The 102,659-nt window shown below is 43.4% G+C and overlaps 3 protein-coding genes across 8 annotated transcripts; 2 read left to right on the plus strand and 1 right to left on the minus strand.

Annotated features, from left to right (window-relative positions):
- Nucleotides 1–4,916: 4,916 nt before the first annotated feature.
- On the plus strand, nt 4,917–6,916 carry LOC118373311 (transcription initiation factor TFIID subunit 10-like). 2 transcript variants are annotated; one of them, XM_035759416.2, is made up of 5 exons: nt 4,917–5,278; nt 5,584–5,738; nt 5,998–6,062; nt 6,194–6,308; nt 6,656–6,916. In XM_035759416.2, exons 1-5 carry the CDS (start codon nt 5,149–5,151, stop codon nt 6,746–6,748), a joined length of 558 nt encoding a protein of 185 aa, XP_035615309.1. In that variant the 5' UTR covers nt 4,917–5,148; the 3' UTR covers nt 6,749–6,916. The 2 variants fall into 2 exon arrangements, with proteins under 2 accessions (XP_035615309.1, XP_035615310.1); XM_035759417.2 differs by having other exon boundaries at nt 4,922–5,278; nt 6,659–6,916.
- A 761-nt stretch (nt 6,917–7,677) lies between these two features.
- Nucleotides 7,678–47,865, minus strand: LOC118373312 (probable G-protein coupled receptor 160). Of its 2 annotated transcripts, XM_052500494.1 has the most exons (3): nt 47,675–47,865; nt 26,250–27,310; nt 7,678–10,115 (listed from the first exon to the last, which is right to left on the minus strand). In XM_052500494.1, exon 2 carries the CDS (start codon nt 27,259–27,261, stop codon nt 26,293–26,295), a length of 969 nt encoding a protein of 322 aa, XP_052356454.1. In that variant the 5' UTR covers nt 27,262–27,310; nt 47,675–47,865; the 3' UTR covers nt 7,678–10,115; nt 26,250–26,292. The 2 variants fall into 2 exon arrangements, with proteins under 2 accessions (XP_052356454.1, XP_035615311.1); XM_035759418.2 differs by lacking the exon at nt 7,678–10,115 and having other exon boundaries at nt 25,920–27,310.
- Nucleotides 47,866–74,467: 26,602 nt separating this feature from the next.
- On the plus strand, nt 74,468–83,694 carry LOC118373313 (Y-box-binding protein 1-like). 4 transcript variants are annotated; one of them, XM_035759420.2, is made up of 8 exons: nt 74,468–74,733; nt 78,624–78,687; nt 78,966–78,999; nt 79,157–79,246; nt 79,555–79,893; nt 81,125–81,222; nt 82,414–82,694; nt 83,348–83,694. In XM_035759420.2, the coding sequence occupies exons 1-7, from the start codon at nt 74,625–74,627 to the stop codon at nt 82,658–82,660; spliced, it is 981 nt and encodes a 326-aa protein (XP_035615313.1). In that variant the 5' UTR covers nt 74,468–74,624; the 3' UTR covers nt 82,661–82,694; nt 83,348–83,694. The 4 variants fall into 4 exon arrangements, with proteins under 4 accessions (XP_035615313.1, XP_035615314.1, XP_035615315.1 ...); XM_035759421.2 differs by having other exon boundaries at nt 81,125–81,210; XM_035759422.2 differs by having other exon boundaries at nt 79,555–79,830.
- Nucleotides 83,695–102,659: the final 18,965 nt, after the last annotated feature.

The raw sequence follows: 102,659 nt of genomic DNA on the forward strand, positions 1-102,659 counted from the left end.
CTTTTTGTTAGTTGAGAACGACAGGGTGTTGTCCAGGATCACGCCAAGGTTCTTAGCGCTCTGGGAGGAGGACACAATGGAGTTGTCAACCGTGATGGCGAGATCATGGAACGGGCAGTCCTTCCCCGGGAGGAAGAGCAGCTCCTCTTGCCGAGGTTCAGCTTGAGGTGGTGATCCGTCATCCACACTGATATGTCTGCCAGACATGCAGAGATGCGATTCGCCACCTGGTCATCAGAAGGGGGAAAGGAGAAGATTAATTGTGTGTCGTCTGCATAGCAATGATAGGAGAGACCATGTGAGGTTATGACAGAGCCAAGTGACTTGGTGTATAGCGAGAATAGGAGAGGGCCTAGAACAGAGCCCTGGGGGACACCAGTGGTGAGAGCGCGTGGTGAGGAGTCAGATTCTCGCCACGCCACCTGGTAGGAGTGACCTGTCAGGTAGGACGCAATCCAAGCGTGGGCCGCGCCGGAGATGCCCAACTCGGAGAGGGTGGAGAGGAGGATCTGATGGTTCACAGTATCGAAGGCAGCCGATAGGTCTAGAAGGATGAGAGCAGAGGAGAGAGAGTTAGCTTTAGCAGTGCGGAGCGCCTCCGTGATACAGAGAAGAGCAGTCTCAGTTGAATGACTAGTCTTGAAACCTGACTGATTTGGATCAAGAAGGTCATTCTGAGAGAGATAGCGGGAGAGCTGGCCAAGGACGGCACGTTCAAGAGTTTTGGAGAGAAAAGAAAGAAGGGATACTGGTCTGTAGTTGTTGACATCGGAGGGATCGAGTGTAGGTTTTTTCAGAAGGGGTGCAACTCTCGCTCTCTTGAAGACGGAAGGGACGTAGCCAGCGGTCAGGGATGAGTTGATGAGCGAGGTGAGGTAAGGGAGAAGGTCTCCGGAAATGGTCTGGAAAAGAGAGGAGGGGACAGGGTCAAGCGGGCAGGTTGTTGGTCGGCCGGCCGTCACAAGACGCGAGATTTCATCTGGAGAGAGAGGGGAGAAAGAGGTCAGAGCACAGGGTAGGGCAGTGTGAGCAGAACCAGCGGTGTCGTTTGACTTAGCAAACGAGGATCGGATGTCGTCGACCTTCTTTTCAAAATGGTTGACGAAGTCATCTGCAGAGAGGGAGGAGGGGGGAGGGGGAGGAGGATTCAGGAGGGAGGAGAAGGTGGCAAAGAGCTTCCTAGGGTTAGAGGCAGATGCTTGGAATTTAGAGTGGTAGAAAGTGGCTTTAGCAGCAGAGACAGAGGAGGAAAATGTAGAGAGGAGGGAGTGAAAGGATGCCAGGTCCGCAGGGAGGCGAGTTTTCCTCCATTTCCGCTCGGCTGCCCGGAGCCCTGTTCTGTGAGCTCGCAATGAGTCATCGAGCCACGGAGCGGGAGGGGAGGACCGAGCCGGCCTGGAGGATAGGGGACATAGAGAGTCAAAGGATGCAGAAAGGGAGGAGAGGAGGGTTGAGGAGGCAGAATCAGGAGATAGGTTGGAGAAGGTTTGAGCAGAGGGAAGAGATGATAGGATGGAAGAGGAGAGAGTAGCGGGGGAGAGAGAGCGAAGGTTGGGACGGCGCGATACCATCCGAGTAGGGGCAGTGTGGGAAGTGTTGGATGAGAGCGAGAGGGAAAAGGATACAAGGTAGTGGTCCGGAGACTTGGAGGGGAGTTGCAATGAGGTTAGTGGAAGAACAGCATCTAGTAAAGATGAGGTCGAGCGTATTGCCTGCCTTGTGAGTAGGGGGGGAAGGTGAGAGGGTGAGGTCAAAAGAGGAGAGGAGTGGAAAGAAGGAGGCAGAGAGGAATGAGTCAAAGGTAGACGTGGGGAGGTTAAAGTCGCCCAGAACTGTGAGAGGTGAGCCGTCCTCAGGAAAGGAGCTTATCAAGGCATCAAGCTCATTGATGAACTCTTCGAGGGGACCTGGAGGGCGATAAATGATAAGGATGTTAAGCTTGAAAGGGCTGGTAACTGTGACAGCATGAAATTCAAAGGAGGCGATAGACAGATGGGTAAGGGGAGAAAGAGAGAATGACCACTTGGGAGAGATGAGGATCCCGGTGCCACCACCCCGCTGACCAGAAGCTCTCGGGGTGTGCGAGAACACGTGGGCGGACGAAGAGAGAGCAGTAGGAGTAGCAGTGTTATCTGTGGTGATCCATGTTTCCGTCAGTGCCAAGAAGTCGAGGGACTGGAGGGAGGCATAGGCTGAGATGAACTCTGCCTTGTTGGCCGCAGATCGGCAGTTCCAGAGGCTACTGGAGACCTGGAACTCCACGTGGGTCGTGCGCGCTGGGACCACCAGATTAGGGATTAGTCTTTGATACATGGAACTCGGAAGGACTGAATTGAGTGACATGTGTGTCATCATTTCAGTAAATAGGGGTGCTACTTTGTCCCAGACTGTCAAATAAAATTTTATGGGAAAGCCATCCATACATGGTGCTTTTCTCCACGCAAATGTTATAACAGTGTACAATATTCTATTTCTATTTTGTGTGATTCTTTTTTGTCTGCTGAAAGTTGTTTTAGGGTTATTGAGTCTTAGAAGGCTGTAGGATCAGTACAACTGTTTAATTCTGATGTATATACATTTTCATAGAAGCTTTTAAAAATGGTATTAATTGTTTCTAATTAAAGCATTTGTAACCTTTTAAAATAAACTGGTTTGGCGTTATTGAGTCTATTCATTTTGTGAGGGTTGCAAGCTATCAGGTGTATTTTATATTGAATAGTATCCTTTATTTGAGTTTAATCTGTTGGCTCTCTTCAAAAGTAAAATACAATATCCTTGCTTAAGTTCAGACATTGATTTTCTTCTTTACTTTGTAAAGATGTATTATGGGCTTTTTCCAAAATAGGAATTTATATACATTTCAAATTCAGATTTGACGTTTGCCGAGTATGAGATTATCATTCCTCTAAAACAATCCTGTATACGCAAACTGGGATCTGTGTTTTGGGAGGGGAATATTGATGTGACTGTGAATCTCTGTCCCAGCTCTCTTGAGAGAATGTACTTAAGCCAAGTTATCCATCCAAGTTATGTGTTGGAGACCTAGGTTGTAGTGAGTATTGATCCCTGGGCTGGCCGTACATCATAGGTTGCAGTCCACCTCTTCCGTGTAGAGCACTGAAGAGCCATGGTGGAGGTTGTGGCAGAGGTGTTGTCTGCTGGTCATCCCACTTTACAATCAATGATAGTAGTTGCACCTTCAGACATCCCTTGTTTCATCCTATTTTCTTCAGCCCTGGTACAAGGCTGTGCACAAATGCCTCGTCTTGAGCCGTGTCTGTAGTGGTTGGTCTTGACTGTTGTTCAGGCATCTGAAGCACAGGGTCATGGCTCGGGGAGCCCACGTGGTCCTCAGTGTCATCAGGCTCCACAAGTTGGGACTGAGGCGAATCAGCATTTGCAAGACCGTGGTTGCCTCGAGTGGAAAATAGGTCGGCATAAAAAGTAAAATGTGTTTACGTAAACTTTAGAACCCTCTGACCAGGCTCAATTAATCATATTTCTCAAATCTGGGCCACAAAGCCTAACACTGCATGTTTTCATAATTCTTCCATAATAAGGAACTGATTCATAATCTATAGGCCTATATAATCACTAATTCAGAAATGGGACACCAGTTGATATTAATCAATCAAGTAGTTACTTGTAGGTAATTTTAGTAGTTACTTTAGGCTGGGTTTCTGTACAGCACTTTGAGATATCAGCTGATGTACGAAGGGCTATATAAATACATTTTATTTGATTTGAGGTAGGAAATAAGGCCAGCAATACTGCAAACCTTTAGGTTTGGAATTCAGTGCAATCAATTCAAAGGTATATTATAACGTACCTTCTTGGCTGGACGTAAGGTATCACGAATGATAACATTTTCATTTATCTCCATTCTTTCTGATTGGTTCCCCAGGTCCGATAAGTTGGCCCTTACAAAAAAAGATTGCCGTTTTGAAACAGCAGTAAAAGTGCAGTAACTGCAGTCGACTGCTATTTTGGACAAAGCAATTGCAGAATAACTACAGTGAACTGCAGTTATACTGCAGCTACACTGCAAAATTACTGTATTAAAAAAAGTATTTGCAGCATACTGCAGTTATATTGCAGTGTATTGCTGTTATACTACACTCTGACTGCAATCTTTTTAAATAAATGGGGCCTTCCGTAGATGCCTTAAAGTGTCACAGAGGGACTTCCATCTGGTTTTGCGCAATTCAACATCTATGAAGAGTCAAATATACATGAATGCTAACCAATAGCAAAACATTTATTTTGTCATTACAGGTACTTGGCATCTGGAGACTCTATTTGCAACCTGGCCTTTACCTATCGTCTTGGATTCCAGACAGTGTCTCAGTGTATTATGGAGACCTGTGAGGCCATATAAAGGAGGATGCTGGCAACCTATCTGCCACGACCCACTGAGGAAACCTGTATCACATCCGACCGTCCATAGGGCCGGGGTAGGCAGTCAGTGTAAATAACAATGTGTTCTTAACTGACTTGTTAAATGAAGGTTAAATAGACAAACTTCTCAAGCGTTTAGTATTTACTTTATTGCTACTATTCTAACTCACAAGTAAGCATTTAACGGCAATGTCTACACCTGTTGGATTCGGCGCATGTACATAATTTTAAAGGACTAGTAACTCTCGAGCTCTAGGTCGTTTCATCGTACGACTCAATATCGCCACCTACCGGCCTTTGGGCTATACATGACTGTGTTCATAAAACGTGAAAATCAGAAACATCTTAATCTATATATTTATTCTAGAAACGTTTGCATACAATATAAGCTACAGTAGATAAACTAAACCACCTCACACATGTGGTGGTGTCTTCTTCAGTGTGTCCAATCGATTCGCCATGGTGGATGAAAATCTGCGCATATTTTCCTGGGGGGAACCATTAGAAGCACAAGAGATGTTTACGCCGGACTTTGAAATCGAAGCACACGGAACGCGAAAAAAACAAGACAAACAGTTTCGCAGGCTAGGTAATAGTGGATGAAGGATCTTACTTTTCTTTATTTGCCCATAAACTATCGTAAAATGTTATTTTTGGCACTCAATTGAATCCTTTCACTTCAGCAAGCAAACTTAATTTTGTTACTTTGGCCATTTTACCAAGCGAACTGCGGTGCAGCCAGTGACAAACATGAACGTTGATACTCCACAGCCAGTCATGACAGGGGGCTCTTCAAATTCCTCGACATCCAATAATTGCCTCACTAACAACAATGCAGCAATTAACGTCAGCAGCATACCCTCGGTTGCCATAAGTAATTGTAAGTATTCAGACGAGTTTTGAGGTTATGAACAGCTTTATGAGCTGGCTTAATACATGGTTACACCAATTACTGGTCTGCTGTCTACTGTAGCTAGGTTAGAACTTTTTGTCGAAATTGTTTAAGTACAGTGGCCCACACCATATAGCACTGTGCAGAACTGGAGAACCACCTTAGAGCTAGTCCTGTTCATTGCTTGCTGCTTTGTGAAACACTGTCTTAGACCACTGCTGGACCTTGGCTATCAACATCTTAACTACATTTAGAAAGATATTAAACCATGCATTTCTCTTTATTTGTTTCAGCCCCAACCACCGCTGCCATGGCCACACCATCTGGCACATCCGTGTCCAACGGCGTGTATGTGCCTACTGGCATTGCCAACGGCGACGTGAAGCCTGTAATCACAACCACACCACTAGCTGACTTTCTTATGCAATTGGAGGACTACACTCCTACAGTGAGTCAAACCCCCTTAATTGGAGTAATCTTTGTTTAAAAAAAATACAAATGTACATTACTTTTTTCACATACCTAGGCTGACGTCAACAGTCGCTTGGTCCATATACATAATGCATATTTGGGTTATGTAGTTAACAGGTGCCTCTGATTCACTTAGCATGTAAATGTCCTCTGGTGTCTATTGTGAGATGCTAGTGTACCAAAAAAACCAACTAATTGCAATGACTTCAGTTCAACCTCTACCATGTTTTTGCCAGATCCCTGATGCAGTGACAGGCTACTATCTCAACCGGGCCGGCTTTGAGGCATCTGATCCGCGAATGTAAGCATGCTTCTTAGCTCCTTAACTGCCAAGAGTCCTCTCCCATCTATTTCAGCTTTTACACCAGTTCAATTCAATATTTACTCACGTGCGCGCCAAACGTGAACATTATTTATGTCCATCATTTTCAGAATCCGTCTCGTCTCCCTCGCGGCTCAGAAGTTCATCTCGGACATTGCTAACGATGCCCTGCAGCACTGTAAAATGAAGGGAACTGCCTCGGGGAGCTCCAGGAACAAGACAAAGGTTAGTACATTTCTAACCTAACGTTGCAGGCGTAAAAGAAACACATGAGCAGCGTTTCTTTCTTACTGGTCCAGACGAGAGAGAAAAACGGTCGGGGGAGGTTCTCTTCTGCCCTGTTCAGCCAATCCAGTAAATGTAAAGAAGTTAAGATGGAGTGTCGCCTTGGTTAACGTCTTCCCCCAAAAAAGTCTCACCACAGGCTCTTTTTCCATTTCCCATGAAATTAACACATGAACGAACTGTTGTTAATGTGAGATGCACAGAATGATTCATGCACAAGTATGAATGCGGTTTTTATCTTTTTGATTGGTTTCTCACTCTGTCCTCCCACCTCTTTCCTCCCAAAGCAGGACAAGAAGTACACACTGACCATGGAGGACCTCTCCCCTGCCCTTTCTGAGTATGGCATCAACGTAAAGAAACCTCATTACTTCACATAGGAAATTGGTCTTGCACTGTCGCAACCCCCTATGATCATGGTTCAGATGTCAGTAGAATATTAATTGCAGTCACTGTTCTGTTTTTTTTTTAAGTAGGGCATACTTTGCTTCATGTGGAATTTTGATCTTGTACTATTTTATCGATACAAATAAAATGTTAAACAATGACTTATTTCTGACTTTGTGCTTTGTTGCCTTTTTGTTTATGTAGTCTGGTGATAACAAGGGGAAGAGTTGTTGGTAAACTATTTATCAGGATGGTGTAACAGTACTAAAAATAGTATTTAACCATAGGTTGAGTGGGGGCAGTCGGTAAGAGAGAAAGTGTCTTTGTAGGCACTAACTCCCCCATGGTTCGTTGGACAAAGCCTATGAAGAAAATAAATGGTGTTTTTGGACAAATGCTGAAAATAAGGTATGTGGTATACACAGGCTTAGGAGATTTTATACATTTTGTTTAATGAGAATCTTAATTGGCTAACATCACATTTTGTGAATTGGAATCATTTATGTAATAATAAAAAAATGACATAAAGCCTTCATAATTCATGAAGGTCATGTTAACTGACTGCTATTATATCATAGCACAACTTATAAGATCTATGCCTGTAACTTCAGACATTATTATAAAGAATGTGTTCTTAACTGACTTGCCTAGTCAAATAAAGGATAAATAAAAAATGTGGTTGGTAGTTATGTTTTTAATTTTTATATACACTGTGTGTGTGTATATATATACACACACACACACAGTGGGGCATAAAAGTATTTAGTCAGCCACCAATTGTGGCTGACTCACTTAAAAAGATGAGAGGGCTGTAATTTTCATCATAGGTACACTTAAACTATGACAGACAATGAGAAAAAGAAAATCAGAAAATCACATTGTAGGATTTTTAATGAATTTATTTGCAGATTATACCCCATAATGACTAAGCGAAAACAGTTTTTTAAAATGTTTGCAAATAAATAAAAAAGAGATCTTATTTGCATAAGTATTCAGACCCTTTGCTATGAGACTCGAAATTGAGCACAGGTGCATCCTGTTTCTATTGATCATCTTTGATGTTTCTACAACTTGATTGGAGTCCACCTGTGGTCTATTCAATTGATTGGACATGATTTGGAAAGGCTCACAACTGTCTATATAAGGTCCCACAGTTGGCAGCGCATGTCAGAGCCAAAACTAAGCCATGAGGTCAAAGGAATTGACCGTAGAGCTCCGAGACAGGATTGTGTCGAGGCACCAATCTGGGGAAGTGTACCAAAACATTTCTGCAGCATTGAAAGTCCCCAAGAACACAGTGGCCTCCATCATTCTTAAATGGAGGAAGTTCCTAGAGCTGGACGCCTGGCCAAACTGAGCAATCGGGTGAGAAGGGCCTTGGTCAGGGAGGTCACAAAGAACCCAATGGTCACTCTGACAGAGCTCCAGAGTTCCTCTGTGGAGATGGAAGAACCTTCCAGAAGGGGAAGGAAATGGGGTTACCTAGTCAGTTGTACAACTGAATGCCTTCAAATGAATTGCGTCTTTCGCATTTAACCCAACCCCTCTGAATCAGAGAGGTGCGGGGGGCTGCCTTAATCGACATACACGTTCAGAAGGACAACCATCTCTGCAGCACTACACCAATCAGGCCTTTATGGTAGAGTGGCCAGACGGAAGCCACTCCTCAGTAAAAGGTACACGACAGTCCACTTGGAGTTTGCCAAAAGGCACTTAAAGAACTCAGACCATGAGGAACAAGATTCTCCGGTCTGATAATGCCAAGCATCACGTCTGGAGGAAACCTGGCACCATCCCTACAGTGAAGCATGGTGGTAGCAGCATCATGCTGTGGGGATGTTTTTCAGCGGCAGGGACTGGGAGACCCGTCAGGGTTGAGGGAAAGATGAACAGAGCAAAGGACAGAGAGATCCTTGATGAAAACCTGCTTCAGATCTCTCAGGACCTCAGAGTGGGGCGAAGGGTACCTTCCAACAGGACAACGACCCTAAGCACACAGCCAAGACAATGCGGTAGCGGCTTTGGGGCATGTCTCTGAATGTCCTTGAGTGGCTCAGCCAGAGCACGGACTTGAACCCGATCGAACATATCTGGAGAGACCTGAAAATATCTGTGCAGCGACACTCCCCATCCAACCTGACAGAGCTTGAGAGGATCTGCAGAGAAGAATTTGAGAACCCCCAAATACAGGTGTGCCAAGCTTGTCGCACCATACCAAAAAAAACTCACGGCTGTAATCACTGCCAAAGGTGCTTCAACAAAGTACTGAGTAAATGGTCTGAATACTTATGTAAATGTGATATTTACGTTTTTTTTAAATGTGCAAATATTTATGAAATTCTATTTTTGCTTTGCCGTTATGGGGTATTGTGTGTTGATTAATGAGGGGGGGAAACTATTTAATCAATTTAACAATAAGGCTGTAACAAAATGTGGAATAAGTCAAATGGTCTGAATACTTTCCCGAATACATCGTATATACTGATGCAATTTGACAGTGACAAACACTTTCACGATATGGCCGAGCCTAAACGAACCACAACTGATTTGCAAGGAAACGTGCCTTTGTGCACTACATTTGGTTACATTCGGCCATTATTGTTGACATATTGTGCATCACCTGCAACGCTTGAAAGGCTTGAAAATACAAGTGACAACCTACTAGCGCCACAAAAAGTTGGGTAAACAACCCTTTCCTGTGGATCCCATCTCATACTGACAAAAGAACAAACAGTATGTACAACTGGTAAAACAAATGTAAACATTCTGGATGGTGAAGACTATGACGTCTTTTTTAGGGCGACTGATAATCCATGGAGTAACCATGGTAACAGTCTGATGTTTAGACGAAGTCGACTTTAAAGTTCGCTAACGTTAGCTATCTATACCCTATGTAAACATCTGTTCTAACAATTTACCTGTACCCCCACATATTGACTGGGTACCGTTACCCCCTGTATATAGCCTCATTGTTATTTTGTGTTATTTCATTTACTTAGTCAATCTTTTCTTAACTCTATTTTCTTAAAACTGCATTGTTGGTTAAGGACTTGTAAGTGTTGTATTGTATTCGGCGCATGTGACAAATAAAATGTGATTTGACAATCAATTTTTAAAAAAAAGCCATAACGTTACTGCATGAATGGACCAGAATTTGCATGCATACCTAGTTATCTCCTTGCACATTTCCCGCAGACACGGGAGGCAGATGGTTTGAGTCTCTGATATGTATTAGTATCCAAGGGACAGGCAAAAAGTTCATAACAAGGTCAGAGTCCAGGAGGTACAGAGTGGCAGGCAGAATAGTCAAGCAGGTGGGTACAGAGTCAGGGCAAGCCAGGGTCAAAACCAGGAGGACTACTGTAGAAAAATAAAGATAAGAAAAAGCAGGAGCATGAGAAAACCATGCTGGTTGACTTAACAGGACAAGACAAAGTGGCACGGGGACAGGAAACACAGGGATAAATACACTGGGGAAAATAAGAGACATCTGGAAGGGGTGGAGACAATCACAAGGACAAGTGAAACAGATCAAGGTGTGTAGCAGTGCCGGTTGGTGCCATTTAAAATTACCATTAGGGAGGACAATTTTTTTTATGAGTATGGCCTTATTTCTATTACAGCATATTCGAAGACTGTCATTCATATTCATATTCCATTCACACAGCTCAATGTAACATCGATAGGTTTAGGCTACTACATGATACTTCAATTTCCCCTATACCCATGATGAGGTTGCTATAACCTCGCCTACAATTGGAAGTTTACAACGTAGATGCACAGGTTGAGGGAGAAATTTGTGTAATCAAGGTGACAGACAGTGACACATTCAATACCACCTTACACACTCTTGCAGTTTCTATTGGACAAATTCAGGTATGTTTCTCCCAGTTCCATTTGCTTCCATTTAAGAAACATTTTTCAACAGAATCAGAGGAATGAATACACCCTTGATCACCCGCAAACACAGTTCACTTTCACATACAAAGAGCATGATCACTTTGCTCGTTGTAACGGTGTTCGTCTGTTGAAAGAGAGTTGGACCAAAATGCGGCGTGGTGGTTACTCATGTTCTTTAATAAAAAATTAACGATACATGAAATAACTTAATAAACAAAACAACAAACGAAACGTGAAAACCTATACAGCCTATCTTGTGAACACAAACACAGAGACAGGAACAATCACCCACAAACACACAGTGAAACCCAGTCTACCTAAATATGGTTCCCGATCAGAGTCAACGAGAATCACCTGACGCTGATTGAGAACCACCTCAGGCAGCCATAGACTATGCTAGACAACCCTACTCAACCACAATCCCAATACCTACTAAACCCCAATACAAAAACACACCACAAAATAAACCCATGTCACACCCTGGCCTGACCAAATAAATAAAGAAAACACAAAATACTAAGACCAAGGCGTGACAGAACCCCCCCCCAAGGTGCGGACTCCCGGCCGCACACCTAAACCCATAGGGGAGGGTCCGGGTGGGCGTCTGTCCACGGTGGCGGCTCCGGCTCGGGACGTGGACCCCACTCCAACCAAGTCTTAGTCCCCTGTAACGCGTCCTTTGATTGGCGACCCTCGCCGCCAACCTTGGCCTAATAACCCTCACCAAGGACCCCACTAGACTGAGGTGGAAGCTCGGGACTGAGGGAAGCTCGGGACTGTTGGGAAGCTCGGGACTGTTGGGAAGCTCGGGACTGAGGGGGAAGCTCGGGACTGAGGGAAGCCCAGTAATGAGAGGAAGCCCAGTACTGAGAGGAAGTTCAGTACTGAGAGGAAGCTCAGGCAGGTAGTTGGCTCTGGCAGATCCTGGCTGGCTGGCGGATCTGGAAGAGTCTGGTTGACTGGCAGATCTGGAAGAGTCTGGTTGACTGGCAGATCTGGAAGAGTCTGGTTGACTGGCAGATCTGGAAGAGTCTGGTTGACTGGCATATCTGGAAGATCATGGCTGACTGGCAGATCTGGAAGATCATGGCTGACTGGCAGATCTGGAAGATCATGGCTGACTGGCGGATCTAGCTGCTCTGGCTGCTCCATGCAGACTGGCAGCTCTAAGCAGACTGGCAGCTCTGGCTGCTCCATGCAGACTGGCAGCTCTGGCTGCTCCATGCAGACTGGCAGCTCTGGCTGCTCCATGCAGACTGGCAGCTCTGGCTGCTCCATGCAGACTGGCAGTTCTGTCTGCTCCATGCAGACTGGCAGTTCTGGCTGCTTCATGCAGGCTGGCAGCTCTGGCTGCGCTAAACAGGCAGGAGACTCCAGCAGCGCAGGAGAGGAGGAAAGTGCTGGCTGCGCTGAACAGGCAGGAGGCTCCGACAGCGCTAGAGAGAAGGAAGGCTCTGATAGCGCTAGACAGGCGGGAGACTCCGGCAGCGCTGGAGAGGCGAGGCACACTGTAGGCCTGATGCGTGGTGCTGGCACTGGTGGAACTGGACCGAGGACACGCACAGGAAGACTGGTGTGGGGAGCTACCACCGGAGGACTGGTGTGTAAAGGTGGCACAGGATGGATCGGACCGTGAAGGTGTACTGGAGAGCCTGAGAGCAAGGCTGGCACAGGACGTGCAAGGCTAGGTAGGTACACAGGAGGCCTAGTGCGTGAGGCTGGCACAATTTTCACCAGCCGACTAACACGCACCTCAGGACGAGTATGGAGCGCTGACCCAGGTGCCATCAAATCCCCGACACACTCCGTGGGACGAATATCGTACCTAAAGCACCAAACTAGCAACTCCCTCATTACTCTCTCCTCCACTTTCCCCATTAACTCCTTCACAGTCTCTGCTTCGCTCACCTCTAACACCGGCTCTGGTTCTGGTCTCCTCCTTGGCTCCTCACGATAAACAAGGAGAGTTGGCTCAGGTCTGACTCTTGACTCTGCCACACTCTCCCTGAGCCCCCCAATACATTTTTGGGGCTGACTCTCGGGCTTCCATCTGCGCCGCCGTGCTTGTCTCTCCAACTCCATTCTCCTATAACCTGCTTCGCACTGCTCCAGCGAATCCCAGGCGGGCTCCGGCACTCTGTCTGGGTCGACCACCCACCTGTCTATTTCCTCCCAAGTAGTGTAGTCCCTATATTGTTGCTCCTGCTGCCGCTGTTGCTTCTCCTCATACCAGTGCCTCTCAGCTCTCGCCGCCTCCAGTTCTTCTTTGGGGCGGCGATATTCTCAGGCTGATCCCAGGGTCCTTCTCCGAACAATTCATCCTCCCATGTCCGTTCCTCCTTTCGCTGCTTCTGCTGTCGCTGTTGCCTGTTACCATGCCACTCGGTCCGGGTGTGGTGGGTGATTCTGTAAGGGCGTTCGTCTGTTGAAAGAGAGTCGGACCAAAATGCGGCGTGGTGGTTACTCATGTTCTTTAATAAAAAATGAACAATACATGAAATAACTTAATAAACAAAACAACAAACGAAACGTGAAAACCTATACAGCCTATCTTGTGAACACAAACACAGAGACAGGAACAATCACCCACAAACACACAGTGAAACCCAGTCTACCTAAATATGGTTCCCGATCAGAGTCAACGAGAATCACCTGACGCTGATTGAGAACCACCTCAGGCAGCCATAGACTATGCTAGACAACCCTACTCAACCACAATCCCAATACCTACTAAACCCCAATACAAAAACACACCACAAAATAAACCCATGTCACACCCTGGCCTGACCAAATAAATAACGAAAACACAAAATACTAAGACCAAGGCGTGACACTCGTTGTATAATTCTGTCTCCCATCTACGCGCTATCCTCCTCACACCTTTTTCCTTCGCTTGTGGACTTCAGTGACAACTTCACACAACAACTGTCTGTGACCAGGTAAAAAAAAAACTTTCCAAGCCAAACCTTCATATCATTACCGCTACACACATCCTACGTCGTTGTCACCATATTAGCTAACATCATAGTCAACATAGCTATTAACTTGACTTGGAAGAATTCCAGTGTTGGATAGCCATAGCCAGCTAGCTAACCGAGCATCACTCTCTGTTTGAGCGAGGTGCTTGTGTAGGCTTAACTATAGCTACATTTGCTAACTGAAAGTGAGTCAACTTTGAGTCAACTGCTCACCACATTTTAAGCACCGCAATGCTAGCTAGCTGTAGCTTAGGCTTTCAGTACTAGATTCATTCACTGATCATTTGATTGGGTGGACAACATGTCAGTTCATGCTGCAAGTTCATGCTACACCATGGTGCTACCCCAGAGAGTGCTGTTGAGGCTACTGTAGACCTTCATTGCAAAACTGTGTTTTAAACAATTATTTGGTGACGTAAATATGCAGTTGAAGTCAGAAGTTTAAATACACTTATGTTGGAGTCATTAAAACTCGTATTTCAACCACTCCACAAATGTCGTGTTAACAAACTATAGTTTTGGCAAGTCGGTTAGGACATCTACTTTGTGCATGACACAAATAATTTTTCCAACAATTGTTTACAGACAGATTATTTCACTTATAATTCACTGTATCACAATTCCAGCGGGTCAGACGTTTTACATACACTAAGTTGACTGTGCTTTTAAACAGCTTGGAAAATTCCAGAAAATTATGTCATGGCTTTAGAAGCTTCTGCTAATTTACATAATTTGAGTCAATTGGAGATGTACCTGTGGATGTATTTCAAGGCCTACCTTCCAACTCAGTGCCTCTGTGCTTGACATCATCTCAAGACATCAGTCAGGAAGCTTGGTCGCAAATGAGTCTTCCAAATGGACAATGACCCCAAGCCTACTTCCAAAGTTGTGGCAAAATGGCTTAAGGACAACTTAGTCAAGGTATTGGAGTGGCCATCACAAATCCCTGACATTTGTGGGCAGATCTGAAAAAGTGTGTGCGAGCAAGGAGGCCTACAAACCTGATTCAGTTACATCAGCTCTGTCAGGAGGAATGGGCCAAAATTCACCCAACTTATTGTGGGAAGCTTGTGGAACGCAACCCGAAATGTTCAACCCAAGTTAAACAATTTAAAGGCAATACTATCAAATACTAATTGAGTGTATGTAAACTTCTGACCCACTGGGAATGTGATGAAAGAAATAAAATCTGAAATAAATCATTCTCTCTACTATTATTCTGACATTTCACTTTCTTAAAATAAAGTGGTGATCCTAACTGACCTAAGACAGGGAATATTTACTAGGATTAAATGTCAGGAATTGTGAAAAACTGAGTTTAAATGGATTTGGCTAAGTTGTATGTGAACTTCCAACTTCAACTGTGTATTTAGTATAGTTTTATCTAAAACTTTTTTAAATGAAATTCACTGAGGAGGATGGCCCTCCCCTTCCCCCTCTGAGGAGGTGGTGTTTATGTACCACTGGTGTTTAGTAATGGCTTGAAACAAATGTACATACTAAGGGTCTCCTAAGTCAGCATTAGGGCTGTGATGGTGTAACTCTCCTAGCCTAGTCAGCGTCAGGGCTGTGATGGTGTAACTCTCCTAGCCTAGTCAGCGTCAGGGCTGTGACGGTGTAACTCTCCTAGCCTAGTCAGCGTCAGGGCTGTGACGGTGTAACTCTCCTAGCCTCATCAACGTCAGGGCTGTGACGGTGTAACTCTCCTAGTCTGCTCAGCGTCAGGGCTGTGACGGTGTAACTCTCCTAGCCTCGTCAGCGTCAGGGCTGTGACCGTGTAACTCTCCTAGCCTAGTCAGCGTCAGGGCTGTGACGTGTAACTCTCCTAGTCTAGTCAATATTATTATTATTATATCAGCGTCAGGGCTGTGACGGTGTAACTCTCCTAGCCTCATCAACGTCAGGGCTGTGACGGTGTAACTCTCCTAGCCTGCTCAGCGTCAGGGCTGTGACGGTGTAACTCACCTAGCCTCGTCAACGTCAGGGCTGTGATGGTGTAACTCTCTAGCCTGCTCAGCGTCAGGGCTGTGACAGTGTAACTCTCCTAGCCTCGTCAGCATCAGGGCTGTGATGGTGTAACTCTCCTAGCCTCGTCAGCGTCAGGGCTGTGACGTGTAACTCTCCTAGCCTAGTCAGCGTCAGGGCTGTGACGGTGTAACTCTCCTAGCCTAGTCAGCGTCAGGGCGGTGACGGTGTAACTCTCCTAGCCTCGTCAGCGTCAGGGCTGTAACGTGTAACTCTCCTAGCCTAGTCAGCGTCAGGGCTGTGACGGTGTAACTCTCCTAGCCTAGTCAGCGTCAGGGCTGTGACGGTGTAACTCTCCTAGCCTAGTCAGTCAGGGCTGTGATGGTGTAACTCTCCTAGCCTAGTCAGCATCAGGGCTGTGACGGTGTAACTCTCCTAGCCTGCTCAGCGTCAGGGCTGTGACGGTGTAACTCTCCTAGCCTCGTCAGCGTCAGGGCTGTGATGGTGTAACTCTCCTAGCCTAGTCAGCGTCAGGGCTGTGACGGTGTAACTCTCCTAGCCTGCTCAGCGTCAGGGCTGTGATGGTGTAACTCTCCTAGCATGCTCAGCGTCAGGGCTGTGACGGTGTAACTTTCCTAGTCTAGTCAGCGTCAGGGCTGTGACGGTGTAACTCTCCTAGTCTAGTCAGCGTCAGGGCTGTGACGGTGTAACTCTCCTAGCCTCGTCAACATCAGGGCTGTGACGGTGTAACTCTCCTAGCCTAGTCAGCGTCAGGGCTGTGACGGTGTAACTCTCCTAGCCTAGTCAGCGTCAGGGCTGTGACGGTGTAACTCTCCTAGCCTAGTCAGCGTCAGGGCTGTGACGGTGTAACTCTCCTAGCCTAGTCAGCGTCAGGGCTGTGATGGTGTAACTCTCCTAGCCTAGTCAGCGTCAGGGCTGTGACGGTGTAACTCTCCTAGCCTAGTCAGCGTCAGGGCTGTGACGGTGTAACTCTCCTAGCCTAGTCAGCGTCAGGGCTGTGACAGTGTAACTCTCTAGCCTAGTCAGCGTCAGGGCTGTGACGGTGTAACTAATGGTTATGGATGAAAATAAAATAACCATTAAACCGTTTACATATAGGCCTACATTCGTTTGAGGATTTATTAACTTTCATTCCTCTTCTATCCAACTGTCCTTTGCTCAAGCAGCTAATCTGCTAGATGCGCAGGGGTGTAGAGCACTATAAGCTAACCTCAGCAAAAAAAAAAGAAACGTCCCTTTTTCAGGACCCTGTCTTTCAAAAGATAACTCGTAAAAATCCAAATAACTTCACAGATCTTCATTGTAAAGGGTTTCAACACTGTTTCCCATGCTTGTTCAATGAACCATAAACAATGAATCAACATGCACCTGTGGAACGGTCGTTAAGACACTAACAGCTTACAGACAGTAGGCAATTAAGGTCACAGTTATGAAAACTTAGGACACTAAAGAGGCCTTTCTACTGACTCTGAAAAACACCAAAAGAAAGATGCCCAGGGTCTCTACTCATCTGTGAAAATGTGCCTTAGGCATGCTGCAAGATGGCATGAGGACTGCAGATGTGGCCAGGGCAATAAATTCCAATGACCGTACTGTGAGACGCCTAAGACAGCGTTACAGGGAGACAGGACGGACAGCTGATCGTCCTCGAAGTGGCAGACCACGTGTAACAACACCTGCACAGGATCAGTACATCCAAACATCACACCTGCGGGACAGGTACAGGATGGCAACAACAACTGCCTGAGTTACACCAGGAACGCACATCAGTGCTCAGACTGTCCCTCCATCGTGCACAGACTGTCCGCAATAGACTGAGAGAGGCTGGACTGAGGGCTTGTAGGCCTGTTGTAAGGCAGGCCCACACCAGACATCACCGGCAACAGCGTCTCTTACGGGCACAAACCCACTGTCGCTGGACCAGACAGGACTGGCAAAAAGTGCTCTTCACTGACGAGTCACGGTTTTGTCTCACCAGGGGTGATGGTCGGATTCGCGTTTATCGTCGAAGGAATAAGTGTTACACCGAGGCCTGTACTCTGGAGCTGGATCAATTTGGAGGTGGAGGGTCTGTCATAGTCTGGTGTGGTGTGACACAACGTCATCTTACTGAGCTTGTTGTCATTGCAGGAAATTCAACGCTGTGCGTTACAGGGAAGACATCCTCCTCCCTCATGTGGTACCCTTCCTGCAGGCTCATCCTGACATGACCCTCCAGCATGACAATGCCACTAGCCATACTGCTTGTTCTGTGCGTGATTTCCTGCAAGACAGGAATATCAGTGTCCTGCCATGGCCAGCGAAGAACCCGGATCTCAATCCCATTGAGCACGTCTGGGACCTGTTGGATCGGAGGGTGAGGGCTAGTGCCATTCCCCCCAGAAATGTCCAGGAACTTGCAGGTGCCTTGGTGGAAGAGTGAGGTAACATCTCACAGCAAGAACGGACAAATCTGGTGCAGTCTTTGAGGAGGAGATGCACTGCAGTACTTAATGCAGCTGGTGGCCACACCAGATAATGACTGTTACTTTTAATTATGACCCCCCTTTGTTTAGGGACACATTATTCAATTTCTGTTAGTCACGTCTGTGGAACTTGTTCAGTTTATGTCTCAGTTGTTGAGTCTTGTTATGTTAATACAAATATTTACACATGTTAAGTTTGCTGAAAATAAACGCAGTTGACATTGAGAGGATGTTTCTTTTTTTGCTGAGTTTATATGGCACTAAAGTAAAAACAATAATTTGTGTGGACTTTTTTATACAATGCACATTTTCATTGCTTGCTAATAAATAAATAAATTGGTCTAATTAAAAAGAAAAGAAGTTTGATTTATCGGACTTTTCAATAATTATTCAACTGCAGTGGACAAGGTTGTTTTGCCTCTGATGCCTATAAAGCACTAATGTTGTCTCAAATGGACAATGCACCCATCCTCTCCAACCTGGCTTTTTCTTAATTCATAGAAGAATCATTGCTGATCATGTCCGTTCCTGGCTGATATGCCATCCTAGACAAGACCCCCCCAAAATTACAGCACTCATATCCCCTCGAAGTAGAATAGTAGCTTAGGCTATAGTGTTGGCCCGCATTGCACTTTTATGAATGCCCATGTGGTACCCTACCATTTGTAAAACAGGCAATTTACCATTAATCCCCCTCATTTGGTTATATTAATTTCTGTTAATGCATGTATTAAGGAAGGTAATTTACTGTTTTCATTCTCGGAGTGGAAACGTAGTTTGCAGATTTCACAACCTGCTACACTTCTGAGAAACAAGTTTTGATTTATTTTTATGAGCACTCACAGAAGTAAGTACCTGGCCTGCTTTCACTTAATGTCAAAAGAAGGAAAGTGCCCAGCTGGGCTTCTGTAATTTTCTTCTTCACCTCACACAGTAAGTCAACAGAGTATTATTATGTTTTTTCATCTGTCCAAATAATAACAGTTCCTCACAATATTTGAAGAAACTTTCCAACACACTCCCTTTCGATAATCAGCGTTGCTGATAAAAAGGTTATGGACACGTGTGTATTTGTTTCTATTTTAATGATTGTTAATTTCATCTTCATATTATAGCATAGCTGTCCCCTTCATACTTTCCTTGTCAGTTCATTATTTTATATCATACTTTCGTGACATTTCGGTAGGACTAGGTTTTGTAATACATTTTAAGGAAAGGAGAAATATTTGCTTGTGTCTGAAATATGCTGGTGGCTTTGATTGACGGGTGCTTTTACAGGGACGTGCGTATGTGTGTTTGCTGATTCTCTCTATAGGCCTATATGTCCTTTCAGAACGGGAAATGTAGGAAATTGAGGATTGCCTCATCTTAGAGGTTAAGGGGAAATGTAGGAAACTGAGGATTGCCTAATCTTAGAGGTTAAGGGGAAATGTAGGAAACTGAGGATTACCTAATCTTAGAGGTTAAGGGGAAATGCTGTTTTATGAAAAAAATGGTAACAGATGGAGGTAGTGTTTATCATGACACCAGAATTTGGCTTCGATAACAGATTTACTATGACAATACTCGATACCACAATGATACCACTGCAAACAAATGAGGCATATTAGCCAAAGTCGCGGCAGGGTAGTCTAGTGGTTAGAGCGTTGGACTAGTAACCGCAAGGTTGCAAGTTCAAACCCCGAGCTGACAAGGTACAAATCTGTCGTTCTGCTCCTGAACAGGCAGTTAACCCAGAGTGTTGGACTAGTAACCGCAAGGTTGCAAGTTCAAACCCAGATTGACAAGGTACAAATCTGTCGTTCTGCTCCTGAACAAGGCAGTTACCCCACTGTTGAAAATAAGAATTTGTTCTTAACTGACTTGCCTGGTTAAATAAAGGTAAAATAAAAAACAGATAAACTCAGCTACTGCTCTGTTCAATCGTTGGGCATCTTTTGAGTTCAATATCATTACATGTGAACATTTGAATGTAATACATTTGAGACAGCCATGTATGCATTAATGAATCAATTAATTATACAATCAATTTGACTTGGTTTTTACCAATCTAACTACAAAACGACAATAGTAATAATTTATTTAAATGGTAAATGTTCACTGATAAACTGGGTGAATCAAGATGTAGCCTAGGTCTATTCACAATACAGGTGAATGCATATTCTTCAATAGGAGTGTGTGCATGCATTGAGGTTGTTTTAGCTGATTTCACGGGGCTACAGATGACAAACAATCCCTTCCATTAATGACTTATTTTATTGGCAACTGCTAGGATAACATATTGTATTGTACTGAACAACATTTGCATAGAAGAAGCGCACTTATTTTATAAAAGTGTGCACTGTCTCTTTAAGAAAGTAATGCTGTCATTCACAAGGCAGAATGTGGCTGTAGAATCTGACTTTGTGGCTATGGAAACCAGACTGGAGCACCTGGAAACCATGTGTTTGATACCATTCCACAGATTCCACATTCCACTCATTACCACAAGCCCGTTCTCCCCGATTAAGGTTCCACCAACCTCCTGTGGTAGGCTTACATTGCAATGAATTAATTCAACTATCACACATGTGCATATTATATTAAATGACACTGATGTTCAGGATAACATGGCTTTATATTAATTGATAACTAATATTGAAAAGGTGATATGATGCAATCTAACTAGATAAGGCCTAGGCTACTTCATCCTAATTTAAGATAAACACATTGGATACAAATACTGGCATGTGATAAAGGATAACATGTCCAATATAATTATATAAATGAGGTCAGTGTTTGAGACAGAATGTTTACATGAGGCTGTTAAGTGGGATGGAATGTGACTGGGGTGGAGATCTGTGGGGGCTCATGACTACGGCGCAAATGAGGGATTTTGAGGTATGCGTCATGGGCAGTGTCAGTAGTTGTAGGGATTACTTTAGTATCATTGATGGGGTATACTTTTATGAGGATTCATGCCAAATGGCTTGGTAGCTGGTAACTGGGAGACCAATGGGAGTACCGGGGGCTATTATTCACATGTCACAAATTAGTGATCTGGCCATAATGGGAGAGTCTATGTTGTCAGGAAATGCCCATGAATTGCAGTGTGTATATTCCCAGGTGAAAGCGGCACATGAGGAGCAGGAGATAACCGAGAGCACAGGGCTGAATTCTGGAGATTGAGTTTACGTAATGATACAGCAGGCGGGGTTGTTGGTCCACACAGTACTCCTTACAGCACCTCCAGTCGGTAAAGATCGTCATGTCTCTCCTCGATGGGTTCATACTTCTCACGTGAAGTGAGATCCAGCTGCATAATGGGTGAGCTTGAAGACGCCATGAAGAGTGAAAAAGACTAGATTCCACTGTAGACATACCGATGGGTTGGGTCTGGGAGCTACATTTAACCGCCATAGTTGGGTTGGGTTAGTTGCTTTACTGGTTAATGCATCAGAACAAAGGATAGATGTTGGGGTAATTGTACACTGGACTGAAGTGAAAGCATATACAGTTCTGAGTTACCTCAAGGAGATGTAGCGTTGATAAGATATACACACTTCAAATCAAACTTTATTTGTCACATACGCCAAATACATCAAAGATAGACCTTACCGTGAAATGCTTACTTACAAGCCCTTAACCAACAGTGCAGTTCAATTTGAGTAAAGAAAATATTGACGTAAAAATAAAGTAACACAATAACCTAACAATAACGAAGCTATATACATAGAGTACCGGTACCGAGTCAGTGTGCGTGGGTACAGGTTAGTTGAGATCATTTGTACATGTACAGTTGAAGTCGGAAGTTTACATACACCTTAGCCAAATACATTTAAACTCAGTTTTTCACAATTCCTGACATTTAATCCTAGTAAAAATTCCCTGTCTTAGGTCAGTTAGGATCACCACTTTATTTTAAGAATGTGAAATGTCAGAATAATAGTTGAGAGAATGATTTATTTCAGATTTTATTTCTTTCATCACATTCCCAGTGGGCCAGAAGTTTATATACACTCAATTAGTATTTGGTAGCATTGCCTTTAAATTGCCTTTAAATTGTTTTGTAACTTGTGTCAAATGTTTAGGGTAGCCTTCCACAAGCTTCCAAATTAAGTTGGTTGAATATTGGCCCATTCCTCATGACAGAGCTGGTATACCTGAGTCAGATATGTAGGCCTCCTTGCTCGCACACACATTTTCAGTTCTGCCCACAAATGTTTGATAGGATTGAGGTCAGGGCTTTGTGATGGCCACTTCAATACCTTGACTTTGTCCTTAAGCCATTTTACCACAACGTTGGAAGAATGCTTGGGGTCATTGTCTATTTGGGAGACCCATTTGAGATGTTGCTTCAATATATCCACGTAATTTTCCTACCTTCCTACCTGTTTCCTCCAACATCTTCACAATGTCTTTTGCTGTTGTTCTCTGATTGATTTGCACTTTTCGCACCAAAGTACGTTCATCTCTAGGAGACAGAACGCATCTCCTTCCTGAGTGGTTTACGGCCATGGTGTTTATACTTGCGTACTATTGTTTGTACAGATGAACGTGGTACCTTCAGGTGTTTGGAAATTGCTCCCAAGGATGAAGCAGCCTTGTTGGAGGTCTACAATTTATTTTCTGAAGTATTGCATGATTTCTTTTGATTTTCCCATGATGTCAAGCAAAGAGGCCCTGAGTTTGAAGGGAAGCCTTGAAATACATCCACAGGTACACCTCCGATTGACTCAAATGATGTCAATTAGCCTATCAGAAGCTTCTAAAGCCATGACATCATTTTCTGGAATTTTCCAAGCTGTTTAAAGGCACAGTCAACTTAGTGTATGTCAACTTCTGACCCACTGGAATTGTGATACAGTGAGTTATAAGTGAAATAATCTGTCTGTAAACAATTGTTGGAAAAATTACTTGTGTCATGCACAAAGTAGATGTCCTAACGAACTTGACAAAACTATATTTTGTTAACAAGAAATTTGTGGAGGGGTTGCAAAACTAGTTTTAATGACTCCAACCTAAGTGTATGTAAACTTCCGACTTAAACTGTAGGTAGGGGTGAAGTGACGATGCATTGATAAGAAACAGCGAGTAGCAGCAGTGTGCAAAACAAATGGGTGGCCATTTGATTATTTGTTCAGCAGTGTTATGGCTTGAGAGTTGAAGCCTTTTGGTCCTAGACTTGGTGCTCCCTTCCCGCTTGCTGTGTGGTAGCATAGAAAACAATCTACGACTTGGGTGACTGGAGTCTCTGACAATTTTATGGGCTTTCCTCTGTCCCCGCCTATTATATAGGTCCTGGGTTGCCGGAAGCTTGGCCCCAGTGATGTATCGGGCCATACGCACTACCCTCTGTAGTGCCTTACAGATGCCGAGCATTTGCCATACCAGGCAGTGTGATGCAACCGGTCAGGATGGTGCAGCAATGGTGCAGCTGTTGAACTTTTTGAGGATCTGGGGACCCATGCTAAATCTTCTCAGTCTTCTGAGGGGGAAAAGTTGTTGTCGTGCCCTCTTCACTACTGTCTTGGTATGTTTGGACCATGATAGTTTGTTGGTGATGTGGACCCCAAGGAACTTGAAACTCTCAACCCACTCCACTTCAGCCCCGTTGATGTTAATGGGGGCCTGTTCGGCCCGCCTTTTCCTAGTCCACGATCAGCTCCTTTGTCTGGCTCACATTGAGGGAGAGTTTGTTGTCCTGGCACCACTTTGCCAGACCTCTGACCTCCTCCCTATAGGCTGTCTCGTCATCGTGTAAGGACCGACGCCAGAGATGAGAAGCAGGCATGGGGAGTTGACAATTAATTATGAACAGACAAAGAGCAAGACAGAAACAACGTCAGAACACAGATACACAATGACAAACAACAATCAATGCAGCAGCGGGGGACAGAGCTGGGGAACTGACAGATAGAGGGGAGGTAATAAACAGGTGATTGAGTGAGTCCAGGTGAGTCCAAAATAACTGAAGCGCGTAACGAGGGAAGGCAGGTGTGCGTAATGCTGGGCAGCCTGGGGCCCTCGAGCGCCAGGGGGAAGAGCGGGAGCAGGCGTGACACATTGTCGGTGATCAGGCCTACCACTGTTGTGTCGTCAGCAAACTCAATGATGGTGTTGGAGTCGTGTTTGGCCACGCAGTTGTGGGTGATCAAGGAGTACAGGAGGGGACTAAGTACACACCCCTGAGGGGCCCCAGTGTTGAGGATCAGCGTGGCAGACATGTTGTTGCCTACCCTTACCACCTGGGGCTTCTTGTCAGGAAGTCCAGAATCCAGTTGCAGAGGGAGGGGTTTAGTCCCAGGGTCCTTAGCTTAGTGATGAGCTTCGTGGGCACTATGGTGTTGAACACTGAGCTGTAGTCTATGAACAGCATTCTCACATAGGTGTTCCTTTTGTCCATGTGGGAAAGGGCAGCACTTGCCTATCAGGTGACGTGCCTATCAAGTTAAAATGACATGGCTTGGGAACACCTCTTATACCCTGTGGCCTGATAGGGAAGACTGGATGAAAGCATGAGGAGGTTTTATAGGGCCTTCATTTTTGTGGAATCCAGCAGAATCCAGAATCAGCATAGAATCGGGCGAAGAGAGAGTGGAAATTGTCATGTTATCAAACTTTGGGATTTCTTTGCATTTATAATTATGAAAAGCTTACCACATTGTTAATACTGTTATGTTTTGTGTTTCTCGTTGATTTTCAAGTCTTGTGCTATCACTCACTTAGGAACCCTAAGGAGAAAGTTGAAATGGAAAGGGTCAACAACTCCAGCGGACACGTTACTATCAGTTTCTATGAGAAATGGTGTGATCATAGGACAGAGGCATGTCAACATACTGTAAGTCTCGGAGTTTGTAAACCTCACGGTGAATCATGTTTATTTTTTGTTTTTGTTTTATTATTATTGTTTGTCCATCTATAAGTAATTCCCAAGTTTATGTCATGTTGAACAGTATGGAGTTAAATGTTCAAAACAGGGGACTGATGGATTCTGGGTTCTAACTCCTAAACTTGGGATAGGGTTAATTATCAGGTATCCTTTTGAAATATTGAGTGCTTAGGGTTAGAGGGTCTACACCAAAAGTTCATGGTTATCTGTAGGAGGAAGGTATATGGTGGGTGCAATTAAGCTTGGAATGTGCTGAGTGCAGGGTAAATGATCACGTGGCAGCACTGATAAGAGGAGAGAGCCGTGGATTAGTGATGAAGGGGGTTGAGGTCATGTTAAGGGAGAAGGCACAGTTCATTGCCACTTCATTTCCTGCTTAGCCACAGAGATTTAGTGTTTGAAGAGAAGGAGAAGATTGGGGTACATACACCACTATTGGAAATGTATTTTGGTCGGTTCAGCTGTTCAACCCTCTGGGATAAATAAACATGGTTTAAGCTTTCATAGCGTCCGTTGAGTTCTTACTCTGATAATTAGAACCTAACGAGATGTAGTAATATTTTTGTACATGTCTTACCTCCAAACGAGTCACCTACCAAGCCAATGCAATGGAGTGCAACGCGATCACGTGCCCACTTTAGACCCTGAAAACTGACGTGTATGATAGGCATTTTCATAATCTAAAAGTCCTATTAACTTCCAGTGTTGAGAGTGGCTTTATCTCAATGCTACGTCATAGCTCAGTTGGTAGAGCATGGCGCTTGTAACGCCAGGGTAGTGGGTTCGATCCCCGGGACCACCCATACGTAGAATGTATGCACACATGACTGTAAGTCGCTTTGGATAAAAGCGTCTGCTAAATGGCATATATTATACAGGCAGAATTTCTGCCTGCTTGAACAGCAATATCTCAGCTACACATGAAAACATAAATTAACCCAGGGAATCGATAAAACTTTGTTCAGAGATTTTATTTATTTTTATTTTACTAGGCAAGTCAGTTAAGAACAAATTCTTATTTTCATTGATGGCCTAGAAACAGTGGGTTAACTGTCTTGTTCAGGGGCAGAAGGACAGATTTGTACCTTGTCAGCTCGGGGATCTTGCAACCATTCGATTACTAGTCCAACGCTCTAACCACGAGGCTACCCTGCCGCCCGGCGTAGCCTACATGCACAAACACAATATAATAATATATATATACATATCATTTTATGTGTGTTATTATTATTTTTGACTGTATGGAAAATTTAAAAATAAAATATATATTTTTAAAAAATGGTTGAATCTTTACTTTAAGTGCCAGTAAACATGCCACTGGCGGTGTAAGGCCTCAGTCAGTCGCTCTTGAGCCAAAACACCAGCCCCACCAATACGCTGTTGGCACACTCCAACCATAGGAGGTTGATGCTGATGTAGGCAGGGACTGCAAGGCCCAAAAGCTCACAGGCGATGCACATGACCAGGTAAGATGCCCACGTTGTGCCAAAGTCCAAAGTCAGGCTGAGGTAAAGGGGGGGCCTCTGCCTTTCAGTCTCCACTGACAGTGCTTTCTGCTCGTCCTCGTCACCCCCTAGCTGCTGTAACTTGGCATACCTGAATCTCAAGTGGCTCTGCAACATTGGGTTAACTTTATCCCTCTGCTCTGACAGCCTGTTGGCCTCCTTCAGCCACAAAGGCATCTGTTTGTAGTGGAGCAGCATTACACAGCAGATGGCCACGGAGATCCCCACTGAGAAATGTACCACAAACACAGACTCCTGCACAGTGCACCCTAAAGCGTTCCTCCCTCCCTCGTACTCAACCTCTAGGAGGATGGTGACTGCTGAGCAGCAGGAGTGCACACCGGCAAGCACCCACACCAGCAGCGTCAGGGCATAGTTCCATAGGTCCCTACAGGGAGCGTCGTGGCACGTGGTGTAGCGTGGCTCGGAGGCGTAGTCCAGCAGCCCCAGGCCCAGCATGGGCAGAGGCAGCGCGTTGAATACGGCTGAGGCATGAGCCAAGAGGAAGCAGATGGACACCGGGGAGCGGGCGGATCCGAGGAACCACACAGCCGCCACAGCGCACAACAACAACACATCAACCAGGAAGACGGAGAGGCCACAGACGCCCATGAAGGAGGTGTGCAGCCAGCGCAAGCACATCGACAGGACCAGACAGTCCAGGCCCACCTTTAACAGCAAGATGAACAGAAACTGACCGGTGCTGTCCTCGTAGTAGCTTCCCTCCTCTTCCCAGGACTCAATGATGGCCAGCATGTTGAAGCTTTTGCCGTGAGGACTGAGCCCAACTCCAGAAGTCATCTACTGGGTCTGTAACGTTCCACTCGATGTCACCATGCTCAGGGAAAAGCTGTTGAAGAGAGAGTGACATATGGAACAGTTAGCAGCAATCTACAAACAGCTTCTACCAAGCAATGAAACATTTTTGTTGTGTTATCAGTACTAGTACAGTACTCTTGTGACTTGTTTACAGAAACAACTACAAAAATAAGAAACTTAAACTCGCCCTGTAAAGGGATGGTTCACCCAAATTACAAAATGACACAGGCTTCCTTACCCTGCTAATATTGTACTATGACTTGATTGGGATTTGTGCCACAAATGCTAAAACATTTGGAAACGGTGCCAGGAAACTAAACCAAAGCATGGATTGCTGTCATATATTGTCCATGGACTGCTTACAGGGTAAGGAAACCAATATGTAATTTAGTATTTTGGGTGAACTTTCCCTTTAATGGATGTATCATGCCTCAACACTCTTTGTTTGGATTCCACCAAAATCAAGTGTTATTGCATTTATAGCTCCATCTATGAATTTGAGCATGATTGAATTTCAAACCAGGCACAGGGCTGCCTTTGATTTATTCAATTTTTTTTAAATAATAGTTGTTTTACAATAACAAGGTTTCCATCCAACCTTTTTATTGCAAGTAAAATATGTTGGATAAACAAATGTCACAACAGGCCTGATGGAAACTGATTTGGAAGCTGATTTGTCAGTAAGCTTTCCAGATGTCGACAAAACAAAGCATGCGAGACAAGGTGGGATCTTTTTGTGTCTGTAAAATGTATTATACCTGAAATGGCGGTGGAAGTGCTTTTATGCATAAATATTGATATAATAACCATCATATCGAAGTAAACTTGGTCACGCGATCTAGTCGAAAGAGGAGGAATGGAAGCGCCATTAAGGTACACAATAGTACATTTTGGTAGACAGAAGGTGCTCTTTGGTAAAAGGGGTAAATTGGTCATCAAAAAGAAAGGAGGACCAAGCCACTCTTAATTTAATTAATTAAAATGCCTGTAGTATGGCATGTTCAATAGAAACAAAGTTTTTTTTAAACGATGCGTTTCGGCTGCAGGGTCTTCCTCAGGGAGAAAACGATGTTTCTATTGAACATGCCATACTAATAAAGGCATTTTAATTAATTATATGAAGAGTGCCTTGGTCCTCCTTTCTTTTTGTTGGTCACGTGATATGTTATACGATCGTCCCACTACAACTCAGGAAAGCATGCAGTTTATTAGGCTTTTCCCATTTCTCTGTTTTTGCTAGTCCTCCCGGTTTTGACCCTTGCCTGCCTCGCCTGCCTGACCATACTGCCTGCCCTGACCTCGAGCCTGCCTGACCATACTGCCTGCCAGACCTCGAGCCTGCCTGACCATACTGCCTGCCCTGACCTCGAGCCTGCCTGCCACTCAGTACTGACATTTTTGCCTGTCCACGACCATTCTCTTGCCTGCCCCTTGGATTAGAATAAATATCAGAGACTCGAACCATCTGCCTCCCGTGTCTGCATCTGGGTCTCGCCCTGTGCCCTTATGACCAGAGACTTTCTGTCGACTCTCTCCAGCAGACGGACCGGCGACCACAGAGAGACAACAAGACATATACTCGTAAATATGTCAATTGCAATTTATTTTCGAATGAGCGGTCGTTAATGTAAACTATTAGCATTTTCTATGAGTGTAGTTATCAGCTATGAGTTTCCCGCTGTTGAGCAGTCCACACCCCCTTTCCGTTGTCTACCAAGCAATCATATTGGTTTCGTCCGCTAGGGACTTTTTCTTTGTATCACGTCATATGTCATTAGTTCGTATGAACTAATTGTGTGTGTTTTCACGTGTTTCTGTGATTTGGTTAGTTAGTTAGTAAATAAATAATTAAGCCGATTTGTACATCACTGATTCATAATTTATGCTAGGGTTCGTGCTGATATCCAAGGGTTTGTGACATTCAGTCATGAGAACTGATGAGGTAATTATAATACATTAATAAGCACTGTTTTGAAAATATCTGTGGAGTTATATTTGGGAAATTGACACTCTTATACACATATTTTCTGTGGTGCCCCGTCTTCCTAATTAATTAAAGTTACATGATTAGTTTAATCGCATAATTAAATTACACATAGAGAATTGATTTGATAATATACAGTTGTCAGCTTTAATGATAGTCACAGACACGACAATGCCCATATGGGGCATACTTCCTTGACTTACACCCTTTCACAAACTTCCTCAAGTGGGCTCGGCGTTGGGTGGTTTTGTCTGCCTCTTTCAAGGATAATCCTGCATCTTTAGGTTCTGTCTCCACATACCTTCTTAGGTTGTTTCTGGGTGTTCCTGGTTTCCTTTTTCCCTGTGGGTTCAAGGTTAGAGCTTGTCTGGTCGTGGTTTCCTCAAGGTGTTCCCGACACAGCCCCATTTCCTGCATTTTATTTGTGACAATTTGTTCTTGCTGTGTAATTTCCGAGAGATCTTCATTCCGTATGGCCACTGTATTCTCAGGATGTGTTTTAGGCATTTGTTTATGAATGTTTGTAGTTTGTTGCTTGTGACTTGTGGTTTTCCATATAGTAAAACTGATTTTCCTGTTGGTATTGAAGATGCATAGATTGTTTAGTGTTCATTTGTTTTGAGATTCATATTAGCTTAAGCATTAGAAATGCAGTTCTTGCCTTTCCTATTCTTGTTTGTAGATCTTTGTCACTTCCTCCATCTTTCCTGATGACACTTCCCAGATAAGTGAATGTGTCACTTCCTCCAGTACATCTTGTTCTGCAAATGTTTTATGTGTACTGTGTTGTCAACAAAGTATAGGTCTGCTAGTTGGGACCAGAGGGTCCAAGGTTTTCTCCTGTGGTGGTGTCCTTCATTATCCAGTTGACTGCCATTGGAAAGAGAAGGGGGAACCACAGGTAGCCATGTCAATCTTCTGTGTTTACGGGGAAGCTATCAGTTTATTCCATGTGTAACTAAACTCTGTGTTGTTGTTTCTGTCGCACTACTTTGCTTTATCTTGGCCAGGTTGCAGTTATAAATGAGAACTTGTTCTCAAATAGCTTACCTGGTTAAATAAAGGTGAAATAAAAAAATAAAAATCAGTGAATTGTCCATTGTGTATTACTCTGCAGGATGACTGTAGGTATAACTGTTGGGTGATGTTGATGATCGTCTTTGTAGTGTAGTCACGATACCAAAATTCTGACTTCGATACCAGGTTTAATATCATGATACTCAATACCATCATGATACTCGATATCAAAATGTTACCACAACATTTAAATAAAGCCGTATTAGCCAATCGTTGGGCATCTTTCGTTTGCATATTAGAAGCAATCTCTTATTTTATAAAAGTGGGTGCTGTTGTGGAAAATGACATAATTAGTCATGCTATCCCGTGTTTTACCACTTAAAGAGTAGTCTCTTGTTATATGCTAGTGTTTTTTCAAACCTGATACAAACTTGTCTTGGTGTCACTTAGTCATAAGAGCTAAGAGATGTTTGGGTGCAACCGCAGCATGTGAAATGCAGTGGTTTTACTTTCTACAGAAAGTCACATGTATGGAACCTTGCAGAAAGGAGTACAATATAGTGTTTATTGTTGTGAATGCAGTTAGACGGTTTGGACCTGTTTACACAGAAAGTGTCTATCTTCTGTGAGTAGATATATCATTCCGGACAGATGAAAGAAATTCAGGGTGAGACTGATTTTCTTATAAACATAATAGAAAATCCTGTTCTAAGAACAGGTTGTGCACATTATGTATTTGTTGTAGCACCCCGAGTTAGAAACTTTGTTGTAGCAGAGTTATTGCTGAATAGGGAAAGTCCTAGAAGTAATTATAGGGCAAACATCCTGTTGGCATCTTTTTGTTGAAGCAGAAGTATCCTGTTTAGAGACAGGGGTTTGTGTTTCTCTGTTGAAGCAGAGCCATGGGATGATATGACACAGTTACAAGCTATGTGATTCCAGGGCACAATCCTGAGAAAAAATACAAATATTCCTACAGGTACATTTAAAAAATATATTTAAAAAAATAACGGAAAAAATAACATAGTAATAACATGAACATAATAAAAGAGTAATTATGTCACGCCATGACCATAGAGAGCCTTTTTATTCTCTGTTTTGGTTAGGTCGGGGTGTGACTAGGGTGGTTAATATAGGTTGTTTTATTTCTATGTTGGCCTAGTGTGTGTAGCCACCTGTGCCGGCTACACACACTAGGCCTCCCAGTTCGGTACGTCCTGTGCCTGCTCCTCGAACGCGCCCTGAAGTGCATGCCGGCGACGGTCCCCAGTCCAGAGCTTCCAGCAACGGTCCCCAGTCCAGAGCTTCCGGCAACGATCCCCAGACCAGAGCTTCCGGCGACGGTTCACAGTCCAGAGCTTCCGGCGACGATCCCCAGTCCAGAGCTTCCGGCGACAGTTCCCAGTCCAGAGCTTCCGGCGACGATCCCCAGTCCAGAGCTTCTGGCGACAGTTCCCAGTCCAGAGCTTCCGGCGACAGTTCCCCAGTCCAGAGCTTCCGGCAAAAGTTCCCCAGTCCAGAGCTTCCGGCGACAGTTCCCAGTCCAGAGCTTCCGGCGACGATCCCCGGTCCAGAGCTTCCGGCGACGATCCGCGGTCCGGAGTTTCCGGCGACGGTTCACAGTCCGTAGCTTCCGGCGACGGTTCACGGTACGGAACCTCCTGCGAAGTCCCGTAGAACCTCCTTCCAGCGAACCCGGTCCACGGTACGGAACCTCCTGCGACGGTCCACGGTACGGAACCTCCTGCGACGGTCCACGGTACGGAACCTCCTGCGACGGTCCGGAACCTCTTGAGACGGTCCACGGTCCGGAACCTCCTGAGACGGTCCACGGTCCGGAACCTCCTGAGACGGTCCACGGTCCGGAACCTCCTGAGACGGTCCACGGTCCGGAACCTCCTGAGACAGTTCACGTTCCGGAAAATAATAATAATAATAATATATGCCATTTAGCAGACGCTTTTATCCAAAGCGACTTACAGTCATGTGTGCATACATTCTACGTATGGGTGGTCCCGGGAATTGAACCCACTACCCTGGCGTTACAAGCGCCATGCTCTACCAACTGTGCTACAGAAGGACCACTAGGTTCCGGAACCTCCAGCAAGGGGCAACAGTCCGGAGCTTCCAGTCCAGGCACGGTGTCCAGTCCCGCTCCATGGCAGGAGCCTTCCTCTACGCCGGTGCCCATTCCAGGCATGACGTCCAGTCCCATTCCATGGCACGAAGCCTCCAGTGATGATCCATGGCACGAAGCCTCCAGTGATGATCCATGGCAAGAAGCCTCCAGTGATGATCCATGGCAAGAAGCCTCCAGTGATGATCCATGGCATGAAGCCTCTAGTGAGGAGTCATGGCACGAAGCCTCCAACAACGGCCTCCAGTCTCCAGCGACGGTCTCCAGTGATGATCCATGGCATGAAGCCTCCAGTGAGGAGTCATGGCACGAAGCCTCCAACAACGGCCTCCAGCCTCCAGCGACGGTCTCCAGTCTGGAGCCTCCAGCGACGGTCTCCAGTCCGGAGCCTCCAGCGATGGTCTCCAGTCTGGGCCCGCAACAAGGGTGCCCAGTTCGGGGCCCGCAACGAGGGTGCCCTGTCTGGGGCCCGCAGCGAGGGTCCCAGTCCGTGGCCCGCAACTAGGGTCCGGGGTCAGCGGCGAGGGTCCCCACACCAGAGGCGCCACCAAAGTGGGGTGAGCCAGAGGTGGAGCGGGGTCTACGTCCCGCACCAGAGCCGCCACCGCGGATAGATGCCCACCCGGACCCTCCCCTATAGGATCAGGTTTTGCGGCCGGAGTCCGCACCTTTGGGAGGGGGTACTGTCAAACCCTGACCTTAGACGTTTTATTTCTCTATTTGGTTAGGTCAGGGTGTGATATGGGGTGGCTTTCTATGTTTTGTTTACTATGTTTATTTATTTCATTGTTTTGGCCGGGTATCGTTCTCAATCAGGGATAGCTCTCTATCGTTGTCTCTGATTGGGAATCATACTTAGGTAGCCCTTTTTCCCTCCTTTTAGTGTGGGTAGTTGACTATAGTCACTATAGCCCTGTAAGCTTCACGGTTGTTTCTTCGTTTGTTGTTTTGTTGGCAACATTTTAAATAAAAGGAAAATGTACGCTTAATACGCTGCACTTTGGTCCACTTCTTTGGACGGCCGTGACAAAGGCTAGCTTTTTCAAGCAGAAATTTGCTTCCTGCAACACAAACTCAAAGTTCTGGGACACTGTAAAGTCCATGGAGAATAAGAACACCTCCTCCCAGCTGCCCACTGCACTGAGGATAGGAAACTCTGTCACCACCGATAAATCCACTATAATTGAGAATAAGCATTTTTCTACGGCTGGCCATGCTTTCCACCTGGCTACCCCTACCCCGATCAACTGCACTGTACCCCCACAGCAACTAGCCCAAGAATTCCCATTTCTCCTTCTCCCAAATCCAGTCAGCTGATGTTCTGAAAGAGCTGCAAAATCTGGACCCCTACAAATCAGCCGGGCTAGACAATCTGGACCCTTTCTTTCTAAAAGTATCTGCCGAAATTGTTGCATCCCCTATTACTAGCCTGTTCAACCTCTCTTTTGTGTCGTCTGAGATTCCCAAAGATTGGAAAGCAGCTGCGGTCATCCCCCTCTTCAAACGGGGGTACAATCTTGACCCAAACTGCTACACACCGATATCTATCCTACCCTGCCTTTCTAAGGTATTCGAAAGCAAAGACAACAAACAGATTACCGACCATTTCGAATCCCACCGCACCTTCTCCGCTATGCAATCTGGTTTCAGAGCTGGCCATGGGTGCACCTCAGCCACGCTCAAGGTCCTAAACAATATCTTAACCGCCATCAATAACAAACAATACTGTGCAGCCGTATTCATTGACCTGGCTAAGGCTTTCGCCTCTGACAATCACCACATCCTCATCGGCAGACTCGACAGCATTGGTTTCTCAAAAGACTGCCTCACCTGGTTCACCAACTTCTTCTCTGACAGAGTTCAGTGTGTCAAATCTGAGGGCCTGTTGTCCGGGCCTCTGGCAGTCTCTATGGGGGTGCCACAGGGTTCAATTATTGGGCCCACTCTCTTCCACTCTCTTCTCTGTATACATCAATGATGTTGCTCTTGCTGCTGGTGAGTCTCAGATCAACCTCTACGCAGAGGACACCATTCTGTATACTTCTGGCCCTTCTTTGGACACTGTGTTAACAACCCTCCAGACGAGCTTCAATGCCACACAACTCTCCTTCCGTGGCCTCCAACTGCTCTTAACCTGTTGATCCTACCCCCTACTTTTTCGAACATTCTGTTAAAAATCGCGCAACATTTCAGCGCCCTGTTACTCAGGCCAGGAATATAGTACATGCATATGATTAGTATGTGTGGATAGAAAACACTCAGACGTTTATAAAACTGGTTCAATCATGGCTGTGACTATAACAGAACGTGCGTTTCATTGAAAAGTGCAGGAAAATCTGATCACTGAAAATGGAAAAATATATCCATCCGCCACTTCAACCCATTGTTATAGGCGAATGACATTAAATGGGGCTGAGGATGCAGTACCTACAGCTTCCACACGATGTCAACACTCTTGTCATTTGCCTAGTCTTTGTTTCTTGGTCAAACAAACAAGGGACAGGCTTTTTCTTCAGGTCTACGACCGGATATTTTGGTTGAGATTTCACCGGACAGTATTTCCAGACGGACCCCTATAGAATACACTTTGTCTCGTGATTAATTTGATCGCTTATTAACGTTTACTAATACCTAAAGTTGCATTACAAAAGTATTTCGAAGTGTTTTGTGAAAGTTTATCATCGACTTTTTTAATTTTAAAAAATTACGTTACGTTATAAGACGCTATTTTTTTCGTTTATCACACAGTCTTCATAGATCGATATCTAGGCTATATATGGACCGATTTAATTGAAAACAAGACCCAATAGTGATTATGGGACATCTAGGAGTGCCAACAAAGAATATGGTCAAAGGTAATGAATGTTTTATATTTTATTTGTGTGGTTTGTGTAGCGACGACTATGCTAATTATTTTGTTTACGTCCCCTGCGGGTCTTTTGGGGTGTTACATGCTATCAGATAATAGCTTCTCATGCTTTCGCCGAAAAGCATTTTAAAAATCTGACTTGTTGCCTGGATTCACAACGAGTGTAGCTTTAATTCAATACCCTGAATGTGTATTTTAATGAACGTTTGAGTTTTAACTAGTACTATTAGCATTTAGCGTAGCGCATTTGCATTTCTAGATCTCTAGATGGGACGCCTGCGTGCCAGGTAGGATCAAGAGGTTAAATGAAAGTAAAACTAAATGCATGCTCTTCAACCGATCGCTGCCTGCACCTGCCTGCCCATCCAGCATCACTTCTCTGGACGGTTCTGACTTAGAATATATGGACGACTACAAATACCTAGGTGTCTGGTTAGACTGTAAACTCTCCTTCCAGACTCACATCAATCCAAAGTTAAATCTAGAATTGGCTTCCTATTTCGCAACAAAGCATGCTTCACTCATGCTGCCAAACATACCCTCTTAAAACTGACCATCCTACCTCTCCTCGACTTCGGCGATGTAATTTACAAAATAGCCTCCAACACCCTACTCAATGAATTGGATGCAATCTATCACAGTGCCATCCGTTTTGTCACCAAAGCCCCATATACTACCCACAACTGCGACCTGTACGCTCTCGTTGGCTGGCCCTTGCTTCATACTCGTCGCAAACCCACTGGCTTCAGGTCATCTACAAGACCCTGCTAGGTAAATTCCCCCCTTATCTCAGCTCGCTGGTCACCATAGCAGCACCAACCTGTAGCACGCGCTCCAGCGGGTATATCTCTCTGGTCACCCCCAAAACCAATTCTTCCTTTGGTATATCTCTCCTTCCAGTTCTCTGCTGCCAATGACTGGAACGAACTACAAAAATCTCTGAAACTGGAAACACTTATCTACCTCACTAGCTTTAAGCACCAGCTGTCAGAGCAGCTCACAGATTACTGCACCTGTACATAGCCCATCTATAATTTAGCCCAAACAACTACCTCTTCCCCTACTGTATTTATTTATGTTGCTCCTTTGCACCCCATTATTTTTATTTCTACTTTGCACATTCTTCCACTGCAAATCTACCATTCCAGTGTTTTACTTGCTATATTGGTGATGACTCCTTGCTGTCCCCAGTCCACCTGGCCGTGCTGCTGCTCCAGTTTCAACTGTTCTGCCTTATTATTATTCGACCATGCTGGTAATTTATGAACATGTTAACATCTGTTGGATTCATTATGAATAAATGAATAAACAATATCCCCATTTTAAATAGAATTGTAACTAAGTAAACTTATACTCTGTTTTATAAGTTATTAACAATATGAGTTCATAAGAAGGGATTGTGTGACACGGACAAGGAGTAAAACAAAGTTAATCTTAGAACTCTTGCTCGAAACTGCCCCTGTTGGAGAAAGTGCGTGCCCATAGTAAACTGAAAATATTTTTCCCCAAAATTGCTAATATATGCATATAAAAAATATTATCGAATAGAAAACACTCTAAAGCTTCTAAAACCGTTTAAATTGTGTCTCTATGTAAAGCAGAACCCTCAGGGCATGCATTCTCCCAAATGCTCTCTTGTCATGGTAAAAGTTGGCCCAACTTTGACGTCATCTCACACGCACTTCCCAAACAGCTACCGCTCTGTACGTGTTCAGCACGAAGCCTGCTTTCAATGGGGCTTGGGAGTTTGAGTGACCCGAAACCTCTCGGCCAAGCGGAAAAAAAAGGTGACTGTTACGCGCGCTCTGGCCGGGTGATGTATTTTCTTCAGGATCGATTAAACGACGTGTGTGTTTCTGTTCGTCCCCAAGATTTCTGTGCACCTTTATAACATGTTAAAGCTTAATTATGAACATAGTTTGACAAGTTTACTCGACATATAATATGTAATTTCGACGTTTTGGTGCTTAATTTTGCCTACATTTCGACCGAAATGTGGCTATTTTGAGAACCGAAAGACGCAGACTTGAAAACTAAACGCTGGTTTGGTAAGTATAATCCCTTCCAGGTCTTTTGATGGAAGAACAGCAAAGGTAAGGAAATATTTATGTGGTAAATTTGGGTTTCTGTCGACTCCAAGATAGAGGAGCGATAATGCTAATTTTGGAGCGCCGACTCCTAGTATAGCCTAGTGAACGCAACCTGTAACGTTAAAAATAAATGTAACACAGCGATTGCATTTAGAAGAAGTGTATCTTCCTATACATATGTAAAACATGCATATTTAGTCAAAGTTTATGATGTGTATTCCTTGTTAGCTGACGTTATCTGCCGGAGCTATCGGCATTTCTCCTGACATTTTAGTAGCATTTTTTGAACGATGCATCATTGTAAACAGAGATTTATGGATATATATTGCAGATTATTGAAAAAAAAATGAATGTACTGTGTAACATGTTATATTACTGTCATCTGATGAAGATTTCAAAAGGTTAGTGAAATTATTTTTCTTTTAATCCTGCGTTTGTTGATTGCATATTTTTTCCTACTTGGCTATGCAAATGAGCTATGTCTGTGGTGGTGGTTTGACATAAATATGTGCTATGTTTTCACCGTAAAACATTTTAGAAATCTGACTTGCTGGGTAGATAAACAACTTGTTTATTTTTCATTTGAGCTATTTTACTTGTTAATGTGTGGAGGTTAAATATTTTTAGGAATATTTTTTCGCATTGTGCGTTATGCTAATGAGCTTGAGCCGTAGTCACGAACCCGGATCCGGTATTGGTAGACTATGAGGTTAATGAACACCATCCCAACTAGGAATAAAACTAATGGGTTGTGGGGTCGTTAGCCTATTGTTGACCCTACAGAAACTTAGCTCTGGGTTTTTTAGATAAAGCAGTGAGTGCATTCCTAGGTTTTCTGTTAATTAAAACTGTCAGTTCAGTGGTGATCGATAATGTTGAGGGGTCAAAAGTTATCTGGGAGTGTGTTAGTAAGTTAGAATGAACTTTTCACCTTACTTTGTCCCGGTCGAGAGGAGGGGATTCTGTTAAAGCAATGAAATGACGTCATGATCTGTATATAAACTGCTGCACGTGATTAAGTGGGAGCGCGCTCCGAGAATAAATTCTATTACCTATTATTGAAAGACTGGTCTGCGTCTATTTTATGCAAACAAGAAATCTTACAAATTCTCATAAAATAGATTAAGGGCTTTCAATTGTTGAAAGCACATTGGCATAATTAAATTACAGTAACAACATCTTGGCCATGTTCTGTTATAATCTCCACCCGGCACAGCCAGAAGAGGACTGGCCACCCCACATGTGCTCTCTCTAATTCTCTCTTTCTTTCTCTCTCTCTGAGGACCTGAGCCCTAGGACCATGCCCCAGGACTACCTGACACGATGACTCCTTGCTGTCCCCAGTCCACCTGGCCGTGCTGCTGCTCCAGTTTCAACTGTTCTGCCTTATTATTATTCGACCATGCTGGTCATTTAAGAACATTTGAACATCTTGGCCATGTTCTTTTATAATCTCCACCCGGCACAGCCAGAAGAGGACTGGCCGCCCCACATAGCCTGGTTCCTCTCTAGGTTTCTTCCTAGGTTTTGGCCTTTCGAGGGAGTTTTTCCTAGCCACCGTGCTTCTACACCTGCATTGCTTGCTGTTTTGGGTTTTAGGCTGGGTTTCTGTACAGCACTTTGAGATATCAGCTGATGTACGAAGGGCTATATAAATAAGTTTGATTAGATATATTGTATTTACTTCGCCACCGTGGCCTTTTTTTTGCCTTTACCTCCCTTATCTCACCTCATTTGCTCTCATCGTATTTAGACTTATTTTTCTACTGTATTATTGACTGTATGTTTGTTTTACTCCATGTGTAACTCTGTGTTGTTGTATGTGTCGAACTGCTTTGCTTTATCTTGACCAGGTCGCAATTGTAAATGAGAACTTGTTCTCAACTTGCCTACCTGGTTAAATAAAGGTTAAATAAAAAATATTTGTTTTTTCTATGGTAGAGTAGGTCAGGGTGTGACTAGGAGTTTTACTCTAGTTTATTATTTCTATGTGGGTTTCAAAGTTTTATTTTCTATGTTGGGGTTTGTGTATGATTCCCAATTAGAGGCAGCTGGTAATCGTTGTCTCTGATTGGGGATCATACTTAAGTAGCATTTTTTCCACCTGTGGTGTCAGGATTTGGCCAGGGTTGTTCCGGTTTTTGGTCACTAGATGCCCCCATTGTGCCTTTTGACCTTTTGTTTTCCCTTGATCCCCATTATTATTTGCACCTGTGCCTCGTTTCCCCTGATTGTATTTAAACCCTTTGTTTTACTCAGTTCTTTGCTCTGTGCTTGTATGTTAGCACCCAGCCCTAGTACTCTGTGAGCTCTTGTTGATCCCGGTGGACTCTCTTGTGGAGTTCTGTTTTTTGTTCTTGTTTGTTTGTTTTTTGAGTATCTTTTGAGGCTTTTTGTGCTGTGCCTTCCTCCTTGTGGATTTGACTTTTTGTCTTGGAGGATTGCCTTTGTTCTTGTGGAATTCCTTTTGAGGTTGTGGAGTTACATGTTTTCCTGAAGAACTTCACTTTTTACTTAATTAAATACACCGTCTCAAGTACTGCTGTGTCTGCCTCATCTTCTGGGTTCTGCTGACTATTCGTGGCTCAGTTGGTTTAGTGACTGTTTCTCACTCCGGAGACCCGGGTTCGTAACCGGGTCCTGACAGAAACACAGAGCCAGAAATGAACCCAGAGGCAGCCAGTTCCCAGGACCTTGTTGCCATGCTGTCCCACCACCAGGAGACTGTCCAACGCCATGAAGCCGCTCTGGTTCAGCAAGAGGCCTTAATGGCTAGACATTCTCATCTTCTGTCGGAGATGCTGACTTCCATAAAGCAGATATCTGATCGACTTACCCCGGCAACAGTTCCCGTCCCAGTACCTCAGATTCATGTACCCATGGCAGTTAACCCTCTGGCTGAACCTCGTCTTCCACCTCCCCAACGGTTCTCAGGTGATCCAAGTGCTTGTAAAGGGTTTCTCACCCAATGTTCTCTCTCCTTCGAGCTGCAACCCTCGTCGTTCCCCAGCGACCGGTCTAAGATCGCATATATCATCACCCTGCTGTCGGAAAAAGCCCTGGCCTGGGCTACTGCTGTGTGGGATGCCCATAGTTCCTGCTGTGCCAGCTACTCTGCCTCTGCTGAGGAATTCAAACGAGTGTTTCAAGGCCCAAGCAGTGGTCCTGACTCAGCCAAACAGCTCCTGACTCTCCACCAAGGTCGGCGCAGCGTGACGGACTATGCTATCCAGTTCCGCATGGTGGCAGCAGCGAGTGGCTGGAACAACGAGGCGCTCACGGTGTGCTTTCTGAAAGGCCTTTCCAACACTATCCAAGATGAACTGGCCACTCGGGAACCACCGGACAATCTCGAGTCCCTGATCAAGTTGGCCTCACGCATTGACCAGCGTCTGAGAGAGAGAGAACTCAACCGTAGACCTCTAGCCCCTATCAGTCCCAGCTCCGAGTCCCCACCTTTATCCTCGCTGGCTCCACCGGAACCCATGCAGATTGGACGCATCTCCCAGGCTGAGAGAGACCGCCGGATGAGGGAGCGACGCTGTCTATATTGCGGCAAACCGGGCCATTTCCGTTCGACGTGTCCCGGGCTCCAGGGAAACTCTCTGTCCCGTACAGACCGGGGGGAACTGTAACGGGAAACATAACCTCCTCCCATCCGTCCAACTCCCGTCTGCTCATTCCAGTCACCGTTTCCTGGGACAACCACAAGCTTCACCTTCAAGCCTGGTAGACTCTGGAGCCGCAGGTAACTTCATGGATGGTGTCTGGGCGAAGGAGAATGGCGTTCCCTCTGAACCTCTAAGTGACCCCATGAGGGTTACTACATTGGATGGAAGCCCTTTGGGATCTGGACTTGTCACTCATGTCACTACCTCCTTGCGACTTTCAGTTTCACAACACCAGGAATTGATGAACTTTCATTTGATCTCCTGTTCTGAGTTCCCTCTCGTCCTTGGATACCCCTGGCTTCACAGCCATAACCCTCACATCGACTGGTCTGTGGGCACTATCAAGCAGTGGGGTCCTACGTGCCAAGCTACTTGTATTTTCCCGAATTCCCCGAGTTCTACTCCCGAGTCTTTAGAATCCATCGACCTGACCCGAGTTCCCGAGTGTTACCATGACCTCAAACTGGTATTTAGCAAACAGAGGGCCACCATGCTACCACCCCATAGACCTTATGATTGCCCCATCGAACTGTTTCCGGGCACTTGCCCCCCCAGGGGTCGGATCTTTTCCCTATCTCCACCCGAACGAGCTGCGATGGATACCTACATCAAGGACGCTCTGGAAGCAGGCCTCATGCGTCCATACACCTCCCCGGCGGGAGCAGGGTTTTTCTTTGTGGCCAAGAAAGACGGTGGATTACGTCCTTGCATCGACTACCGGGGACTTAATGCCATAACCGTCCGTAACCGTTACCCGCTAACCCTTATGGCCACAGCCTTCGAGCTGCTCCAGGAAGCAGTTGTTTTCACTAAGCTTGACCTGCGGAACGCATACCATCTTGTGCGGATCAGACCTGGTGACGAGTGGAAGACCGCTTTCAACACGCCTACTGGTCACTATGAATACTTGGTGATGCCCTTCGGCCTGACCAACGCCCCAGCGGTGTTCCAAGCGCTCATAAACGATGTTCTTAGGGATATGCTTAACATATTTGCGTTCGTTTACTTGGATGACATCCTCATCTTTTCGAGCTCTCTTCAAGAACACACAAAGCATGTCAGACAAGTACTCAAATGCCTCCTAGACAGCCATCTGTACGTTAAGCCGGAAAAATGTGAATTCCATTCATCCCAGTACAATTCCTGGGGTTTTTAGTGGAACCCGGTCGAGTCCAAATGGACCCCAGGAAGGTAGGGCGGTAGCGGATTGGCCCACCCCCAAATCCGTTAAGGAAGTTCAGCGTTTCCTGGGCTTCACTAACTTTTACCGCAAGTTCATCAAGAACTTCAGCTTGGTGGCAGCCCCTCTCTCAGCTTTAACCAAGGGTGGCAATGCAAGGTTTTTGTGGGGAAGAGAAGCTGAGACGGCCTTCCAAGGACTCAAGCAGCGCGTCCTCTCTGCTCCCATCCTGATACTACAGACTACGGATGAACCGTTTGTGGTGGAGGTAGACGCCTCAGAGGTTGGTGTTGGAGCTGTCCTGTCTCAGAGGGGTGAAGACAAGAAGCTTCATCCGTGCGCTTTCTTCTCACACCGGCTTACCCCGGCTGAGAGGAACTACGATGTGGGGGATCGTGAACTCCTAGCGGTTAAGATGGCATTGAAGGAATGGAGACACTGGCTCGAGGGGGCTTCTCACCCGTTTCAAGTGCTTACGGACCACAAAAATCTGGAGTATATCCAGCAGGTGAAGCGGTTGAACTCTAGACAAGCTAGATGGTCTCTTTTCTTCAATCGATTCCAGGATAAACATCCTCACCTATCGGCCCGGCCCGGGTCGAAGAATCTCAAACCGGATGCCCTGTCCCGAGTCTACGCTCCTGCCATTCGAGATGACACGGACATGCCTGTCCTTCCTGCTGCTAAGATCGTGGCTCCGATCTCGTGGCAAGTTGAGGATACCGTGAGACGAGCTCAAGCTATTGAACCGGACCCGAAAGGAAGTCCTGCCAATCGGTTGTTTGTCCCCAAGGCAGTGAGGACTCAGGTCCTTCTGTGGGGGCACTCCTCTCGCCTCACCTGTCACCCGGGCGTAGGTCGCACCTTGGAGTTCATCCAGCGTAAGTTCTGGTGGCCTACCATAAGAGAAGACGTTGCCACTTTCGTCAATGCTTGCCCCGTGTGCTGCCAGGGCAAATCTTCTCACCTCCGCCCGCAAGGACTCCTTCACCCTTTACCTGTTCCCCACAGACCCTGGTCCCATATCTCGTTGGACTTTATTACTGGCCTTCCTCCATCCCATGGCAATACTACTATCCTAGTCATAATCGACAGGTTTTCAAATGCGGCCAGGTTTCGTCCCTCTGACTAAGTTACCTTCTGCCAAGGAAACTGCTGAGTTGGTAATTAATCATGTGTTCCGAGTCTTCGGCATTCCTCAAGATATGGTTTCTGACAGAGGTCCCCAGTTCGCCTCAAGGTTTTGGAAGGCCTTCTGCCAACTCATGGGGGCTTCTGCCAGTCTATCTTCAGGGTACCATCCGGAGTCCAACGGCCAAACAGAGGATGAATCAAGAGCTGGAAACCACCCTCCGATGTATGACTCGTAACAACCCGTCCACATGGTCGTCCTTCATTGTTTGGGCCGAATACGCGCACAACACCTTGCGCTCCTCCTCCACTGGTATGTCCCCGCACGAGTGTCAGTTTGGCTATGCCCCTCCATTGTTCCCGGACCAGGAGGCAGAAGTCAGAGTGCCTTCAGCCTTGAAGTTCGTCAGACGCTGTCGGCTTATGTGGAGGAAGACCCGTCTTAATCTTATGCGTTCCTCACAGAGGTACCAACAACAAGCCAACAGACGTCGCCATCCCGGGCCTACCCTGCGCCCCGGAAAGAGAGTCTGGCTCTCCCCAAGAGACTTACCACTACGGGTGGAGTCTCGCAAGCTGTCCCAAAAATACATCGGTCCCTTTAAGGTTGCCAGGAGAGTTAACCCTGTTTCTTATCGCCTACACTTACCCAGATCCCTTAAGATTAATCCCACGTTTCACATTTCCTTATTAAAACCTGTTGTTTTTTCTCCCCTTGTCCCGGCAGACAGACCTCCCCCTGCACCTCGTGTCATTGGAGGCCAGCCGGCTTATACCGTCCATCGGATACTGGATTCCCGCCGGGTGCAGCGGTCCTGGCAGTATCTGGTGGACTGGGAAGGCTACGGTCCCGAGGAGCGCTCCTGGGTTCCTGCCAAAGACATACTGGACCCTGACCTCATTCGTCAGTTCAGGGCCCTCCACCCTGAGAGAGCTGGTAGGAACGTCAGGAGCCGTTCCTAGGGGGGGGATTCTGTCAGGATTTGCCCAGGGTTGTTCCGGTTTTTGGTCACTAGATGCCCCCATTGTGCCTTTTGACCTTTTGTTTTCCCTTGATCCCCATTATTATTTGCACCTGTGCCTCTTTTCCCCTGATTGTATTTAAACCCTTTGTTTTACTCAGTTCTTTGCTCTGTGTTTGTATGTTAGCACCCAGCCCTAGTACTCTGTGAGCTCTTGTTGATCCCGGTGGACTCTCTTGTGGAGTTCTGTTTTTTGTTCTTGTTTGTTTGTTTTTTGAGTATCTTTTGAGGCTTTTTGTGCTGTGCCTTCCACCTTGTGGATTTGACTTTTTGTCTTGGAGGATTGCCTTTGTTCTTGTGGAATTCCTTTTGAGGTTGTGGAGTTACATGTTTTCCTGAAGAACTTCACTTTTTACTTAATTAAATACACCGTCTCAAGTACTGCTGTGTCTGCCTCATCTTCTGGGTTTAATAAATTATGTGGAACTCAACTCAACGTATGCTGTGCTTTGGTCCGTTTCTACGAACGAACGTGATACTAAGAATGCATTGAGATATCGATCTGTCACACTCACGACAGTGTAAGACCGGGATAAACGTGAGCTGTAATGATAAAAAGTTAATAGTGGTAATAAGTAGTACAAACTGTCTATATCATCCCGTTTGTAAATGTATATTCTAACTGTATTGGTGTGTGCTAATTTGAGTGTCTTGAATTTGAGTGATAGACTCAACGTGAGGCACTAAATTTGTGTTGAATATTATTGATAGTTGGGGTTTTATTTGACCATGTTATTAGAATTCTAATGTTAAAGCACATCAATATATGGCTTTCTGGATGATACAATACAATTGACTTGAGCATGTTTTAGTATGTTTATAACTATGTACATATTTGTGATTCTTCAAATAGCCACCCTTTGCCTTGATGACAGCTTTGCAAACGTTTGGCATTCTCTCAACCAGCTTCACCTGGAATGATGTTCCAACAGTCTTGAAGCTATTCCCACATATGCTGAGCACTTGTTGACTGCTTTTCTTTCACTCTGACTCATCCCAAACCATCTCAATTTGGTTGAGGTCGGGGGATTATGGAGGCCAGGTCATCTGTTCAATGTGGAATTGTTATTCCATTTTGAAAATTTGAAAGAAAAGGCAGAATAAACTAAATAAAACGTTTGTTTATCAAAAAGAAAACAGATTTTGTTTTGTAACCCTGAATAATTTGTCTTTCAATTCACCAAACTGAGCTCTGTTTCAAATAATCCCTCTTTGAGAACAACTGTTCCAGATGCGATATGCGCATCACAACTCTTTTCATTTGGAAATATTTTCTGTTCTATTTATTCTGTTATATTACATGTTTTTTTACATATAAAATATCAAATAGGTGTGTCTTTGAAAATGGAGTCGCAAAAACTCTGAAAAAAAAAATCCACTTGGTTCATAGAACCGGGGTTACATCAGTAAGCTCTGGTAGCCGTTAGATGCGGCAGTAATAAAAATAGTGGTTTCTGTTTTCTTCCTACAAATATGACTAACTTTTGAACAGTTTAAGCAAAAAAATATTATGACCCCATCACTGAAAGATATGACTCCCAGGAATGTTCACATGCCACGCAGGATTCATTAGAACAGGTCAGGCACTAAATCCGCAACAAACACATTGACTGTTGTGGATAAAAGGCTGTGCGTGATGATGTAGTGCACATACAAATACCTTTTGCTGTTAAATTCCCATGTACCGAATAATAAATACTGTTAAATTAGTATAACATTTCTCACATTAAAATGTTATATATCGAGTGTACACACTGGTATTGGCATGTGAGCCAACAGCTCGCAGATACAGTGCAGGTATAGCCAACATTATGAAACTATTATGGACAAAAGAGCAAGATTGTTTTTGTCAGACAGCAGCCAAACATTGATGATCATGTCACCAGAATAAGGCCCTCGATATTTATTGGAAAGGAGCATCAAGCTCATCACCCTGCAGTTTCATCACCCTGTGAAGTTCATCATAATTTAGCCTAATAAACTGCATGCTTTCCAGACGAGTTGTAGTGGGACGACCATACAAAGTCATCGCGTGACTCCAAGTTAACAGTGGTGGAAAAGTACTCAAGTGAAAGTCAAGATACCTTAAAATATAAAATGACTCAAGAAAAAGTGAAAGTCACCCAGTAAAATACTACTTGAGTAAAAGTCTAAAAGTATTTGGTTTTAAATATACTTAAAGTATAAAAGTAAATGTAATTGCTAAAATATACTTAAGTGTCAAAGTAAAAGTATAATTTCAAATTCCTTATTTTAAGAAAACCAGACGGCACCATTTTCCTGTCTTTTTTAAATATTTTTTACGGATAGCCAGGGCCACACTCCAACACTCAGACATAATTTACAAAGGAAGCATGTGTGTTTAGTGAGTCCACCAGATCAGAGGTAGTAGGATGACCAGGGATGTTCTCTTGATAAGTACATGAACTGTTGTCCTGCTAAGCATTCAAAAGGTAATGAGTACTTTTGGGTGTCAGGGAAAATGAATGGAGTAAAAAGTACATTATTTTCTTTAGGAATGTAGTGAAGTAAAAGTAGTTACAATTGAAATAGTAAAGTAAAGTACAGATACCACCAAAAACTACTTAAGTAGTACTTTAAAGTATTTTTTACTTAGGTACCACTGCAAGTCAACTTTCATATCATGGTTATTATATCAATATTTGCACATAAAAGCGTTTCCACCAACATTACTCGCACAATTAGCTTCACTAACACAAAAACATTGCACCTTGTCTAGCGTATTTGTTTGGGTCGACATATGGAAAGGTTACTGATAAATGTTGTTTCCATTGAGCCTGACTTGACATTTTTTATTCGACATGTACTTTACTCACATATAAAGGTTGGGTGGAAACCTGGTTAATGATGATTTTATTTTCTACACACAGAATATCATATAAAATTATTGTCTATGACCTTGTGAACTTCCCAATACATTAATTTCAGTCACTTCAAACCATAATTCCTTTAGATTGAAGTACTGTCAGACTGATTTGTAATAGACTGTCATAGCCCCAATTGAAAAAGTTAACATTGGCTATTGATTACACCACTTTTAAAACATGGTAGAGTGGCAATTAAAAAAAATATCAAAACAGGGTCGCAGGCCCCAAAAAATTGGGAACCCCTATACTAGCATAAGCCCTATGTACGTATCACTGGAAACATAATGTATCTTTAAAATGACAGTCAATCTCAAAGCACTGTCCTGACTGCATGTCTCATCATTTTGTTTATCATTGACATTATTAATCATGTTATTTTCAAGCAAGTTTAATGCAGTAATCTTACCTGTGGTTGGACACAATTCTGGACCTTAACTTGTGCTTCTCAGTATTGAAGCAGGAGCTCTCAACCAGATCACAATGAGCTGTGGTTGTGTGGCCATAACAAGCTTTCTTTTCTTCCCCCCTCAAAGATGGGCAGCGTGTTTACTGCCCACACACAGGAGACTCTGGACATACATGGGGTGGACTGACTCTGATGGCCAGTACTATTGGGTGGGTGAAGGAGTTTCTCCAGGGATGCCTTGGGTACAAACAGCTCTTTCAGAGGGTCTGAATGTCCTCCCTCTCCACCCCCCCATCCTCCACAGCGCCGTGACAGTCCGGTATGTGTACGTTTCATCCACCAGCACCACACTGAGGCGTGTCAGCAGATAGAGACCTAGCCCAGCACAATCCACACACACTCATGAAATTATGCGATAGATTACCATGAATTACAGTACGACAATGATTCTCCTCACGTCTCCATACCGGTTAGGCTAGATGCTATATATGGTATTTGAATAAGTTCCTGTAGGTAGGGAAATGTAGGCCCATTTGTTTTACCCCCATATACCAGCTGGTAAGTGGTAACTTCAAGGTCTGACCAGAAACAAGGGCGTAGGAGCTTGGGGGGAAAGGGTAGACATGCCCCCTCCCCAATGTTAAAACCAGGTAAAATGGTTCCCCCCCCAATAATAAAAATAATAATCTGCAAGAATGTTATTTAGAAAAATGAATCTCCAGATTCGTTGAGGGACTTTTATTTTGAAAAGGCCTCCGCTGCTGGAATGTGTCACTTTCCCCGCCCCCACTGAATGCTTCATTGTCACTCTCAGTTGTTACAAGCAGTCTGGCAGTGTGTGTAGCACCACCATTATTACTCACTGCACCGGGTAAAGTAATTGTTGTTGGTAACAACAAAGTAAGTTTAAGTAAAACCTGTATGAATGAGAATAAACTTTGATATGTTAGAACGAACGTGAGCAACTAAAACTTTCTCTTGGCTAGTTGCTAGCTTCTTTGGGATAGAGGGCAGCATTTTCAAATCAAATCACATTAATTTATATAGCCCTTCGTACATCAGCTGATATCTCAAAGTGCTGTACAGAAACCCAGCCTAAAACCCCAAACATCAAGCAATGCAGGTGTAGACGCACGGTGGCTAGGAAAAACTCCATAGAAAGGCCAAAACCTAGGAAGAAATCTAGAGAGGAACCAGGCTATGAGGGGTGGCCAGTCCTCTTCTGGCTGTGTCGGGTGGAGATTATAACAGAACATGGCCAAGATGTTCAAATGTTCATAAATGACCAGCATGGTCAAACAATAATAATCACAGGCAGAACAGTTGAAACTGGAGCAGCAGCACGGCCAGGTGGACTGGGGACAGCAAGGAGTCATCATGCCCGGTAGTCCTGAGGCATGGTCCTAGGGCTCAGGTCCTCAGTGAGAGAGAAAGAAAGAGAGAAAGAGAGAATTAAAGAGAGCATACTTAAATTCACACAGGACACCGGATAGGACAGGAGAAGTACTCCAGATATAACAAACTGACCCTAGCCCCCGACACATACACTACTGCAGCATAAATACTAGAGGCTGAGACAGGAGGGGTCAGGAGACACTGTGGCCCCATCCGATGACACCCCCGGACAGGGTCAAACAGGAAGGATATAACCCCACCCACTTTGCCAAAGCACAGCCCCCACACCACTAGAGGGATATCTTCAACCACCAACTTACCATCCTGAGACAAGGCCGAGTATAGCTAACAAAGATCTCCACCACGGCACAACCCAGGGGGGGCGCCAACTCACTTTTGGATGAAAGCGTGCCCAGAGTAAACGGCCTCCTACTCAGTCCCAGATGCTAATATATGCATGTTATTATTAGTATCGGATAGAAAACACTCGGAAGTTTCTAAAACTGTTTGACTGATGTCTGTAAGTATAACATAACTAATTTCGCAGGTGAAAACCTGAGAAAAAAATCCAACCAGGAAGTGGGAAATCTGAGGTTTGTTGTTTGTTTTTGAACTCAGCCCCTATCAAATACACAGTGGGATATTGGTTATGTTGCACTACCTATGGTTTCCACTAGATGTCAACAGTCTTTAGAACGTTGTTTGAGGCTTCTACTATGAAGGGGGGCTGAAAGAGGGGAATGATGTATGCCAGCAGTCATGCGCTGGTCACGAGCATTTCACATGAGAGGTAGCTCTCGTTCCATTGCTTTTCTACAGACAATGGAATTCTCCGGTTGGAACATTATTGAACATTTATGATAAAAACATCCTAAAGATTGATTCTATACATAGTTTGATATGTTTTTACGACCAGTAATATAACTTTTGGGAATTTTCGTCCGACCTTTCCGCTGGACTTGCACGCGCGTTTGGATTTGTTTACCAAACGCCCTAACAAAAGGAGGTATATGGACATAAATGATGATTAACTTTATCGAACAAATCAAACATTTATTGTGGAACTGGGATTCCAGGGAGTGCATTCTCATGAAGATCATCTAAGGTAAGTGTATATTTATAATACTATTTCTGACTAATGTTGACTGCGCAACATGGCAGATATTTCTTTTGGCTGTTGGCTCTGAGCGCCGTACTCAGATTATTATGCTTTTTCCGTAAACAAATTTTGAAATCTGACACAGCGGTTGCATTAAGGAGAAGTTTATCTAAAGTTCTTGTATTTTAATCAACATTTATAATGAGTATTTCTGTGAATTGATGTGGCTCTCTGCAAAATCATCACATGTTTTGGAACTACTGAACATAACACGCCAATGTAAAATTAGATTTTTGGATAAAAATATGCACTTTATCGAACAAAACATACATGTATTGTGTAACATGAAGTCCTATGAGTGTCATCTTATGAAGATCATCAAAGGTTAGTGATTAATTGTATCTCTATTTGTGCTTTTTGTGACTCCTCTCTTTGGCTGGAAAAATGGCTGGGTTTTTCTGTGACTTGGTGGTGACCTAACAATCGTTTGTGGAGCTTTCGCTGTAAAGCATTTTTGAAATCAGACACTGTGGCTGGATTAACAAGAATTGTATCTTTAAAAAAGGGTGCCTAATACTTGTATGTTTGAGTAGTTTGATTTAGGAGATTTCAGTTGATTTGTATTTGGCACCCTGCAACTTCATTGGCTGTTTTATCCGCTAGCGGAACCCCGTTCCCAGACAGGCTAGTTGGCTTTACAGGTTTTATCTAACTAGCTAACGCTGGGTAGTTCTGGCTGTGTGAAAAACTAATAGTGAATGTTTTGACGCCAAGAATACTTGCTAGCATCAGAATTACTTGCACAATCACTGTCTTAGTCTTCATCATAGGGGCAGCAAGTTGGCAATGGATGTGCCTCCAGTCAAGAAGAGAGAAAATAAAATAGACAGTTTTTTCAAAGTAGTGTAAAGGACTTTGAAAGCTTAGATGTCTCTAAAAATGTATGACATTGATTTTATCTGTAGGGCTAAGGACTGTACGTAGGTTCTCTGCAACTGCCTGCACACCACCCCTGGCAAACTAGCTGTCTTTAAATTCATCACAGTTAAAATGTTTTTAATTTTTTGTATAATTTTTTTGTGTGGCGTGCATTTGCATTTGCTGGACGTTTATTATCTCACTTCTTTTTGCCAATAATTATACTTTTTTTTAAACTGGAGAAAATAATTGAAATTGCATGCATTGTTTTCGAAATTGCATTGGTATTCACTGCAATGTTGTAGTTCCCAAGGTATATCAGTCCTGATTAGCCAATGGGCTTTCATGATTTTGCAGGAGTTTCATATTATTAGTTCAGCGCAAGACAACCCCCACCTCGCCTCTCCCGCCAAATTCAAAACCAAGGCAGCACTGAAGATGAGAGATTCATTTTCACATGGCTAACAGCTAGTAAGCCTTCTAAATCAAATCAAATCAAATTTTATTTGTCACATACACATGGTTAGCAGATGTTAATGCGAGTGTAGCGAAATGCTTGTGCTTCTAGTTCCGACAATGCAGTGATAATCAACAAGTAATCTAACTAACAATTCCAAAACTACTGTCTTATACACAGTGTAAGGGGATAAGGAATATGTACATAAGGATATATGAATGAGTGATGGTACAGAGCAGCATACAGTAGATGGTATCGAGTACAGTATATACATATGAGATGAGTGTGTAGACAAAGTAAACAAAGTGGCATAGTTAAAGTGGCTAGTGATACATGTATTACATAAGGATGCAGTCGATGATGTAGAGTACAGTATATACATATGCATATGAGATGAATAATGTAGGGTAAGTAACTATTCTTTTGTTATTTAAAAAAGTTCAGGGAGCAAAATGTAATCGGCAAAGAAAAATAAGGCAGGTGTCCGCTCATTTATTGCCTCTTGGACAAAGGAATATGGGTTTGTTTTGCTGAAGGACTGGTCTGTTTGCACTCTCTGTTGTACAACTGTTGTTTGTCAGACATGAAGTGTACAGCATTATTTTGAAACGAGACATGAGAAAAACTTCAAGGATGAGGACAAGGCTGAAGGAATCAATAAGGCAGTGTCCAGGTATGATAAAAGCCGCAGAGGTTTTTATTTTATTTTATTTTATTTAACCTTTTTTTAACTAGGCAAGTGAGTTAAGAACAAATTCTTATTTACAATGACAGCCTACCCCGGACAAACCCTAACAACGCTGGGCCAATTGTGCGCCGCGCTATGGGACTCCCAATCACGGCCGATTGTGATACAGCTTGGAATTGAACCAGGGTCTGTAGTGACGCCTCTAGCACTGAGATGCAGTGCCGTAGACTGCTGCACCACTCAGGAGCCCACCCCTATAGGTGAGCTACAAAGTTGCACAGTGCATTGCTAAACATGGAAAACCATTTGCTGATGGGGAATATATGAAGGAGGCTTTCCTCAGTAGTTTGCAGGCCTTATTAGATGGATTGTCTAACAGACACAATCATCTCAAAGATAAAAGACATGCCTGTGTCTGCCAGAACTGTTGAAAGGTGCGTTACCGAGATGGTTGAAAATGTGAAGGAGCAGCAAACTGTAGTCAATACACAGCAGCAGACTATGACCGCACTGAAGTCTAACAAAACAGCCCCCACAATCTTTTTATCATCAATTTCTCTCAGCCAATCATCAGTCATTTGTGTAAGTGCTGTGCTTGTTGAATGTCCTTCCCTATAAGTATGCTGAAAGTTTGTCAATTTGTTTACTGTAAAATAGCATTGTATCTGGTCAAACACAATTTTTTCCAAAACGTAACTATGGGTTGGTAAAAGGCTGATTGGTCGGCTATTTGAGACAGTGAAGGGGACAATACTATTCTTAGGTAGTGGAATTAATTTTGCCTCCAGGCCTGAGGGCACACACTTTCTAGTATCCTTAAATATATGTTATGACATATAGGAGTGGCAATATCGTCCGCTATTATCCTCAGTAATTTTCCATCCAAGTTGTCAGACCCAGGTGGCTTGTCATTGTTGATAGACAACCATTTTTTCACCTCTTCCAAACTCACTTTACTGATTTCGAATGCTGATGACAATGCTTGTCTTTCATAATTTGGTCAGATATACTTGGATGTGTAGTGTCAGCATTTGTTGCTGGCATGCCTAAGTTTGCTAATCATGCCAATGTACAAAATAATTAAAGTAGTTGGCAATATCAGTTTGCCCATATATCAATTTAACTTTGCCCATATGTAAGTTCAAATTGGTTTGTAATCCTTTAAAAAAAAATCATTAGAAATTTGCATTTTTCAACAACATTAAATCTGGATCCCTGTAGCAAAATGTCAGTCGCTCCTACACCCCTGACTGGAACTAAAGGGGACTTGGTACTAGGGTTGTAATTAAAAGTAATTTTCTTATTAATTATTTTTTTTGTTTTACACTATGAGGTCAAAATAACACTGGAATTGTGGAAATGATGGTAATGCCCTTTTTGTGTAAGAGCTGTTTTTTTTTAATGCCTGGAATTTCAGCCTGTTAAAGTGGGATGGAACTTTTGGCCCACATCATGATATGATCTGATTAAAATAGACCAATAAATGACCATCTGGGTAAGAAGTTGTGCTCTAGACCATCCTATCAGCGAATCAGGGCTTTGCATGTAAATCTCCATATTTTTTTCCCTAAAGCCCACACGATCCAACTGAGCATTTCAATGGCCAAAGTAGGCTCAGGGAAATAAATGATACAGAATATATTTTGGAGTTATTTTCATCAAATAAACACTCATTTATTAGACATTGATGATTTTGAAAATGAAATTACAAACACTGCTTGGGGGCTTTAGTTATTCAAGGGAACCCACGTCTATTCATTAAAAACTTCTCCAAATGTAGGGTTCCCTAAATAGGGGACTTTGATATGCATTTTTTTATTCATTGTCGCCAAAGTGAGAACAGTAGCCCCTATCCATGAATACAGGGTGTTTCCTGAAAGCTGGGGATCTTAGATTTCTAGATAAACCATACAATCTTTGGTGCGACTTAGTACCATATATGGGCATACAACCATAAAAGGGCAAGCCACACTCACGAGCGCATTTCAAGATGGCTGAGACTGATAGTCTGTTGGTGTGGAGAAGCTAAAACTATACAGCTAAAATTATACAAATCTTGAACAACGTTGGTATGTGGTGAAAGTGTAGACTCCACAGATGATAAGGATATGTTATCTGTTGGCCTGTGACTTATCATTATCGATTCACGGCCCAGAGAGTCAATGAGTTCATGTTATATTTTGTTTTCACTAAACCACAACCATTTGACAAGGTAAGTTTCAATTTGCTCTGTGTTTAAACTAGAGCGACATGAATCGTTCGGTTCTTACGAACAAAAGTAGCCTATTGTCAATGTTCTCCAATGATGTATGGCTGAATTAGAACATCATATGTCCACTCAGTGACTACATCTTTGCACATCAACAGTGTGTTGTTTTTGTCATTTTTTTAAACCAGGTATTCTGAGAAAGAGGCTTTGAAGGAAATTATTAGTGAGTCAGACACAGATGGGCTCTCGAGTGGCGGAGTGGTCTAAAATGCTGCATCTCAGGGCAAGAGGCGTCACCACAGTACCTGGTTAGAATCCAGGCTGCATCACATCCGGCTGTGATTGGGAGTCCCATAGGGCGGCGCACAATTGGCCCAGCGTCGTCCGGGTTTGGCCGTCATTGTAAATAAGAATTTGTTTTTAACTTGCCTAGTTAAATACAGTTAAATAAATAAATTTAAAACATTTTGGGAGCGACCTATGACATGGGCAGAGAAAAATGTTTTCTAGAAGGATTGGATTCCAGAGAGAAATAGGATACGGCACGGGTCAAAATGATTGATTGATGACCATACGTCATGATGACGTGTACATGTCTGAATATGGGCCTCCGGCCCATCCCCTGTTCATGTGTTCACGTGTTAGAAGGTGTGTGTTATTTTATAGCTCTATGGTATGCTTTGAAGTAGGCCTGTTGCTTGATGTCTAGGGGGGCTGGTTGAACTGGGAAGGGTGGTGTTTGAGTGTTTGAACTTTTGGGACAGTGTATGTCCCCCCCCCACCCCCCAGTTTTTATCTCCCTTATGGTTGTTATCTATGAAGCAGGAATGTCCAGGGTTATGTATCTGGGGCCTAGGCTTTATAAATGTCCAGAACAAGCCATTTTTTAAGACCTGAATATTAAACATCTAAAATATGTCTACAAGGGGAATTATCGGAGTGCTCTGTAGCTCAAGTCATGAATCCAATGCCAAAAGCCTGGAGGATATTTTGCTTGAGGCTCCCGAATGTTTTAAAGGATTTGTGTGTACAAGCGAGGGACATATTTCGTACATATTCAACCCGGAGGAATCTACGGTTAAGATATTCACAGACAGCGTGTCCCAACCTTTTTATCGTGCAGAACCCGAGCCTTGTAACCCGAGCAATGAAAGCCCTGTAGACTTTCATTGTAAAAATGTGCAAAACAGTGCATTATAATCAACATATTTTAATCAATTATTTGGTGACGTGAATATATTTAGTATAGTTCTATCTAACAAGGATAACTTTTTATGAAATTCACTGAGGAGGATGATCCTCCCCTTCCTCCTCTGAGTATCTTCCACTGGTCTACTCTGACACTTCTATCTGCAAAGTTTAGTACTTGTGATTGAGCCCTCCTGAACACAACACAGATGAAATAAGTGATTATCAATGATTTGGTAGAGGCGATCTTGCCACTCCAATTAATAATAATTCCCTTTTGTCTTTTTTTCTTCTTCGCATTTATCTGCTTTCACAAATAACTGGTTCTCCAGGAGGCGCTGAAGGACTTGTCGAACATCGAGAACGTGTTCTTGGGCAGAACGGGGAAAAAACAGGATGTTATTGAGGTAGACAAACACAAAATGATTTAACATGTCCCGGAGCACATCGTTTCCCAGGGCCTGGAAAACCGCGGGGGCGGTGGTGAGTCCAAACAGCATGACCAGGTACTCATAATGTCCACTGGCAGTGTTGAAGGCTGTCTTCCACTCATCCCCTTCCTTTATCCGAACCAGGTGGTTGTCATTCTGAAGGTCCAGCTTGAAGATGATGGTAGCCCCATGGAGAGGTTTGAAAGCTAAGGAGAGGAGTGGTAGGGGGTAACGAGTCTTGGTCATTATGTCATTAAGGCCCCGGTAGTCAATGCACGGATGCAGGGTCTCGTCCTTTTCCACAAAAAAAAAACCCTGCGCCGGCAGGGGATGCAGAAGGACGGATGCCTCCAGCAGCCAGAGAGTCCTCAATGTACTCTTCCATGGCCTTGGTCTCTGGGCCAGATAGGGAATATAGCCAACCACGAGGCGGCGTGGTGCCTGGGAGAAGGTCAATGGCACAATCGTAGGGACGATGCGGGGGAAGAGAAGTAGACCACGCCTTGCTGAAGACCTCCAGGAGGTCATGGTACTCTGTGGGGATGGCAGAGAAATCCAAGGCTTGACTTAAGCCCTAAGGAGGCCGTCTCGGGGAAGGCTGCGCTGCTTTGGGGCAATGGGAATGGCAGAACAGACTCCAACCCAGGAATGAACTCGTGGTCCAGTCAATAACGGGGTTGGGCTTTTGGAGCTAAGAAAAAACAGGAACATGGGGGAATTCAATGAGGAGAACCTAATATATAATATAATAATATATAATATATATGCCATAATATAATATATGCCATTTAGCAGACGCTTTTATCCAAAGCGACTTACAGTCATGTGTGCATACATTCTATGTATGGGTGGTCCCGGGAATCGAACCCACTACCCAGGCGTTACAAGCGCCATGCTCTACCAACTGAGCTACAGAAGGACCATAACCTGTATAGTCTGTATAGCCTCACTGATTTCCTGAAACCTGCAGATTAACAGGAGCAGTGCTGTGGGTAACTCTACCAATAGAGCGGCCGTCCAGTGCTCTAGCGTCCATGGGAACAGAGAGGAATTGCGATGGGATACCTAATTAAGAAACTAGGGTAGCGTCCGTAAAACTCTCATCCTCTCCAGAGTCAATGGGCACCCGGAGAGATTTAGACTGGTCTCCCCACAGCAGTATCATGAAAAAAGGGAGTGCGGTTGATGGGAATTAGAGGAATCCCAGTCTGGCTCACCAGAGTGCTTGTACCTACTAAAGAAAGAGGTCTCTTAACCAGGCAGGTGGCTATATAATGTCCCACAGCCCCACAGTACAGACAACTGTTGGAACGTAGCCTATGTGAACGTTCCCTAGGCGATAATCTAGCTCTGTCCAATTACATAGGTTCCGGTGTATCTGACTCACCATTCACTGATGATGGTGTCGTCGGGTCTTCTCGGAAATACAGCCTTCGGGGACATCTGGATTCCTTCGGAGATGAACGAGCAGCAGCGGATGAATGAGTGTGCCCAAGTCCAGACCTCTCACTCCTGCGTTCCCGTAGACGCTCATCAATTTTAAGAGTAAGGGCAAATAGGGAATCAATGTACAACGGTTACTCCCGGGCTGCTAGCTCGTATTTGATCTCCTCTGGTGTTGTTAGGGTGATGAGAGGTGTTGGGTTTGTGCAAGACATAGTGTTTTCCTTGATGGCCCAAAAGCTCCATTTTAGTCTCATCTGACCAGAGTACCTTCTTCCATATGTTTTGGGGAGTCTCCTACATGCTTTTTGGCGAACACAAAGTGTTTACTTATTTTTTTCTTTCAGCAATGGTAATGGCAATGGCTGGAGTGTATGGCTTAAAGTGGTCCTATGGACAGATACTACAATCTCCGCTGTGGAGCTTTGCAGCTCCCAGGGTTATCTTTGGTCTCTCTGTTGCCTCTCTGATTAATGCCCTCCTTGCCTGGTATGTGAGTTTTGGTGAGTGGCCCTCTCTTGGCAGGTTTGTTATGGTGCCATATTTTTTCCATTTTTTAAATAATGGATTTAACTTCCGGCGCCGACAGAGATGGCCGCCTCGCTTCGCGTTCCTAGGAAACTATGCAGTATTTAGTTTTTTTTACATGTTATTTCTTTCATTGGTACCCAAGGTAATCTTAGGTTTCATTACATACAGTCTGGAGGAACTACTGAATATAAGAGTAACGTCAACTCACCATCATTACGACCAGGAATATGACTTTCCCGAAGCGGATCCTGTGTTCTGCCTTCCACCCAGCCAGCATCGACTACAGCTCAGCATTTAACACCATAGTACCCTCCAAACTCATCATCAAGCTCGAGACCCTGGGTCTCGACCCCACCCTGTGCAACTGGGTACTGGACTTCCTGACGGGCCGCCCCCAGGTGGTGAGGGTAGGTAACAACATCTCCACCACGCTGGTCCTCAACACTGGGGCCCAACAAGGGTGCGTTCTGAGCCCTCTCCTGTACTCCCTGTTCACCCACTACTGCGTGGCCATGTACACCTCCAACTCAATCATCAAGTTTGCAGACGACACTACAGTGGTAGGCTTGATTACAAACAACGAGGAAGTGAGGGCCCTCGGAGTATGGTGTCAGGAAAATAACCTCACACTAAACGTCAACAAAACAAAGGAGATGATTGTGGACTTCAGGAAAAAGCAGAGGGAGCACCCCCCTATCCACATCGACGGGACAGTAGTGGAGATGTTCTATGCCAGGCGAACTCGCGCCTTATTAGCTCATTGTTATGGATGTATCCAAATAATTGTCACTTGAAAACAGCTTAAACAAATGCAGCTGCTTTGCTGTTATTCTGGCTGCACTTTTTGACTTGGCTCTAAGTTAGCCGTTGTTGGATATCTAGCTAGCAAGGGATAAGAAGGTTGCCAGACAGTATGTGTGACGTAGAAGTCCGTCACTGGCCGCGGGCAGCATTTGGTTCTTTAACGCACACACATATTCATCACTCCTCCCTGCGCCATTATAAGATAAGTTAACACTTTGACACTTGTCAATGTTCATATTTGAGAGATACAATAATTATTATACTTATCAATGTTGTGGATGAGCGCATTGTTTGTTTGTCTGTTCCTCTCTCTCCATCTCTGTAGCTTCCGGGTATGCTGGAAAAGGACCCGAGCTAAGGGAATTGGGTTGGCTTTATAGTGCCTGTCCCAAATGGCTCATTAATGCATATGGGCATATTGAAAGATATTGTCAGTAGTGATGTAATGTTGTAAATGTTATGTTGTGATATTGTTTAAAACCGTGTTGCAATGTATATCCTTTAGTATGTTTAGTTCATGGAAAATGTAGGTTTGTATTGTTAATTGATTAATTAATTAGGGTTAATTGTTCTGAGGGGAGGGGCTAGCCCTACAAAAGGAGCCTCTCTTTCAGTCATGGAGAGGAATTTTGGATTGAGCTGTGGATGGGGCAGCATTGTTTTTAAGCTGTCCCATAAGGTAGACGTTGATGGCAGTACTGTTGTTTTTTTGTTCTGGAATCACTTGTAAATAAACACCTTTGCACAGAAGAACTTTTGCGGCTCCGCCATCTTTTTATTCTGATAGAGGTTAGGTTATCCAGTTTAGCCTTCTGGCCTACTCTACGTGGCAACGGAACGTTTAGAAAGAACGACTGGGTTGCGTCCAAAGATACAGAAGACTGGGTCGCGTCTCTAGCAACTGGACCGATCGAAGGAACGACCAGCCAGCTTGGCAACCCTACATTTGGGTCGGGACTATATCTTGTGGAAGAATGAAATAGTATTAATAAATTCATCAAAATAAAATGTATAAAAATATGTCAATCATTATTTGAATATGTTGATAACCCGTTGTATTAAAGTGATAATGCCCTTAATGATAATGCATTATCACTTAATTAGTTGTGATACAAACGTTGGGCTATGTTTTGATTTTTAATACATTCTAAGGCTGCGTGATGGGACTCTAACGATGATTTGAAAAAAGGTTGCAAGCTGCACACACTTCTTCAGTCTCATTCACAATCTGACGAGCACTTGATAATATTCTTACCAGGCATTGAATTTCCCGGTGTCATCCCCCTTGTGTGGCCGTAATGCCCCCTAAAAAATCCATAACGTTTGGGCCAAAGTGGCCGTTGTGCCCTTGGGCTGAATATAATAGGCTAATTATAATTCCCTTCTCCCTGCTGCCGTGCTCTGTAGCACCTCTACCTCACATGGCTCAGACGTAGCCAATGCCTTCAAGTGATCGGGTCCTTCTCACAGGCATTTCAGCTAAGAAGTAGGCTACAAGTGAATGAAGACAGACACATCGGGGAAGCAACTGTGCCATCCCTCTTATTGAATTCCAAGGCACATATCGGAGATGTAAGAACTGTCCACTAGCCTACTTTTTGTCAGCCAATAAGATGAGTAGGCCTAACGAACAGCAAAAGCACTAGCTTATGTCATTCTCCCCATAATACAAAAATTTACCAATTCTAGGATAGATGAGGTGTGCGACTATGATTTGCATTGATGTCAGAGTGATTAGAGAGAAAATAGAGTGCTGAGTACCAGGCAGTTGGCAGGTTGGTAGGCTACTAATGACTAGCAGCATCAGAGCTTGGAGAAGCCTAATTACTGTCATGACTAAACGGTCACATGGAATTTGACTGCCGTCATGACTCTGTGACCACCTCTGTGGCGGTAATACGGTCACCGTAACAGCCCTAGACAGAGCAAAGTACAGAGAGATCCTTGATGAAAACCTGCTCCAGAGCACTCAGGACCTCAGACTGGGGCGAAGGTTCACCTTCCAACAGGACAACGACCCTAAGCACACAGCCAAGACAACGCAGGAGTGGCTTCGGGACAACATTTCAGCTATACTTCAATACATTTCCAATGTGTATTCCATAATTCACATGTAAATGTATAGGTTAGTTCAGCCTATTTGTGTAGTTCCTCAGTGCCTAGCTATAAATAAAAGTTTGTTTTGATTTGTATGGAAATTATTGCCTTTTTATGAATTGATAATGTACAGTAAATGTGCTTTTTGGTGCAGCTCTATTTTACTTAGTAGTTGTTAGCCATGGCAGGTTTTCAACAATTACTTAGTATCCTCAACCAACAATGTATGTCAGTCGCAAGACATTGATGAACTGTCTTATCGCCTAATTAGAATAGATGTGGCATATGGACAATATTTATGTTTCTCAATGTGTCATGTATAATTAATTGTTTAACTTTTTTATTAACTACTGCAGGTATTCTAATGGATCAAGACATCCAACCATGTTATATGTTAGGGTTACAAAAGAATACTCTACTCTCTCATGTGTTTTTGGGGGGCTTGGTGGAGGCTTCTGGGGTCAATGTTAAAGACGTCCTCCAGCTATTCATTAAAAAAAAACTTTTAAAAATAGTGTTTTTTAGACACAACTGCAGACTTCAAGGATTAGGGTATTCAAGGAGTTGGTCTGTTGGGAATCCGTGAGCTCATTGGCCTCCCCCTTGCTTAATTAACAATTGAGGCACAATAGAGAACAAAAGAGGAAAGGCCCACACCCCACTTGTGCTATGTCATGACTTACCTGGACCACCTATTGAGATGTGCCTTTGCTAAGTAAATCAGATTTTAAATTAGGTGAAAATGAGACTGGAGTGTCACTTTAAAGCCTTTCTTTGTGTGGGACAACAGGGCCTGGCCATTAACAACAAGCTCTTCACATATCAACCAGTACTCAAACAGTGCCAGCAGGGCATTAACATGACAAAGGATTGAGGTAGTTTGGGGCTCTCGCGCTCAGGCTTCATCCGATGGCATTGAGGAGTTTACCACATTAGTCACCGGCTTCATTAATAAGTGCGTCGACGACGTCATCCCAACAATGACTGTATGTACATATCCCAGCCAGAAGCCATGGATTACAGGCAACATCTGCACTGATATACTGTAGGTAAGAGCTGCCGCTTTCAAGGAGTGGGACACTAATCCGGACGCTTATAAGAAATCCCGCTACAACTTTCGAGACATCAAACAGGCAAAGCGCCAATACAGGACTAAGACTGAATTCTACTACGCCGGCTCTGACACTCAACGGATGTGGTAGGGCTTGCAAACAATCATGGATAACAAAAAGGGAAACCCATCCGCGAGCTGCCCAGTGACATGAACCTATCAGACGAGCTAAATGGCAAGCAACACTGAACCATGCATGAGAGCTGTTCTGGATGACTGTATAATCACGTTCTCCGTAGCCGATATGAGTAAGACCTTTAAATAGGTTAACATTCACAAGGCCGCAGACGGATTACCAGGACGCATACTGTGAGCATGCGCAGACCAGCTGGCAAGTGTCTTCACTGACATTTTCACCCTCTCCCTGACCCAGTCTGTAATACCTAAATCTTTCAAGCAGACCACCATAATCCCAAGAATGCCAAGGTGACCTGTTTAAATGACTATCACCCCGTAGCATTCAGATCTGTAGCCATGAAATGTTTTGAAAGGCTGGTCATATCAACGCCATCATCCCAGACACCCTGGGCCCATTTCAATTCGTATACCGCCCCAACAAATGATGCAATCTCTATTGCACTCCACACTTCCATCTCCCACCTGGACAAAAGAGCAGGGGCGGTGGTAGCTTCAAGGTTAAGGAAGCAGGCCAGTATCCTGAGGGTTGCAGGTTCAAATCCCACTGCCGAAGGTGGCAAAAATCTTGGTGAATGTCCAGGGTGCCACCTACTGCCGATGCTCCCTTAAGCAAGGAACTTAACCCCAAATCGGCTCATTGGGCACTGCAGGTGCTCTCTGCTCCAGCCTCTCCTACCTAATTTTTAATGAATTTATTTGCAAATTATGGTGGGAAATAAGTATTTGGTCAATAACAAAAGTTTATCTCAATACTTTGTTAAATACCCTTTGTCGGCAATGACAGAGGTCAAACGTTTTCTGTAAGTCTTCACAAGGTTTTCACACGCTGTTGCTGGTATTTTGGCCCATTCCTCCAATGCAGATCTCCTCTAGAGCAGTGATGTTTTGGGGCTGTTGCTGGACAACACGGACTTTCAACTCCCTCCAAAGATTTTCTATGGGGTTGAGATCTGAGAGACTCCAGGACCAAGGCCACTGCCCAGGCAGGATCATTGTCATGCTGAAAGACCCAGCCATGAAATGCCCTTGCTGATGGAAGGAGGTTTTTCAAAACAAAGCCACATTCTTTCCTTTACACGGTCCTGGTCCCCAGAAAAACAGCAGTGTGTTTGGGATCATTGTCATGCTTTGTCCTCCAAAAGACCCAGCCATGTTTCATCTTCAATGCCCTTGCTGATGGTAGGCTTTGTTGCTTTGGTCCCAACGTAGTGTGTTACTGATGGTAGGCTTTGTTCTGCAGGTCCCCCGTGTGGTTCTGGGATTTTTGCTCACCGTTCTTGTGATCATTGTGACCCCACCGGGTGAGATCTTGCGTGGAGCCCCAGATCGAGGGAGATTATCAGTGGTCTTGTATGTCTTCCATTTCATAATAATTGCTCCCACAGTTGATTTCTTCAAACCAAGCTGCTTACCTATTGCAGATTCAGTCTTCCCAGCCTGGTGCAGGTCTACAATTTTGTTTCTGGTGTCCTTTGACAGCTCTTTGTTCTTGGCCGTAGTGGAGTTTGGAGTGTGACTGTTTGAGGTTGTGGACAGGTGTCTTTTATACTGATAACAAGTTCAAACAGGTGCCATTAATACAGGTAACGAGTGGAGGACAGAAGAGCCTCTTAAAGAAGAAGTTACAGGTCTGTGAGAGCCAGAAATCTTTCTTGTTTGTCGGTGACCAAATACTTATTTTCCACCATAATTTGCAAATAAATTCATAAAAAATCCTACAATGTGATTTTCTGGATTTTTTTCCCCCTCATTTTGTCTGTCATAGTTGAAGTGTACCTATGATGAAAATGACAGGCCTCTCTCATCTTTTTAAGTGGGATTGGTGGCTGACTAAATACTTTTTTGCCCCACTGTATATCTTATCTCAGGCATGCGTGCTTACTCCCCTCCTGTTCACCCTACGACTGCTTGGCCATTTTTGACTCCAACACAATCGTAAAGTTTGCTGACGACACGACGCTGGGGCCAAGCTCCCTGCCATCCAGGACCTCTATACCAGGCGGTATCAGTGGAAGGCCCTACAAATTCTCAAAGACAACTCAAGGCATAGATTGTTCTCTTTGCTACCGCACAACACGAGATACTGATTCACCAAGTCTGGAACCAACAGGAGCCTGAACTTCTTCTACCCCCATAAGACTAGCGATTTGGTTTCTGCCTTGACCCTTTTTGCACTAACTGTGACTCCTCACACACTGCTGCTACTGTTTATTATCTATCCTGTTGTCTAGTCACTTTATTATTAGTTATAAGTACATATCTACCTCAATTACCCCGTACCCCTGTACATGGACTCGGTACTAGTACACTGTGTATATAGCCAAGTTACCAATACTCATTGTGTATTTATTATTACTTTTGTGTTATTACTTTTTTATTTATCTACTTTCTTTCTCTCTACATTGTTGGAGAGGGTCTGTAAGGAAGCATTTCACTGTTAGTCTACACCTGTTGTTTCTCTCTACATTGTTGGAGAGGGTCTGTAAGGAAGCATTTCACTGTTAGTCTACACCTGTTGTTTCTCTCTACATTGTTGGGGAGGGTCTGTAAGGAAGCATTTCACTGTTAGTCTACACCTGTTGTTTCTCTCTACATTGTTGGAAGCATTTCACTGGGTCTGTTTCTCTCTACAGGAGGGTCTGTAAGGAAGCATTTCACTGTTAGTCTACACCTGTTGTTTCTCTCTACATTGTTGGGGAGGGCCCATAAGGAAGCATTTCACTGTTAGTCTACACCTGTTGTTTCTCTCTACATTGTTGGAGAGGGTCTGTAAGGAAGCATTTCACTGTTAGTCTACACCTGTTGTTTCTCTCTACATTGTTGGGGAGGGTCTGTAAGGAAGCATTTCACTGTTAGTCTACACCTGTTGTTTCTCTCTACATTGTTGGAGAGGGTCTGTAAGGAAGCATTTCACTGTTAGTCTACACCTGTTGTTTCTCTCTACATTGTTGGGGAGGGCCCGTAAGGAAGCATTTCACTGTTAGTCTACACCTGTTGTTTCTCTCTACATTGTTGGGGAGGGCCCGTAAGGAAGCATTTCACTGTTAGTCTACACCTGTTGTTTCTCTCTACATTGTTGGGGAGAGGGTCTGTAAGGAAGCATTTCACTGTTAGTCTACACCTGTTTTTTCTCTCTGCATTGTTGGAGAGGGCCCATAAGGAAGCATTTCACTGTTAGTCTACACCTGTTGTTTCTCTCTACATTGTTGGGGAGGGCCCATATAAGGAAGCATTTCACTGTTAGTCTACACCTGTTGTTTCTCTCTACATTGTTGGGGAGGGCCTGTAAGGAAGCATTTCACTGTTAGTCTACACCTGTTTCTCTCTACATTGTTTCTCATTTCACTGTTACATTGTTGGAGAGGGTCTGTAAGGAAGCATTTCACTGTTAGTCTACACCTGTTGTTTCTCTCTACATTGTTGGGGAGAGCCCGTAAGGAAGCATTTCACTGTTAGTCTACACCTGTTGTTTCTCTCTACATTGTTGGGGAGAGCCCGTAAGGAAGCATTTCACTGTTAGTCTACACCTGTTGTTTCTCTCTACATTGTTGGGTAGAAACGCCTCTTGGTGCTGCTACAGACTAAAGATAAAACAATTGACATACACATCAGCCAAAAGAGATATAGAAAAGCTTGAATATGATAGAGATGTGCCTTAACGTACATTTGCTATTGAATAATACACTTTATTTGTAAAGTGTCATACAGACCACAACTATTATTATAAATAGTTATAAGAATATATAAAATGTCAAATAAATGTCAAACAAAAGCAGCATAGAATGACAAAAATGAACACAAACACATAGGAATAAGACTATGCAGACAGTTTCGAAGTAACAAAAGTGTATTACAAAAACAGGGGGGCAGGCAAACAACAGGTCAAAGGGCAGGCAGAGGTCAGTAAATCCAGATCAGAGTCCAAAGGTACAGAACGGCAGGCAGGCTCAGGGTCAAGGCAGGTAGAATGGATAACGGGGAAGATGGGCGACAGCTGTAGAGGGGTGGAGACAAGCACAAACACGGGAGTGACAAAGATGTTAAAAAGAAAGACAAAAGCTAGCCAGACTAATTACAAGCCAAACTAAAAAGGTGAATCTTCACTTTGTGTGTAAAAAGGTCCCTGATATGGCGTGGTACTGCAAATGAGGACGATAAAGATGAGTTTGCGGAGGTACTGGATCAGTTTGATGCATATTGTTCACCTAAGAAGAACGAGACATATGAACGGTCTGTGTTTTGCTGTCGTATTCAACAGCAAGGTGAAAAGTTGATTTGAAATGACCTATGCTTCGAGATCAGATTGTGTTTGGTATAAATGACTCCAGAGTTAGAGAAAGATGGCTGCGGGGAAAGGGAGTTACATTTGGACACTGCAGTAAAAATATGTCAGGCGAATGAGCTGGGATAACGGCATATTAGGCATATTTAGCTCCACACCAGCAAGTACTGCTATGGAGGTGGAAAGAGCAGCAGTGTATTTTGTAGAGAAGGACACAAGGGGGCGCTATGGGCAAAGGAGCCCCAAGCAATATGACTTTCATCAAAGGATTCACAAGCAACATGATTGTATCAGGTGTGGCACCAGACCAGGAAGTGTACTGGTACATTTTGGAAAAATGTGTTTTGCAGAGGACAAGTATTGGAGACAAATTGTTCACATCATTGAAATGGAGGAGAATGAACAAACTGATTTGTTTGTGTACACTGTGGATTGCATGGAGGACGGGCAAGAACCATCACAGGTCCATACTGTAGCTAGTGACCACTGGGTTGTACCACAAGGAGCTAAAGCCAACCTAATGAATATGAGGGATTTTCATGAGTTAAAGCACAAATCAGTCATCATGCAAAAGGCTGTGGCTCTCAATGCGTACAACGGCCAAGCAACTGAGACTGAAGGTTTGTGTCGGCTTACTGTAAAGGGGAAATATATATATATTTATATTTCACCCAATTTTTTTGTTAATACATCCATCATAAAATGTGTCGCTCCCCCAACCAGATACTGGTTTGTTGCCTCAAGGCAACAATGTCTGAAACACCAAGGTTTTCTAGAGTACATTATGATGAGTGGAATAAGGAAAACTAGCAATATATGCATTAGAAAAAGTTTTATTTTGAACAAACATCAACCACAAATAGTTCCAACCAATCACAATTAGAAGCTTTAAAGTCAAAACAGCAAACAATCAAATAAACAAACTACTACTAATTACAACTAACACCTCATGTATAAATGTTTCTCACATTTCATATCAACATATAAACTAACATCCAAATGACTGTGTTTGTGTGTGTGTGTGTGTGTGTGTGTGTGTGTGTGTGTGTGTGTGTGTGTGTGTGTGTGTGTGTGTGTGTGTGTGTGTGTGTGTGTGTGTGTGTTTGTGGAGGGGTTAACCTGTGTGTTTATATGTTTATATGTGTGAGTTTCCGCGTGTCTGAACGTGTGTTTGTGTGGGTTGTTGTTTGAATCAGTGTTTCTCTTTTTGACAAAGCAAACTCCGATTTCCTATTCTGTGTAGAACCTCAGGAAGCAGTTGCTGGTGGATGTGAAACAGAGGTGGACATTTCCGGCACTTGGCTTTTGGTGTACCTGTGCACCCTGGTACCTTGCAACTCCCCTTTGCTTCAGCCATAATGATCCAGTGGGCTGTGGCATCCAGGCGCACATCAGGGACTGGCATTGGAGCAGCGGGCCCTTTTCTCCTCTTCTCCTCATACTCACCAGCAATTGTGGAACTGGGGCGATCTTTCTTGCTCTCCAGACTCTTTCCAGTTTGCTCCAGTTTCAACTGTTCTGCCTTACTATTATTCAACCATGCTGGTCATTTATGAACATTTGAACATCTTGGCCACGTTCTGTTATAATCTCCACCCGGCACAGCCAGAAGAGGACTGGCCACCCCACATATGCTCTCTCTAATTCTCTCTTTCTTTCTCTCTCTCGGAGGACCTGAGCCCTAGGACCGTGCCCCAGGACTACCTGACATGATGGCTCCTTGCTGTCCCCAGTCCACCTGACTGTGCTGCTGCTCCAGTTTAAACTGTTCTGCCTTATTATTATTCGACCATGCTGGTCATTTATGAACATTTGAACATCTTGGTCATGTTCTGTTATAATCTCTACCCGGCACAGCCAGAAGAGGACTGGCCACCCCACATAGCCCGGTTCCTCTCTAGGTTTCTTCCTAGGTTTTGGCCTTTCTAGGGAGTTTTTCCTAGCCACCGTGCTTTTACACCTGCATTGTTTGCTGTTTGGGGTTTTAGGCTGGGTTTCTGTACAGCACTTTGAGATATCAGCTGATGTACGAAGGGCTATATAAATACATTTGATTTGATTTGATTTGATTTCCACTTTTGCATAGGTCTTCAGCGATGTATGACTTGAAGGTAAACATTTGTTCCTTCTTTCTCATGCCAGTGCCTTCACAATCTCTTCGGTAGAGCAGCCAGGTGGTCACAATGATCCTATCCAGGAAGTGGAACAACAGCCGGTGGTGCCACTTCTTTGATCTGCTTTTGTTCTGGTACAGTGCAATCAGTAAGTCAAGCAGATCCACCCCACCCATATACAGCAGGGCAGGGGACTTTGGTGATCATCTTTCGCTTGCGATCCCACCTGTCAACCTGACTGGGTGGGCTCCAGTGTAATCACTCAGAAGGGTCACTGAGCGGTTATCGTACCACTTCACAATGTGGAAGGTGGTTTTTTCAACCATGGCCATCTTCTGTTGAAAAGATCCACGTGCTGCTCTCTTCAGCTCAGCATCGTACATCAAGTTGACGCCTGGTAGTCTGTTGCCACGAACAGTACCAGTGCAGTCAATTCCCTGCTGAGCCAGTGTGAACACAATATGGACACTCGTAAACCAGTTGTTGAAGAAGAGGTTGTAGTTCTCTTGCTTGGGTATAGGCTGGGCCAGGTGGAGTACACGTTGCCACTTGCTCCCACATCTGCTAGCTCAGGGGGTTGTACAACTCTCCCTGTATAGATTTCTAAGTTGTGCGGGACACTATCAGAGCCAGCCAAGACGAGTATCTTGTAGCCCCATTTCTTTGGTTTTGATGGCAGGTATTGCTTCAATCTATTTCTTCCCTTGAATGGGGCCATCCGCTCATCAACAGCCAGCTTCTCACCCATTGGGATTGATGTCAGTTTTGAGGTTAGATGAGTGACCAGTGGTCGGATCTTGTGGAGTGGATACTCATTTTCCACCTGTCTCTCTTCATTGTTACTGAAGAGCAGGGATTTTTTGATGGCCTCCCATCTATTCAGTATTATGGTGTCAGCTACTTGGACACTCGGCAGGATATGTTCCAAAACATGCGGGTGCCTGGTAAACCACTCCTGGCCACTCCTGACCAACGTCTCTGTCCCGAAGCAAGAACCAACTAGCCTTTGCTAAGCCCATCTCCCGGCTAGCCGAAGAGGACCATCAGCCACTCATTGGGCTACAATACCTATTTTGCCAATTGGCCTGGATCCCCGCCGACCCATCACGACTGGACTACTGACATAATTCGCCCGAGGGGTTTTTTCAACTGGCTTCTCCGTTGCGATGTCCCCTGAATGCCCATCTGCTAGCCTGCTAGCCATGGCCCGCTAGCTGTCTAGAGCATATCGGACTGTTAGCTTAAGAAGCCCATCAGACAAATTCTTTGGCCACTATACCTATTTTGCCAATTGGCCTGGACCCTTTTACCACACGGAGCCCTGCTGATCCACGACGACTGGTCTGCCGACGTAACAGCATGAGGGGGCTACAACTGACTTCTTCCGTCGCGACGTCCCTCTAAGGCCCTTCAGCTAGCTTGCTAGCCCCGGCCCCCTAGCTGCCTGAATTGCCTGGTCTCCGGCCCGCCTGAGCCACTCACTGGACCTCTATGATCACTCGGCTATGCATGCCTCTCCCTAATGTCAATATACCTTGTCCATTGCTGTTTTGGTTAGTAACTATTAACTTATTTCAGAAAACACTCTGAAGTTTCTAAATCTGTTTGAATCATGTCTGTGAGTATAATAGAACTTACGTAGCAGGCAAAACCCCGAGGACTAAGTATTCAGAATTATTTATTTAGAAGTTGCTGTCTGTTCAATGGTTCTCATGGGGAGACGATATATCTTAGGCACTTGTTTGCAGTTCCTACCGCTTCCACTGGATGTCACCAGTCTTTGGAATTTGGTTGAGGATTTCCTTTGTGCAATGAAGAAGTATGGCCATCCTGGAAAAGGGTAACGCTGTTGAGAGTTGGCCAGAAGGCGAGGTCAGTACAGGTGCATCAAAGCTGGGACCGAGAGACTGAAAAACAGCTTCTATCTCAAGGCCATCAGACTGTTAAACAGCCACTCTCGTCCTCTATTGAAAACAGAAGCACCGTGCAACCTTGGTTAGCGCATACTGCGCCCGGGCCTGCCACAGGAGTCGCTGGTGCGCGATGAGACCAGTGGAAATCTGTCCTTCGGTCTGATTAGTCCAAATGTGAGATTTTTGGTTGAGAGAATGCCAAGAGTGTGCAAAGCTGTCATGAAGGCAAAGGGAACTTTGAAGAATCTCAAATATAAAATATATTTTGATTTGTTTAACACTGTTTTGGTTACTGGGTCAAATAAGTATAAGGTTTTCAAAGTTTTTGAAATTTTACGCATTGACTGGCCTTCATGTCTTAAAGTAATGATGCACTGTCATTTCTCTTTGCTTATTTGAGCTGTTCTTGCCATAATATGGACTTGGTATTTTACCAAATAGGCCATCTTCTGTATACCCACCCCTACATTGTCACAACACAACTGATTGGCTCAAATGCATTAAGAAGGAAAGAAATTCCACAAATTAACTTTTAAAGCACACCTGTTAATTGAAATGCATTCCAGGTGACTACCTTCATGAAGCTGGTTGAGAGAATGCCAAGAGTGTGCAAAGCTGTCATCAAGGCATAGGGTGGATACTTTGAAGAATCTCATATAAAATATATTTTGACCATACGTACATATCCCAACCAGAAGCCATGGATTACAGGCAACATACGCATAGAGCATTGTTTAACACTTTTTTGGTTACTACATGATTCCATGTGTTATTTCATAGCTGTGATGCCTTCTCTATTATTCTACAATGTAGAAAATAGTAAAAATAAAGAAAACCTCTGGAATGAGTAGGTGTGTCCAAACGTTTGATTGCTCCTGTTTGTAAATACAGTGTTATTCATTTTTTTTATACATTTGCAAAAAAAAAAAAAATGTTTTTGCTTTCTCATTATGGGGTATTTATTGTGTAGATTGCTAGGTAAAAAAAAAAATAGAATAAGGCCATTACGCTACAAAATGTGGAAAAAGTCAGGGTGTCAGGGTGAATACTTTCTGAAGGCACTGTATACTGCAGCTATTAAAGTAATTCTAAGTGTATATTGTGTAATAAGCTGTTAGTAGCCCATGTGCCTAACCCTAATAATTTGGTCCCTTTTCCTCTCATAACTTAGCCTACTGTTCTGACTTGGTGGTGCACATGTAGCCTATAGCCTGTTCCAGACAAATATCATCATCGAATATTGTAAGAGCTTTTATTGTCTGTTTATATGCCCCCTTTATTTATCCTACGGTTCTGACTTGGTGTACAGGGAGAACACTGTAAAGAATGGCCCATGTTCTGAATTATGCCGTTGCCTTCTGTAGCTCAGTTGGTAGAGCATGGCGCTTGTAACGCCAGGGTAGTGGGTTCGATTCCCGGGACCACCCATACGTAGAATGTATGCACACATGACTGTAAGTCGCTTTGGATAAAAGCGTCCGCTAAATGGCATATATTATTATTATTATTATTATTAATCGGTCGACCTCTAATATGTAGGCCCTAACAGTTTGTGGGCACTGTTTGTCACCGTTATAGTGCTGTTAATGTAAGGGAAAGGGGGATACCTAGTCAGTTGTACAACTGAATGCCTTCAACTGAAATGTGTCTTCCGCATTTAACCTAACTCCTCTGAATCAGAGAGGTGCAGGGGGCTGCCGTAATCGACATCATTGTTTAGTGTTGTGGCTTTACTGGCATGCATCTAAAAAACATTTTTTTTTGCCCCACAAAGATATACATGCTAAAATCACCACTGGCTAGGTTGTAGAAAACTCATGATTGGTATAGGGAAAATTCAAATTCAAAATTCAAGTGGTAAGAAAACCTATCGATGTTACATTGAGCTGGGTGAATGGAACATGAATGAGTCATCAAATATGCTGTAATAGAAATAAAGCAACGCTCATAAAATATTTTCTCGTCCTCCCTCATCTTAAACGGCATCGACCTCCACTGTGCTGCACATTGCAGTATGAATGTTCAATATTCACAATAGACTGACTGAGGAGGTGATTTCCCACAGTCAAAGTCCTACAAAATGAGCTACAATGGTAATATTTATGTACACTTCACAATTGTGTTCTGTGGGTGTCACCGAGTAGGTAACCGAGTAAGCTGATACCTATGGATCTTGGGTCCATGATATGGGGTTAGGCTGTACATTACAATATGAATGTTCAATATGCACAAGTCTGAATAGTGAGGTGAGTCAAAGTCATGCAATATGAGCTACGACGCTAATGTGTAAACTCTTCACAGCTGTGTTCTGTGGGTGTCACTGCAAAGGCCGATACCCCATTTCATTGATTCACAATCCATAGGTAAGGCTGTACCGTGAAATATAAGTATGCCACTGTAATATTCATATGTGTAAACATACTGAATTGTAATTGGATGCATTTTACCGCCATATCATACTGTGCTATGATTGGTTAAGACCACCCAAATGGTTAGGTCATGGGCAGTTTGATCCTGGTTGGCGATACGTGAACATGCCATTTATAGCTAGCTAATAAAGAGCTACGTTAAGAAATATCCTGGTAGTACTGCATTGTATTATTTTGTACAAAGTGTGCAAAACAAGACAGCCCCCAATGCAGTTATGACGTGTAATACATCCACAGTGCGATTTCAACTGATATGTCCTTTTTTTTTCAAATGTTTGTATTTTGTTGAATGTATATAACATTCCAAACTTATTAACCATTATCTAGTGCAAATATGTCATGATTCCGCTGTGTCCGTTTCAGTGCGAGACCTTCATTTTGAAGGCGAACCGCAAATTTCACTATTGTGGCTAATCTTAGTGGTTCGCTTCTCATACAGTGCTGGCCGATAATGAAAATTACAGTTCCCCAGATTATCTGCTGTTCCGTGTGGAGGCATACCAGAAGCAAAGGCTTTACCTGGAAGTAAAGCCATTCAGTCAACATGCATTGTATGTAACTACTCAAATTCATAAAAACTGCTACGGACACAATTACTGACTTATATTCACTTTACTTGTCCCATTCTTCAATCCTGTCTGGGATATATATATATTTTCGTTGAGATCTGTGTGATATACATTAATACAATGTATTCACCCTTTACATGAGACGTTCATATACTTTAGACCTCTTCTTCTAGGTTGAAAACAATACGACTGTAGTCCGGTGCCTTGTTGTCAAAGGCAACCCACGTGTAACACAGACCTGGTACAGTGATCCAAAACTGTTCACCTGTTTCTACGTCAAGCTAGGAAAATGTGCCGTGAGTTTTTATTGTGCACGTGCAGCAAAGCAGCAAAATGTTAATTAATTATATATTATTGTGAAACATGACCAAAAAGCTTTGGACACTTTGTCATCACTTTGTCATACCGAACGCAGCCCAGGCAAATGCAATCGATCAACGCGCTGTGGAATTGATCAACCAATGGTGTGTTAAGACACCACCCACATACCTTTGCTTGACACCCCCTCATTATCATTATTGGAGGAAGAAATACACAAATCGGGAGATTATATATATGAATAAAATAAAAGTGGGATTAATTATTTAAATATTAATATATTTGTATGCAATCATTCATCCGGCTATGCATTTATGTATACATTTATATGGATATATTAATGTATGTATCTATTTGTGTGAATTTATTAATTAATTTAATTCTAATTACGGCAGTTCTGGTCCGCCATAATGTACTGTACAATGTAACAAAATGGGTTAGCTAGCTACAATGTGTCGTGATCGTCTGTGTGGCTCTGTCGTGTAGTCGGTATTGGTTTTCGACATTTCTCTTCCACCAAGTATTTTTTTTTAATAATTGGCAACCAATATAACCAATAGTAACGAAAATGATTAGTGACGGTTATGGAGAGGAGAGAATTCGACCAATTATATTACAGACTGGGAGGGACTATGGATAGGGATATTCCTTTGCGTTGTTTGTCATTCCTCCCAGTTCGATCGGCAACGGGAGCGGAGAGGAAAGTTGAGAGCCCGAAGGCAGCAGCCCCTACCACCGCCGGCCCAGGTTACCATCTAGAACCGGGAAACACACTAGAGAGCCACCGCCGGCAAAAGCCATAACCAACCAGAAAACATGAGCAGCGAGGCCGAGACACAACCGCCGGAGCCTGCTGTCGTCGACGCGGAGAGCCCATCCAGCCCGGCGGCAGCCGCCGTTTCCGCGGGGGATAAGAAGGTCATCGGTAAGCAAGCTGGCCAGGTGATCCATTCAATGCAAATGTGGGTTTATTGGCACGGTAACGTTACTCACAAAACGCTTACTAATTTACCTACAATTGGATTAGCTATAAACTATGTTCGTTAGCTAGTTCACAACGTCAGCTGATTACTAAAACGGGGAACGTGAGTTACCTAACTAGCTGCCTAAATCTAGGTAATATTGTAATTGGCTAACTAGTTAGATAGCAACCGCTAAATAGTGTTCCGTGTCCTTAGTTTGCTAGCATGATGGCTAGTTTGAAACCGTTTAACGTTAGATATCGTTGATAGTTCGTCTCAACTGTAACGGTACATTGGCCAATTCAAATGTCAGTAGTTCTACAACAGTTTTCTACCTTATTTCACCTTTACCTAGCCTCACTGGTTTCTACCTTTTTTAAATTTCACCTTTGCCTAGCCTCACTGGTAACGCATCCTTAGTCTGACCACACACCTGACCTGTGAGACAAGGTTAGAGCTTTGCAAACGTTAATTAATACTGAAATGCATGTGGTTTGGCACATGTTGTAATTGTTACCAACGTTAGACAGACCTTCTTGTCCGCAGTCTCCTGCATCTAGCAGTGATTTAGCCAGCAGTTAACGTTAGCCTGTCAAAACAGTAGAAGTGGATATTGGCCTTGGTTCCCGGTTCCGTAACGCACTGGTTACACATAAAGAACACTGTTTTCAATACATTGGTAGTGTATACGACAGTTTTGCTTGCATTTTATTTTCTAAAGTTATAATAGGGACGGACTTGTAACAAACAATTCATTGATGCCCATGACTGACTGACTGCAGAGGCTCGATTGCGTTCGTATCCCTTTGTTCGCAGCTATGGCACATACTGATTAACTTGCTTGCTAGCGATCATGCTAAATAGCTCGCTAATACATTGCTAACGTTCGATAACTATATAACCAAGTGTATGATGAAGAAGCATAGCCCCCAAATGATTATTTCGTGTAAAATTGCAGATGGCTAAGCTAGTCAGCTCGCTAGCTCTTCGTTCGGTCGAGGTGATAGCTATAGGGACCCCCAAAATGTCCGCTTTGATATTCGGATTCTACGAATTTCTTTTGTCCCGCTTTGGCAAACAATTGTACTTTTATTAAGCATGAAACCGTACCCAATACTCGATTTCTACCTCTGTGCACATGAGTATTAATTTGACGTTATGAACGACATCCTGGCTCATGTCCAACCACACGGTTGAGACCAAATATAATATGCTAACGTTAGCTAGCAAAATAGCAAGCTATCATCATGGGGCGCGACGCCACGTGCGAAGATTCAAGACTTGCTCTTTTGAACTGGATAAATGGTTGTCTAGCTAGTTACCTAGTATTCATAAATGATGCCCAGACAGTTCCGCTCGGAAAATAATTAGCAGTCCAGCTTACACACGATATTAGCTAGCTATGCTACCTCCAGGGCAGGCACTCGTTCTGATCAGTTTGGTGGAATGCTGGTAGGCCACATTGAATGTCTAGTCTAGTACTGTTATGTTCTGGTCTCATAACACGTAGGATGAGTGTTTTTGGAGCTAATGATGCAGAGGTGCAACTTTGGTTTTAGCCATCCACCTGCACGCCTGACCCCCACCAGTCTAGTCAATAACACAACTCTCCTATCCAATTTCCTTCCCATCTTAAAAAAACAACATCTATTCCCAAGAGTAATGTTTGGAAACAAGTAATATAAACCAAAAATAACATACATTTACACAAACAGCACATCCTCCAAATAATTGATCTCTAATAGTACACTGTAGAGGCATTTTTACTTGCACACTGTAGAGCTGGGTCGTCCTGTCCCAAGGGGTCCACCACCTTGCAGCGCCCCCCACAATATATCCTTAATCTTGAAATCAAAATATAGTGACACCTAAATTGACATTTTGTCCATCCTTTGTGGCATTGTTGAAGGATAACAAACCTTCCAATTAATGGTTATAGTTTCTTGTGATAAGTCTCCAGTGTCAACATTTCCAAGCAACCAAAAACTGGGAGAATGGAGAATCTGTAGACATGCTGAGACAAAATAACTTACTCTTTGCCAGGATTCAGCTAGCCTTCACAAGACCATAACACATGCAAATGGATCCCCTTTTGTTAATTTACCTCCAGCAGAGGACTGACTTTTGATTCCATGTTATTGATTCGCTGGCATATGACTTTCTATGGGTGGTTTTACACGGCAGCAATTTGTCTGAGCATATATGAACACGACTGGGCATTCAAACATATCTGTATCAATTCATCAACAGCTTCTACCAGGTTTCCCCCTTAAAATAGTTTCAATCTTTGATGCATCTGGCTTGTCCATCTTATTGCACAGAGAGAATAGTGTTATCTGCAAGAACTTACCTCTGCTCTGTCAGACTGTTTTTTTCCCCTGGATGCTTGACCCTGCTGAAACCCTGTCACCATCTGATCCTCCTAAGATGAGGGATGACAAAGAATGACATCTGTCCATTTATACATTATATTAACCAAGAATACAATCAATTGTTCAATAATTACAATTACCGTTATTCCCAGGTCCCAGATTGTTTCTTTAAACTGCTGTCCTGTAGCTACTGTAGGTCTACCCATCAACTCAAGATGGAACTTTGTATCATTCACCGATATGAATATACTGCAAGATTCACCTGAGCTCTGTAGACTGGTCTTTCCTGGCTGTCTGACCCTGCTGGGACACCTGTCACCATCTGATCCTGTTAACTTGATGAGCATAATGTTGTGTACTGACTGTACGATGACAGTAAAGCCCGTAGAGCTGTTTATTACTGTCAGTGTGAAAAGTAGGGAATTGGTTAGGGAAACTGACTGATGTTTCACGTTACAATGCTATACCGACTCTAATTATAATTCACATTGCACTGAAAATGTCAAACCATTGACCTTCAATCGTTTGGCTGCTGATTTCATCGTTTGATTTAGGTCTGGTGTGAAGCAAAACAAATCGGTAACGCTAGCCAACTCGAATGGTACATCAACTGGCAAAAGCTAGCAAAGTTAATTTACTTCTGTTGAAATGGGAAAAAACAAAGGCTTACAAAACATTTCGTACAAAAAGCTGTTGGATATCGATATGCAGTGGCTATTATTACCATCTGAGTAATAGCTAGAGCTAAACACTTTTTTTCTTCTTTTTATCAGTCACCTTGCCAGCTACATCAGTCAACTAAAGAGTAGCCAGTTTCTGCTCTGCTTTTACAATTCGGCGAAAGATTGCAACACATACACTGACAGCAGCTGCCTCTGGCCTGCACCAAAGGCTTGAACAGTCTTTCATAAGCTTTCCCTTCAAACAGCCTGTTAGCCTGCTCGGACAGGTCCTAAATCCAGCCGGCTAACCTCCCAACAGCCTACCCGACCGCTCTGAGGTGTCCGCATGGTCCTCAAGCACACTGCTGCCGTTTTTATTTATCACAGAGCAATGATAAATCTGGGAGGGACAAAATAAAATTTCAGAATGGGGGTCATGACCACCCTGTCCCCAGTGAAAGTTGCGCCACTGTAATGTTGATATGCATAGGACCATGCCATGGCGGGTGGAAGCAAACACCAAGGGTTTAGCATCAGAATCTATAAAAAGCCCAACAGTTGGGGGATAATTATAGCTTGCTTCCCTAGTATCTTCTCTGGTCCTGGTCTGTGGTCTTAATCAGTCTTGCCATTAGATTACCCTCTTGAAGTGCACTTCACAATTTCCCCCCTTTGATGTGCAATATGTCAATGAGAAACTGCTAATGTGCATGTAATTTTGTGGGGGTGCCACGTTATTAATTTGAATGCAAAAAAATATAGGGGATAAAAACAAGTGAATCACACCTAAATTGTGTGTACGTATTTTTTCTTTTTCAGCAACTAAGGTCTTGGGTACAGTCAAATGGTTCAACGTCAGAAATGGCTACGGTTTCATCAACAGGCAAGTTGCCCCACTCCCGGACTTCTCCTAAAGACACTAATATGATGAGGGTGTTTGTGAGGGAACATTCCCAATCCTAATATGGCTTGGATTTGCTAACAAAGCTGGGAAGTGTATTTGGCTGGCCACGGCATGCTCTTGTGTAAAGACTCAATGAATGCACAATTAAGCCAGTTCTGTTAAAATCTGTTAGCCTCAATGTTACAATAGACATTTTTAATCCAATGGCTTTTATTGTCTGATATTTAACTACACCTTTTTCTCCCTTCACCCACAAGGAATGACACAAAAGATGACGTCTTTGTCCACCAGGTAAAAACTCCCCAGTTCTCCAATGGTCAAGTCGTTTATTGCCCAACATGGAACTTTTTCCAGTTATCACAATTGGATTGTAGTTGACACAACAAAGACAAGTTTGTAATGAAAGGTTCTATACATAAAAAAAAAAAAGTTTTATTTTATTTTTTAGACTGCCATAAAGAAAAACAACCCAAGGAAATACCTTCGCAGTGTTGGAGATGGAGAAATTGTGGAGTTTGATGTGGTTGAAGGGGAGAAGGTAGTTACCACTTTTATTTACACAACAGAGAGCTTTATTATTAACTGTCATTGGCACCAGTCTTGCAGGCTCACAAATTATTTCATACCACTTGTTTAATATGTTTAGCAATATTTAAGGCAACCAAATCTAGACTTTAACTTCACGTACCTCAAAGTTATGATTATCGGTGATTCTAATGTGCCCAATTTTGGATTTGACCAGTCAACACAATATCATGCAACGATGCACAGCTAAAACAACTTCATACTCCAGAAGGGTAGTGTGCACCCCAGTGGTTATGTATGTATGTATGTATCTCTTCCCAGGGAGCAGAGGCAGCCAATGTCACCGGCCCAGCGGGTGTCCCAGTCCAGGGGAGCAAGTATGCCGCTGACCGGAACCGCTATAGGCGGTACCCCCGCAGGAGGGGCCCTGCCCGTGACGGCGAATACCCAGACAACTACCAGAGCGACGGTGAGGGCGAAGGAGATCGGCCCCCCCGCAAGAGCCGTGAGGGCGCCGAGAGCGCCCCAGAGGGAGAGATGCAGACCCAGCAGCGCAGGCCCTCCTTCCCTGGGAGACGGCGCTACCCCCCATACTTTGTACGTAGACGCTACGGCCGTCGGCCCCCGTACACCAACGCACCTCGCGGAGAGATGACTGAGGTACGCTGTCACAGGCACTCCTGAAGCAGTCCGGCCCCGTTCCAGTGATGTCATACACACTCTCGTCAAACATTCGTGCCACAATTGGTTATGGCCGGACAAATCAAAACCTTGTTAACAGACCAATACAGGTTGACCAAAATAGGTCTACATAAAGGTCTATATATTGACAGTACTTAAAGTTGGCTCCAAACCACTGGTCAACAGACCAAAATTATACCTCAGTTTGCCCAAAATAGGTGAATCAAAACTTTCACACAAACCCAAGATGTTACACCTACTGCTGATTGCCACCCGCGCAGTGCTTCAATCTATATATAGCTATGTTTTCCACAGTCACATGGAGTGGCCAGCTAGGCTCTCCTGGTCTGGGGTCTGGAGTGGCTTGTCCCCCAGGGTTAAGCCATTTTTGCAGGTAAATGTTGAACTGGAATGCAAGAATGTGCTGAAAAGTTGCTGACAAGATCCACTGGGCTGGCACATGTTTTTACTCTTCCTGGGCCATCTTTAATGTCGGACCCTGCATGCGAAAGGATATGTATGTGCTAGAAAACAATAGGCTAATTGGATTTCGACTCAACGTTACCACATATGGGATGTGCAAATTCATGCTCTCACCCTCCGTGTAAAGAAATGTGGCTGCAACCACAGCGCACACAACACACCCAGGTCATGAGAGGTGGGACGGACTGTCAAACCAGCATTGTTTCCCTGTCATCGCTGATGTTGTGACTGACAGGCGCCTGTCCTATCAATAGATCGCTAGAAGATGAATAATGTTCATTCTAACAGAAGAGGGCTCAGCAGAATTATTTTATGACTAGCTCATTAGTAGCTTTGATCATTTAAGTGGGAAAAGTGTCCGGCTGAAAAATTAGTAGTTGGTGCTCGTGGAAAACACGTAGGTTCATATAATATACTGACAGCACCTGAATTTGGCTGCAAACAGAGAAATACTGATTTTGAAGAAACTAGTTACTGATTTCCTCACTGAATCAGTGGCTGGTAATTACTGTAGGTGCTGGAGGCAAAATGCAAAACAGGAAAAAGTATCTGCACACCTGCGCATTAATTTTAATAGTAACTAAACTTTTGGTCAGTTGACCTTCATCAAAGTATATCTTTTCCTGTTTTTCAAGACTCGTTCTATCCAAAAGGTGAGTTTCAGAGCTGGATCTAGGGTATTGAGTCAGTGATTGAATGTGTGTGACTAACTCTCGTTTGTTTTTAGGGTGGAGAAGGCGACGAGAACCAGGGCGGTCCAGACCAGGGCAACAAACCAATGAGGCAGAACTACTACAGAGGCTTCCGACCAAGGTTCAGACCAAGGTTTGCGTGTTGAGTTCATTGACACAAGGCTGCAAAAAGGGGTTATATAACAGCAGAAAACCATAGCTAATTTGTCTGTCAACTAAAGGTTAGGTGAATTTGTCACACAGGTATGTGATTCGGAATCTATTTATCTGCGACGTTACCATTGGGCAGTTTGCTGACTGCATGTTCCCCTTATTGCAGCCTAACATTGAATGGCAACTGCTTTCCGAAAGTATATTTTACTTTTAATTTAAATGTACTCTATGGGTACTCCTTCAGAAATGACAACGACTTCATGTCTCTTTAGTCCTGATTCTTTTTATTAGTGGAAGTATTATGAAATGTGTGAAAATGGCAAATTGGCCAAACTATCTGGACTATTATCTTGAATAACTCCTGAACTAAACGGTCTATGAATATCAATGCTGTTGAAGTGATGAGTTTAATGTCTCTTCTCTGACAATAATAATGGCGAGAGCATAAATACCTCTGATCTCAGCATATACATAGTTAACCTCTACTCTCATTCCCCCTCAACCACCCTGTATATGGCCCATTACTTTCTCAGGTTATTCTTGTTCCTATTTTGGCTGTACTTTCGGAATGGTCCATCAAACCTGTGGTTATGGCACTGCTTTTACTCTCTTCTGGTAGGCACCGATGAGCTTGTATTGGGGGGCATGGTATTTACATTGGCACTTGATCAGAAGTAGTTGAGGGCACAGACACAGGTTCATACACATGACAGGAGTGAGCGCCCCCACACTGTTAGGCCACGGTCAATTCTTAGCTTGTTTGAGTATATGGCAGAATTGATTGAAGCCCATTCATGAAATATAAGGACAAGGCAGCACATTGCATACTGTACATGGCACATATTACACACACATGGTGCACAAGATGCTTGGGCCATGTGTCCTTGCAGCCATGGGATGCACAACTACCCCTAAGCCCATTAGAAGGCTGGGTGGATCAAATCCCCGTAATTGCTTTTGAACACTTCCAATTCCATCGAATCTGCAAACCCGGGGGTTTAGGTCGATTCCATTTCAATTTAGGTTATCTGAAATGTGACTCGATGTTTCTGAGTTCGGATTTCAGTAAGATTTTTTTTAGATGGAATTCACTGTCCTAATTTGAAGTTGTATGGGTGCCATGGGCTGTTTTTAAGATTACTCGGGTGTTAAAGTGTGTCCCGTCCTACAGCAGAGGTGGTGGTCCACCCCGTCCCAGACCGGTACGGGACGGCGAGGGGGAAAACAAGGAGAACCAGGGTGGTGACGGCGAGAACCAGGAGCCCCGCCAGCGCCGCTACCGCCGAAACTTCAACTACCGCCGCAGACGCCCACAGACCGGTGGCAAGCCCCAGGATGGCAAGGAGGCCAAGGCCGACGGCGAACCATCCCTTGAGAAAACGTCCGCTCCCGCAGCCGAGCAGGGCGGGGCTGAGTAGAAACTACCGGCATACCATCTCTACCATCGTCCGGGTGGGTCCCCAACACACACAAATATTGCTATTTGGTGCTCTAATCAAATCTGCATACCTGATTTCTGGGATATGGGTAAACAATGAGTTCTTTCCTTGTTAGAAAACATGCTGGATTGTATTTCATAGAGTCAAGCTTAGTTTTTGTTCATAGTGGACTGTGCTGGCTTATTCATGATTAATGTAAAAAAAAAAAAAAAAATCTCATACAATTTGGAATTTGGCCAACTGATAACAGTTGCTGTAGTCATTCACAGCACTTCTCAATATACAATCTACATTTTCTAGCACGGGCCGCATTAAATCTGCTTGCAGGACGCATCTGGCCCGCATGCCCCCAGTTTACAACATATCAGTGGGAAAAGTCCATCAGATGGCAGTAGGCCTTGGTGTAGTGTCTCGGGCCAGTTCACTCTTGAGTTCTAAAGCTAGCATCTGTCTGCACTTTACATTGCCGCTACGCTCATCACCCAAGGCAGGGGCCATGGTGATGCCATGGATTTGATCAAGCAGACTGGCTGCCTGACTGCAGTCCTCCTGCCATTGTCTGTGCCATGTCTGTTGGTCCTCCTGCCTGTCTTGATGCTGCTGCAGTCTGAGTTGACTGGTCAAATCCCTCTACTGTATCTTCTAACCATCTCTTTTCCTCTACAGTAATGTCATCAAGAAGAAACATCAAAGATCTGAGCAATAAGAAACAGATTTGACTTGACGATCGTCTTAAGCTTGTACCATGCATTTGACCGGATTACCACCGATTTGCCTGCAGAATCTATGCAGACCTGTTTTGTTCCATTATTTTTTACGTGACAGCTATAAAAAAAAGTTGAGGAAACGGAAGACGTTTTTTTTCTAAATCGGTCCTAAGTTTTTACACAATGGTTTTTAAAAGAAAAGTAATTTGATATCTGGTCAGTTTGACATTTTTAAAAAACTTTTTATGTATTCAAACATGAATTTGAACAAAATGCAAGCTCAAATAAAAGTCAAAGAAGAACTGGTGACTTGACTTTTTTTTTTTTTTTTGCCTGCTAAATTTAATCACTGTGGTATTGACATAAATTGGCTGTATTACAATGCGTTCTTTCACCCCAACACCCCACTAGTTTCTTCATTCCAGATACATGGCAATAAACTGTCCAAATAACTACAGAAATACTATTCCTTCACTGATTTACAGAGGGACTTATTGGTTTAGTATGAAATTGTAGTTAAGTTTGAATATTCATTTATTTGTCACTTGCATGATCCAATTGGCCCATAACTTAAGTGTTGATGGGGAAGGCATAACTGACATGAAAATGTGCTATAGAAATTCTAATAATATTAACATTTGGGTTCCATCTGGGTTCCAGAAAGAACTCATCTCAACTATATGTACACAACTTTTGTAATGCTCATTCTGAGCATTGTTAACATGCTGTATGAAATATTATGTTTATCAGATCCAGGTGTGTTGCAGTTCAGAAAAGCTTGGAAACTGAGAACATAATCGGTATATCTAAATAGCCAAAAGATGGACAATTATCATGCTTCACTGCAATCAAGGTAGATTGCATCTAATAGTCCCAGACCTTCCAACATGCATGCAATTTGCATACAAACTACGCAATTCTCTGTCCATGTACGAGATCTTGAGTTAAAAATATGCAGAAATGAATAGGGCCTGATTTTTTAAAGTTTTATTTTTACATTTTAATAAAAAAATAAATCCACTGAGTGAAACGAACATCCCGATTCTCAAGCTGCAACACAGACATGTACGGAGTTTGTCCACAGACATGGAGGTTAATACATCGTTATTCGACGTAGCTACCTGGAATGCTGTTTGGGGTCTTAAAGCATGTGGTCAAAACGCAATCTTTTTAATGCTAAGTGTGTAAAGTAAACAGATGCAGGTGTTAACTTCTCGCGTCGAGCCATCCTGGATCCGGTATCGTGACTACAGTAAGATTATTACCATAACGCAACGTTAACTATTCATGAAAATCGCAAATGAAATTAAATTAATCTATTTGCTCTCAAGCTTAGCCTTTTGTTAACAACACTGTCATCTCAGATTTTCAGAATATGCTTCTCAACCATTGCAAAACAAGCATTTGTGTAACAGTATTGATAGCTAACGTAGCATTTAGCGTTAGCATTCAGCAGGCAACATTTACAGAAAACAATTAACATCAAATCATTTACCTTTGAAGAACTTCAGATGTTTTCAATGAGGAGACTCAGATAGCAAATGTTCAGTTTTTCCTGAAAGATTATTTGTTTAGGACAAATCACTCCGTTTTCTGCGTCACGTTTAGCTACGGAAAAAAACCTCTCTTGGATTGTGTGAATCTATCCGCAAGCTCATTAGCATAACACAACGTTAACTATTCATGAAAATCGCAAATGAAATGAAATTAATCTATTTGCTCTCAAGCTTATTAGCCTTTTAACAACACTGTCATCTCAGATTTTCAACATATGCTTCTCAACCGTTGCAAAACAAGTATTTGTGTAACAGTATTGATGGCTAACGTACTATTTAGCGTTAGCATTCAGCATGCAACATTTTCCACAAAAACCATAAAAGCATTCAAATAAAATCTACCTTTGAAGAACTTCAGATGTTTTCAATGAGGAGACTCTGTTAGATAGCAAATGTTCTGTTTTTACAAAAAGTATTATTTGTGTCGACTAAACGCTCCGTTTTGTTCATCACGTTTGGGTAAGGAAAAAATAATAAGTCATTAAAACGCAAACTTTTTTCAAAATTAACTCCATAATATCAACAGAAACATGGCAAACCGATGTTTAGAATCAATCCTCAAGGTGTTTTTCACATATCTATCGACGATAACTGCCACGATTTATTTTTACTTTCTCTTCTGAAGAAATGGAACGCACATGGACCTACAGATTACGCACACAGGACACCGGGCTGGACACCAGGTAAATGTAGTCACAATGCTGCAGACACCTCGGGGAATAGACAGAAAGCGCGGGCTCATTCCTGGTGCATTCACAGCCATATAAGGAGACATTGGAACACAGCGCCTTCAGAATCTGGAGCATTTCCTGTATGAAACTTCATCTTGGTTTTGCCTGTTGCATTAATTCTGGGGCACTCACAGATAATATCTTTGCAGTTTTGGAGACTTCAGAGTCGTGTCTTTCCAAGGCTGTCAATTCCATGCATAGTCGAGCATCTTTTCGTGACAATATTGCCCTTAAAACGGGCACGTCTTTTTATCCAATAATGACACAGCGCCCCCATAGGTTCAAGAGGTTAAATTAGGTTAAATAACATGCTAAATTAACTAACATGCTAAATAAATGGCTGTAAGCACTACTGCGCACATCAAATTAACGCCCCACAGCTGCTAAATATACATATACACACGCTAACGTAACACATTCTTTAATATGCTAATTTTATAATTTTAGCTCCTCATTAAATCTGTGTACAGTCAGTTTGATTCAACAACATCACAAGTGAAGATGCCAAGAAGGAACTTCCATATCTGCTGCAAACAGACCCTAAATGGCTGCACTCGGCTTCTGCTCGACGATAATCCTGGACATGATGCCCTTCGGTCCACGTTAACAAGGTTGATTCTTTTGAAATACAATTATTACTTAATCATAAAGTTGATCTGCTAGCTAACAGAGGACTGGTCTGTGATTGGCTATGCAGCTATGTTGGAGGCTCAGACAGAGACCGCAGTGCAAGTAACTTAGGCCTATGTGTCGCTAATGTTGTAAGTCTGATTAGGCCAAGTGAGTTTTTTATATTTAGCTAGTATATGTAGATGGCTGGATTGCTAAATTAGTTACTAGTTTGGTAACGTTCCTTAGCCGCACACCCCAGCCATAGCCACAGTGAACGGCGCCGTCTTGTTTCCAGTTGCAGTAATTTCCAGTTCCAGTAATGCTGTAAACTACAGACTTTAGATGCATGGTTTCCAGTTGTTCTTGGGAGTAATGCTGTAAACTAGACTTTAGATGCATGGTTTCCAGTTGTTCTTGGGAGTAATGCTGTAAACTACACACTTTAGATGCATGGTTTCCAGTTGTTCTTGGGAGTAATGCTGTAAACTACACAATTTAGATGCATGGTTTCCAGTTGTTCTTGGGAGTAATGCTGTAAACTAGACTTTAGATGCATGGTTTCCAGTTGTTCTTGGGAGTAATGCTGTAAACTACACACTTTAGATGCATGGTTTCCAGTTTCTTACCAATCAAAAAATTTAGAATGACGACAATCAAGACAGGACTTTTAAAGGACTATGATGATATGCATGACCTCCTCCCTGTCCATTGGTAATTTTTTCCCCAGACACTTTAATCTGTCACATGACCCGTTATATTCTGACATGTCAGACTTGGCTCTGGATGAAAAGATTAAGGACTTGGTGGCTGGGAACGACAAATGTGGACCGGCGTGGACTGGCGGCTGTTCGATCACCATTAAGGGCTCTGGGTGCAGAGATGCAGAGTGAGGGACAGCATGTGTGTTAACCCGAGGGTGACTGCCCTCAGAGCCATGTCGCAGAGGCTGCATAGAAGGTCATACCGTGTTGCTGGACCAAACTCGTAATGGCACCTTGATGGAAACCACAAACTGATAAGGTAGATGTATCTTTGATAGACACAATTATCTACATCACTGGTGAGAAGTTGTACATTGTAACATCTCAAATTGTTCATCAACAACTTGTTCACCAACAACTAACAGTTCAGTAAGCAATGGACGGCAGGGTACCCTAGTGGTTAGAGCGTTGGACTAGTAACCGAAAGGTTGCAAGTTCGAATCCCCGAGCTGACAAGGTCGTTCTGCCCCTGAGCAGGCAGTTAACCCACTGTTCCTAGGCCGTCATTGAACATAAGAATTTGTGACTTGCCGAGTAAAATAAAGGTTAAAAAAAATAAATAAATGGCCCTTGATACCATAAGTCACTCATGTGGATAATATTTGGTTCATTGTGTTTCTGCTACTTCTGTGATTGACAGAATATCTGCATCGTGAAATGAACAAACATGCTTATATTGAGGACCCACGGAGGCAAAAACAAAGTATTTGTGCCTAAGTGTGAACAACAGGAGAGTCTGTCCTCTTCACTCACCAAGATAAACGTGGTTATTTTTCCAATTGAAGTAGATATTGTAATCACACATCGTCCGCTGCAGGAAACAGTCTAGAACAAACCCTTGTTGTAGCCTTTAGAGGGCTAGCGGAAGTACTTATAGTTGTGATCCGTAGTAGACTGTTCATTAACATTGTTCCACATTTTGGATGTTAATTTAATATTTGGTCTGCTGCTTTGTTATATACTGCAGGAACCTGATGCAGCATCTAAGTGGTAAAGGAGGATGGTGATGTTTGTGTATTTCATGTGTCTTCAGCTTTTGTATCAACCAGTGCTGTTTTCTGGTTTAGGTGGAGGATAGTCATACATGGTGTCATTGATGGGTACAGCCGCCTGGTTGTATTTCTCTGTGCTTCTAGCAACAATCGCAGCAGTACTGTAATGAATTGCTTCATGATTGCTGTCTCCAGAAATGACGTTCCCTCCAGAGTTAGGACGGACCGTGGAGGAGAAAACAACACTGTCTGCTTGTTGAATGTAATACAGAATGAAAATATGATTTAAAAAATAGAGCTACATGCATCCTTAATGTCTTCTTAACCTACACATTGATTACATTATACTGTGAGTGATGCATGAGACATTGCTTTTTCTGTAAATCATTTTCAGAACGCAATCACATTGTTTGACAGCTCTATTGCTTTCTCCATGTTTTTGAAATGTATAAGCCTTTAAATGACCTTTTACAGAGTACTTCTACAAATAAGGCTACACTTGTGGCAGCACCTATTCCTGTGGCCCCCCATCTTCTGCACCACCTTGTGGGCCCCCTCCACCTATACCACTTCTTGTGGCCCCCCATCTTCTGCACCACTTCCTGTGGCCCCCCATCTTCTGCACCACTTCCTGTGGCCCCCCATCTTCTGCACCACTTCCTGTGGCCCCCCGTCTACTGCACCACTTCTTCTGGCCCCCCTCCACCTATACCACTTCTTGTGGCCCCTGTCCGTCCACCTATACCACTTCCTGTGGCCCCCCATCTTCTGCACCACTTCTTGTGGCCCCCCTCCACCTATACCACTTCCTGTGGCCCCTGTCAAATCAAATGTATTTATATAGCCCTTCGTACATCAGCTGATATCTCAAAGTGCTGTACAGAAACCCAGCCTAAAACTCCAAACAGCAAGCAATGCAGGTGTAGAAGCACGGTGGCTAGGAAAAACTCCCTAGAAAGGCCAAAACCTAGGAAGAAACCTAGAGAGGAATCAGGCTATGTGGGGTGGCCAGTCCTCTTCTGGCTGTGCCGGGTGGAGATTATAACAGAACATGGCCAAGATGTTCAAATGTTCATAAATGACCAGCATGGTCGAATAATAATAAGGCAGAACAGTTGAAACTTGAGCAGCAGCACGGTCAGGTGGACTGGGGACAGCAAGGAGTCATGTCAGGTCGTTCTTCAAAAGAGAGATCAGGGTCCAGAGTAACGCCGAGGTCCTTCACAGTTTTATTTGAGACTGTACAACCATTAAGATTAATTGCCAGATTCAACAGAAGATCTCTTTGTTTCTTGGGACCTAGAACAAGCATCTCTGTTTTGTCTGAATTTAAATGTAGAAAGTTTGCAGCCATCCACTTCCTTATGTCTGAAACACATGCTTCGAGCGAGGGCAATTTTGGGGCTTCACCATGTTTCATTGAAATGTACAGCTGTGTGTCATCCGCATAGCAGTGAACATGTTTTCGAATAACATCCCCAAGAGGACAAACCATTCACAGAGACAAACTGATATCTTTCCGACAGATAAGATCTAAACCAGGCCAGAACTTGTCCATGTAGACCAATTTGGGTTTCCAATCTCTCCAAAAGAATGTGGTGATCGATGGTATCAAAAGCAGCACTAAGGTCTAGGAGCACAAGGACAGATGCAGAGCCTCGGTCCGATGACATCAAAATGTAATTTACCACCTTCACAAGTGCAGTCTCAGTGCTATGATGGGGTCTAAAATCAGACTGAAGCATTTTGTATACATTGTTTGTCTTCAGGAAGGCAGTGAGTTGCTGCGCAACAGCCTTTTCTAAAAATTTTGAGAGGAATGGAAGATTCGATATAGGCCGATAGTTTTTTTATATTTTCTGGGTCAAGGTTTGGCTTTTTCAAGAGAGGCTTTATTACTGCCACTTTTAGTGAGTTTGGTACACATCCGGTGGATAGAGAGCCGTTATGTTCAACATAAGATGGCCAAGCACAGGAAGCAGCTCTTTCAGTAGTTTAGTTGGAATAGGGTCCAGTATGCAGCTTGAAGGTTTAGAGGCCATGATTATTTTCATCATTGTGTCAAGAGATATAATACTAAAACACTTGAGCGTCTCTCTTGATCCTAGGTCCTGGCAGAGTTGCGCAGACTCAGGACAACTGAGCTTTGAAGGAATACGCAGATTTAAAGAGGAGTCCGTAATTTGCTTTCTAATAATCATAATCTTCTCCTCAAAGAAGTTCATGAATTTATTACTGCTAAAGTGAAAGCCATCCTCTCTTGGGGAATGCTGCTTTTTAGTTAACTTTGCCACAGTATCAAAAAGGAATTTCGGATTGTTCTTATTTCCTCAATTAAGTTAGAAAAATAGGATGATCGAGCAGCAGTAAGGGCTCTTCGGTACTGCACGGTACTGTCTTTCCAAGCTAGTCGGAAGACTTCCAGTTTGGTGTGGCGTCCACCTATACCACTTCCTGTGGCCTCCCCTCCACCTTTCCCTGAGGCTTATCATTCTCCTTCACCTCACTCTTCTGTTGATGTTGGTGATGACAATGACTAAGTCATCCCTGTAAATAATTAAATGTCTTGTTATTACAGATGAATTGTAGGAAGTATCTGATCTTTGTTATTCTGAATGTCTATTTTAGTGTTGACCTCCAAACACTGCTGAAGTTAATGAGATGCCAACAGAATTAACGTGATGAGGGACAACGTTTATGATTGTGCAATGAGAGGCTTTCAGAGAGGCTTTCAGAGAGCCTGCTTTAATCTGGAGGCAAAAATGGACACGGTTTTTAGGGATGCTGACGGAAAAGGGGCAGCTGATGAGGGGGGTCCCTCGAGATTTTCCCCGGCTGCTAATGAGTGCCATCCATTCCTCTGCAATATTTGAGGGATCTGATTGGCAAAAATGCCTTTCTTGCAACTCTCAAGGTAAGTTACACTTTACACCAACAAAGACACGTTTGTTTATGGCATTATGGATGACTTTGAGTTAGACATTTGATTTTTGTATAATGTGTCCTTTATTTACTGTTTGTCTTCTGTGTGACAGCACTCTATGATGGCGTATACAAGCAGGTGGGCCACATGATTACTGTCTGTCTGGTACATGGGGGTGTAGAGCCACATTTTGTCAGAGAGGCTCTACAGTGTGGCCTACAACCTCCTTTGCCAGAACTGAAAGAAATTGTGGAATATGACTTCAGAGAGAAGTTGGAGAAGGTAAGTTACTTTATACTGTGATGGATGTTATGCTACAGTTCATTTGCACTAAGTTTGAAAACAATTAAGATTGTAGTTCATGAGAACTTTTCCACATGGATCTGGTTTCCTTTTGCTGGCAGTCAATCTTTAAGGGTAGTGATAATCCGTTTGTTTTGCTAATTGTCCCCCAAACACAGTTCGATAAACAATCTAAGATCCAGTTAGCACACGCTGTTGAGGCACAGGAAGTGGTTATGTTGGGTCCAGTGTGATACATTCGTACATTGGAGAGGCCCTGGTCGAGTCAGCCACTAAGTTCTACTTAGAAAGCAGGATACGGGATGCTCTTGAGCAGTGAGTTTCCATATATCTAAGGAATCTCAAGTTTAGTTCAATTCTTCAGGGCAAATTCATTTACTTTTTTAACTTTATAGATTCAAAGAGGGTCTGGAGTGTCTCGGTCTCCTGCCTTACATAAATAGACACTTCAAGCCTCTTCAGAGAGGTTTTCATCTATGCTGAGAAACCTCTTTTGGCCAGACATATCTTCTCTCTTCAAAGCAGAGCTCTCCCCACCTGGTACCAATCAAAGAGCAATAGAGAGAAGAGTCATATGTTTCTGGAGGGACTGACTTCTGGAGGTGGAAGGTTAGATGCAAAACCATGATCATCGAAGTAACACGGCCCACATCAGTAAAACATCACCACTTAAGAGGATTGTGTTCTCCAACAAGTGTTACTTATGGACTTGAATGTCCCCCCCTTTCCTTTTTTCAGTGGGGACACATTCTCTTCAACCACGGAGAAGGTTTTCACTTCGGGGGCTTCAGCATTCCGAGGCTGGGCATGCCAGTGGAGTCACAGCTCTCTCTGCTACCGCACAGCAAGCAGTACCGGAGCGCCAAGTCTAGGTCCAAGAGGCTTCTAAACAGATTCTACCCCCAAACCATAAGACTCCTGAACATCTAATCAAATGGCTACCCAGACTATTTGCTGCTACTCTATCTATGCATGTCACTTTAATATCTCTACCTACATGTATATATTAACCCGACTAACCAGTGCCCCCGCACATTCTCTCTACCGGTATCCCCTGTATATAGCTTCCACATTCTCTGTATCGGTATCCCCTGTATATATTTTTTTTACATTTATTTGTATTTATTTCACCTTTATTTAACCAGGTAGGCAAGTTGAGAACAAGTTCTCATTTACAACTGCGACCTGGCCAAGATAAAGCAAAGCAGTTCGACACATACAACGACACAGAGTTACACATGGAGTAAAACAAACATACAGTCAATAATACAGTAGAAAAATAAGTCTATACACAATGTGAGCAAATGAGGTGAGATAAGGGAGGTAAAGGCAAAAGAAGGCCATGGTGGCAAAGTAAAAGGAAGAATTGGTTTTGGGGGTGACCAGAGAGATATACCTGCTGGAGCGCGTGCTACAGGTTGGTGCTGCTATGGTGACCAGCGAGCTTAGATAAGGGGGGACTTTACCTAGCAGGTTCTTGTAGATGACCTGGAGCCAGTGGGTTTGGCGACAAGTATGAAGCAAGGGCCAGCCAACGAGAGCGTACAGGTCGCAGTGGTGGGTAGAAGAATATAGGGCTTTGGTGACAAAACAGTTGGCACTGTGATAGCCTGCATCCAATTTATTGAGTAGGTTATTGGAGGCTATTTTGTAAATTACATTGCCGAAGCCGAAGATTGGTAGGATGGTCAGTTTTACAAGGGTATGTTTGGCAGCATGAGTGAAGGATGCTTTGTTGCGAAATAGGAAGCCAATTCTAGATTTAACTTTGGTTTGGAGATGTTTGATGTGAGTCTGGAAGGAGAGTTTACAGTCTAACCAGACACCTAGGTATTTGTAGTTGTCCACATATTCTAAGTCAGATCCGTCCAGAGTAGTGATGTTGGACAGGCGTGCAGGTGCAGACAGCGATCGGTTGAAGAGCATGCATTTAGTTTTACTTGTATTTAAGAACAATTGGAGGCCACGGAAGGAGAGTTGTATGGCATTGAAGCTCGCCTATATAGCCTCCACATTCTCTGTACCGGTACCCCATGTATATAGCCTCCACATTGACTCTGGCCCAGTAGCCCTGTATATAGCCTCCATATAGCCTCCACATTGACTCTGTACCAGTAGCCCCTGTATATAGCCTCCACATTGACTCTGTATCAGTAGCCCCTGTATATAGCCTCCACATTGACTCTGTACCGGTACCCCCTGTATATAGCCTCCACATTGACTCTGTACCAGTAGCCCCTGTATATAGCCTCCACATTGACTCTGTACCAGTAGCCCCTGTATATAGCCACACTATTGTTATTTTACTGATGCTCTTTATTTACTTTATTTTAAACTGCATTGTTGGTTAAGGGGTATTGAGGTTTGAGGTTTGAAAGTGTGAATATCCAACCTGAAACTGTCTTTACCTCGGTGTCATAATACTATTTGACGAGGTAGATAAGCTTTTAATTGTACATGTCAAATAACACAATTGTATTATAGAATGTTGTCTGTGCTGAATTTGCACGTGCAAGCCAAGCGCCACCACTACTATCGGTACAGTGGTTCCTCATTTAATAGTTGCAAGCTTAAAACTGCGGGACTTAGAGGTACCCAGCTTCATTGCTTCCAGACCACCGATTATGCATTTGAGTCCCAAAGTTTTTATATGACCAATCATATCGAGTGGTTCCAATGACGAATTTGACACGAGCCACCCATCCCTGGTGACTTCCTCCAACAAAGATGGCTGACAACATTACGGTGGAACCAAATGAAATAGTTATAACATCATAACGAGTCAATCAAAACATTTATAATTGAGAGGAATAGTTAGAGACAAACGTTTGGGCATACTTTTTTGTCATGAATTTAATTTACGAAAATCACTATTTAGCCAGTTAGTGAGCTGGTGTTATGACATTGAGTATGGAATTTTAATTTGTGTGGTTTAATGTTTTAGGGACTCCTGAGAAAACCAGCAAACAGTGGATGTAAAGAATCTAGCTAGCTAAAGCATTTACTGTAAACTATACGTACAATTGTGTAAGCTTGCCTTGCAATACAGTTGAAGTAACATAGCTAACTATTTATGTGCTTATTGTGTAGTGGAGGATAAAATGAACTGTGTACCCGATCTGTTGTATGGACCCTGAAACGCTTAGTATGAATATTAGTTCAGAACCTATGAACCTCAGCTATCATAGTTGTTGTATCGACTTCAAGTCTGAATGGCATTAATGAAGCCTATGGATTGAGTAGAATATAATAACTTTATTGGGCCATGTCCTATATACATGTACTGTAGCTATTACCAAGCATGAGATCCCCACATTGCAGCCTGCACATTGAATATATTCACTGATCATGTACTCTTCCTTGGCAAATAAAGGTGTGGTTCAGGTATGAATCTCTGGGACATTCTTTTTCAGTCATATCCAATACCAGGTGTATCAAACTCCATTCTTTGAATGATGCTATGTCTGCATGTAGGTATTACAATTATACACTTCAACAGTGGTTACCACTCCTGCTCATGGGACATCAATAGACTAGAAACATTATTTAAGTGAAGGCTGATTTGTAATTCATATATACAGAAAAAAACAGTACACCACACTTCCTATGCATATCTAACTCCCTTCATCTGCATTAATCTGAGGACACAGGATAGTATTTCAATGAGATACTTCATTTCAACCAGTGGAGAATGTGAAACGCTTTATCGAAAGTTCATTATCCAGATGTTATAAATATTATAATTGTAATATTCTATTATGAATACAAGTTCAATCTGTACTTCAATGCACATATGGTTTGCATTATAAAAAGAGGAAGAAAGGTGGGGAGAGAGGTATGGAAGACAAAATGAAAGAGGTAAGAACAGAGGAGCAGGGAAGACAGCATAAGATTAATGAATTCCAATGCTACCGAATACTCTCTGTTCATCACAATTATAGTGTCTCTTGTGGTGTCTCCTAACCAGGCTCCTAGTCGGCCCGAAGGTTATCTTAAGAGCAGTTGAGGTGGCGTTAAGGGGACTGGCACCGTCTCTCACATCAAAACATACCTGCAGACGAGTGACAGATAGAGAGAGCATGATTAAGCGTTTTTTTTAAAATCTAACAGTCAGTCATCATAATCATCAGGAGGTGAAATGCAAAACTGACCTTGGATCATTAACTCTGGGACTACTACAGCTGTATCTGTACTTCAATGTAAAGCATCTCTTTAATAATACTTCCTGTTGACCCAAGCAAGTGACCTCTCACCTATGATCATGCTGTGTCAGCTAGTTAAGATGCGGGAGGGGTTCACCAACACAGCTGATATAACCTAGAGGATGTAGGGAGAATGGGGAGAGGGATGATGTAAAGGAGAGAGACTGTTATTGAGAAAATAAGGTAGTTAGAGAGACTGTGTTCAACAGAAATCTGTGTGTGTGTGTAGTCTCACCTGGTCTCTGTGGTCTTCCTCAATGAATAGTGAACACTGAAGTGAGTGTGAGGTTATAGAAATGCAAGTTGTGTGTGCCTCTGAGTGGTTACTGACTGTATGTGACGCAGACACCTATGAATGTTAATTATTATTATTTTTTTACCCTTTATTTAACTAGGCAAGTCAGTTAAGAACAATTTCTTATTTTCAATGACTGCCTAGGAACAGTGGGTTAACTGCCTTGTTCAGGGGCAGAACGACAGATTTTTACCTTGTCAGCTCGGGGAATCGATCTTGCATTCGGTTACAAGTCCAACGCTCTAACCACTAGGTTACCTGCCGCCTCTATCGGAGTGTACCTGAAACATTTAAATATAGAGGGCTATGTGTCTCACCACTTGGTTATTGCAAGACTAACCCCCAGGGAAATCATGACTTGGCATTAACAGATAAACTCAGTCATTTTCACTGGACTATGTGGAGTAAATCTGAATATTAGCAGCTGACATCTTAAGGGTTTTTTAATTAATGCTTGTGAGACAGGTTCCATGTACAAGACAGGCAGAGAGGAAGAGATAAAAACAACACAGAACAGTTTAATTACCTCTGACGGACACTTTAGCCAGCAATAAAACATCCACGGCCTGCTCCTCGGACAGTGAACAGCTGGCAATATCTACATTTTCGAATAACAGATGACCTTTCAATCTAAAGCTGCAGATGTCATTTTTAGGATACGTCTATAAAGCCCAGAAAGATTAACACCAGACTGGTACTGTGGTTGTTCATCGGGTGATGGGAAATATGCAATATGTACACAAAATAATATACTCACCTTCCTTGAAAATCCAAGAAAGCCAATCGGGCGGAGAATGAGGCGTGAGATGGGAGTAACAACAATCTGTTGCAAGTTGGGGAGGGGGGCTAATAGCTGAACAATAGACTATTCAACCTTTACTAAAGAATAGTCTCATAACCGAGCTCGGTGTGAAAACCCTCATAGACCAGATTTGCCCTGACGGCCAAGGGGGAGTTACAGCACTGATTATGCTTCTGACTATGAATGGGCATAATAAACCAAAGAATAAACTGATAATTGTGCACGACTTCAAATGAAACAAGCAGGGAGCAGGTTTTGAACCATCAGTCCAGCGCGTTATCGACAGTGAACAAACGCATGCTCAAGCCGCAGACTCGAAAGTGTGTCCTTGCGTTAGCCTGCTACTTAATGCAATAAAAGTAATGACTTTTCAAATAAGTTACTTTACACGTTATGTTGGCTGACAATTTGTTAGCCACACTGTCCTTACGAACCACATAGCATATCATTACAGCAGTATGTACCGGTATGTTAGCTATCTAACGTTAGTAGTTATACATCAATCTTGCCATTAACGATAGGCTATCTAACTACCCAACGTTTATTGACTTGATCATTCCCATCATTCTTAGCTTAGCTAAATGGTATAGTCGTGTGCGTTCTCAATGGACATTCGGGTGCTTTCGTAAATTCGCTCTGGCTGTCTACTCTGATTTCAGAGCACGCTCGTCTGAGTGTACCAGAGCACAGAATCATGAATTTGCGAGCGCTCAACACCCGTTGAATATGGCCGGTGTCAGTAAACGTCGGCAAAAAAACATATATAAATGGAATAAAATCAAATATTTTCCCAATATTAGTTTTTCACGTTTAAAAAAAAATCTTCCCATGTAGCCTCTGGGGACTTCCCACATACCCCCGGTTGGGAAACACTGTTCCAGACCAATAAACTACTGGGTGTGCAGGCTTTTGCTCCATCCTAACACTCTTTATTCAACTACACTGAACAAAAATATGAAATGCAACATTCAACAATTAACATGATTTTACGGTGTTACAGGAAATCAGTCAATATAAATAAATGCACTAGGCCCTATTCTATGGATTTCATATGACTGGGAATACAGCTATGTATCTGTTGGTCACAGATACCTTAAAAAAAGGTAGGGGGTGGATCAAAAAAACAGTCACTTTGGTGGGACCACCATTTGCCTCATGCAGCGTGGCACATCTCCTTCGCATAGAGTTGATCAGGCTGTTGATTGTGGCCTGTGGAATGTTGTCCCACTTCTTTTCAATGGCGGTGCAAAGTTACTGAATATTGGCGGGAGCTGGAAGAAGCTGTCGTACACCTCAATCCACAGCATCCCTAACATGCTCAACGGTTGACATGTCTGGTGAGTAGGCAGGCCATGGAAGAACTGGGACATTTTCAGCTTCCAGGAATTGTGTACAGATCTTTTCAGGCAATCTCATCCCATCATAAATTGGTTTAGACATGATTCTTAGTGCCCCCTGGCTGAGTATAGAGAGATGTTCTATTGCACTGGAAGAGGTGGTTGATATGATGCTAACCTTTTCAGTGAATTGGCTAGCAGAGATGTGAACAACCAAACCCCCTCTCCTGTTAGGGGGGGTTTACAACTTAACACCCACGTCATACATTCCTTAAAGAGACTCTCCCTGGCCATGCAGTATGGAGAGAGAGTTTCACAGTAAGTATTGAGCATTTTCCAAAACATGTGTGGCCATTATACATTTCAGGATAGTCAGCAAAACGAGTGCTCTCTATGGGTGCTCTGGGTCATTAGGACACCATTAGACATGTCTGGGAAGTGAACATGACTGGTTATTCCTGTAACTGTGTTATGGCCTAATATACACTGTTGCTATGGTTACGTCTCTTGGGTGTTTTCCAGAACATGGGTGTCCCTTTCAGAGGAGTTAGCAGGATGACATGTCTGGTTATTGCTGTAAAGTGCCAAGGACTATTGCTATGGTCCTACATGCATGAACCTGTCTTAGTTGAGAACATGACTGTATTTTTGAACTATTGGTGTGGCTCTACAGGTTCAATGCCCTAAAGTGAAACCAACATTTTTTTTGTGCAAGGCAATAGGATAACTGTGGATAAATGCCAGAGGGGATGAGTCATTAAGAGGAGTTGCTGTGTGTGACGTCAGGAGGAAAAATGTATAAGAAGTATGTGCCAAGACTGGAAAGATAGTTGATTTCATGAACCAGCTCGGCTTGTATTATATTGTAATAAAAGTCTATTTGAACTCACAGGCTCCGGTATTTGAGAAATATGATTGACTGAATATTTCCATGACATAAGACGAAGGGATTCTCCGGCCCAATTCTACTACATCCCAGAATTTGAGAATGGAAAGACCAATATTCATATTTTGGAGAATGTGTAAACGGTCGGTGGAGAAGCCAGCTACGTCCATTTTGTTTCATGTTTGTGACCTCATGAAAGACAATACAGCCACATTACCCTAACTCTGTTTATATAGGAGCCTCAGTTATGAGGTTTGCATCTAATTCTTGTATAAAATAAATGAGTAAGGATGAAACTATGTTTTAACCCTACAGGCTAGGAAGCGTGAGAGATTGTGCCACATGTGAAATGGTATGAACTCTGAACTATTGATCACCTAAAGAAGAAGTGCATACTAAACTAGCATATATCAGACTGTAGCTGAATATATGAGCAAATCTAGTACAAGAACACTGACTGACATGGACAAATCTCCAGAGTGAAATGAACCTCAGACCACACGACGACCCAGAAGATTCCACAAAGAACAGAGCAAACCAGAGCCTCACATCACCAGCTTCACGTAAATACAGTGCATTGCTTTTCTGAATGAGCCTAGCGACATATGTATTTATATAAGAATAGCTTCTCAGCTCCGATAAAGACAAATGTTCCTTAGTCTTCCTTCTAAAACCCCCTTTTCTTCTCTCTGAATCTATCGTGTTATAGCCAAACTGTTTTTGTTTAGTCCACTAGGGAATCTTCCCTTCCATTGTTAGTAACCATTATCTACTTATTTCATAAAATAACAGTCTTCACATTTAATGATGCCAAAGACACGACATGGTCTTCACTGATATATCTCTTAAACAATGTAAACTACGCTTTGGTCTTATTATTGCTCACACAATTTATATTTGGCGCAAAATTTAAAAAAAAATGTAATTGGGAATCGAAATGGCATGCCCAATATATCCAATATTGACCCTCAGGGAGTGAGATGGAGACATGCTGGCTGTGTGGGGTTGGGGGGATGGGATGGAAGGTTGGGGATGGAGGCCCACTTCTTTTTTGTTTTCTGTTCCTGTTTATACTGAAGGTATTATTCAACTCTATAGTTATTTCTTACAGTTTTTTTGTTGTTTATTTTTAGGGACAGTGTCACGACTCCCGTCGAAGTTGGCTCCCCTGCCTGTTCGGGCGGGGCTTGGCGGTCGTCGTCACCGGCCTACTAGCCGCCACCGATCCCTTTTCCTTTTTCTGTTTGTTTTGTCTTATTAGTTGCACCTGTGTCTAATTGTGTTTTCCTGATGTGCTTCCTTATTTAAGGCCGCCCATGTTTTGTGCGGGATTAATTTTGTGTTACGTGTTGTGTCGTTGGGTGTGTTCATACTCCGAAACCGTGTACCCTGTGTTTTGGGTTGGTCAGTATTTCTCGCACCCTGTGTTTTGGGTTGGTCAGTATTTCTCGCACCCTGTGTTTTGGGTTGGTCAGTATTTCTCGCACCCTGTGTTTTGGGCATTGTATTTTGGTGCCATATTAAAGTGCACTTTTCCCTTTGGAACTCTGCTCTCTGCGCCTGATTCTTACCTCACACACCCAGTCCCACGTGACTGACAGCCTACACATATATTTTATAGACTTGTAATTTGAAACGGATAAATGTACCCCCCCCACCCCAATGTACTCCAAATTCATAGAGGAACATTATTACAGTATTTCAACCAGCAGTGTAGCCAGAGAAGATCGCAACAGAGTTCAACACCACAACCTATTTTTTGGTAGTAGCATGAAAATGATAACTGTCACGTTCTGACCTTTATTTCCTGTGTTTTGTATTTAGTTAGTATGGTCAGGGCGTGAGTTGGGTGGGCAGTCTGTTTGTTTTTCTAGGTTTTGGGAATTTCTATGTTTCGGCCTAGTATGGTTCTCAATCAGAGGCAGGTGTCATTGGTTGTCTCTGATTGAGAATCATACTTAGGTAGCCTGGGTTTCACTGTGTGTTTGTGGGTGATTGTTCCTGTCTCTGTGTTGCACCAGATAGGACTGTTTTGAACATTTCTTTTTGTAGTCAGTTGTTCATGTGTACCTTAACGCATTAAAAAGAACCATGGACAATTACCACGCCGCGTATTGGTCCTCTGATCCGTTTCGCCTCTCCTCTTCGGAAGAAGAGGAGGAAATTCATTACAATAACAATGAATTGTTGACACTGTTCACAAGTGTAAGTCAGTAAATTCTTCCTGTTTCACTACGGCAAACATATCACAGGTCTCACAGTTCATGGCTTCACCGTACATCTCCAAATCGGACTCCAAATCAGAGGAATCCGACATGCTTATACATAGGTCAGACACATCAGTCCTGTGACAGCCAGGTAACCTAGCTATTCGGAGCTAGCCGGGGCTAGCCGGCAAAAGTTAGCTCGAGGTGACGGTAAAATCCAACCAACATGATGTGTTCAGAACAGTACTAACACTGTTGTCCAAAACGAAAACAAGTGTTTTAAAAAGTAGAAAACACAGAAGCGATGTACAACTGAAGTCTGATGTTTACATACACTTAGGTTGTAGTCATTAAAACTAATTTTTCAACCACTCCACAAATTTCTTGTTAACAAACTATAGATGTGGAAAGTCTGCTTTATGCAAGTCTGCTTTATTTTATCTACTTTATGCATGACACAAGTAATTTCTCCAACAATTGTTTACAGACAGATTATTTTACTTATAATTCACTGTATCACAATTCCAGTGGGTCAGAAGTTTATATACACTAAGTTGACTGTGCCTTTAAACAGCTTGGAAAATTCCAGAAAATGATGGCATGGTTTTAGAAGCTTCTGATTGACTCAAATTACATCAATTAGCCTATGTTGAATAAAATTTAATTTAAACTTAGTCTACCGGTTGTAGAGAGATGGTAGGTACAGTGCTTTCAGAAAGTATTCACACCCCTTGACTCTTTAGAGAGATGATAGGTACAGTACTTTCAGAAAGTATTGTTTACCTGACTTTTTAGAGAGATGGTAGGTACAGTGCTTTCAGAAAGTATTGTTTACCTGACTTTTTCAAGAGATGGTAGATACAGTGCTTTCAGAAAGTATTGTTTACCTGACTTTTTAGAGAGATGGTAGGTACAGTACTTTCAGAAAGTATTGTTTACCTGACTTTTTAGAGAGATGGTAGGTACAGTACTTTCAGAAAGTATTGTTTACCTGACCTTTTAGAGAGATGGTAGGTACAGTGCTTTCAGAAAGTATTGTTTACCTGACTTTTTAGAGAGATGGTAGGTATAGTACTTTCAGAAAGTATTGTTTACCTGACTTTTTAGAGAGATGGTAGGTACAGTGCTTGCAGAAAGTATTCACACCCCTGGACTTTTTAGAGAGATGGTAGGTACAGTGCTACAGGTGCAGTAGTGAGTACAGCGAGGTAAACTAGCTCTGCTATGAATAAAGAAATTGTTTTGAAGTTGGACTTCTCTCCTCCTGACTGACTCTTCATCTCAAGAAGGTCACCTAGGGTGGGTATAATTTGGGGAACGTTCCAACAGGAATCTGTAACACAAACTTCGGAAAGTACAAGGTTGCCAACAATCAAAGCGTTAGAATAGCATGATCAATTCACCTAGCCAACTAGCTGCCGAATAGGCATCAACTCACCACGTAGCTTCTTATTCTTATTGTTTGTCTATAGGCTGCCAGAGTGTTGTTATTTAAGAAGTCGTTGGAACGTTGCACAAATGAAACCCGTCAGCTAATTCAGTTGTTGGCTAAAGCCTGCACTGACCTTGTGTTTAGCCTAGCTGACAGCACCTGGCATAGCTTGGTGATAGCTGCAGCTGGCGAGCCTATCTAGCTGATATTTCTTTGTTAAATCAGTCATGGT

This window comes from Oncorhynchus keta, unplaced genomic scaffold (assembly GCF_023373465.1).
Source record: "Oncorhynchus keta strain PuntledgeMale-10-30-2019 unplaced genomic scaffold, Oket_V2 Un_contig_10789_pilon_pilon, whole genome shotgun sequence".
Classification (NCBI taxonomy): Eukaryota; Metazoa; Chordata; class Actinopteri; order Salmoniformes; family Salmonidae; genus Oncorhynchus; species Oncorhynchus keta.

Excerpts from the sequence above, each read along its gene's own strand:
- LOC118373313 (XM_035759420.2), top strand. The coding sequence starts at position 74,625 with ATGAGCAGCGAGGCCGAGACACAACCGCCGGAGCCTGCTGTCGTCGAC. Across the intron at positions 74,734-78,623 it reads GGGGGATAAGAAGGTCATCG|CAACTAAGGTCTTGGGTACA; the intron begins GTAAGCAAGCTG and ends TTTCTTTTTCAG. Across the intron at positions 79,894-81,124 it reads CTCGCGGAGAGATGACTGAG|GGTGGAGAAGGCGACGAGAA; the intron begins GTACGCTGTCAC and ends GTTTGTTTTTAG.
- LOC118373311 (XM_035759416.2), top strand. The coding sequence starts at position 5,149 with ATGAACGTTGATACTCCACAGCCAGTCATGACAGGGGGCTCTTCAAAT. Across the intron at positions 5,279-5,583 it reads CTCGGTTGCCATAAGTAATT|CCCCAACCACCGCTGCCATG; the intron begins GTAAGTATTCAG and ends TATTTGTTTCAG. Across the intron at positions 5,739-5,997 it reads TGGAGGACTACACTCCTACA|ATCCCTGATGCAGTGACAGG; the intron begins GTGAGTCAAACC and ends TGTTTTTGCCAG.
- LOC118373312 (XM_052500494.1), bottom strand. The coding sequence starts at position 27,261 with ATGACTTCTGGAGTTGGGCTCAGTCCTCACGGCAAAAGCTTCAACATG.